This window comes from Sturnus vulgaris, chromosome 4, assembly GCF_052056855.1.
Source record: "Sturnus vulgaris isolate bStuVul1 chromosome 4, bStuVul1.hap1, whole genome shotgun sequence".
Classification (NCBI taxonomy): domain Eukaryota; kingdom Metazoa; phylum Chordata; class Aves; order Passeriformes; family Sturnidae; genus Sturnus; species Sturnus vulgaris.
Genome location: NC_142246.1, coordinates 236,580 through 379,368, shown reverse-complemented (window position 1 = coordinate 379,368; position 142,789 = coordinate 236,580). Strand labels below are relative to the sequence as shown.

At 52.6% G+C, this 142,789-nt stretch overlaps 1 protein-coding gene across 1 annotated transcript; it reads left to right on the top strand.

Annotated features, from left to right (window-relative positions):
• The first annotated feature begins 75,555 nt into the window (after positions 1-75,555).
• Positions 75,556-141,270, top strand: LOC106862432 (GDNF family receptor alpha-4). Its single transcript, XM_088164390.1, has 10 exons — positions 75,556-75,560; positions 75,998-76,164; positions 76,980-77,108; positions 124,988-125,266; positions 128,820-128,900; positions 132,078-132,423; positions 136,524-136,633; positions 137,556-137,690; positions 138,355-138,512; positions 140,683-141,270. The coding sequence occupies exons 1-10, from the start codon at positions 75,556-75,558 to the stop codon at positions 140,827-140,829; spliced, it is 1,557 nt and encodes a 518-aa protein (XP_088020516.1). The 3' UTR covers positions 140,830-141,270.
• The last annotated feature ends 1,519 nt before the right edge of the window (positions 141,271-142,789 follow it).

The window sequence follows — 142,789 nt, the reverse complement described above, 5'->3', positions numbered from 1 at the left end:
GAGCCAGCAGAAACTCCAGCCTGGGAATGATTTTCCTGCTGCAATTTCCCCAGGTGTCTATCCGTGTGTCCGCAGGCAGAGCCCAGGCTGGGTGCTGGGGAGGAGCTGCTGGGCAAGCACAGCTCCAGCACCTTCCCCTGCTCCCCCGGCACCCCGCGGGCTGGACTGGGACAGCACAGCCCGGCACGGACACTGCTCCTCCCCGGGCACGGGGCTGTGTCCCCTGGGGTGCAGAGCTGTCCCCAGACTGCAGGAAAAACTAAAATTCCCCAACAGCAGCTTTGAGTGCTAGAGAGTCCAGGCACTGCTTCCTTCTGGCCAGGAGGTGCAACAGGAACAATTAATCCACAGGAACCATTGCATCCACAGGAACCATTGCATCCACAGGAATAATTTCATCCATAGGGACATTTCATCCACAGGAACCATTAAGCCAAAGGAATAATTTCATCCAAAGGAACTGTTGCATCCACAGGAACCATTGCATCCACAGGAATAATTTCATCCATAGGAGCCATTGCATTCACAGGAATAATTTCAACCAAAGGAACAATTCATCCACTTATAGGATTAATTTAGAGGAACCATTGCATCCAAAGGAATAATTTTAACCAAAGGAACCATTGTATCCACAGGGACATTTCATCCACACATTGCCTGGCTCGTGCACAGAACATCCTTCCATCACACGTGGGTCTTCACCAGACTTTAATCTCATTTACACAGTCAAAGCCCAGGGAAATCCATCGTTCAGGTTCACTGGTCCCAGTTCCACAGCTCCTCGTGTTTGCTTTCCTGGTGGTTATTGATCCTTTGCCTTCCACGCTCGTTCTTTGTTCCCTTATCAATCTCTGTCTGTCCTGGGGGTCCTGGGGATCCATGGGATGCTCATGCTGGGGGTCACCCATGGGCTGCTGCAGTCGGGTGCCCTGGGCACTCCTGGGGTAGCCCACGGGGCCCGTGGTGTCCCCTGGTGCCCTTGGTGACTGGAATCCCATGGAGTCCCATGGAATCCCATGGAATCCCATGGAATCCCATGGAGTCCCATGGAATCCCATGGAGTCCCATGGAGTCCCATGGAGTCCCATGGAGTCCCAGCTCTTTGGGAAGCTCAGCAGGGTCAGAGCTCAGCCCCTGGTGGGGCAGAACCTCCCACAGACACCCAGAGAGGCTGGGGAGGGACAGGGATGGGACAGGGACAGGAAAAGAGATAGAGATGGGGACAGGGAGCCCCTGGATGGAAACCTGTCTCACCAGGAGAGAATTTTCAGCATTTTCAGCATTTTCAGCATTTTCAGCATTTTCAGCATTTTCAGCACTAACAAAGTGCAGAGGGAAAAGAGCAGCAGCCCCAACTTGTCCATCCCATCCCATCCCATCCCATCCCATCCCATCCCTGCCAGGACACCCAGGGACAGTGGGGACATCATCTCCAAAGCCAAGCCCACGCACTGCTGGCTCCCAGTTTTCTCCCAGTTTTGCTCCCAGTTTTACTCCCAGTTTTCTCCTAGTTTTTTCCCAGTTTTATTCCCAATTTTACTCCCAGTTTTATTCGCAGTTTTATTCTCAGTTTTATTCCCAGTTTTCTCCCAGTTTTGCTCCCAGTTTTGCAGGTGATTTTTTTACTGACGCCTGACTCCAAGTCAGGGTTTTTCACAGCAGAATTTCACTATTTCTGCTTCCTAATGAAGATATATTTATATGAAACAAAAAATATAAAAAATCCAGGCTACCCCAGAGACCACCATCATTTAAAATGCAGGCTGGGCAAACCTAACTGGAAAACACCCAGTGGGGGACAAACCCCTGTGAGCAGAGAGGGAGATGAGATCTCTAATAAGATCTTTTCCCATCTCTAATTTCTCTGAATCGAACTGCTCATGCAGAAAGCAGCACTGGGAGATTTGGAAAGCTATTTGTGTGGGTAATTGACATTATTTTCTCTGCTAGGCACTACACCCAACTTCCAGTGTTAATATAAACATTTATTTTTTTTTTTTTTAATGATAGCGTGTGCTTTTTGGTGGGCATAAAGCAGCATTTGTATTTTCAGCCAAAATGCATAATAAATACACGAATACATTTGGTAGAATATTTTATCTCCCTGGATGAAAAGGAATAAAATCTATTCAGGCTGACCAGAATGCTTGTTCATTCTGGCTGGGCTTAGCAAAACATTTTGGTTAAAAGCACACAGCGAAGATGGGAATTTTTTTGGGGAGGATGTAAAATGGATTTTGATTTCTCATTTCAGCACAAAAAGTCCCTCCTCTTTGGAGGTCTGAAGGGATATTTCAAATTTGACCTCTATTAGCCTGTGTTTTCAGAAAAAGCTGAAACAACGAAGGGTTTATTACAGGTTTGGGTCGACTCACAATCAAGCGCATTATTTAGGGGTTTTTTTTCCATATTTTGTTTGCGGGAGAATGGTTTTTAAAAGCCGGAGCCACACCCCCACATTTTCCCTCCCACGTGTGCCCGAGGAGCTGCAGTTGCGGTGACATTATGGGATGGAAATTGGACAAAACCTGGAGCTGTTCCCTCCTGCTCCAGCCTCGGGCACCGCCCGCCCTTCCCGTGCCCCCGGGAATCCCGCCCGGCCCGGCAGCTGGAACGGATGGGATTAATGCATAGGATGAATTTATTGGATTAATTCATAGGGTGAAGTTATGGGATTAATGAACACGGTGAGTTTATGGGATTAATGCACACGGTGAGTTTATGGGATTAATTCATAAAGTGAGTTTATGGGATTAATTCACACGGTGAGTTTATGGGATTAATTCACAGGATGAATTTATGGGATTAATTCATAGGGTGAGTTTATGGGATTAATTCACAGCGTGAATTTATGGGATTAATTCACAGGGTGAATTTATGGGATTAACTCGCAGGGTGATTTTATAGGATGATTTCACAGGATTATTTTATAGGATAAATTCACTGGATGATTTCACAGGATTATTTTATAGCATGATTTTATAGGATGATCTCACAGGATGATTTTATAGGATGATTTCACGGGATTATTTTACACGATGATTTTACAGGATGATTTTACAGGATGATTTTACACTTCCTTTTCAGAGCTCCGGGACAAGAGGAATGTGTTGTTTGAAGCAGCCCTGCCCTCAGCCTTCCCCTGGCAGAACTTCTGTGCCCCCAGGATCCCTTCCCACCTCTGCACTTTCCTGTGCTCCACACCTGGCCAGGATGTCACACAGAACAGCCCTGAGCCCTCCCGTGTCCCACACCTGGCCAGGATGTCACACAGAACATCCCTGAGCTCTCCCGTGTCCCACACCTGGCCAGGATGTCACACAGAACAGCCCTGAGCCCTCCCAGCACCACACCTGGCCAGGATGTCACACAGAACATCCCTGAGCCCTCCCGTGTCCCACACCTGGCCAGGATGTCACACAGAACATCCCTGAGCTCTCCCGTGTCCCACACCTGGCCAGGATGTCACACAGAACAGCCCTGAGCCCTCCCAGCTCCACACCTGGCCAGGATGTCACACAGAACATCCCTGTGACCCTGCTGTGCTCCACACCTGGCCAGGATGTCACACAGAACAGCCCTCAGCCCTCCCGTGTCCCACACCTGGCCAGGATGTCACACAGAACAGCCCTGAGCCCTCCCGTGTCCCACACCTGGCCAGGATGTCACACAGAACAGCCCTGAGCCCTCCCGTGTCCCACACCTGGCCAGGATGTCACACAGAACAGCCCTGAGCCCTCCCGTGTCCCACACCTGGCCAGGATGTCACACAGAACAGCCCTGAGCCCTCCCGTGTCCCACACCTGGCCAGGATGTCACACAGAACAGCTCTGAGCCCTCCCGTGTCCCACACCTGGCCAGGATGTCACACAGAACATCCCTGAGCCCTCCCGTGTCCCACACCTGGCCAGGATGTCACACAGAACAGCCCTGAGCCCTCCCGTGTCCCACACCTGGCCAGGATGTCACACAGAACAGCTCTGAGCCCTCCCGTGTCCCACACCTGGCCAGGATGTCACACAGAACAGCCCTGAGCCCTCCCGTGTCCCACACCTGGCCAGGATGTCACACAGAACAGCCCTGAGCTCTCCCGTGTCCCACACCTGGCCAGGATGTCACACAGAACAGCCCTGAGCCCTCCCAGCTCCCCTGCTCAGAGCCTGCCCTGCAGTGGCCCGGGGACCCTGTGGAGGGGCAGAGCTTTGGGGCAGAGGGTGCAGTGAGAGCAGAGTGGCCCGGCCAGAGCACAGGGGACCCCCCTGCCCAGCCCTGGCTCCACAGCCCCCCTTGTTCCAGATAAAATCCCTTGGGAAGGGCAGCCTGCCATGGGCACATCGTTCCTGCAGCTCCGGGCAGGATTCCCAGGAGCTGACACACACGAGTGCTGCTCTGAACTGGTTTCCTTATCCCTGCTATCGAAATCTGCTGGAGATTTCATTTGAAATGTAAGAAAATCCAACCCCACAAACCACAGGAAACTGGCCTGGGTGAGATTCCCATTGATGTGATTGGAGCCTTTCTGGGGCCTGCCACGGCACCAGGAGAGAAGGGATGGTTCTGTTCACTCAGCACAGGGCACGAGCTGAATTATCTGCTGTAAAGGCTGGCAAGAGCCAAGGTTTGGACTGAGACCTTTGGAACCAGCCCAGTGCTCCGGTGGCAGCTGTGACAGCATTTTTGGGTATTGCTGAGGGGTGGGGCTGTCCCAGGGCCCATCCCGGCTCCCTGGAGGAGAAGGGGATTTTCAGGCTCCCATCAGATCACTGCTCTTGCTGCAGTTCCCTTGCAGTAAAATAGAGATAATACAGCAGAGAAACAATACCACCAAACTTGTTATCAGTCCTTCCTTGCTTATTCCTCCCACCAAACATTTCCTATCAGCATTCACCAGCTAATCTTCTCTTTTTGTCACTGACACAAAAACACTTGCTCATTTTGTGTCATCTCCAAATACTGCAACAATAGAAGAATGCAGCCATTAATTACCGAAATTACCGTTACAAGAGAAAATTATAGTCATTAAAATCGAGGTAAAACTCATTTGTACTTTCCTCAACTTCTCATTTTTTGTGAAGTTACCAACTTTATGCCTCCAGTAAAGACCCCAGCATGCAGCAGATGGAGAAGTTTGGGAGATGTGAGTGGTGCTGTCACTGCAGGAGCTGCTCTGCTGCTCTCGGGAAAGGCTCCTGTTCTCCTCAGCACAGAGCCATGCAATGGGTGGAGGGGACATTAAATCCCACCCAGTGTCCCCCCTGCCATGGCAGGGACAGCTCCCACTGTCCCAGGTGCTCCAATCCCAGTGTCCAGCCTGGCCCTGGCACTGCCAGGGATGCAGGGGCAGCCCCAGCTGCTCTGGGCTGTGCGATGAGATGCTCTGGAAGGGACCCAAAGCAGTCTGGGGTTCTGTGCTCCCACGTTTCTGTGAATGTTGGGATGAACATAGAAAGCCGTGCTGGTGGAGTTCAGCTCGGTGCCAGATCCAGAGGGCACAAATTCCCGTGGTGAACCTTGCCAGGAGCCCCGGCAGGGAGGAGCACGATTGTCCCGAGCACGGGGGCCGTGGAACCAGCAGTGTCCGAGCCTGCCCAGGGTCACTCCCTCCCCCAGGGGCCAAGGCTGCACTCGGTGGCCAAGGGGGAATCTGGAGAAGCCCAAATCCAGCCTGGAGGATCTCCTGACCCTTAGCAGGGGGTCCCTGCCCTTCTCCTGGGACCAGGATGCCTCCAAGGACAGCTGGAGCCATTCTCCCATGACAGAAACCCAGACAGGACCTGAACACCCGACCCAGCCCCAGGCAGGGCCCAGCACCAGGAATCAGCACTGGGGGGTGAACTCAGAGAGCCACCATCATCTTCCTCTGCTGATAGCAGTGCTGATAACAGAAATTCAGAGACTGATACCATCATCTTCCTCTGCTGATAACAGTGCTGATAGCAGGAATTCAGAGATTCTGGTACCATCATCTTCCTCTGCTGATATCAGTGCTGATAACAGAAACTCAGGGACTCTGATTCCATCACCTGCCTCTATTGATATCAGTGCTGATAGCAGGAGTTCAGAGATTCTGACCATCATCTTCCTCTGCTATCAGTGCTGATATCCGTGCTGCTATCAGTTCAGAGATCCTGATCCCATCACCCTCCTCTGCTATCAGTGCTGATATCCATTCAGAGATCCTGATTCATTGATCTGATGCTGGGTGATGGATCCCTGCCCTAAATGCACATGCTAACATTACACACATGCATACAAATTGAATTTGCCATTTTCCAGACTTCAGCTCCAGGCAAATCTCGGGAAAAAGAAGAGCAGGAGCAGTTGATGTGATCAGGATAAAGGTTAAACACCCGATTATCGTGTTTGGTACAAGGTTATGGGCCAGCACAAAGAATGCCTTGGTTCATATCAGCCTGAATCTCAGCCCTGCTCCCAGGCACAGAGCTGCCCTTTGCTGAACGCTGCTGAGCAGGCTCACGTTGTGTTTCAGCAAATATCTCTTCTCTCCAAAGGGTTTTCTCTACACTTGGTTTGAACTCTTAATTTTCATTCTTATTTAGTCACAGCAAAATCAAAATGTTTGATGGTATGATTTTCTGCAAGGCTTTGTGGTCAGTGCCAGCCCCATCTCTGAATCTCACCTCTGATTTCTCTGTGCCATCGTCCTGCTCTCAGCTCTTCCCTGCCTTCTGATGAGCAAAGTCTTGGATTCCAGGGCTTCTGCCCTTCCTGGTTTAGGACAGAGCTGCATGAACACGACTGCAGCACATCCCAGGGCGGGAGCGTTGCAGTGGCTGGGCAGCCTGGACCTCCCTCAGAGGGACTGGCCAATGCTCTCCTAACTGGGAAATTCCCTTCAATTCAGTCTCAATGTCATTTTGTCCCAGTTTTGCCTCCCTTGTGTTTTATTCATTATGCAAACCCCTTCTCTTTTTCCCCCCTGACTTTCTTTCAACAACCTGTAATCAAATGTTTCTCTAAAAGAAGTGCCCAAGGTTTGTTTGGGTTTTTTTTCCCCATCGCTGGGATGAGCATGTGGTGGGAGAGTTCACAGGCTCCTTTTAAACAGACGGCTAATTACCCAGGAGCAGCCACCAAAGTTAACTATAAATATGTAAATTGGGGGAGAATGAAATACTCGTTAAACATTAGGCATTTACTATGGAAATTAAGTGTCATTAGATGCATAAAAGGCTTTCCCAGCGTTTGTTCTCCCTTCAAGCCTTCATTAGTGCACTGATCCCAACAAACACAGGGGCCACCCCATCCAAACAGGAGCAGAGCCATCCTGAATGGGTGCCCAGAACTCAAACCCGAACAGTTTTAAAATCGGTTTTGAGCTCTGGAGATGCTCCACAGCTTCCCTCCTCTTCCCCAGTTTGCATTTCCCCTTTGCTCCTTCATCCAGTCCAACAGGAGGAGCAGGGGCTGGAAATCCCAGATCTGGTTCCAGGAATCAGGAATCTGAGCTGCTCACATCTCCTGGCTGAGCTGGAGCCAGAGGTTCCAGAGGCAGGAAGTGTTCCTGGAAAAGCGTGCAGGAAAACTTTTCTTTATTTCAGGATTTGGAGTAGACAAAGTTGAGAGTAAAGTCTTGGGGAAAGGGTGGGAAATCCATCTCTGGGAGCTGGAGAGCATCTTCCCCGAAATGAGGTGGGTGTGGATCACCCTGCACTCATTTTCCAGGAGCCTCTGAAACTCCTCTCCAGCTTCATTCCTTTCCAGGCCACCCTCTGTCACCTCATCGTGACAGGGCACAGGGAATGGCTCCCAGTGCCAGAAAACAGGGATGGGTGGGATTTTGGGCAGGAATTGTTCCCTGGCAGGTTGGGCAGGGCTGGCACAGGGTGCCCAGAGCAGCTGTGGCTGCCCCTGGATCCCTGGCAGTGCCCAAGGCCAGGCTGGACACTGGGACAGTGGGAGGTGTCACACCATGGCAGGGGTGGCCCTGGAGGGGATTTAGGCTCCCTCCCAACCCAAACCATTCCATGATCTTCATTCAGCATCTTCTGTTCAGCTCTCTCCAGCTATGATCAGCCATGAGTGGAAATGCAAATTATTCCCTTCCTCAAGAGCCTGTCTGGAATTTAAAGGTGCTGACGTGGAAATCCTGTTTGGAAGTGCCCCAGAAACCTGGAGCAGGTTCCTGAAGGATTTCCTCAGGGATCTTTGGTCCATAAATCCCTTCCAGGCCAGGCTGCTCATGAGGACCAAAGTGCAGAATTGTTTCAAATGCAGGAAATCTCCTGGAGCTCATCCTCAGCCAGGCAGGTGAGAACAGGAGATCTCTGTGGGTGTGCTGGGCTGGGCAGAGGTGCCTGTGCCTTGTTCACCCCTGGGAACAGGAGGATGGAGTTTTCCCTCTGCAGCCAGTCCCAGCCCAGCACTGCAGCCCTGCTCTCAGCCAAAAAAAGTCACGGAAAGGTGGAAATTTTTATTTTTCTGTGATTTTTTTTTCCTGTAATCGAGGACTGATATGTCAAAAGCAAACTAAAATAAACCAGGGAAAATCACAAATGGGGAAAAACCGTGTGGAGAGCAGAGTGATTTTTGTCCTTTCTCTAACACCCACCCACACGGAGCCAGCCTGTTGACAGCAGCAAATGATGATCAAAAAACAATCGAGGTTTTGCCACGGAACTTTCTAGATTGTCCACTAGAAATCCCACAAATAGAGCTGTGAGTTCTGGTGTGAGCAGAACCTGCCCTGCCCCTGCCATTTGCACCCCCAGAAATGCTGGGATGTGCCCCCACTCTGGAGTTCAGACCCCTCGTGTTGGTCAGTGCCCAGCACAGCCCTGCTGGACCAGGAGGAGGAAAAGCCTCTCCATTTCCAGCCATGACACAGGATTTTGAGACCCTTTGAGGGCTTTTCAGACACTTCATGAGCTAAAATCTCTCCCAAGGTTGTGGGAGCAAGCACTGCCCACGATGCACAACTCTGCATTTGCCATTGCCAGGACATTTCTGCTGTCGTGTGGCTCCTCTCTCCTGTTTCACTCTTTGCTTTGCAGCAGTACCAGGCTGCTCTGGAGAACCACCCTGGCATTTCAGCATTGTTTGGGATGGAAGGGACCCTAAAGCCCATCCATGGCATTACAGCATTAATTGTTTGGGATGGAAGGGATCCTAAAGCCCCTCCAGTGCCAGCCCTGCCATGGCCGGACAGCTCCCAGTGTCCCAGGCAGACCCAAAGGTGCCCAAGTCGCTGCTCCCTGCACAGGGAACCCTCACCCAGGACAGGGGCACTGCTGGGGGTGTCCCTCACCCCCCATCGCTGCCTCCTCCTCCTCCTCCTCCAGCAGCTCTGCAGTCACAGAAACACAGAATGGTTCCTGCTGGGAAATGCCCCGGAGCCCATCCAGCCCAGCCATCCCCAGCACTGCCAGCACTGCCAGCACTGCCCTGTCCCCAAGAGCCACATGGAGAGGGCACTGAAACCATCCTGTCCCCAGGTGCCACATGCACAGGGCACTGAAATCCCCCAGGGATGGGGACTCCAGCCCTGCAGGGGCAGCTGGGCCGGGGTTTTCAGGAATAAAGGTTGCTCCATTATAATCCATGGTATTGTATGCATGGTATATATAATACATTCTATATATTATATACTATATACTATAATATAATATATAATATATACTGTAGAGTATATAGTATATAGTATATAAGATATAATTAATATATAATTATTTTAATTATTATTAAATAATTACTATAATTATTATAATATGTAATTATAGATAATCTTATTATCTTTACATATTAAATATATTTATAATTAATATTATAATTATTATAATTATTATTGTTTATATAATATTACATAATTAATATATAAGATATAATGTATAAGGTATGATATACTATAACATATAGTATATAGTGTATATATACATATATACTAAATATATAGTGTATATATATATAATATATAGTATATATTGTGTATGCATATACTATATATAGTGTGTATATATATATATAATATATAGTATATATTATATAACCTGCAGGGTGTGTGTCTGTCTGTCTGTGCTGTGTCTGTGTGTCCTGCTGCAAACTCTGTGCAGGCTCTGGGAGGAAGCCTTGGGCTGCCATGGGAATGGGATAAATGATGGGAATGGGATGTCTTTGATGGGAATGGTAATGGGATCTGTTTGGTGGATTGGGATGTCTTTGATGGGAATGGTAATGGGATCTGTTTGGTGGGATTGGGATGTCTTTGGTGGGATTGGGATGTCTTTGGTGGGAATGGTAATGGGATGTCTTTGGTGGGATTGGGATGTCTTTGGTGGGAGTGGAGCTGTTTGGTGGGATTGGGATGTCTTTGGTGGGATTGGGATGCCTTTGGTGGGATTGGGATGTCTTTGATGGGAATGGTAATGGGATCTGTTTGGTGGGATTGGGATGCCTTTGGTGGGAGTGGAGCTGTTTGGTGGGATTGGGATGCCTTTGGTGGGATTGGGATGTCTTTGGTGGGATTGGGATGCCTTTGGTGGGAGTGGAGCTGTTTGGTGGAGGCTGAAGAGCAGAACTGGGGGATGTCTGGAGTGGGATCTGCAAACACCAAACCCCATCTCTGCACAGTCCCCAGCCCTGGGGCTCTCTGGCCCTTTGTCCCTCCGTGGATAAACAGAGACAAGGAGCCACGGACTCGTCCCTGGCAGCCCTGCCCTGCCGGGCCGTCACTCCCCGGCCGTCACTGTCACCTCCCCTTGGAAGCAGCGCTGGTGGCTGCGGCAGCAGCTCGGGGGGCTGATCCAAAACCGACATCTCCGAGTTCAGCGGCGCCGGGCTCGGAGCACAAACACCCTGTGACTGCACACAGACGGCCGCAGACCTGAGCTGCTTTATTTATGCTGCTTGGAAAGAAGTGATTCAATATTCTGGTGGAGATTTAAATGTTTATTCTGAACAATTCCCAGGCAAAATTTAACGAGCAGTCAATGGAGGAGCTTAATAAGGGGTGGGATGAAAAAAAAAGTCCTTTTCTGTGTCTCTGGGCAATAAATCACAAGTCTTGCAAGGGCCACAAATCTTGGCTTTTTGTGCCATTTAAGCTCAGCTCCCTGGCTGCTGTTGGAGGAGATTTAAAGGCTGCCAGTCAGCTCCTGTGAGACACAGCTGTGCTGATCTGCTCATTCTTTAAAACAAGTTGGAGGGCTGGCAAAGGCTTCCACCAGCCCACAACTCTGTCCTGGGAAAGGGGGAACGTGTTCCCCCACCCAGCTGAGCATCCCCCAGGAGCTGGGGCTGGACCTGCAAAGACTGAAAACATCCCTGGCCTCACATCTGCTCTGAGCCTGGCTTAACCACGACACATCCTGCTCTGCAAATGTTGAGGATTGTTAAATTAATTTGATTGATGATCAGGTGTCTCCTTTAGGTAAAGATATCATGTGCCTTATTCCTCTCTAAAACATGCCAGGATCCACTCCAGCTCTTGGGTGATGCAGTCTCAAGTTCAAAAAGTGAAACAAGTCCCAAGTCTGCCCAAAGGACCAAAAACCAAACAGATTCTTTATGTGAAAAACTCAACAACCAAAGTCCCCCACCAAAGAGCTTTGTGTACTCTTTTTATTTCCAAAAGTCCTAAAGGTAAAGAGATTTCTCCTTTTGAAGCTCTTTAGCCCGAGTCCTCCCAAAACCAGCTTTGTATTCCCTGTCCTCATTCCCGGGCTCTTCTCAGGAATCCTTTTCACCTCCCCATCCCATCCCATCCCATCCCATCCCATCCCATCCCATCCCATCCCATCCCATCCCATCCCATCCCATCCCATCCCATCCCATCCCATCCCATCCCATCCCATCCCATCCCATCCCATCCCATCCCATTATCCCATCCCATCCCATCCCATTATCCCATCCCATCCCATCCCATCCCATCCCATCCCATCCCATCCCATTATCCCGTGCCAGGTCAGGCTGTGCCATTTCCCATCCGGGCTCTGTCCCCTGTGGCTCTTGGCTGTGTGAGCTCTGCCCTGGCACACACAGAGCTCAAAGCCCAGCAGAGCCAGGCTGGGCCCAGCAGAGCCCAGCAGAGCCAGGCTGGGCCCTGACAGGCTCTGGGGGCCAGCAGGAACCTCATGGATCATCGAGGAGAGAGCCAAGTCCCACCCGTGGGGAGGAACAAGTCCTGGCACCAGGATGGGCTGGAAAACAGCTGGAAAACAGCTGGAAGGGAAGGGTAGGGACCCTGCAGGGCACCGAGGTGACCCCGAGGCAGCAGTGCTGAGGCACAGGGGGGTCCTGAGCTGGGGGACAAAGCAGAGCCCAGCTCAGAGGGGATCTGCCCTGAGCTCGGCTCAGTTAAGACCAAAGCAGAGCCCAGCTCAGAGGGGATCTGCCCTGAGCTCGGCTCAGCTCCCCAGGACCTGACACAGCCACACCTCGGTGTCCTGCAGAACTGACAGGGTTTGGAAAATCCCCCAGGAGTGAGGGGAGCTGGGAGCAGCGAGGCTTCTGCAGGGTTTGCATTTCCCAGGGCCAGGGCAGGCACTCGCTCAGCTGCACTGAGGGCTGGGTTTGGGAGGGAGCCCGGGCTGTGTGGGCACCTCTGTGGGGCTGGAGGCAGCAGACAAATCCCGTTCTGAACCCAGCCCACGTCCCAGTGCAAGTCTGTCCCTCAGGCAGGAACTGAAGCCAGCCCCTCTACCCTCAGGAACAAAACAAAACAAAATTTAAAAAGCCCTCCCTCTTCCTGGAGCCGAAATTGGGCCAGTTTGTGCGAGCTCAGCATGATTTCACCTTCTCCCCTCGGTGCTGGAAAGTGAGAATGTTCCTGGCTGGGTCCCAGCTGCCCTGACCTTGCTGCCATCCCACATGCCATGAAAGGCTCCTGCAGACCTGCACTGCTGACAGCGCCATAAAAAACACGGAAGGGAAGGAGGAGAGGGACTGGGGAGGGAAGAGAAAGGAATGATTAAACAAAGCAATAGCCAGGCACCCACATAAAAATCTATCTGGGTGATGAAGCTGCAATAAATGTGGCACATCAGAGCTTCCGTATAAATGGTCGGGGTAAAATATATTTTTATGTATATGAAAGAGTAGTTTAAAAATGACTCTGGCCCAGCTTCCTCCCTCAACAAAAGAAGAAAAAATTATCCGAAGTGTAGCAGGTTATCGATTTTTTATAAGTCAGGGACAAATTTATTGGAGAGAAAAGTTCATTATTTAGTAATCCCACAGCTCAATCTGCTCTGCTGGCCATTAACCCTCAGCAGTTCCATGATAAACTCCCCGTGAACTCTCCCTTGCTGCCTCACTGAGCTGCAGATGGATTTGCTGAGGGCTCTCCCGGATCCTGGCTGTGCCTGTGCCCACCCAGCCCTGCCAAGCCCTCACTCCTTCATCCCCTCCGTGTGGCTGAGGAACAAAAGCTGAGCAGCCCCTTGCCGATGCATTCATTGCACCAAATCCCTCAATTTCCCCACAATTCTCTGTTGAATTGGTACCAACAATTCCTAGAGTACCAACACGTGGGGAAAGGAGCTTTTCCAGAATTCTCCTGGCGTGGCTGGTGCTTGGTGAGTGCCCTTGCTCGGGCAGGTGCCAGCATGTGCAGCTGCTCCAGGTTTGCACAGCACTGCAGGGCTCCTTTGCTGGGTGATGCTGCAGCTCAGTGCAGGACCCCCAATATTTTCCTGACCCTGTTCTGTGTTTCAAACAACACGGGAAATGCTGTGCCACAAGAGTCAGGGCAAAATAACATTAAACACTGCTTTTCTTACCCAGTGGCATTTTCCACGCACCTTGCACAGATGGAAAGCTCTGCTGTGGGGAGAGGTTTGCTGGCAATAAGGCACGGGAAGCAGAATTATAAAAAACTGTGCTGTGAAATCATGAGGGCAGGCAAAATCTATTTGCCTTGTATGTGAAATCTATCTTGGTAAGTCATTTGATAGAGTAGATGAATTGCTCATCGGAGGCAGCTGGAAATACAGAGTGTGAAGGAAAGAAATAATTGAAAGCAGCCCCTCGTCAACATTCAGGGGAGGGAAATGTTGTGTCCAGGAAAGTCCTGCTCGTGTGGAGGCTGCAGGCAGGTCACACAGCACGGAGCTCTTGCTGAGCTCAGCATTCCCAGAGCTCTGATCCCACCCCGAGCTGGGAGTGCAGCACCAGAGACAGGACAGGTGGGCACACAAATGAGCGTTAATTAATTGAGTTATAACTACTGGCTGAGGTGCAGGTGGATCGGGAGCAGAGCTCTCACCGTGTGCCTGCTGTAATTTATTAATTAGTGCTGATGGGTTCTGGGAGCAGCCCTGAGCTGTCCCTGAGCTGCAGGACAGTGCAGGTGCCATGAGCTCAGCTCAGGCTGCTCTGGGCTTTGCCAGGACCAGCAGCCATCCCCAGGCTCTCTGGGTGAGGTTATTCCCATTATCCCACCCCTGCACCCAGGGATGAGCCACAGGGCAGCAGTTACAGCCCCATCACACCATTTCCAGCAGTGCAAATTTACACTGAGCAGGGACATCTCACATCTTTATCAACCGTAAAATCAGGAAGAGGCGAGCAATTTATGTTGTAAATAACAGGGAATGGCAGAGTCCCAGAATGGTTTGGTCTGGAAGGAACTTTTGAATTCCACCTGGTTCAGCCCTGCCATGGAACCTGGCTCCAAGCCCTGTCCAACCTGGCCTTGAATGTGTCTTGAAAATGCATCATCTCCAGCACCTCTGGAGACACTGAGAGGGTAAAAGTCACATTTCTGAGGAGGTTCAGATGTTTCCTCCCTGCACTAAGGAAGCAGGGATTTGGGGCAGGAAAGGTAAGGAATTCCCATTAATGGGGAGTTGTGCAGTCACTCCACACAGACCCTGCAGGTCTCGTCAGGGGAGTAGATCAGGAGGTTTAAAAACCTTTCTGTCCCTCTCACCTTGCCTGGCTCATGAGGGCGTGGAGGGCAAGGGAACCCAAGATGTCAAGAGGGAAACCAAAATAAAACCAAATAAAACACCAGCACCAAATGGCCTCTGTTCTTCCATAAAGCATCTTGTCATGTGTGCAAACAAATCATCCCCCAGGGCCTTGAACTCACTCCTAAACACCTGCCCAGAGGTCTCTGAGGTGTGAAAAACAGCAGGGCACAGTGTTTGGAGGTCATTTATTTATGTGGTGGTGAATTCTGAGCTGTGTGCAACAACAGCCTGGGGGAAAATTGAGTCAGAACAGGGCTGTGAGCTCTGTGTGTGCCAGGGCAGAGCTGTGAGCTCTGTGTGTGCAGGGCAGGGCAGGGCTGTGAGCTCTGTGTGTGCCAGGGCAGAGCTGTGAGCTCTGTGTGTGCAGGGCAGGGCAGGGCTGTGAGCTCTGTGTGTGCCAGGGCAGAGCTGTGAGCTCTGTGTGTGCAGGGCAGAGCTGTGAGCTCTGTGTGTGCCAGGGCAGAGCTGTGAGCTCTGTGTGTGCAGGGCAGGGCTGTGAGCTCTGTGTGTGCCAGGGCAGGGCTGTGAGCTCTGTGTGTGCAGGGCAGAGCTGTGAGCTCTGTGTGTGCCAGGGCAGGGCTGTGAGCTCTGTGTGTGCCAGGGCAGAGCTGTGAGCTCTGTGTGTGCAGGGCAGGGCTGTGAGCTCTGTGTGTGCCAGGGCAGGGATTTGAGCTCTGTCTTTGCACCCTGCTGCCCCCCCAGATCTGGCACAGTCCAGTGGCCTCCAGTGTCCTCTTGCCCACCTGGGCACACCTGGGCACACCTGGGCACACCTGGGTCGTGCCCAGCCGCTGTCACAGCTCCCCCAGGGCCTTTCCCAGCCCCTGTGCCCCGGCTGCAGCTGCCGGGGTTGCTGTGACCAGCTGGGCTTGGCTGTGCTGGGCTTGGCTGTGCTGGGCTCAGCCCCGACCCCCCTGCAGAATTTCTGCCCTCCAGCAGATCCACATCTGGCCAAACTGACTGAGAGTGCCCTGGATCCAGATGTGGAGCAGGACTGGCCCCAGCTCTGAGCCCTGGTGGACGCCACTGGTGACCAATTCCCAGCTGGATTTAAGCACATCCAGCCTGCCCCACCCTGACTGCAGCTGGGGCTGCCCAGTACTGGGGAGCAACTGGGAGCCCTGGGAGCCCAGACTGGACCCGGAGAGGTGCTCAGCTCTTCCCTGTCACATCTGGAAAGGTCTGGGCTCTGTGTCCCAGAGCTGCTGCCGCGGGGCTGCTCTGTGCAGGAGCAGCCACTTCCCAGGCCAGATACACAAAAAGCACCCCGGGAGGGATTGAGGGAAGTGCTGTGTGCTGGGGATTATCCAAAGGCAGGACACTTTTATCTCTCACATTTCCACCTCGCTGTGTGTCTGCAATCACGGCTGTCCCTGGCTTCAGTGCTCTCTGGGACAGCACGGGGACAGTTTGTAGGGGCTGCAAGGTCTGAGGAAGATGAGAAAGAGGCAAAATTTTTTCTGTGCTTTGCAGGAGAGAATCCCAGGAGCAATGACTTTGGTGGTGATTCACAGGGAGATGATTGTCTGGAGGCACCAACCCCGAGAAAGGAGAGGAGCAAGAAATAATTCCGAGTTTGACAAATGCATCTTGTCAGAGTGAGCAGGCAGCTCCCTGCTCCCCAGGCCCAGCGAGTTCTTCCTGTGATGTTCATTAGGGGCTGCCTTTGGGCTGTCACACACAGTGACACACACACAGTCCTTGCTGTTCCATCTCCTGCCACCCCTGCTCCCAGGAACCACAGAACCCCCGGGGCTGGGGAGCACCCCAGGGCTCCCAGCCTTCCCTTCCCTGGCTTTGAGAGCTTCCAAACAGCCCCAGCATCCCTGCAGATGTGGGGTGACTCGTGGGGGTGTGTGCTGGGCTTTGCAGCTCTCATGAGTGCTTTGGCATCAGTTTCATTTGTTTTTTCTCAGAGCCAGGATTAACAGAAACACGATTGAGGCGATTCTCGTGCTCGGGTTGGATTTTTATTGTATCTTATCAGAAATTACAGAAAATATGACAGCACCTCCAGCTCCTTGCTGGAAGTGGGAAAAATGGCCCCAGCTGAGGTTGCTCCAAGGCCTTTTAAAGCCAAACAAACCAATAGAAGTTTAACACCGACATTATTTATCCTTTTGACCCAATCATAAATTCCCACCACCCTTAGAGTGACATTTGACCAGCCAAAGGTCACTGCCTGAGTTCTGTGCAGAAGAAGAAGAAGAAGATAAACAGGAAGAAAAGACACCACCCCAAATTCTCCATCTTGTCCCACATCCACCCCTGTGCTGTAAAAACCTCAAATTTAAACCCCATCACCCAGTGAAAACACACACACCTGACCCACTGCACATTGGGGATTTCTAACTCATTATTCAGATTTTCTAACTCATTATTCAGATTTCCAAGCCTTCTCCAAGGTTCCAGCTCCAGTGCAGTGTTTTCCAGGGGGTCTGTGCCTGGAAGCACAGAAAGCTCCAAAACTCCAGATTCCTGGGATCCACCAGTGACTCTGCATGTCCAGCTCCTGGGAAGCAGCTCTGTGTCCCTGGTGTCCCACAGGGGAGGCAGGGAGGCACAGGGCAGGGCTGGGACACCCCCACAGCTGATTTAGGGATCCCAAAGGGTGGAGACCTCACTGGACTCTGAGCCAGACTGGGGAGGATCAAAGGGCTCTGCCTCCCTCCAGGGCACGGCCATGAAGGAGAAGGATCAAAACTCCTGGACAGAATTCCATGAAGGAATTATCATCAGGGAGGGCTCTCCCAGGACACTCCTCCCTGGCCAGAGGGTTCTGTGGATCACACACATCTGGGTATGGATCACACACATCTGGGTATGGATCACACATCTGGGTATGGATCACACACCTGGGTATGGATCACACATCTGGGTATGGATCACACACATCTGGGTATGGATCACACATCTGGGTATGGATCACACATCTGGGTATGGATCACACCCCTGGGTATGGATCACACACCCCTGGGTATGGATCACACATCTGGGTATGGATCACACATCTGGGTATGGATCACACCCCTGGGTATGGATCACAGCCCTGGGTATGGATCACACATCTGGGTATGGATCACACATCTGGGTATGGATCACACACATCTGGGTATGGATCACATCCCTGGGTATGGATCACATCCCTGGGTATGGATCACACATCTGGGTATGGATCACACACACCTGGGTATGGATCACACACATCTGGGTATGGATCACACCCCTGGGTATGGATCACACACACCTGGGTATGGATCACACACATCTGGGTATGGATCACACACCCCTGGGTATGGATCACACATCTGGGTATGGATCACACCCCTGGGTATGGATCACACACACCTGGGTATGGATCACACACATCTGGGTATGGATCACACACATCTGGGTATGGATCACACACCCCTGGGTATGGATCACACATCTGGGTATGGATCACACCCCTGGGTATGGATCACACACACCTGGGTATGGATCACACACATCTGGGTATGGATCACACACATCTGGGTATGGATCACATCCCTGGGTATGGATCACATCCCTGGGTATGGATCACACATCTGGGTATGGATCACACCCCTGGGTATGGATCACACATCTGGCAGTGGATCACACCCCTGGCTGCCTCCCCTTGGCCATTTCCCCTTCTCTCTTGCTGCATTTTCCATTTACAGCAAAGGTCACACTACTGGGAACTCTGGGTGGCATTTGGGAGTTTCTTTTCCAGGAGGAATGGAATAAATAAGTTACACAGGAAGAGTTTTTGGTATTTACTCTGCATTCACACACACACCGCACATCAAGGTGGGAAAGCATCCCTCAAGAGATGAAAGGAAAGCAGATAACAGCGGTGTTCTTTATATAATTCAGGCACAACGATCTGTCAGCAGAGCAGGGTAATTATCCCAATAAGATTTCACGAAAGGAGAAAATATCATGGATTTCACAAACCTTATTAACATGCAGAATGAATGCAAAACAACAAAAGGAGTCTTAAAACAAAACATTATGTTAAAATCAATATTGATTGCCAGCGATAAGTGTTATATGAGGCAGTAAAATTCCATAAAATTCCCCCCCAAAGCAAGGCTGGAGACAAATCAAAGGAGAACAAATGGTTCTAAAGCAGAGTAATCGCTTTGCAAAGCAGGGAAGGAGCATCCAGGCACTGATTTGTTCCAACGTCAGTGAACTTCTCCAAAAAAACATCCTCCCCTTGTTCTCCTGCCCCCTGCAACAATCCCCCAAAACAATCCCCCATAACCATCCCCCATAACAATCCCCCATAAGAATTCCCCAAAACAATCCCCCAAAACAATCCCCCAAAACAATCCCCCCAAACAATCCCCCATAACAATCCCCCATAACAATCCCCCATAACCATCCCCCAAAACAATCCCCCAAAACAATCCCCCATAACAATCCCCCATAACAATCCCCCATAACCATCCCCCAAAACAATCCCCCAAAACAATCCCCCATAACAATCCCCCAAAACAATCCCCCATAACAATCCCCCAAAACAATCCCCCATAACAATCCCCCATAACAATCCCCCATAACCATCCCCTTCCTTCTGCAGCACATTGGTGCCCTCAGGGCTGGCATTCAGGAAAATGTCAATTTGGAGCTGCACAGCCTTTGCCATGGGCTCATGGAGCACAGCCCAGGCAGGGACAGATCAGGAGGCCCCGGAGCTGCTGCAGGGCTGGGAGAGCTGGGAATGTTCCCCTGGAGAAGGGAAAATTCCAGGGAATGCTCAGAGTCCCTGCAGGGGCTCCAGGAGAGCTGGAATTGGGGACAAGGCCTGGAGGGACAGGACCCAGGGAATGGCTCCCACTGGGAAAGGGGAGATTGGGCTGGGATCTTGGGAAGGAATTCCTGCCTGGGCTGCAATTCCCAGATTTGCTGGGGCTGCCCCTGGATCCCTGGCAGTGCCCAAGGCCAGACTGGGCACTGGGGACAGTTGAGGTGTCCCTGCCATGGCAGGGGTGGCACTGGGTGTCATTTAAGGTCCCTTCCCACCCAGCCATTCCTGGCTCTGGCAGTCCATGTGCAGCAGCCCTGGGCAGTGGTGCCAGCTCTCAGTGATGCTGTGCCAGGGCACAGCTCCTGTCCCCCCTCAGCTCCAGCTCCTCCAGCAGTGAGTTCAGGGCTGCCTCTGGTCCCTGGGGGTTTGGGGACACCTCCAGCCCTGCTCTGGGGACCTGCAGCTGCAGTCCCAGCCCTGCCAGGCACATCTGCTGAATTTCCACAGAGCCCCAGAGCCCGGGGGCAGCTGGGCCAGCCAGGGATGGATGGGGCGAGCTGGGAGCACCCCGGATGTTCTGTGCTCTCATGGATAAACACCCACTTGTACAGAGAGCTGGGAGTTCCTCAGATGCAATAAAAAGGAAGGTAAATATTTATGGCTCAGCCTAATTTAACAAATAAGTGTGGTGAGAGAGCTGCCAGCAATTCCCTTCAGTGAGTAAATCCCTGGAGAGAGAGAGAACAGCCTGTGGAGAGTCCAACAAGTGCTGGGGGCAGAGCCCAGCCAGGAGCCTTCATCCCCCTCCAAAGGCTCTCTCTGAGCCCAGCCAGGAGCCTTCATCCCCCTCCAAAGGCTCTCCCTGAGCCCAGCCAGGAGCCTGGGATGCTCTGGGGATGTTCTGGGATGTTCTGGGATATTCTGGGATGTTCTGGGGATGCTCTGGGGATGCTCTGGGGATGTTCTGGGGATGTTCTGGGGATGTTCTGGGGATGTTCTAGGATCTCTTGTTGCTGGACACCAGGTGAGCCAGCAGGGATTTGCAGTCTCCATGTGTGGGCTGGGCAGCCCAGAGCTCGTTGCCCATGAGGCTGAGGAGTTCAGACTCCTGCAAATGTCACCAGCAGCTGGCACGGGCAGGAGTTCAGTCTCAGGAACTGACCTGGAGAGGGGGACACGTCCTCCAGATTCAGCAGGGACACATCCCAGCTCCTGTGCTGCCCTGTCCCAGCTCACCCCAGGGGCTTGCAGGGACCATGGGAGCTGCTCCTGGCCCTGGTGCTCCCTGGACACGGCAGCCCCGAGCCTCGGAGCCTCAGGAGGAGGAGGAGGAGGAGGAGAAGGAGGAGGAAGAAGAAGAGGAGGAGGAGGAGGCAGCTGCTGCCCAAAGGGCTCCCAAACCTCCCAACCCCAGCTCCCCTTGGCTCCAAAAGGGGAGGGGGGAAAAGGGAATGGATACAGTGAGAATTCCATGATATTGTGAGAATTCCGTGGTGTTTGTGAGAATCCCACGGTGTTTGGGGTGCCCTGCCATCCCTCCTGCTCCAGGGCTGTGCTCGAGGAAAAAGGGAATGGATACTGTGAGAATTCTATGGTATTTGTGAGAATCCCACGATACAGGGAGAATCCCATGGTATTTGTGAGAATTCCATGGTGTTTGTGAGGATTCCATGGTATTTGTGAGAATCCCAGGGTGTTTGTGAGAATCCCACGATACAGGGAGAATCCCAGGGTGTTTGGGGTGCAGTGCCGATAATCCCAGGGTGTTTGGGGTGCCCTGCAGAGAATCCCGGGTGTTTGGGGTGCCCTGCAGAGAATCCCAGGGTGTTTGGGGTGCAGTTCCGAGAATCCTGGGTGTTTGGGGTGCCCTGCTGAGAATCCCAGGGTGTTTGGGGTGCAGTGCCGATAATCCCAGGGTGTTTGGGGTGCAGTGCCGATAATCCCAGGGTGTTTGGGGTGCCCTGCCATCCCCCGTGCTCCGTGCCGTGTCCGTGCTAACGCTGATTTCTCTCTGCAGACACCAGATCGCTGCGCTTGCAGCGGCGCCCCGGGAAAGGCGGCCCGTGCTCGGCGGGAGCCGAGAGGCCCCGGGCAGCAATGGGCTGACAATGCCCTCGTTAAGCACAAAGTGCCAGGCGAGGCTAATGAGCAGCGGGGAGTTCAAAGGCTTCGCTCCCGCTCAGTCTGCAGCCGCAGCGCTCGGGGTGATGAGAGCCCCGGTGCTTCCCGAGAGCTCTCCCATCAACAGAACAAATCTCTTCTGCGCTCTTGAATAATAAGAAATGGCTCTGCAATTTTCTTCAAAGGTTTGGGGACTGAGAAGTTTCTTTCTGAGGATGAAGGGGTGATACTCTTGGGCATCAAACCACCTCCAGGTGTTGGGAAGAAGGGAGTTTTGTGTTGTTTTTTTTTGTCTCCCAACTATCCAGCCACGGACTGGAAATATTTGGTGGTGTTGTTGAGGCAGTAGCCAAGCTGATGGGGCAGCTGGCCCACTGCTGCTCTTCACACACATCAGTGCCCCAATCCATGGACATTTCATGTCCATCCATCCATCCTCAGACTAAGACACTGAGCCCCACCAACTATGAGTTTGTCACATTTGGATTTCCAAACTGAGGAGAAAAAGCTTTAGACACCTAAAACGAGCCCCTAGATTTTCAGAAACTGTTTTGAACATTGATAAATTCCAAAGGAGATTCTGGCAGTGAACAGGAGTTTATTTTCCCCTGGACCACATCCTGTGTCACAGGGACAGGGCACAGCTGGGAGAGCTCAGTCTGACTGTGGAGCTGGGAAAGGGCTGGGGAATCCCTGAGGGAGCTGGGAAAGGGCTGGAGAATTCCTGAGGGAGCTGGGAAGGGGCTGGAGAATTCCTGAGGGAGCTGGGAAGGGGCTGGAGAATTCCTGAGGGAGCTGGGAAGGGAATGGAGAATCCCTGAGGGAGCTGGGAAGGGGCTGGAGAATTCCTGAGGGAGCTGGGAAGGGGCTGAGGCTGGAGAAAAGGAGGCTCAGGGGGGCCCTTGTGGCTCTGCACAACTCCCTGACAGGAGGGGACAGCCGGGGGGATTTGGGATCTGGGAACAGGGACAGGAGGAGAGGGAACGGCCTCAGGGGAGGCTCAGGGTGGAACCAGCAGGAATTTCTCCATGGAAAGGGGGGTGAGGGATTGGAATTGCCCAGGGAGGGTTGGAGTGCCCATCCCTGGAGTGCCCACCCCTGCAGGTGTCCCAGGAACACCTGGATGTGGCACTCAGTGCCCTGGGCTGTTCCACAAGGTGGGGATCAGGCACAGGTTGGACTCGATGACCTTGGAGATTTTTTCCAACGCCGTGATCCCACGGTTCTGGGATTAAGCTGGAGATGGCCTGCATGGCAAGGAGCCAGCTGTGGCCACAGCTGGAGCTCACCAGGCCAGTTCTTGGCGGGCTGGGCCAGTCCCCGTGTGGCATTTGGGGCTTCCTGCCAGCAGAGAGCAGAGACGAGAGATGAGCAGGATGGGTCACCCTTCCTTTCACTGCTTGCATTATTTACTTCAGTGTTTTCTCTTCTCTGGCAGCTGATTTGTCAGAGCAAGTGAAGCAGCTCCAAAAGCGCTGTGGCAGTGGCAGGAATATTACAGCAATTAGGAGGAGCCACAAACAGCTCCCTGGGAATGGAGCTGCTCATTGAAGCTGACAGCCCCACACACAGGGCAGCCTCTTGCCCTTTCCAAAACGCCACTTTTCCCTTCATCCACTCCCACCGCGGGTCCTGCACGCTCAGATCAATCCCCCACAGACTGAAAGGGACCTTCCTCCTCCCCGGGCAGATCAGCACTGATGGAGAGTGTCACAGCCCCGCGCTTGGGACACACAGCCTGGACGGGCTGAGCTGGCCCTGCCCCAGCTGCCATGGACGGGACAAACGGCTCCGAGTGTCCCCAGAGCCCCTGGGCCCCCCAGCCTCTGATCCCAGACCCCACTGGGGCCTCTGGGAGGGGATGGAGAGGAACCAGGGATGGGAGAGGAACCAGGGATGGGAGAGGAGAGGAGAGGAGAGGAGAGGAGAGGAGAGGAGAGGAGAGGAGAGGAGAGGAGAGGAGAGGAGAGGAGAGGAGAGGAGAGGAGAGGAGAGGAGAGGAGAGGAGAGGAGAGGAGAGGAGAGGAGAGGAGAGGAGAGGAGAGGAGAGGAGAGGAGAGGAGAGGAGAGGAGAGGAGAGGAGAGGAGAGGAGAGGAGAGGAGAGGAGAGGAGAGGAGAGGAACATGAGCAGGGGCAGGGGCAGGGGCAGAGCCCAGGGTGGGAGGCTGTGCTGCCTGTGCTGTGAGGAAAGGGAAAGGTGAGGGGTAATTCATCATTGTCTGCTCGGGAGCACTAATCGGTGAGAGAGCTCTTCAGCCTGTGGCACAGAGGGATAACGAGATCTGCTGCCTGGGAGCTGCAGCCTGGGCTGTATTTTTGGAAACAGGAGAACAAAAGGAGTGGAGGAAGGGCAAGCCTGGGCTCCAACCCTGCACTGCCAGTGCTTACAGACCCCCCTTCTGTCACTGAGGGACCCTGCTCCCATTCTGAAATGTCAAGGCTCCTTTCAGCAGAAAAGAATGGAGAATTCCTTCTCCTCCCCAGGAAAATACCAACATTGGCTTTCTCTTGCAAACTGGGCCAAAACCACCGACACTCCAAATTTTTCTTCGGTCCAGTAATTCCAAGAAACCCAGATATTCCAGCGTTTGGCTGCAGGAATTCCAGCCCAAATGAAGATGCTTTGAGTTCATTACCACGTTCCCCAGCCTCCTGCTGAATCACATCCTTTGATAATCCCTGTTTGGGCACTGGACACATTCCTTAGGATGCTTTTGGCCACTGCCATCTCTGGCCCTTGACCTCGTTCCTTGGCTGAACTGCCCCCAGCACAATCAGCTCTTGGTTCTCTCAGGGCATCACTCAGCTCAGGCAGGAAAGAAAAGGCTTTTGCATTTTGAGAGACAAAATCCTTCAGCAAAGTCAGCTCCCAGTGCAGCTGAAAGCCTGGAGATCCCACTGGGCTCCTGCCATGTCCACGGGAAACAAAGATGTCACTTGAGAGGGAAATGACAATGAAGTCACTTCTTCATCTCACAAATGTAATGGAGACCAGGCACAGAATGAGATTTTCATTCTCGTGCCATAGAAATCTGAAGTTTTTCTGCACCTCACTTAAATGGGGTGAAAATCCCTCCTGAGTCCCCTGTGGAAGGTCCAAAGTTGGTTTCCAGAATGATCCATTCAACACTGACCAGGTGATTTTCCCACTGTGGGAAGCTGCTGTAAGAAATCACTTTGGTTTGGTGGATGAAATCAAAAAGCAGCAGCTCTGTTTGGCTCTGACCTCTGGGCCTGTCTCTGGGTGTTTTGGGGAGCCCTGCCCAGCAGCTGGAAAGGTCACAGCTGGAAAGGTCACAGCTGGAAAGGTCACAGCTGGAATGTCCATCCAAACACAAGGGGGGAGTTGCAGGTTTTTGTAGCAGGCGTGGACAGTGGAATGTTCACCCAAACACAACGGGAGAAGTTCCTGGGCAGCTGAGGGTGACCAGGCAGAGCAAGGGCTGACAGAGGGAAACATCTGGGCTGAGGTGGGAATTGCTCCAGCTGCTCCCTGGATGGTTTAGGATGGTTTCTCCATGAAATGGAAATGCAGTCTCCTGCAGCCCCCAGCTGGAGCTGTTCCCTCCCACAGGGATGGAATAAAGCAGTTTTCACTGAGGCTCAAATCACTCAAAGGAAAAACTTGTCTGTCATGGCCTGATCCTGCTTTCTGCCACGTCAGTGACAAAGCTTTGGGTGATTGCAGCAGGAGCAGAGGAATCTCTGCCTGCAGGTGCCTGGAGCAGCAATGCCAGAGTATTCCTTGTGCACAGCCTGCTCTGAGCATGGCAAACACCCTGGCACTGCCCAGAGAACAGCCCTGAGCATGGCAAACACCCTGGCACTGCCCAGGATCCAGGGAACAGCTCTGAGCATGGCAAACACCCAGGCACTGCCCAGGATCCACAGGGAACAGCTCTGAGCATGGCAAACACCCTGGCACTGCCCAGGGAACAGCCCTGAGCATGGCAAACACTCCACACCAGGACACTCCACTCCAGGAGCTCCCTGCTCCACGTTCTCCTGGAGGACAAGAGGAGCTCTGAGCTCACGGGGCACTGAGTGCAGACCCCTCTGTGCTGCTCCTCAGGCTGAACCTGAGCCAGGCTGTGCCTGAGCCAGGCTTTACCTGAGCCAGGCTGTGCCTGAGCCAGGCTTTACCTGAGCCAGGCTGTACCTGAGCCAGGCTGTGCCTGAGCCAGGCTTTACCTGAGCCAGGCTGTACCAAGTCAGGCTGTACCTGAGCCAGGCTGTACCTGAGCCAGGCTGTACCTGAGCCAGGCTTTACCTGAGTCAGGCTGTACCTGAGTCAGGCTGTGCCTGAGCCAGGCTGTGCCTGAGCCAGGCTGTACCTGAGTCAGGCTGTACCTGAGTCAGGCTGTGCCTGAGCCAGGCTGTGCCTGAGCCAGGCTTTACCTGAGTCAGGCTGTACCTGAGCCAGGCTGTACCTGAGCCAGGCTGTACCTGAGCCAGGCTTTACCTGAGTCAGGCTGTACCTGAGTCAGGCTGTGCCTGAGCCAGGCTGTACCTGAGCCAGGCTGTACCTGAGCCAGGCCGTGCCTCTGCACTGATGGACACTCGAGCCCCATGCACAGAAATGCCCCCCCAGGTCCCTCCAGGGCCCAGGGATCCCCCCAGGCCCAGCACGGAGGCTCCTGGCTGCACTCCTCAAGTGCACAGTGCTCCCTTCATTGCCCAGGGAGCTCTCAGCCAGCCCGAGCAGCTCTGGGCCTTCAGCAGGGCAGAGATGGGGAGACACCCGAGCTGGGACAGGGATTTATGGGCACACAATGAGGATTTTTCATGGTGTGACATTTTATTGTGCTCTGATGTGTTGTCATGAGTCCCATGAGTCACCACAGGGCTGATCTCTGCCTGCCCAGTCCTGAGCTCCTCTTTTGTCTGCTGGGTTTGCCTCTACGAGGATTTAGCACTAATGAAATTAAAGCCTTTTTCTTCTGAATGAATTCGTGTCTCTGGCTGGTGCCAGCACACGAGGGCTGCAGGAGAGAGGGGAAACAGAAGCGTCCAACAGAGCTGTGAGAAGGGTCAGGGAATTAGAGGCAATGATTTCCCTGGTGACAGGCTCTGGATTTGCCCTTTTGGAGTGAAATTTGTTAACTCCAGGACGCTCTGACCATCAAGGGCAACCCACAGCTCAAGGGAGGTCTGTGCTGCAGGATCCCTTTCCTGTAAATGAAACTTTAAAATGTGTTTTGATCATGGAAAGCACCAGGACAAGTTACAGACTCAGGGGCCACTTGGTACCTGTGGCTTTTGCCCAGAGCAGCTGTGGCTGCCCTGGATGCCTGGGATGTCCCAGGGACACCCTGGCACAGTGGAGGGTCCCTGCCATGGTTGTCCCTAAGGTCCCTTCCAGCCCAAACATCCCTGGCTCTGTGACTGTGGTCGTGCACTGCCTGCTCTGGCAGGAGCTCAGGGATCTCAGGCTCAGGGAAATCCCTCAGTGGGTGGCAGGGGATGGAGCAGGGGCTGCTTGTGAAGCCCAGGGTGTTACAGACTCACTAACACCAGGGAAGAGCCTGAGCTTTTGCCATCACACCACTCAGGGCTGCATGTCCCAGACTGTTGGCTACCAAGAATTCATTTCTGGTGGAAAAGTGCAGAGTTCTGAGAGAGGATGGTCCTTGTGCAGGCCCAGGCTGGAAATGAGGCAGCAGACCCTGGGGACCCTGGAGGAGAAGCAGAAGGGATCACAGCAGGGCTGGGGCAGGAGAGCAAAGCTCCTCGTGTGCTGCAGCTCCAGCACAGTGTGAGAGCATCACTGCATCTGCACCAGCCACAGTGTGCAGGCTCTTTCCTGAGGGTTTGGCCCTCCCAGGAGGGCTCTGGGCTGGCTGGGGCAGCTTTGCCATCCAGGGCAGCAGCCCTGTGGAAGGGCTTTAGGGACAGCAACCAGACAATTGTTCTGCAGGAAAGCCTGTGCCAAAGCTGTCCGTGTTGACATTGTGTTTATCCCAATCCATTATTGTATTTATCCCAGCCCATAATAGCTCCAGAACCACGATCCAGGAGCCAGGCAGGACCCAGGACTCCAGAGAGCACCGAGGGGGCTGCTGGAATTTTATACAGATGTTTTATAACAGCTGTGCACTGACCTGTAACTCGAAAAACAAAGAAAGGCAAGCAGCTTAACAAGTCTGCTTCAGACAGGAGCTCTGTTGGTACCAGGCCCCGGGGGTTAATACACAATTATGCACAGAAATGCAGCTTACAGCCAGCACAAAATGACTACAGATGCATGAAGAGTGAGATGAATTCAGCACGAAACAATTTAGCACCAACACGTGTAGTGCTGTCTTCTGGAATGATCCTCTGGAAGCTGCAGCCCAGTCCCCTGTCCAGGATGGGATGGAGCCTTTTCCAGGAGCCTCTTCTGGAACCTGGGCAGCTCTGACACCACTGCTGAGGGCTGTCCCCTGTGGGTGCTCGAGGGACACTCCCAGCTGAGAGCTTTGCATCCCCAGAGCAGCAGCTGAGCAGGGCTGAGAGTTTCAGAACAGAATTCCAGATGTTCCCAGCGCCCATCCTGGGGCTCAGAATTCCAGATGTTCCCAGCGCCCATCCCGGGGCTCAGAATTCCAGATGTTCCCAGCTCCCACTCCGGGGCTCAGAATTCCAGGTGTTCCCAGCTGCCACCCTGTGCAATCGCTGATCTCCCTCCTGCTGCTGCTGGGAGCCAGGGGAAGGGTTTCAGTCAGGGAATCACTGAATGGGGCATGAAGGAATTAAAGCTCATCTGCTTTCAGTCCCCCTGCCATGGGACACCTCCCACAAGGCCAGGATGCTCAAGAGCCCAAGGAAAAAAAAAAAAAAAAAGAAAAATGAGGAAGAGGAGGAGCAGGGGGAAAGTCACGATTGATCTGTCCCTCTCCTCCTTGGCTTTCACCCAGTTCTATTCTTTCCAGGTGCTTTTCCCCTCCAAAAGTGGAGCCTTGGACACCTCCCTTCTCACCCCCAGGGGGGTCAGGCTCCCCCTCTGTGCTCTCTGCCCTTGGCGTGTCCTGAACTCACAGGGAGCTGGAGCAGACAGGGCACGGGGCTCCGGTGGCACCAGCCTCGAGGGGAGACACCCCAGGGTCCCTCCAGCCCTGCCCCCGAGTGTTTTGGGGTCTGTTGGAATGATGGAGACACCCCAGGGTCCCTCCAGCCCTGCCCCCGAGTGTTTTGGGGTCCCTCAGGGACACAGCCCCGGCTCTGCGGTTCTGGTGCTGGATGTCAGCTCTGCTCGTCCTGCAGCAGGCACAAAGACAACCCCGCACCTTGCTGGGCTGTCAGGGGGTGTAGATGGGGAAAAGGGGGCAGGACAGGCACGGCTGGGCTGGAGCCATCCCAGCTCGGTGGCACAGAGAGCAGCAGCTGCTCAGGGTGTCCTTGGAAAGCAAAATACCCCAGAACATTCCTGAGTGCCCTCAGGTGGAGCTGCTGTGTGCCACAGCTACAGCAGTCTGCAAATTCACAGCTCATCAATTCATCAACTCATCCCAATACCTGTGAATTCATTCATTCATCAATTCATGAATCCATCCCAACACCTGTAAATTCATTACTTCATCAATTCATCAGTTCATCCAAACACGTGTGAATTCATCAATTCATCGATTCATCCCAATACCTGTGAATTCATTAATTCATCAATTAATCCAAACACGTGTGAATTCATCAATCCATCAATTCACAAATTCATCAATTCATCAGTCCATCCCAACACCTGTGAATTAATCAATTCATCAATTCTTCAATTCATCAATTCATCAATTCATCAATCCATCAATCCATCAATTCATCAATTCATCAATTCATTAATTCATCCCAACACCTGTGATTTAATTAATTCATCAATTAATCCAAACACGTGTGAATTCATCAATTCATCAATCCATCCCAAGACCAGTGAATTCATCAATTCACAAATTCATCAATTCATTAATTCATCAATTCATCAATCCATCCCAACACCAGTGAATTCATCAATTCATCAATTTATCAATCCATCAATCCATCCCAACACCAGTGAATTCATCAATTCATTAATTTATCAATCCATCAATCCATCCCAACACGTCCCCCCAGTCCCTGTCCCAGAAAGGAAAGCACTCAGGACACCAGTGCAGAAAACTCAACCTCCCTACAAGAGCCCCAGGGACTGAGCCCAGCCCTGAGCCCTCCTGGAGCAGCTGTAATTTATGAACAAGATGCTAAAGAAAGGAAAGAGAGTCCTGTCAAGGCTCTGTGTGTGCTGTAAATTGTCCATATATCACAGATATTGCCTACATTCAGCATTTAATGCTATCGGTAAAAATATAATGTGAGAGGCCGAGGAAGAAGTTGCTCACAGGGAAGGATGAATATTTGCTGTGAAATATGAAGCCTGTAAAAGAGGCATTTCTCTTTTTGGCTGGAGTGCTGGTATTTCTTCCCATTTAATTTACATAAATCAATGATGAAAAAAAAATGTAATAACAGGACTCAGAGTCTGTAGCTGCAGGGAACCTGGGGAACCTGCAGAAGGAGTTTGGGGATTATAGACACGCTCCAAAGGAAGCAGCATGGAGCAACTGATTTCTCTAAACTTTCCTAGTTTGCCTTGCTCAGAGAAGTTAGCTCCTGTTTTCTACATCCCAGGGGTGAGATCATGCCAGGAAAAACTAATAAAATTGTCATTGCAAACTCTGTGTTTGTTGGTTCATTGGTTTGATTTTCCACGAAATTTTATCTTTTGAAATGGTGACTCAACCATTTCTGGCTAGTAAAAAAAAAACCAAAAATCAAAAAACAAAACAAAAATAGAATAAAATGGAAATACTCTGTGTGACATTGGAAAATCTCACTGGAAAGGCACCAAAAGGGACCCAAGACATCTCAACATGTGCAGAGATCACTAAGCCTGTCCTAACCCCTCCCAGTCTGAGCCTTCCTGATGCTGATGGAGCCCTGGGGAGCTCAGTCCTGGCTTTGCCTGGGGCTGGTCTGACTCCAGGGGAGCTGGGACAGGCAGGGAAGGGGGAATGGATCCCAGGAGCTCTGGGGGGCTCAGTCCTGGGTGTCCCTGGGGCAGGGAAGGGGGAATGGATCCCAGGAGCTCTGGGGGGCTCAGTCCTGGGGATCCCTGGCATAGGGAAGGGGAAATGGATCCCAGGAGCTCTGGGGGGCTCAGTCCTGGGGATCCCTGGCATAGGGAAGGGGAAATGGATCCCAGGAGCTCTGGGGGGCTCAGTCCTGGGGATCCCTGGGGCAGGGAAGGAGGGGATGGATCCCGGGAGCTCTGGGGGTGCTCCTGGTGGTGCTGGGGAAGGAGAGGTTTGGTCAAGCCCCCAGAACTGAGCACAGCCCCTGGTGCAGGGGGACAGAAATGGGTGGCACTGTGTCCTTCCGAGTGCCACGGGGAGAAAACAAACCCTCCATGCAGCTTTTCCCTCTGCCTGCCTTTGTTTGCTCTCCCTGCCCTGAAGAAGCTGTTGATTATAATTTCAGTGCAGTTGGAGATGCAAAGCTTAATGGAGCGGGCCGTTCTATTTTGGTCCTGTGTGCATTGTCAGATGAAATAACATGGATTATATTTTGTTGTTGATGCACTGAATATTCTTGATATTTAAATCCAGCAGTGTTTATAGCAGGCTGAGATTCTGTGCTGGGATCAGAAAGGTTTGAGGTTTGCTTGTTTCTATTATTTATTTTGTGGAGAGATCGAGATTCTGCCTGGTGGTTTTGTGGGCTTTGCTTTACTTTTTTTTTTAACCAGGGAAAGTTCCAGAATGAATTGGAATGGCAGGGGTTGGGACTGGATGATCTTTAAGGTCGCCCTGTGAGCATTCAGTGAGTTCATTGATTCATTCTGTGATTCCAGGAATTCTGTGATTCCAGGAATTCTGCCCTCCTTCCCCACAGCAAGCACCATCCTCATCCTCATCCTCTCTTGGTCCTGCTGGAAACAGCTGCTACCCACTTTGTGCCTGTCAAAGTCTAACCCTCCCGTGGCAATTCCTGCTGGTTATTTTTGCTATTTCTCCTGCTCTGATGTTTCCAGTCTGAGGCTCCTCCTTGCCCCATTCCTTAGGGGTGTCCCAAGGAATCCCATTCCAGTCTGTTCTCTGTTCCTTGCACCACGGGCCAGGCTGAGCTCTGGCAGTTCTGCTGTCAGAGGCAGCACAGCAGAGTCTGCCCCACCCAGGGAGCACAGAGGGACCAAGAACAGATGGAACAATGGACCAAGGAAAGACATGGAGTGTGTCACAGCAGCTGCAGGGGAGCCCAGATGGGAAACCCCAGTTTGAGGATGTGTTCCAGACTGATGGGGTGGTTCAGGTTTGAACAGAGCTCAGATTACAGAGCAGGGCACGAGGGAGGCACAGGGGAGGCAGTGCTGGGTCAATTCAGTTGCCAGAGTGTCCCTGACTCGTTTTCCACATTTTTTTTTTAGTTTTCATTTGGAATGCATCCCACACCAAGGATGCTCTGCAGCTGCAGGGAGATGATCCCTCTTTTTCTGGGTAATTGCTGTTTAATTCGTTTAGCTGGAGGAGGGAGGCAAGGTGGGTTCAGAGCCCACAGAGGTTTCAAACTGATGGATAAGAGTTAAAAATTCCCAAAGAATCCCATCTATCAGTGTGTATTCACTAAAGGTGAGGTCCTTCAGCTGTCATCTCTTATCCTGCCCCACTGGAACCCTCCAAAGATCCATTTCTCATCCCAAATTTGGAATTGTGAAGTGGAAACACTTCAAGTTCCAAGAGCAGCCAGCCAGTGTAGTTCAGGTTGGTAAGTGCAGGATGTCCTGTAGGAGGAGAAGGAGAAAGAAGGAAGGATGAGGTGCAAGAGATGGCTCCTGGGTCATAAACTCCTGACCTGGTGGGCATGGAGAGGGGGGGAACTGGGTGATCCCTAAGGTCCCTTCCAAGCCAAACTATTCTGTGAGTCTCTGACTGTGACTGTGTGTGAATGACTGTGTGTGACTCTGTGATTCTGTGAATTCTGTGATTCTGTCACTCTGTGGCTCTGTGGCTCTGTGGCACTGTGATTCTGTGATTCTGTGACTTTGTTATTCCATGATTCTGTGGCTCTGTGGCTCTGTTATTCTGTGATTCTGTGACTGTGATTCCATGGAATGAGGTGAGTTCAGCCAGGAAAGCTGGGGACAGCTGAGTTGTTCATTGGAGTCAGAAGAACCAAGGCAGGAAGGGGCAGCAGGGCAGGGCAGGGTCAGAGCAGGGTGTGAGGGCAGGGGCTGCTGGCTCTGAGAGCAGCCTGGCACAGCCAGGGAGGGACTGGAAATGCAGACATTGCTGTGAGTTAATGCAAACAGAGAGGAGCTCGAGGTCCTGAGGAGCCCTGGAAGCTGAAACAGCATCGAGACAAGGCCCCAGCCCAGGCTCAGCTCTCAGGGCTGAGGGAATCCAGACCAGCCCTGGGGCTCTGTCCTGCCCACACACCAGGGAGGACACGCTTGGCCTCCCCACCGACCTCCACTGAGGAATTCTGAACACCCACAGCCCCCAGGGGCTTTAGGAATTCAGATTAAGCTGTGTTCCTTCTTGTCCCTCTCTCAGTGGACAAGACAAGAGCTGATCTCAGTCGCTTTCTGACAACCTTTCACGTCACAGGGAGTTGCCATGCCAACCTTCCCTTCTGTTGCCAAGCAGAGGATGGAGGGGCAGCTGCACTGCCAGCCCAGCACAGACCCCACGGAGCATGGGGATGGGGGATATGGGAATGGGAATGGGGATGGGAATGGGAATGGGGAATGGGAAATGGGGAATGGGAATGGGGATATGGGGAATGGGGAATGGGGAATGGGAAATGGGGATGGGGAATGGGGATATGGGGATGGGAATGGGGATGGGGAATGGGAATGGGGATGGGAATGGGAATGGGGAATGGGAAATGGGGAATGGGAATGGGGAATGGGAATGGGGATATGGGGAATGGGGATGGGGAATGGGGAATGGGGAATGGGGAATGGGGATATGGGGAATGGGGATGGGAAATGGGGAATGGGGAATGGGGAATGGGGATGGGAATGGGGATATGGGGAATGGGGATATGGGGAATGGGGATGGGGAATGGGAATGGGAATGGGGAATGGGGATATGGGGAATGGGGGAATGAAATCTTGGTGACATTTTCCACGACTGTGACCTGTCCCACTTTGGATCCCTGTTTCTCAGCCTGGCCAGTCTCAGCCCCCTTGTGCAGTGGACTCAGTCACTGTCTCTGCATCCTCTGAGTTCTGATTGTCACCAAGGCCACAGGGTGACCAAAGGAAAAGAGACCCAAGAAGATGAAGAGTTCATCCCTGTGCAGTGGGCAGGGCTGGCACAGGGTGCCCAGAGCAGCTGTGGCTGCCCCTGGATCCCTGGCAGTGCCCAAGGCCAGGCTGGACACTGGGACAGTGGGAGGTGTCCCTGCCATGGCACTGGATGGGATTTAAAATTCCTTCTAACCCAAACCACTCTGGGATTCTGTGATAAGTAAGAAATGTGCATTTAAACAGGTCTGGGAGGAGAAGAGGAACAGAATGCCACTTGAAATCCATCTTGTTTTGCCTTGCCTTCGCAGCCTCCATGAGCAGCAGAGGGATTGAGGGCAGCTCTGGGGGCAGGAGAGGCTGTGACAGGATGTTTGCTGGCTGGCTCTCAGTGGGGCCGTGTGTCCGGGGACAGGCTGGGCAGCTCCTGAGTCACAGGAACAAAGCTGGGCACAAAGCCCTGTGCTCCACCTGGGCTGCACACACCCGCGTGTGCTCAGAGCTCACAGCCAGTGACAGACGGCTTAGCGAAAACAAATGGTAATGTTAATTAAGCTGGAAAACTTCCCAGAATGTGAGGATGAGAGTGCTGGCTTGGATAATAATTCAGATAGCCCGTGCCCCGCTCAGCACTCCCCCTGGGCAGTGTGGTCACTCGGAGAGAGGGGATGGAGGAAGGGGAGCAGCTCCCCGGGCCCTCCCGGCAGGAGGGAGGGAGGGGTGGGAGCTGCGGGTCCCCTGGCACGGGGGTCCAGCCGTGCCCCTCTCCGGGGACAGCGAGCTGTGCCCGCAGAGCTGCAGCTCCCACATGCTCCGAAATCCTGCCCTCATTGCACTCCGCTGCTTCCAGAGGAGGAGGATGAACCTCTGTCACTGCAGGGGACGGCAAACACGGAGAGCTTGGAGGTGTGAGGGGGGCCGGCCATGGCTTCTCGTGCACGCAGTCACATCTCCCTGCTTCAGCAGAGTCATTGTGCTCCTGGTGGCTTCAGCTGCTCTTCACTGACTTGCAGCAGCTGATGATCTGGCCCAGTGATTTTAAATTCCCTTCTACATATCTTTAATTCAAACCATGGTCACCAGTGCCAGCCCGAGCCTTGTGAATCCCACAGAAGGGCTAAAGAGAGGCTCCAGCTCTTATTCCAGGGATGGGAACATTTATCTATCTAGCTATCCATTTATTTATTTATTTGCTGCTGAAAGGACTGGAGGGAAAACACGATAATTAGGAAATGAGGAGAAGCACACAAATAGAAACCCCTGGTAGCACTTCAATCTTTGCAGGAGCCCACGTGATGGCTCAACACGTTCCTATTTTCTGCTCCAGTGAGATGGCATCACATGGTGGGTGCAGCCAGCTCCAGCTCCCAGCTGGGCTGTCCCTGTGCTCAGTTCAGGTCACACAGGGGCTGGGGAGGGCCCAGCCCAGCTCCCAGGGCTGTCCCTGCAGTGCAGGGGGCACACAGGGTCCTTGCTCGGGCATCTCCTCCAAGCTCTGCCAGCTGGGCAGGGACAGTTTTCCACTCCTGCCTTTCCCCTTTGTGACCTCCACGTCCCCACCCTGGTGTGTGGCAGCCCCTGGGGCAGAGCTGTGCTCACCCTGACCCAGAATTTCTGTCCTGGGTGTCCTTCCAGCACAGCCATTTCCTCGAGGGAAAATCCTCCTGGGCTCCCCCTAAACCCCAGGGCTGACCAAGGCCGGGCTGGGTGAGCAGTGCCAGAGTTCTGAATGCAGCCTGGGAGCCTGTTTGTCATCAGCAGAGAAGGGTTTGGGTTGGAAAGATCCTAAATCCCACCCAGGGCCACCCCTGCCATGGTGTGACACCTCCCACTGTCCCAGTGTCCAGCCTGGCCTTGGGCACTGCCAGGGATCCAGGGGCAGCCACAGCTGCTCTGGGCACCCTGTGCCAGCCCTGCCCACCCTGCCAGGGAACAACTCCTGCCCAAAATCTCATCTGAAGTTTCTCTCTGTCACTCTGAAGCAATTCCCCCCTGTCCCATCCCTGTGTCACTGTCCCCAGAGTGTCTCAGCCTCTCTGGCAGCTCCTGTTCAGGGACTGAAGGGCTGCAATAAAATCACCCCCAAACCTTCCCTTCCCTTCCCTTCCCTTCCCTTCCCTTCCCTTCCCTTCCCTTCCCTTCCCTTCCCTTCCCTTCCCTTCCCTTCCCTTCCCTTCCCAAGGCTGGATAATCCCAATTTCCCATCTCCCCTGCTCTGCCAAGCTCTGGTTGTGACTCACTGAGGAGCACCTGAACCCACTCCTGACACCCCAGAACTCCATGGGAGCAGCTGCCAGGCTGTGACACCTCGGAGCATTTCCTGTGGTTTGTCACTGAATTTAGCTGGGTGGCAACAATTGAAAGGCTGAAGTCAAAAGGGAGCCTTTGAGGAGGAAATTCAGTGCTGATTTGAAACCTCCAGCAGCAGAGAGATCAGCACTTTCCATGGCTCAGCCTTCACCTGGTCCATCACTCTGTTAAAATTATTTCTATTTGAATATGTCAGGATTCCACTTCCACTCATAAATATTCCTTTCTCCACAAGATTAAAGACTACTTTGCTAACCACAATTTTCTCCCTATGGAAGTACTTACACACCTTAATCAAATTAGTCACCTCTCCATCTTCTTCTTTTTTTTCTTTTATAAACGTCCTTTTATAAGCAGATTGGATTGTGGAAGTCTCAGTGCAAGGTGCTTTCTCCAGATCTCCAGCAGTTTTTCTTACACATATTTTTTTGGACACCCTTGCAATCCTTCCCCAAACTCCTTTTTAAGCTGCCAGCAGCCAGCTCTACTCATCTCAGTCCCACTGAAGCACAAGTTTCTCCTTTCCCAATTTCAGCTCCCTCCTCGTTTTCTCCAGGGTCTCTGTTGATGTCTTTGCTGCTGGTGGAATTTCTGGTGCTCTGCTTTCTTACCAAGACCCTCAACCCTGTTCCCTAACACGGCATTAAATCTCTGTGGGTGCCTTGGAAATTGTTTAAAATCCTTCCTGGCCCCGCCATAGATTTATTCAGAGTGAAACTCGTGTTAATCCGTGTGGGTTTTCCTACATTCCTGTGCACATTCCCCCTGAGCCAACGTTTAAAGTGCACTAAAATGACCTAATCATTTTTAAACAAACTCATTCCTAGCATTGTATTAATATCTTCCTTGGTAATTATTCTTAATCATATTCATGAATTACAAATAATCCTTCTTTTAATTTTAAAACTGGGAGAGGAAGGTGAGAACATCTCGAGGGCTGCAGAACAGGTTATTGCTTTCTTCTCCTGCAGCACCACAGAGCCAAATGTCACTGCTGCCATCCCTGGTGGCTCTGACGTGCTCTACACTTCTTTATTCCTGGGACCTTCCTTCATTCGTTTTCTGAGAGAACTCTTTGAATTTCACAGCTTCTCCTTTGTGCTAATTGCCATCTTCCCAGCTCTGTTCTTCCTCCATTGTCCTTTTATTTGTAATTGTTGCCTTCGTTTTACCACGGGGCCAAAATGGGATTTTAGGTCAGGCTGTCCTTTTACTTGATCTGCAAATAGTGGTTTTACATGGAAATGTGCTTTGTGTCAGTGCTGAAATGGTACCAAGGCAGAATGACAAATCAGTCCTTGCCACAGAGCACGAGCTAATTATAAAGCAGGAGAGAACAGCGGCCACGGGCAGATGGGGCTGCACAAGAAAACTCTCAATTATCCCCAACTGCACGGACAATGCCTCCTGCAGCCAGTCTGAGCCCTGTCCTGCCCCTGGCCACTCACTCTGCAGGGACAGTGGCCCTGTGGTGCCTCTGCTGCTCTCCAGCCACAGCAACAGGGTTACCTTGGTTCCCAGACATCACTTTTTGGGAAGCAAATAGGAGTGAACGTGTTCCAAGAAGCTCCCTGTCTTTCTCTGTAAGAAAAAGACTGTCCAAGGATGGAACTAATCCAAGAGAAAAATAACTTGGGACAATTTTGCTGTCACATTGCTATTGCCAAGGAGACCAGGTTGATCCAGCCACCACAGAAAGAGAAGAGAATAAAACAAAAAGGCTACAAAAATGGAATAATTAGATGTTTCCAGCTGGTGGCACTATGGCAAATACAAATGGTCCAGGACTGGTCCAGAAAATTGCACTCCTTCCAAGGGCCTGGAGGGACAGGACACAGGGAATGGCTCCCACTGCCAGGGGCAGGGCTGGATGGGATTTTGGGCAGGAATTGTTCCCTGGCAGGGTGGGCAGGGCTGGCACAGGGTGCCCAGAGCAGCTGTGGCTGCCCCTGGATCCCTGGCAGTGCCCAAGGCCAGGCTGGACACTGGGACAGTGGAGAGAGAGAGTTTTTAAGATCCTTTCCAGCCCAAACCATTCAATAACTCTGGAAGCTGCTCAGAGTACTTGAGGTCTCTCCTGACTTCATGGGGAGCCTGCAGAAAACAGAGACATGTCCCCGATTTCCACACGGGGCTGTCCCAGAGCTCCTCTGGAGCAGAGCAAATGCCACCGGGCTGAGCTGTTCCAGCTCTGTGTCCCCTCGGTCACTGGAGGCAGCTGAGGGATTTCTGCGAGGTGGAAAAATGGATTGATGGATCAATTAATTGATCCATGAGTGATTGACAGCCCGCCTTCCCCTGGGTGCACAGAGACAAAAACCTTCAGCCACCAGCCTAAACAGCAATGGTGGAAAAATTAAGGTTCATTTGTGAACATTTTCCTTGCAGTGCTTCTGTCTCGGGACATAAGAGGCATCACACAAACAAACACGAACACGGAATATCCAGCGTGACTGTCAGAAAGCCAGATTAGGAACAGGGAAAATGGGCACACAGTGTTCAGTCATAAAACCACTGGAAAAGATGCTCAACAATGAAGTGGAATTAAATGAAATTCTAGCCACTCAGAATGCATTATCCCTGCAGCATGTCCATGAAATCGCTCGCTGAATTGCAGAGTAATTTGCTCTTAGCCTATGAAGCCTTTCTGGGCTCTTTTCTCCCTTTTATTCCCCCTTCCCCAATTCTTTTTTTTTTTTTTTTTTTCTTCTTTCCCTTGTTAGCAATCATTTGGGAACTCGTTCCTCACTCATTTTGCTCCCAAAGGAAATATTCTGCGAGGGAACAATAGTGATGTGTCATGCTGACGTTCCGGGTCACTCACTCGGGCAGGAATGTGCTGGCTCCCCAATCGCTGTGCCTGTGTGCACTGAGCTGCTCTGCCGGGGCTTTCATGTCCTTTACCTTTACCTCTTTGCTGCATTTCTGCCTCATCCTGCAGCACCCACCGGAGCCTTTGTGGAGGAGCAAACTGCTCCTGACCCGGCCCCAGCCACCTAAAGTGCTTTTCTGCACACAATCAGCGGCTCTGACGGGCGTGGAGGGACAATAAAGCTCCGGAGAGTCCTTTGCTGGTGCAGAAGTTAAAAATGACTTGACCCAAGCAGTGATGGGCAAATCCATCACCCTGAAGAGCTCCTGTGCTGTAAATCCTCTTGTGATGAGCTCCATCATCGCTGGACAGAGCGTGCACTGATTGTGTTTGATGAGAGTTGCTGAGGGGCTGCAGAGGATTTTACCATGGATGTTCTCCCTGTGCCTGCCAGCGGCCCAGGGGACAGGGGGGGTGTCCCTGCCATGGCAGGGGTGGCTCCGGGGGGGCTCTGGGGATCCCACCCAGCCCATCCCACGGTTCTGTGGCTCCCTGTGGACGCTGCTGCAGCTCACGGGTGGGACAGGGAGGTTGGGGTCCCTGTTCTGCAGTTTGGGATGTGACTGTGGAGTTCAGGTCCAAGCCCACAGCCCCAGAGCAGCAGCACCCCCTGTTCTGGTCCCTTCCTGAGGACACTGAGCTGTGCAGCTCCCTGCCTGTGCTGCTCTCTGTGTCTGTCTGCACACGGCTTCCTTGGACAGCAGCTCCTGATAATTTGATAATTTCAACCAAAGGAGCAGCCTCAATGTATTAAACTGTGAATGCATTAAACTCATTCGGGCTTAATGAAAACGCAGAGCTGGGCAGCAGAAAGCCTTTTAATTCTGGGAGCCCATGGGCTCATCCTGTGCACAGGAAAGGCTGAGGGAGCTGGGGGGGCTCAGCCTGGAGAGGAGCCCCAGCTGAGAGGGGCCTCAGCCCTGGCTGTCCCTGAGTGTCCCTTGGTGTCCCAGGGTGTCCCTGTCTGTCCCTGAGTGTCCCAGGGTGTCCCAGGGTGTCCCTGGCTGTCCCTGTGTGTCCCTGTGTGTCCCTGGCTGTCCCTGGCTGTCCCTGTCTGTCCCTGAGTGTCCCAGGGTGTCCCAGGGTGTCCCTGGCTGTCCCTGAGTGTCCCAGGGTGTCCCTGAGTGTCCCAGGGTGTCCCTGTGTGTCCCTGGCTGTCCCTGGGTGTCCCTGGGTGTCCCTGGGTGCAGGAAGGGCTCCCAGCAGGGCACAGCAGTGGCACCAGAGCTCCGGGCAGGGGCTGAGTCCAGGATCTGCCCTGGCACAGGAGGCAGAACAGGCCCAGAGCAACCGCAGAGCATCAGAGCTGCTGCTGAGCATCACTGAAAGCCCTGAGACACAAAACTGAGCCCAGCCCAGTGAGGGACACAAAACTGAGCCCAGCCCAGCCCATGGACACAAAACTGAGCCCAGCCCAGCCCATGGACACAGACCGAGCCCAGCCCAGCCCATGGTCACAGACTGAGCCCAGCCCATGGACACAGACTGAGCCCAGCCCAGCCCATGGACACAGACTGAGCCCAGCCCATGGACACAGACTGAGCCCAGCCCAGCCCATGGTCACAGACTGAGCCCAGCCCATGGTCACAGACTGAGCCCAGCCCATGGACACAGACTGAGCCCAGCCCATGGTCACAGACTGAGCCCAGCCCAGCCCATGGACACAGACTGAGCCCAGCCCATGGACACAGACTGAGCCCAGCCCATGGTCACAGACTGAGCCCAGCCCAGCCCATGGTCACAGACTGAGCCCAGCCCATGGTCACAGACTGAGCCCAGCCCATGGACACAGACTGAGCCCAGCCCATGGACACAGACTGAGCCCAGCCCATGGTCACAGACTGAGCCCAGCCCAGCCCATGGTCACAGACTGAGCCCAGCCCATGGTCACAGACTGAGCCCAGCCCATGGACACAGACTGAGCCCAGCCCAGCCCATGGACACAGACTGAGCCCAGCCCATGGTCACAGACTGAGCCCAGCCCAGCCCATGGTCACAGACTGAGCCCAGCCCATGGTCACAGACTGAGCCCAGCCCATGGACACAGACTGAGCCCAGCCCATGGTCACAGACTGAGCCCAGCCCATGGACACAGACTGAGCCCAGCCCATGGACACAGACTGAGCCCAGCCCAGCCCATGGTCACAGACTGAGCCCAGCTCACGGTCCCTGCTGCCATTGCTGCCCCTGCAGAAATCCTCTGCGGGCTCCTGGAGCCGAGCACTGGAGCTGCTGCCTTTGGCTCCAGCCCTGTTCTGCTTTGGGCTCTTTTATTTAAAAAGAGAAGACAATCTGTTCATTTCACAGATGCTCAACAGCTCTTCAGAAATAATCCAGGTGTGCACAGAAATAAATCTGCTTTGTTTACTGTGTAATTAAGTCAGAACAAAAAGAAGGTAGCACTGGGAAGTTTTTCTGTGTTTTTTTTTTTTTTCTTTTGGAAACAGCTTTTCAATCCCATCAAAGGAAATTCGAGACGTTCAGCAACGCTGACAACAAAACCAGAGTTTGATCAAAAATAAGACAAACAAACCAGTAGAGCCTCTTAGCTGGGTAGGGGGGGAGAAGACTTGAAAGTAATGTTTTAAATGATTCTATTTGTATTCCTAAATTCCTTGTGCTCCTCGAGTCTTTATTCCTGCAGGCTCCCAGACGTGTTTCACTGGCAGCAGCACCAGTGCCTTCACGTCACACACCTCAGGCTGCTCCCTCATGCTGAGAAGTCAATAACTGGATCTGGACACCAAATATTAAGTTAAAGAATAAATTGTCTGGATGCTATTCATCTTCCACATCACAGGCCTTCCATCGTCCTGGGTGTCCTTGTGTCTCATCCAGTGACATTTGTGCTCCTGTATCTCCACACATCCTCGGTGTCAATCCAACTGGATTTGCTGTATCTGCTCCTAAAATCCTACCCAGACCCCAGGAATTGATCCAGCAGCTGTCAATAACATCGAGTGCATCCACAGAGCATCCCCTGGCAACCCAGGAACACAAATCTGGGCTTCACTGAATCCCACGGAGCTCCAGGTGGGACCTGAAATAAAATCTGGGACTGGGCTGTTCCCCATGGGGATCCCCAGAAAGGGAATTGTGGCTGTGGACAAGGGGGGCACAGGGGCAATGGATTCCCACTGCCTGGGGCTGGGTGAGATGGGAATTGATTGTCCCTCACTGTCCCTGTCTGGGCCAGGGAATCCTGGAATGGTTTGGGATGGTCGGGACTTCAGAGCTCATCTCATGGCACCCCTGCCATGGCAGGGACACCTCAACTGTCCCAGGGGGATCCAACCTGGCCTTGGGCACTGCCAGAGATCCAGGGGCAGCCCCAGCAAATCTGGGAATTGCAGCCCAGGCAGGAATTCCTTCCCAAGATCCCAGCCCAATCTCCCCTTTCCCAGTGGGAGCCATTCCCTGGGTCCTGTCCCTCCAGGCCTTGTCCCCAATTCCAGCTCTCCTGGAGCCCCTGCAGGGACTCTGAGCATTCCCTGGAATTTTCCCTTCTCCAGGGGAACATTCCCAGCTCTCCCAGGCTGCCTCCAGAGCAGAGGGGCTCCAGCCCTGCAGCAGCTCCGGGGCCTCCTCTGGACTCTCTCCAGCAGCTCCACGTCCTCCTGAATTTGGGATCCAGGCCTGGGGCAGCTCTGCAGGTGGGGTCTCACCTGAGCAGGGGGCACAGGGACACAATTCCCACCTTTCCTGTGGGATCAGCCCAGGCCTGGGGCTCTGGGGCAGGTCCTGCTCTCCCCCACCTCCTCCTCCTCCTCCTCCTCTCTGAGCCATGGAATGATGAGCTGAGGGTCAGAGGCTGCTGAGATCCAATTGTTGTGTTCCTAGAAATGTGGAGGGGTGAGCTGGGGTTCCTGACCCCCAGCCAGGCTCTGCCCTGTCCCTGAGCCCAAACCCTGGGCTGTGAGCCAGGCTCAGCCTCCTCTCCCCCTGTGCTCAGCCCCTCCTGCCCCCCGAAACTCCTGCTCCCCTCCCCGGTAAGATTTAGGGCAGGAATAACAGCAGTAGGTCACGATGACGTTTTAGTGGGTGCTTTATAGGGCATCATGACTCACGGATTCAGGGAAGAACTTTGCAGCTTGCTACGAAATTGCCTGCTTCAATCAATCGTGCTGCTGGCTTCTCGGGGAGGTTTATGAGGTGTAACACACGTGTGTGAGTGCATATATTTATATATGTGTGTGTGTGTGTGTAGGGAGAACAGTATTTGGTTTTGTTTCTGGAAGAACCCGTTAAAAGCAAAAGTGGAAATTCTGAAATGAAAACCGTGAAGGTTCAAAGTGTGAGAGCAGCACGGGGCTGTGGCAGGTCAGGAGAGGAGACAGAACAGCCCTGCAGGGACCCCCAGCTCAGCTCCTGAGCCAGCAGGGTCCTGCTCTTTGTTTCTGTCCCCCTGGGAGCTGGATGCAGCCCCCAGCTCCTCTGCCTCCCAGACCCCCAGACCGGTGATTGCTGAACTGGTGAGTCTTCATGTCATGGATAAACAGGTCAGAAATCAACCTGCTGCTGCACTGAGCACCCTGCAGCTCCTGCCCTGGGGACACTGGGGACACTGGGGACAGGTCCTGGCCACCCCACACTCCCCTCACTGTGCTCTGGGGACACTGGGGACAGGTCCTGGGTACCCTGCACTCCCCTCACTGTGCTCTGGGGACACGGGGACAGGTCCTGGGCAGCTCCAGAGCAGCCTGGCCTTGCTGCAGTTGTTGTGTTCTAGCTGAGACTCAGCTGTTGGAACACTGATCCCTGCTTCTTATCTGTCTCACAGAGCTCACTCTGCATTTCCCCTCATATTTTCTGTTTTAAAGTGCCAAGAGAAGCAGGGATTTCATTACTCCCCTCCCACAGAGGCCAACGACTCAGCACAGGTAGAAATGGCATCTTAATTTCTCTTTTACTGAGCAGGTTGATACCTGCTCGAGCCAAAGGATGGCATTTCACTAAGAGCAGGCTGCAAAACTCCCCTGAAATGATGAGCACAATGAGTGGACAATCATAATTCTTTCCCTGATGATATTTGAAAATGAGAAATTATGAAATCCTATTTCGGTGGAACTGGGGGTTGGGATTTACTTAAAAATAGAAAGGAAAAAAAAAAGTCCCCTTTCCAGGAAAAGCACTTAACTCTATGCAAGCAAAGTGGATAAAAGCAGCTCGGTAACAACCCCAATTGCACCGAGATTGTCTCCTGCATTCCTGCACATCTTTGCCTTTTTGACATTTAACTTTAATTTATAGCAATTTAGCTGCTCTTAGAGCCTGCACCGTGCGTTTGGGAAAGCAAAGTGATCTGTTAAATGTTTGTCTGAAATTCAAATCAGGCACAAAGCACCTTTGTCTTTTCCTCAGAAAAAGGAGCCTCCCCACCCCCCACCCGAACATGCTGATTTTGGCATAAAGAGGCAAATTATTCTTCTATTAAAAATTCATTAATTGCTAAGAGGACAACTACAAATTAGTTTGGACCATTGATCAAGAGTTATGAAATTAGATGGCCACGGTGAGATTCATAAATGGAATCCCAGAATGGTTTGGGTTGGGAGGGACCTCAAAGCCCACCCAGAGCCACCCCTGCCATGGCAGGGACCCCTCCCACTGTCCCAGGTGCTCCCAACCCCAATGTCCAACCTGGCCTTGGGCACTGCCAGGGATCCAGGGGCAGCCACAGCTGCTCTGGGCACCCTGTGCCAGCCCTGCCCACCCTGCCAGGGAACAATTCCTGCCCCAAAATCCCACCCAGCCCTGCCCACCCTGCCAGGGAACAATTCCTGCCCCAAAATCCCACCCAGCCCTACCCACCCTGCCAGGGAACAATTCCTGCCCCAAGATCCCACCCAGCCCTGCCCACCCTGCCAGGAACAATTCCTGCCCCAAAATCCCACCCAGCCCTACCCACCCTGCCAGGGAACAATTCCTGCCCCAAAATCCCACCCAGCCCTGCCCACCCTGCCAGTCCCGGCTTTCCAAAGGCCTAAAGGAGCTGGGACTGGTGGGGCTTGGCCAGGAATTTGTCATGAACTCGTGGCTTCCCCCGTGTGTGTCACTGCTCTGTTGGCTCATTGCAGCTCCTCGCTGTCTCACAGGCCATCATGTGGATATTAAGGACAGCAGAGTCTCCTCTTCTGCATAATGTTCCTCTTCCCCAGTAATTCCTGCTGGGAGAATTATTCTTCCATAGCACGGGCATGACAGCACTGAGCCCATAAAGTGGGAGCCGATCTTTTAGAGTCACTGCTGCCTCCTGCAGTGTAAGGAATTTCCCAGTGCCTTTGCAGAGCTCTGGCAGGGTTACCTGTGTGTGACCCTAAAGAGCCTCAGTCACTCCTCACTCCCTTCAGGAGGGTTTGGAACAGCAGAGTCCAACGTGCTGGATCAGATGTGGGAATGAAACCGGGCTGAGGAGCAGCCCTGGCACAGATCCATGAGATTGTGCTGGCTCAGGGCTCATCCCACACCCACCATTCACCATCCCATATCCCCCATCCCCCATCCCACACCCACCATCCCAAATGTCCTCCCCCATGAGCCCAGGCAGCCCCAGCCCCTCCCAGGGTGGTCACACAGGGGCAGGCACAGCCTCAGCTCTGGGGGAGCTCAGCAAGAGCAAAACCCAGGCTGAGCTCCCTGCCCTGTGTCACAAACCCCAAATCAAACCCTGGCAGTTCCAGGCTCAGTCCCTGTGTCACAAACCCCAAATCAAACCCTGGCAGTTCCTGCTCAGAGACCCCAGCACAGCCCCAGAGCTGCCCCTGGGCAGGGAATCCACCCTGTCCCAAACCCCAAACCCCACACAGGGCCTTCATCCCATGGTGAGCTGTGCCCAGAATTCCACTCTTCCTCCCCAGACTGTGTTTCCCTGGCTGCACCAAGGGGCTCTGTTGCTCACATCAGCACTTCAGGCACCAGGAGCAGGCAGGAACATCCTTGTGTGCAGGGATGGGGAGACACAAAATGCTCTGTGCCTGGGCTGGGCTGGGTTACCCCAACCAAGTCTTACAAAAGAGACAAAAATATTTTAACTCTACAAAGCCCAAGAACCTGGTCACCCACACACCCCAACAAGGTAAGAAATAGCAAAATCCATTTAATTTTAAAGCCTCCCTTAGATTGTTCGATTGTCCCAGTGTGGATATGAGTTACTGGTGCCTGAGGAAAACTACATGACACCTCATCTAACAAATTAAATGTTTCCATGCAATTAAAATGAAGCACTCAGCCTTAGTGTAATAAACTGGAGGCTATTAGTATTCCTAGTGCTGCTGCCTTCATTGTGCTTTACAGTGCCATAAATACAGGCTCAGCACGATGGCTCAGCAGGCACTGGGCATGGAGAAAAATATCTTGTAATATTTGTTATTAAAACATTAGAAAGTCCTTTACTTGAGCACACACATTTTTAAAACGTCTCTGACTTGGAGCCTCTGCTTTCAATCTCTGTGTTCCCCCTGCATGCCAGCCTGGATCCTGCTGGAGCTCAGGAGAGCTCTGGGGAAGCTGCTCAGGACACCCCGGCAGGTCCAGGAGGGGCTGGGCTGCTCCAGAAAACGGGGAAATGGAATTTCGGCTCCAGGGGAGGGTCAGGGTGGACACAGGATGGACACAGGGTGGACACAGGTCAGGAAATCTCTGCTGCAGGAGTGGCCAGGCCCTGGAAAAGGCTCCCAGGGCAGTGGAGTCACCATCCCTGGGAGGGTCCCAAACAAGAGTGGCCTTTGTCAGATGCTCCAGTGGCCACGGGGGTATTTCCTTGGAAGGCTGGATGATCCTGGGGTTCTTGTTCAGCCTTCCTGCATCCCCAGGGGACACTCAGTGAATCTTGAGCTTCTTTCTTAAATAAATATTCTGTGATTCTCTACACGGGACCAGAACCTTCTATAACTTGAAGGAAACAAAGCACGTCCAGAGGGCTCAGCAGATTTGGGGCTGAGCTGCCCATGAAAGGTGTCTGGGAGCCCTGGGGTGTCTGAGGAGCCCTGGGGTGTCTGGGAGCCCTGGGGTGTCTGAGGAGCCCGTGCAGCCCTGGCTGGCAGGACAGGGACAGGGACAGGGAACTTCGGGTGGCACCGCTGGAGGCTGTCCCAGCTCACAGGGTGGGACCCCACAAGCTGAGCAGCAGGAGGGGTTTGGGGTGTCCCCATTCCCTGCCCCAGGAGGGGTTTGGGGTGTCCCTGTTCCCTGCCCTGCCCCAGGGAAGGGTTTGGGAAGGGCTCTGGGGAGGATGGGGTGGTCCCTGTGGGGTGTGGGGTGAGCCCCTCCCTGCTCCAGGACTGTGGGGTCACACAGGGATGGGAATGGCTTTGGGGTGAACGGGGTTTGATTTGGGGATTTGCTTTGGGGGATTGGAATTGGGGGATTGCTTTAGGGGTTTGATTTGGGGATTTGTTTGGGGGGTTGATTTGGGGATTTGCTTTGGGGGGTTGTTTTGGGGGTTGTTTTGGGGATTTGCTTTGGGGGATTGCTGCACTGTGACTGTGCTGAGGAAGGTGAAGCTGGACATGCCCAAGAGCTGTGCTCAGGGACAGCAGGATTCCCCTTCAAGGCCAGAGAAGGAGCAGGAGTGTCCCAGGGACCTCAGCAGGAGCTGCACCAAGGCTCTGGGTCCCCATTTCTCCCCTCTCCAGCCATTCCTGGGCAGCTGTGCCCTTCCCTGGAGCCCAGGCTCTTGTCCTTGCTGTCCTTGCCCCTGCTGTCCTTGCCCTTGCCCCTCTGTCCCCGGGGCCTCTGCAGGGCTCAGGGATGGTGAACCCCAATTTCATTTCACACCCCAGGTTCCCCCCATTGCAGCCTGGCCGAGCAACACAAATTTGAATTCATCCTGAGAGCAGGGCTGCAAGGGTTTTAATAAAATCCAAACACAAACTCTTTATCCACTGATAGTTTCAGCTAAAAATAGGCAACAAATTTCTCTGCTGGGATTTGCTCTTTATGTACTTGGGCACATGCTGGTGGGTTTGAGCTGGTCTCCCTTTCTTTATCCCCCGTGTAGGAATTTATTTTGCTCAATACTTGTTCTATTAGTTGCATTTACAATTGCCAGAATCACTCTTCTTTTTCAGTGAATGCCTTTTTTTTTTTTTTTTACATTTGCTTTTTTATTCTTGCTTTAGGATTTCTTTCCTTCTCTTTAGCCCCAGCAGTCGGGAATTGGGTGCCACTCGTGCCCTCACCATGAATTCCTGTGTGTGGCCGGATTGCTCCTGCACATCTTGGACACAGGATGCCATAATTCATCCCACAGCTGTTAAAAAGCAGAAAACATCTTTTAGAGCTCTAAAGGAGAGGCAGAGAGAAGTGACTTTCCTCCCTCAGCAGCAGATCCTTCCCAGCACTTGCCCTTTCTCTTCAGAGAGGGACCCATCATTTCCTCCACGTTACTTCATAAATTCTGCAATTTCCAGCTCAGAAATTTGTTAATGGATTTTTTAGCCTCCCCTGCAGCACAGCACTGGGTGGTTGATTTGTGCTGTGTCTGTTCACACTTTCTGGGAATCCCCTTCTTGCCTCTTTATCAATAACCAGCCTGCTTTTCCAGGCAGCCTCACAATTTGTCTTTGCTCTTACAGGCGGCTTCCGAAGCAGGATTTTATGTCTCAGCTGTTCCTGGCTCAGTGTCCCCTCTGCAATCGCTCCCTGCTCCGGAGAGCCGGGCAGCAGAGGGTGAAACGCAGTTTGGAAATATCCCGTGAGTGCCCCGAGGGTGAGAGCGGCTCTGGAGCTGCAGCCCCGGGGGACACTCGGGGAATCTGGAGCTCATTTCTCACACAAATACCACAAAGTCTGAGCCTGGTGTGAGCAGGGGCCGTGCCACTCAAACCTGGGGGCTGGGAAGGTCGCCAGGGGAGAGTTTGGAATCAAAGAGCACCAAAGCTGCTCCAAAGCTCCCCGAGCAGCACCCGGAGCCAGGCTCGGAACAGAGAATTTCATGTGCAGCTCATAAATGTGGGAGTGCCCAGGGCCACGGAGAGACACCGGGTCAGAAGCCTCGTGTGACGGCAATAAAAATAATGACAAGGCACAAACCAAGGCATTGACCCCAGGCTGGGCTGTTCTTGCCCAGGAAGTGAAATGACACACACGCATTGACGGGAGGAGACAAAACACAACGAGCTCGGCTGCTGGAGGGGGGAGAGCAGCCCCGCCAGTGTGAGGGGTAAATAAAAGCGTGCATTGTCTCATCGGAGAGATTCTCTCTTCTTTCTGGCACTCCAGAGGTTTTCTTGTTGCTCCGTGGGAAGTGCGAGGCATCAATCTGCACCTCTGCCGCTCTGCCCACGGCTCTGCTCTCATCGCGGCGGTTTGGGATTGATTGATTGATTGATTTATTGCCTGAATAAAAGTTCCAGCCTGAGAAAACGTCCTGCTGGAAGTCGCATCCATCGCACGCGTTTCTGCATTTCCGTGTGAAAGAAGAAAGAAGCGGCCAAGCCTCGGAGCCGCTGCCCCTCCTGCCCCGGCACCGCCAATTAGCGCTAATTAACGCTTCCAGCAGCGGGACAGAGCACGGCCAGCCCCACCGAGCACGGCCAGCCCCACCGAGCCTCTGGAGAAGGTCCAGGGTTCAGCAGGGTTGTCCAGAGAGAGCTGGGAACTGCCCGTCCCAGTGAGAACTGGGAAACTGGGAACTGCCCATCCCAGTACAGAACTGGGAACTGCCCATCCCAGTACAGAACTGCCCATCCCAGTGAGAACTGGGAACTGCCCATCCCAGCACAGAACTGCCCATGCCATCCAGGTGTGACAAACATCCCTCAGTGCCCACAAACATCCCTCAGTGCCCACACACATCCCTCAGTGCCCACACACATCCCTCAGTGCCCACAGACATCTCTCAGTGCCCACAGACATCCCTCAGTGCCCACAGACATCCCTCAGTGCCCACAGACATCTCTCAGTGCCCACAGACATCCCTCGGTGCCCACAGACATCCCTCAGTGCCCACACACATCCCTCAGTGCCCACAGCCACCACTCAGAGCCGTGGGTGAAGGTGAGGAGATCAAGGGGCCCAAGGGCTCCTCAGGAACGTGCAGTGAATTCCCGTGTGGGCACGTCCTCACTGCAGCACGCACAGAAGACCCTGCAGGAGCTGCAATTCTGCATTTCTGCCCGGGCACCTCAGCATCCTCTTCCCTCCCCGGGGTTTTTACACCGGGGCCCGTCAGATCACAAAGGCAGAGAGGGGAGGGCTCTGGGGCTGAGCCTCTACAACACGAGCACATTTCCCATCTGGGCTGGGATCAGGGTCTGTGCCTCCTCGTGAAGAAAACACCAGCCCTTACATCTGCTGGGTTTTTTTATTTCTGGCTTAAGGGTAAATTAAAATACTCAGAAGTTTCTTTGCTGTCCCTAAGACAGAGTTCAGATGTTTTTCTAAAGCTTTATTTCGCAGTGGTTACCTGAGCAGTCACCACTTACTGACAAAAGCTTTCTGAGGTGTGGAACAGGAAGATGAAGGGAAAATTGAAGGGTAGAGGAGAGAAAACACCACCAAGGGGAGGGAGAAAAAGAAGGCAGACGGGAGAAGAGGGAGAAGATGAGAAGATGTGCAAAGCAGAGATCAAAGCTGGCATCCCACAGCACCCGAGGGTGGCAGGGAGCAGCCAGGAGGGGAGAACCAGAGAATCAGAATCATTAAAGCTGGAAAATCCCCCGAGGTCTAATCCAAACCCAACCCCTCGGAGCCAGGTCCAGCAGTGCCCCCCTCTCTGAGCACTCCCCCAGGTGCTGTTTGGACACTTCAGGGACAGGATTCCCCCAGCAGATTCTCCTTTGGGCAGATTATTCCAGTGCTGGAGCTCACGGGGCTTGTCCAGCCTTAATTCCGTGATTCTGATGATGCAGGTGCAGAATCTCCTGGCATGAGTGCACTGAGACACTGCTGGTGGGGATCTCATCCCTAAATCTGGAATAAGAACTGTTCAGACAAGCAGCTGATCTGAGTGAGAGATGTCCTAAAGCAGATGTGAGCGAGCCTTGAATTTCCCCAAACCGTGCTGGACCCACCCCAAACCCTCCTGGACCCACCCCAAACCCTGCTGGACCCACCCCAAAACCCTCCTGGACCCACCCCAAACCCTCCTGGACCCACCCCAAAACCCTGCTGGACCCACCCCAAACCCTCCTGGACCCACCCCAAACCCTGCTGGACCCACCCCAAAACCCTCCTGGACCCACCCCAAACCCTGCTGGACCCACCCCAAAACCCTGCTGGACCCACCCCAAACCCTGCTGGACCCACCTCAAACCCTGCCGGACCCACCCCAAACCCTGCCGGACCCACCCCAAACCCTCCTGGACCCACCCCAAACCCTCCTGGACCCACCCCAAAACCCTCCTGGACCCACCCCAAAGCCCGTCCAGGCTGTGCCGGCTCTGGAGGAGAACGCAGCAGTGCCAGCTCTGATAATGACACCGGCGAGTCTGGGGGAACTTTTCATCAACCTCACAAATTGCCCCTTCACGGTGCTCTGGGGACAGAGCCATCCTCCTCTGGGGACAGGCCCAGGGCCGTGTCCGTTTAAACAAAGCCGAGTGCCTGGGGGATGGAATTGGGGCACAGCACAGGGCTGGCTGCTGGAAAGTGCAAAAGCCATGGCAGGAACGAGAGGGAGCACAGCAGCCAGAATAATGAGCCTGCTCTGCTCATGGAAATTCAGGTTGGACTTGGGGAACTTTTCCTGAGTTTTTCCTGCGGCTCCTCTGTGCCCGAGGTAATTGGGTGGATTCAAAGCCCAGTGCTGGGCTGTGTGAAAGGCTCAGGAAGGAATTTTCCCCAAAGCAAAGCAAAGCAAAGCAAATTGTGCTGGGGTCAGGTGCTCAGCTGCTGCAGTGACATCCGTGACCTCTGCTGAGGGCGATGGAGTGAGCTTTAAACGCTGCTTGTCTTCCCTTGCTGTGAATTCATTACAGGCTGAACTCAGGAGCCCAGATCCTGCTGAAATGCAGCCCAGGCTTCCCCCAACTCCTCTGGGGTTCTCAGTCCCCAGAGTGTTCTGGGAGAGCTCTGGACCCCAAAAAGGATCTGGATCCTGGCACCTGACCCAGGTGTGCCTATGGACAGGTTCAAATGGACAGATCCAAACAAATCCAAACGAATCCAAACGAATCCAAACAAATCCAAATGAATCCAAACGAATCCTCTGTGCAGGCTCCAAAATCCCCTGCCCTCATCCCAGCCTGGTGGAGCTCAGGGCTAGGATGGGCCCCGAGCCTGGGACCATCCCAACAGGACTGGCAGGAGCTTCCCCCCTGTCCCAGTGACCTCAGAGCCTTTCCCAGCAACTCCCAAAGCAGGGAAAATAAATCAGGGCTGGGGAGGAGGACAACAGGGAAAGAGTCCATGAGGATTCCAAAGCAGGAAGTTTCACCTTCTGAAAAATTTCCCTGGTGCTGACATTTGGTCTTCTCTTGAATGAAGTGCAGAAAATCAATGCATTGAAGAACACTTGGATTGAAGAAGGGAAAAAATTCTCTTCGGGGTGCTGGGATTTAGCTCAGGCAGCACAACAGAATGTCAGATGTCCCTTGAGTTCTGTGCAGGTGAAAAGAGCAAATCTGGGAACCAACAAACACTTCCATGAGGAGCTGCCAGCCCCAGAGGGGAGTGCCAGTGAAAAATGAGAATGCTTCTTTGGATTATTCTCCACTGAAATTCTGTTAAAATCAATTTTCTCATCAATTTTTCTCAGTTCTGAATCATTGTGATTCCCAATGAGATGTGAAAGCTGCTCTTGGCCATTTGGGGTCACTGAATACAGAAGATCTGTGCAGTTGGAAAGCATCACAATTTGAAAATTCACTCAGTCAATTTTTTTGCATGGTAATTTCACCAAAGTGGTCCCATATCACGAACAATCCACACAGAATAAATATCAAAATGTTTGCAACACCACACAAGAAAAACTGAGCAGTTTTTAATGGTCCAAGCCCATTTCCACCTGGATAAATCAGAGGAGACAAGCCTTTGTTCCTTTGACTTCACACTTGTTTTTTTTGTGGAAAATCTCCTTCATAAAGGAGTGAAGGTGAAAAATTTTCTCTGAAAAAGAAATAAATCTGTAATTATATTAATTCACAAAGTAGCTGATCAGCTTTGGGGAGCCCTTTCCCATTTCTTTGCATGCTTCCAGCCATCCTGAATTTCCTGGTGAAAAAGGAAACCAGCCCAAGTCACTTCTCCCAGCAGACAGAACATTCTGCAGAGCTCATCCTCATCTCCCCCAGCCCAGGAGCCCCTGGATCCTCCAAGATTCCACCCCTGGCTCGAGGCTGAGGCAGGAAAAGGCCTCCAGGCTGCACAGAGCCCTGGCTTGGGGCACAGGAGGTTTTTGTGCTCACATCCCAAAGGATCCCAGGAGCACTGGGCAGGTTTTTGTGTTCACATCCCAAAGATCCCAGGAGCACTGGGCAGGTTTTTGTGTTCACATCCCAGAGGTCCCAGGAGCACTGGGCAGGTTTTTGTGTTCACATCCCAAAGATCCCAGGAGTTTTTGCAGAAGGGGCTCAGGACTTTCCTGCCCAACCTCCTGCCCCAGGCAGGGTCAGCCACAGGAGCAGAGCAGCCTGGGCAGGGCTCTGTCCACTCTTGGAAGCCTCCAAGGATGGAGATGTTGGTGGCTCAGCCTTTCCCAGCCCTCGAAGGTGATTTCTGTGCTGCCAGCTTCACACAAGGCTTGGGCTGATTTCAGGGGAGCTGTTCTGGAATAGTCATCCCTCATCTCCCACGTGTGGAAAAGTGCAGAAATCCCCAAAGGACCAGCCTGGGCTGTGGTTAAAGCTCCACATGAGAATTAATGCTGCATTTCTGCCCTCGTGCCTGGCTCTAAAAGTCTCTGCTGTTACAAAAGAAATGTTGGCTTCACCTAAGTGACCCTGCACTGGAGGGTCACCAGTGACCCCAGTGACCCTGTACTGGAGGGTGACCAGTGACCCAGTAACCCCAGTGACCCAGTGACCCCAGTGACCCCAGTGACCCTGCACTGGAGGGTCACCAGTGACCCAGTAACCCCAGTGACCCCAGTGACCCCAATGACCCCAGTGACCCCAGTGACCCAGTGACCCAGTGACCCCAGTGACCCCAGTGACCCCAGTGACCCAGTGACCCAGTGACCCCAGTGACCCAGTGACCCCAGTGACCCCAGTGACCTCAGTGACCCCAGTGGCCCCAGTGACACCAGTGACCCCCAATGACCCCAGTGACCCTGTACTGGAGGGTGACCAGTGACCCAGTGACCCAGTGACCCAGTGGCCCCAGTCACCCCAATGACCCAGTGACCCAGTGACCCAGTGACCCCAGTGACCCCAGTGACCCCAGTGACCCTGTACTGGAGGGTCACCAGTGACCCAGTGACCCCAGTGACCCCAGTGACCTCAGTGACCCCAGTGACCCCAGTGACCCCAATGACCCAGTGACCCCAGTGACCCCAGTGACCTCAGTGACCCCAGTGACCCCAGTTATCCCAGTGACCCAGTGTGAGTGCCCAGCAGGGACAGAGGTGACTCTGCCCCGTGCCACTGGTGGAGGACTGGGCAGGAAGCAAACCCCAGCCCTGTCCAGAGTGATTCTCCTTCAGACTCATAGCAAGGGCTTGATTTTGCAGAGGGTGACATTCCTCACTTTTTTTTTTTTTTTTTTTTTTTTTGTGATTAATGCTTTCCTTGTCTGCCCTTGCCCCACACAGCTCCTTGGCTGCACAGAATCCCTTTCTGTGCCGAGGACACATCCAGGAAATGGCAATAATGATCTGAGCTGGATCTGGCACTGTGGAGACCTGAGGGACCGCCTGGGACCCTGGTCAGTACCGGGGGAGCAGCCGTTCTTCAATCCTAACAAACAAGGTGTGGTGGATAAATCCCTGGCGCTGAAAGCTGTCCCCCCTGCAGCACTGCCCCCCGAGGGCTCCGCGCGTGTTTGTTTCGTGGTGTCAATCCCATTCGGGCACAGCTGATCGGTGACAATGGCTGTGTCACAGCTGATCTGGTGACAATGGCTGTGTCACAGCTGATCGGTGACAATGGCTGTGTCACAGCTGATCTGGTGACAATGGCTGTGTCACAGCTGATCGGTGACAATGGCTGTGTCACAGCTGATCGGTGACAATGGCTCTGGCACAGCTGATCTGGTGACAATGGCTGTGTCACAGCTGATCGGTGACAATGGCTCTGGCACAGTCATCTGGTGACAATGGCTGTGTCACAGCTGATCTGGTGACAATGGCTGTGGCACAGTCATCTGGTGACAATGGCTGTGTCACAGCTGATCTGGTGACAATGGCTCTGGCACAGTCATTTGGTGACAATGGCTGTGTCACAGCTGATCTGTGACAATGGCTGTGTCACAGCTGATCTGGTGACAATGGCTCTGGCACAGTCATTTGGTGACAATGGCTCTGGCACAGTCATTTGGTGACAATGGCTGTGGCACAGCTTTGGAAGTCTCCGGCTGAGGGCAGAGCTCCTGCAGGGCGGTGTTTGCAGACGCCCTTGCACAAGGCACGGCCTCCCTGCAGGAGCCTCTGCAGCCCCGGCTTGGGGATGGCTTTGGGCACGGAGCCCCCAGGACAGCCCTCGGCAATGGCAGAGGAGAAAGGACAGAGCCCGGAGAGCCCGGGAAGATCTTCAGCGTGAAAAGAGAGGAGGAGAGCCAGGGATCACCCTCCTCCAGTGAGCACTCACTGCATGAGCACTGCCCAGGGCCCAGGGCAAGCTCAGCTGGCTTCCAAAGGCCACCCAGGGCTGGGATGGGATAATGGGATGGGATGGGATGGGATGGGATGGGGTGGGATGGGATGGGGTGGGATGATGGGATGGGGTGGGGTGGGATGGGATGGGGTGGGATGATGGGATGGGAGGGCTGAGCTGAGCTGAGCTGAGCTGAGCAGGGAAGGCTGAGCCAGGCTCCTCATCTGGAGCCAAGTGCTAACAGCAGCTGTCAACACCCTGACCCTGACCCAGGGGCTCCTGGCTGGGGTGGCTCAGGCACAGAGAGGCAGCCAAGCTGTTCTGAGATGTTCCTGTCCGTGGGAAATTGTGTTGAGAGCTGTGACAAGACACAGATGGTCCGGGGTGAGGTTTGTCTGCAGAGAATCTCAGAATATTCTGAGCTGGAAGGGACCCTCAGGATCATCCATCCAACCTCTGTCCCTGCCCAGGCCCCCCAAAAATACTCCCTGCAGAGCCCCTGCAGTGGCATCTCCTGCCCTGTGCACACAGGAGCAGCCCTGGGCTGCCCCTGCTCTCCCTGGGGCAGTGTCCACTGCACCCCTCCATGGCACAGACATTCCAGTCCCAGTCCCAGTCCCAGTGCCAGTCCCATGAAATTCCCAGTTTGGCTCATCCTCATTGCAATGGATGTTGTGAAGGCACTGCTGCATTAAAGCTTTCTGTGCCCACTGTGGTGCCATTGTCCCCCTGCCTCCCAGCCCTTTGTGCACACTGAAAATGCCTCTCTCCTATTCAGATGGATGCTGAGTTACCAAAAATGTTCATTTTCTAAGGGGCCGCAGGGAAAGTGTTTGAAAATGATGGAATTACAATAACTTGGTGAGAAAACTTCACATTGCTCAGAGCTACAGGTGAGATTGGTGTGAACTGAGAGGAAAATTTTCTTCAATTGTTGCTGCTGGGTCATGGAGAAGAGCTGTACTCCTAATTTCTGCAGGCAATTGTAGCTCTTGGGGCTCTCGTGGAAGAGGCAGAGCATTTGTCTGCTTTTCTTGGCCAGGTTTGAACAAGGTGATCACATTTTACCTCAGGGAGGGAGAGCCTTGGCAATGACTGCAGAGCACCTGTGATTTCCATTATGGGCTGACATAAAATGGACATTGCCACCTTTCCAGGTGTCCTCACAGGACAGTGCAGTCATTTCTCTCTCCTGAAGTGCAGAGTGAGGGGTGCAGTGATCTCCTCTCCAGCCCAGCTCTGGGGGATCAGCTACCCCCAAAGGAGCTGGGAAATGCCCCCACCATGGGTCAAAGGCTGCAGTGTGCTCTACAGGAAACAAGAAGATTTTGTGAGCCCAGGGGAGATGGATCCAACTATCACAGTCAAAGCAGCCACCGTTAGAAAATCAGGCCTTGCCTCCCCATTTCCAACCGAGTTAATCAAGGAGCAGAATCTCAGACACCACCTTAATGGTTAATAATGGTTAATAATGGTTAATAATGGTTAATAATGGTTAATAATGGTTAATACAGGTAATTTTGGGTGCTGGGTATTGACAATGCCACAGGCTGTAATAAATCTGTAATAAATCTGTAATAAATCTACATAATTGCTACTTTATCAGGAACAGTGCAATCAGTTACAGCTGTAATTAGGAGTGTGAAATTTCAGTGTTTGTTGCATAGGTGTAACGAGGCCAGGTCCTCTCCAGAGGGGTAACTCTGCCACCAGCCGAGGAGCAGGAGGTCCCCAAGGTGGCCAAGAGGCACGGATTCCTGGTGACACAGCCTGGCTCCAGCCAAGGACCAGGAGGTCCCCAGGGCCACCAAGAGGCACAGATTCCTGGTGACACAGCCCTGGCTCCAGCCGAGGAGCAGCCTCTCCTCTGGGTGCTCCACCCCAGGCCCAGAGGGCTCAGCAGAGAAGCAAAGGAACATTTCCTGCTGCACTCCTGAGGACAGCACCTCTGGGCTGGGAGCTGGGATGGGGATGTGGCTCTCTGGGGACAGCAGGAGTTGAAGTCTTTCCAATTAGCACTTTGGAGTGGAGTCAAGGGCTGTCAGGGGCTGGATTTACTGAGCAGGGTCCCTCTCCCCATATATCCCTGTGACAGCTCATTCCTTTAGCCTTGATGGAGTGCGTGGCTGCCCTCTAACTGTGCTCCATCCATCTCCCTCCCCAATCTGCTTCCTCAAGAACATTTTCCAAAGGGGAATTTCCAGGGCTTGTGGTCACCCAGGTTAATTTATGCCAAACAGTTATTCCTGCTGTACAACAAAAACTCGAGTTTCTCGGAGTCCTTGCCATGGCCTGAGCTGAGGATGTTGTAAATCACCACAGAGAGGAGACAACGACAGGGATTTGCTGATGCCCCATTCCTGGAATTCAAGGCCAGGCTGGACATTGGGGTTGGAGCACCCTGGGACAGGGGGAGGTGTCCCTGCCATGGCAGGGGTGGCTCTGGGTGGGATTCAGGGTCCCTTCCCACCCAAACCACCCAAACTGTGGTGAAATTTGAATTTTCTGACCCGAACAGACAGGTCTGCAGTGAGGCAGCTCCAGCAGTGCCCTGGGCTCCTCTGGTGCTCCATGGGGTCAAACAGGGTATGAGGCACCTGAATCATCTCAGAAACTTCCTCAGGATGGGATAAATCATTCCTGGAATTCCCATTCTGCTCCCGGATCAGGAACGGAGGGTGGGCAGCTCATTCGGATGGAGGTGTGAACTCCCATTTAAAGTCACAGAGATTCTAAGTTTTGAAGCCTTGAAATGATGTGAACCCAAATGAACATAATCACGGGGTGAAGAGGAAGGAAGGACACAGCAACATCACCAGGAGGCTCAGGAAAAAAGGGACAAGAACAACAATTCAGGGCCAAGAGCACAGTTGTGCTGTAAGGGAACAATTCAGGGCCAAGAGCACAGTTGTGCTGTAAGGGAACAATTCAGGGCCAAGAGCACAGTTGTGCTGTAAAGGCCCTGGCAGGTGAGGTCCCAGCTGGTGGCACCTGGTGCCAGCCCCAGCCCTGGCTGGAACCAGTGCCAGCAGAGTTTAATGTGCCACATTCCTCAGTGCTGGGGAGGCTCCAAGGACACCTGAGCCCCAGGGCACCCTGTGAGTGCTGGCAGCAAATCCCTGCCAGCTCTGAGCCTCTGGGTGTTCTGTGAGCCTTTGGGTGCTCAGTGCCCCTCTGGGTGCTCAGTGCCCCTCTGGGTGTTCTGTGATCCTTTGGGTGTTCAGTGCCCTTTTGGGTGTTCAATGAGCCTTTGGGTGTTCTCTGTGGGGCTGTGTTTAGTCACCCTTTGGGTGTTCAGTGACTCTTTGGGTGTTCTGTGCCCCTCTGGGTGCTCAGTGCCCCCTGTGTGCTCAGTGCCCCTCTGGGTGCTCAGTGCCCCTTTGGGTGTTCTGTGCCCCCCTGGGTGCTCAGTGCCCCCCTGGGTGCTCAGTGCCTCTCTGGGTACTCAGTGCCCCCCTGGGTGCTCAGTTCCCCTTTGGGTGCTCAGTGCCCCCCTGTGTGCTCAGTGCCCACCTGGGTGCTCAGTGCCCACCTGGGTGCTCAGTGCCCCCCGGGGTGCTCAGTGCCCCTTTGGGTGTTCTGTGCCCCCCTGGGTGCTCAGTGCCCCCCCTGGGTGCTCAGTGCCCCTTTGGGTGCTCAGTGCCCCCCTGGGTGCTCAGTGCAGGGTTCTGTTCCTGTGGGGACGCTGTAAAGGCAGCGCAGGGAGGGGCACAGGGCTCAGGGAGGGGCAGCAGGGCTCAGGGAGGGGCACAGGGCTCAGGGAGGGGCACAGGGCTCAGGGAGGGGCACAGGGCGCAGGGAGGGGCAGCAGGGCGCAGGGAGGGGCAGCAGGGCTCAGGGAGGGGCAGCAGGGCTCAGGGAGGGGCACAGGGCGCAGGGAGGGGCACAGGGCTCAGGGAGGGGCACAGGGCGCAGGGAGGGGCACAGGGCTCAGGGAGGGGCACAGGGCTCAGGGAGGGGCAGCAGGGCTCAGGGAGGGGCAGCAGGGCTCAGGGAGGGGCAGCAGGGCGCAGGGAGGGGCAGCAGGGCTCAGGGAGGGGCAGCAGGGCTCAGGGAGGGGCAGCAGGGCTCAGGGAGCTGAGCTCAGCCTCGTTAGACTGACCAGAATAGCGCCAAGCAGGAGGAGAGGGCGGCGGGGAATGCAGAAGCTTCAGGCAGAAATTCTCTGAAGCTTGTGCAAGCCGAAAGGAGCCCTGCTCTGCACACAGCTCCGCTTGACTCCTGCCCTGTGACTGATGAATTCCCGGTGCTGAGGGGACAGAAAACCCCAAACCAGCACCACAAGAAGGCTGAAATCCGCTGTGCCCCACAGTGACTGGCCAGCACACAGGACTGTGCTTTCCTGCAGAGCTTTTCCAGCAGGGCATCTCCGGGGCCATCAGTGGGACATGGACAGGCTCAAAACGACTTCAATTCTCTGCCATTGTCTGCCTGATAAAGATTTTAATTGCAGTGTTTATGTTTCCAGCTCTCCAGCAACACAAATCTGTGCTGATAATGTGTTTTAAGGGAGCAGAGGTAGCATTTGGAAGATAAATGTGATGTCAGCTGCCCACTGGGTTACACAGACATTATGGCCAGCTAAGGATTCATTATCCTTCGTTGTTTGAGGGGTTTTTATGGGTTTTCCAGGCATCCAGCTCTGTTTTCATGGAACTCTGCCTCTCTCCTCTGCTTTTAGGTACCAGTTGGGATTATCAGCTGCTGTAAATCAAACAATTCTGCTTGACTGGATTGGGGTCTGGGGAAGGATCCTGAACAGCAGAGTTACCCTGAAAACAGGACACCACTCTTCTTATCATAGCCTTATTATATATATATATATTTGGGGCTGCTGGGACAGCCTGGGAAGGCTGGGACAGCTGGGACAGCCTGGTCCTGGGTGGTCCTGAATGGTTGTGAGTGATCCTGAATGGGCCTGGATGGTTCTGAATGGTCCTGGATGGTCCAGAGTGATCCTGAGTGTCCCTGGATGGTCCTGGATAGTCCTGGATGGTCCTGGATGGTCCAGAGTGATCCTGAGTGTCCCTGGATGGTCCTGGGTGCTCCTGGGTGCTCCTGAGTGTCCCTGGATGGTCCTGGATGGTCCTGGGTGCTCCTGGGTGCTCCTGGGTGTGCCATGGAAGGAGGGAGGCAGAGAAATCTGGCCAGGCTCCACTTTGTGTCCCTTCCATGTGGAGCTGCCCTTGAGGAAGCTGCAGGTAGAGAACTCCATCCCCACCCCTGTGAGCTTGAGCCTGCTCAGGGACGTTTCTGGGGTTCCTGCACAGAACTCCAAACCTCGCAGGTGACTGAGAAGTTTCTTTGCTCCTCACAGCTGGATTTCAGCAGTAACAGCACTGGAACACCCCAGGCTGTCCCCCCAAAACCCCACATTTGTGTAAAATCAGAAGAAAAGCAGGAGGAATATTTTCCCTTCAAAGATGATGAGGTGAAATTTCCCCCCACGATTTCTGGTTGTTTCCTTGCAGAGCTGTCAGACTCATTTGAGCTCAGGAAAACGGAGACAGAAAATATTTAGAATTGGCAGTGGCTTTATTTTCAGTCTTCCCAAGGCAGTCCAGAAGGGAAAAGCAGACTCTGAAGATTTATGTGTTCTTTGAACAAGCAGTGAGCAGAGCCTTTAATTGATGACAGTTCATTTAAAGTGAGAGCTGAGCAAACCTGGGGCTGCTGCAAGGCCAGGACTAACAAAGCTTCACTCCCACGTGCCCTGGGAATCCCAGTGCTGGGAAATTCCTACTCCTGGCTGCTCCTTCAGCCTCAGATCCTGGGCGTGACCCCTGGCTTTGTGTCAGGTACGAGGTGTCACACAATAAAGTCTTTAATCTCTTTATGACCCAATGAGAGCCTTCTCCCCCTCATTTTGGGCTGCACTCCCCAAGTGATGGCTGTGCTTGCCATGGCTGGTGCCCAGCAAAACGCAGGGGAAGGAAGCAGAAATTAAAAGTCATCGTTGACCAAGTGTTGTGCAGAGGCCTGGGAATCATTTTTCACCAGGAGTGAATTCAATTAAAAGGGGGGGATGGGGGCTGTTGGAGAATATGGGCTGAGTGTAGCTGATGGTTTGAACTGAAAATAAAAGTAAGGAGATGATGGAAGTGAAATGTCAAAATATTTCTTTTCAACCTGTCTTATGTTTCACATCAGAAACACCAGAGCACTTTCAAAGCAAAACCTTTCAGCTTCCATTTGTCATCTGAAAGTGGAGTTTCTTTCATAGTGGACCTTTGTTTTTTAAAAAAACCTTCAAAATTAAGCAAAAAAAATTAATTAGGAAGGAAAGGGAAATATTTAGGGTTGACCCTAAATGATCACTTTCCAGCTTTTTTCAATTTCTCTGAAAATAAGAGGGGGAATAGTTGGGCTTGACTTACTTTCGTTGTTTTTCACTGATTCTGGTAAAATCAGGGGCCTGAAAAAAAATTATTTACAAGCTCTGAACCTTGCTCTGAACCAGGCTGCATCTCCTGGGGGCGTGGGTTGAGTACCTTCTCCTGATTATAAATAGTCTGTGCTTATAGACAGTAATTGAAAACATGAAGATGTGAGAAAAAAAGAAAGAAAAAAAATTCCTTCTGAACTTCTCAGCAGTTTCTGCAGGCTGGCAGGGCTCAGATCCCCCGGGAATCCAGAACACCAGTGCCTGGGAGATGGGCAGGGCTGGAGGGAGCCCTGGGACAGGGGCTGGAGGTGGGAGGGGAAGGAGCAGGGCCCTGTAAGGGGGGATTGAAAGGAGTGGGGCTCCAGACATGGAAATCCTGGAAATCCTCCCTTCCCAGGGCAGGAGAAGCATCAGGGAGGGAAATCTCAGCTGACAGCAGCTCCCTGAGGATCATCCCTGAGCATCATCCCTGCCCTTAGCACCCCATTATCCCACCCCATTATCCCACTCATTATCCCACCCATTATCCCATCCCATCCCATCCCACCCCATCCCATCCCATCCCATTATCCCACCCCATTATCCCACCCCATTATCCCACCCCATCCCATTATCCCAACCCATTATCCCACCCCATTATCCCACCCCATTATCCCACCCCATCCTATCCCATTATCCCACCCATTATCCCACCCTATCCCATCCCATCCCACTATCCCACTATCCCACTATCCCACTATCCCATGCCGTTCCCATTCCTCTCCTGGGATGGGATGTGAGCACAGGCAAGGGGCAGATTTTTTTTTTTTTATCTCTGGGGTGTCCTGGCTGGTGCTGGAAAGGGGGCAGGAGATTTCCAGACACGCCAATAAAAGTTCTCAGTGAATGTCCCTTGGCTCTGCCCCGTGCTGGGGCTGTCAGCACTGACACGGGGGCAGGCTGGGATTTCCCTCCCTCGCAGTTTGGGTTCTCTGGGACTCCCCTGTTGTGTGTCTGTCACCTTGGCACTGAGCCCACACTCCACACCTTGCCCCCATCTCGTACAGGGATTTACAGATACAGAAAAGAGAAAAGAGGAATACAAATCAACCAAAACAACAAGAAATGCCATTAAGAGCACAGCTCCTGCTGCAGGAGCACAGGGACAGCCCAGCAGAGGAGGATCCTCGCAGGAAAGGAGCAGCAGGAATTGTCCCAGAGGCTCTGAGCTGCAGTCCCAGCCTCAGCTCCGGGCAGCTGCACCACCAAAAACTGCAAACAAATCGATCCAGCCTCCGTGCTGCTCTAGAGAACACTTTGGGGAAATTGCTCTTGTGAATTGTCTGTCACTGAGAGAAAGGAAATAGAGACATCTTTCTGCTCAAACATTTGATTTTACAGCCTCAGAGAGGAGCAGGAGGGGAAGGGGCTGGTGCTGACCCCAGAGAGAGCAGGGCTGGGGATGCAGAGCTGGGACAGGCTGGGTGCTCACTGTGCACACACTGACCCTGACTCCTGGGTTTCATCCAGGGATGAAGGGAGGGAGGTGGAGCCCAGGCAGCATCAAATCCCAAATCCAGACCAACAGGAGACCTGAGTCACCTGGAACTGCCACGGCTCCAGGACAGGAACTTGTTTGCTGCAGGAAATCTTCTCCCTTCCACACCACTGCACAGCCAAGGGGCTCCCACCTCAGGGCCATGGGGGATCTCCTGGCTTCTCCATTCCTGGTTCTTCCATTCCTGGTTCTTCCATTCCTGCCTTTTCCATTCCTGGCTTTTCCACCGGAGCTGGACGAGGCTGGAAATCCAGGATGAAGCAGAAGGAAGATCTTTGTCAGAGGAACCGGAGTTTCTGATGAAAACCACTAAAAATTATTCCAGAGTAGTGGAGAGTCATTGAATTATGGGAGGGTTTGGGATGGAAGGGACCTTAAATCTCATCCCATCCCAGCCCTGCCATGGCAGGGACACCTCCCACTGTGCCAGCTGGACCCAACCTGGCCTGGCACGGAGTGTGAGGAGGGCAGAGTGCCACGGGGCTCCTGGGGTGCCAGTCCCTGGGAATTCATTGGGAATTCATTGGCAGTGCCCTGGCAGTGCCCTGGGAATTCCATGGGAATGCCCTGGGAATGCCCTGGGAGTGCCCTGGGAATTCCATGGGAATGCCCTGGGAATGCCCTGGGAGTGCCCTGGGAATTCCATGGGAATGCCCTGGGAATGCCCTGGCAGTGCCCTGGCAGTGCCATGCCCTGGGCTCCCTGCTGTGAGTGGCAGTAGCTGTGACATCCGTCCACCCTTGGTCCCTGGATTCAGGATGAAAACACCTGGACATTGAGGATTTAAGAAAAGCAGAGTTTGGCAGCATTTCTCCTAGGAAGTGATTTAATAAGTTAAAAAGTGACAGAGCATGCAGGGGAGAGCTGCTAAAATATTTACAATTACATCTTTTGTAAGAGTGATTTGAGGGGAATGAAAGACTTTATTTCTTTTTTTTTTTAATTTTTTCTTTCATTTTCTTTTTTTCTTTTTTTTTCTTTTTTTCTTTAACTTTTTCCTCTTTTTCTCTTTTTTCTTTTTTTATTTTTTTTATTTTTTTTGTATGCTTTTTGGTTTTTGTGGGTTTTTTGGTTTTGGTGGGGTTTTTTTGTTGTTTTGTTTTGTTTTGTTTCTTTTTTTTTTCTTTTTGGTGTGTGTGGAAAGTGTCTGCTTCCTTTGAAAATACTCACACTGCTCGTTGAAGACTGAACCTGGGGAAGCTTTTTTTTTGCCAAAACCCCACTAAACACTGTGTTCAGTGAAAGGTTGATTTCTTTTTGTCCTTGAAAGAACAGAAGCTCTTCTGTTTTGATTTTATCTCTGTTTTCAGGAAAGAATAAAACACTTGCTAACCATATCCACCTTAAAGGCTGGTAAGGTCAAAGTCCTGGAATATCTTAGAGAACTTGGAAATGATCTCCAAAGTTTCAGTTCAAACTCCCTGTGGGCTGCTCTGAGATAATGAACCAATGGGTGACACCAACATCAAGGCCGTGGAGAGGTGGGAAAAACCCCTTTGAAATCCGTACCAATTTCTGGCTCTGAATTCTCCAAATTGTCCAGACAGCTGCCAAGGGCAGACCCAAGTTCCTCCTAATCCGAGATCTGAGCTCTTTGAAATGTGTCTCGATTTGAAGCCTGTGCTGGAAACTCCTCCCTGCTCTCCTGCAATGAGGCACCAGAGCACCAGAGGCACCAGAACATTCCACCAGGACAAACCCAGCCCGAGCACTGAATTCCCTCTAGGAAATTTGGGTTTTCACTGCTGGGTAGCAACAGGGAGGACAAATGTGTGACAGGAGTCATGTCTGCCCTGGGGGGTTTGTGGGTTTGCTCCAGCACGTCCCAGCCTCTCCACAGCTCACTCAGACTGGGGTGACTGGGCAGGGACCTGGTGCTGCCAAAACCTCAGGTGCACATGATCCCCCCAAAATGCAAACGGGAACAGAACTCAGTTCCATGATGGATGTTCCACCCCAAGGCTATGTCAGAGACGATCACAGAACCCCTAAGGTTGGAAAGGACCTCCAGGATCATCCAGTCCAGCCTTGGAGCAAGCCCGGAGTGAATGAGTGTCCTCCCAGCACGGAGCTGAGCTGGGCTCCCCGTGCCCCTGAGCCCCAGCACAGCCTGCAGCCACAACCCACAGCCCCTGTCCCCACAGGGACCCCCTGAGCGCCCCCAGGGCATCACACACCCACAGAACGCTCTGAGTTGGAGGGATTTCAACATTCTCCACTGACACTTTAAACTCCTCCAGGGCCACCCCTGCCACGGCAGGGACACCTCCACTGTCGCAGGCTGCTCCAGCCCCAGTGTCCAACCTGGGACACTGCCAGGGATCCAGGGACAGCCACAGCAAATCTGGGCACCCTGTGCCAGCCCTGCCCACCCTCACAGGACTGCCTGAACCTTGCTTGTTCTCCACCCCAGCTCCTGTTTTCCATCCCAGCTCCTGTTTTCCATCCCAGCTCCTGTTTTCCCTCCCTGCTGGCAGTTTTGGGGAGGAATTTGTGGAACATTTCCATTACAGTGCAAGGCACTGAAGTCACTGAGCAGCGGTGCCCTTGAAGCCCGCGCCTCCCTCGGATTTAAAATATCCTTTATGAGAAGTTAAGGACAAAGCCCTTCCCTTACAGAGGCGCTCCCTGGGACAGCCTCACTAATTAGTTGTTATTAACAGTGATAACAGAGCTGTCCGATCTAATCGACAGCGATTATGGTAATTACGGATTCGGCTCCGGGAGCGCTGGCTCTGGGGACAAAGGGATTTTGTCAGGGCAGCTCCAGGGAAGGAGGGTCCGGGACTGGGGAGGGGCACCAGGCACTGGAACCTCCAAGGATTTTGGCAATTCCACATTCCCGACCCGTCCAATGAACCACGAGCATCGGGAACTCCTCATCCTCCCTCCTCATCCTCCCTCCTCATCCTCCCTCCTCATCCTCCCTCCCTGCCGTGCCTCAGCCCCTCCAGCACCACCCGCATTTCCCTCCGGGCTGGCGTTTCCTTTTTCCATGCTGGATTTTTCTTCACTAAATCAGCCTCGAGGAATAAAACCCAACACAACACAGACACTGCAACACATCCCTGCTGGGCAGCATTTCCCAGAGGCAGCCCCATCACTGCTTCCCCCACTGCTGGATTGTCTTTGTTATTCTTATAATATTCTTACAATGTCATTATATACATCATAGATACATGTTGTTATTATTATATTATTATATACATTATATCTACATTATATATACAATATATAGACTCTAGATATACTATATAAATATATTATATATACATTATATATACTATATACACGATATCAATACATTATCTATACAGTATATATAATGTATATAAACAGAACAACGGGACGGGGCTGCAGGTACAGCTGTCTGGAGCTTTTACTTCATCAGCATCATCAGCCTCACTTTACAGAGTGAGACATGGGAGATGGTGAAAGCCCTCACTGTGACCACAACACCCCAAATTCTCTTCCTCACCAAATCTTTTAACAGCTTTTAGCACAATGTTCAAAGCTGACAAGTGTTTGCTCAGGCCAATTATTAAAGTTGCACACACCTCTTGCTTTGAACAATGCTTGCTTGTAAAAGCTTAAAACAATGGACAAAGGTTCATTATTAAACTCACATATTTCTACTCTCTTGCTTAACATATTTTCCTGAGGCCTGTCTCTGCACAGCCTCGTTGTTTCTTGTCCTTGCATCCTCAGCATTCTTGCCTTTTTCCATCCTGAGATGTCACACAGCTTCCTGGGAGTTCTCTCCCTTTCCCATTTCCCACAAGTGATGTGAAGACATCCTGCCCTGGCTCCTGTGATGTCCCCAGTGCCATCCCTAGGCTGGAAATCCACCACGAGGAGAGCCTGGAGCCCCTGCGGGGTCTCTGCTCCTGCAGCCGGGACTCTGGGATGGGGAGCAGAGCCCCACGGGGTCCTTGCAGGGGAAAGGAGGGAGAACAAGGGATGGAGGGAAGGGGAGAGCTGAGGGGGTGGAGGAGATCACACCTCGCTCCTCCCTTCGAGCCCCTGGGAGATCAACACCTGTTAGGGACACCCAGAGCTGCTCCAAGGACTGGGAACGCCTCGGGGAGAGGAGAATTCACAGAATCTGCGAGGCTGCAGAGCAGCTCTGGGATCCCTGGGGGGATTTCAGGGCCCTGGGGATGTGGCACTTGGGGACACGGGGCAGTGCTGGCAGTGCTGGGCATGGCTGCGCTGGGTGATCGCGGAGGATTTTCTTTATTTACTGCTCTGAATCTCTGCGCTGCTCTGCTGGGAGGTCCTGGAAAGGAGCTCAGGCAGCACCTGCAGCTCTCCCCCCCTCCATGGGCTCGCTGCCGCCGGCTCTGCACTAAAATCAGCATTTATGGCATCTCCAGAGCCATCCGGAGCTGACATTTGTGAGGGATTTTGGTTCAAAAGGGTTAGAGTAAGAGGTGCAAATACTGATAAATTATCTTCCTCATTTTTTTCTCGCTCACAAAGCAGAATAAAAATGCCACAGACTCAATTTCTATAATGTTCTGTTTTCATCTGTAAGAAGAAAATTTTCAAGCTTAGGTGCCAAAAGCAGGAAAGTTAAATCTCTATTTAGACAGTTAAATAAGAGGCTCAATTTTCAAAGGCACAATACTCTGTATTCTTAATTGCTTCCAGAAGAGACAGAAACCTTACTTTACTTTTAAAAGGGTATTTTCTAAGCCTATAAGGAAAACTTTCTTATTTGTAATCATTCCAACAGAAAATGTCCACCAGGGAGTGAAGGACAGATGTTCCACTGAAAAACAACACCCTAATTTTTCCTTTTAAAGTTCACTTCGTCACAATTGGCAACCGAGATGGATTCAGGAGCAATGGGGTAACAGAAATCACAGGGAAATCAAAGGGAAATCAAAGATCCCATCTCAGCTCTTCTTCCACTCCTCTGCCTGAAGGGTCACACCCAAGGTACTGCCAGTGGAAATCAGGAAATTAACGGAAGGGTTTGGAGTCCTGGAGAATTCCTGAGGGAGCTGGGAAGGGGCTGGAGAATTCCTGAGGGAGCTGGGAAGGGGCTGGAGAATTCCTGAGGGAGCTGGGAAGGGGCTGGAGAATTCCTGAGGGAGCTGGGAAGGGAATGGAGAATTCCTGAGGGAGCTGGGAAGGGAATGGAGAATTCCTGAGGGAGCTGGGAAGGGGCTCAGCCTGGAGAAAAGGAGGCTCAGGGGGGACCTTGTGGCTCTGCACAACTCCCTGACAGGAGGGGACAGCCGGGGGGATTTGGGATTTGGGAACAGGGACAGGAGGAGAGGGAACGGCCTCAGGGGAGGCTCAGGGTGGAACCAGCAGGAATTTCTCCATGGAAAGGGGGGTGAGGGATTGGGATTGCCCAGGGAGGTTTGGAGTGCCCATCCCTGGGGGATTTCAGAGCCCTGTGGATGTGACATTTGGGGACATTGGGCTGTGCTGGCCCTGGCAGTGCTGGGGGTGGTTGGACTGGAGGGGCTCACAGGATTTTTCCATCCTGAATGATTCTGCCATTCCAGGTTTGCTCTTAACCCCATTTCACCATTTATGGAGTGAGTTCCTTGCTGGGGGCAGCTGAAATTCCCAGTTTTAACCCCTCCCCTGAGAGCAATTCCTCTCCCCAGACGCCCTCACTCCATTGATCCATCGATCTATTGACCCATTGACCCATTGACCCATTGACCCATTGATCCATTGATCCATTGATCTATTGATCCATTGACCCATTGATCCATTGATCCACTGATCCATTGATCCATTGATCCATTGATCCATTGATCTATTGATCCATTGACCCATTGATCCATTGTTCCATTGATCCACTGATCCACTGATCCATTGATCCATTGATCCATTGATCCATTGATCTATTGATCCATTGACCCATTGATCCATTGATCCATTGATCCATTGACCCATTGATCCATTGATCCATTGATCCATTGATCCATTGATCCACTGATCCATTGATCCATTGACCCATTGATCCATTGATCCATTGATCCACTGATCCATTGATCCATTGATCCATTGACCCATTGATCCATTGATCCATTGATCCATTGATCCATTGATCCATTGATCCATTGATCCATTGACCCATTGATCCATTGATCCATTGATCCACTGATCCATTGATCCATTGATCTATTGATCCATTGATCCACTGATCCATTGATCCATTGATCCATTGACCCATTGATCCATTGATCCATTGATCCATTGATCCATTGATCCATTGATCCACTGATCCATTGATCCATTGACCCATTGATCCATTGATCCATTGATCCACTGATCCATTGATCCATTGATCTATTGATCCATTGATCCATTGATCCATCGATCTATTGATCCATTGATCCATTGACCCATTGACCCATTGATCCATTGATCCATTGATCCATCGATCTATTGATCCATTGACCCATTGATCCATTGATCCACTGACCCATTGATCCATTGATCCATTGATCCATTGATCCATTATTTATCCATTGATCCATTGATCCATTGATCCACTGATCCATTGATCCATTGATCCATTGACCCATTGACCCATTGATCCATTGATCCATTGATCCATTGATCCATTGATCCATTGATCCATTGATCCATTATTTATCCTTCCACCTGGGCCAGGCTGGACATGGACAATCCACAGTGCCTGCAGGAGGATAAGGCTGTGCCCAACCTGGGAGAAGCTTTTATGGAAATACTTCCAAACCCCAGCAAAAGGATCACAAACCCATTGTTTAAATTTGCCTTCAACTCCATTCCTCCCCACCTGCAGGGTGACTTCTGCTGACACCTGCTCCTCTTCCTGAGCCAAGCACATCCCACGTTCCCCAGGGTTTAAAAGTCTCCTTCTGTGTTTATAAATCTTTGTTTTAATGGTGATCTGCTGCATCCCCAGCGCAGGCAGGGAGGTCTCTAAGCACACAGGAACGTTGTCAAATGTTGTCAAGCCTCAGGATTTGACCTTGACAGGACCAAGCCACTAAAGGGTGTGGAATTAGGACTGGTGCTAAACACTTCCCATCATTCCTGCCCAAATGCCAAGGCCCAGGATTAACTCCGAGGGAAGATCAGATGCTCTGAGATAACTTAATGCACGGTGCAAGGGCTATCAGGGTCAGCAAGCAAACGAAAATACAGCCCATAATTCTGAGGGGAAATGGAGATTTGTCATGAGGCGCTGCCAAGCAGGCTGGTGCTGGAATGAGTAACGCAGTCTGGAGCAGAGCTGTCGCTCCTGACGGGCGAGCTCTGTCCCCTTGTCCTTGTGAGAGCCTGGCAGTGCCAGGGGAGATGTTCCCAATGCCAGGGGTGAACACGGGGCTCTGCTGCCCAGGGGCTGCCCAGCAGCCTCCACACCATTCCCAAATCCCACCCCAAAACAAAAACCAGCTCGGGAAGGGAACGCTCGGCTTTCCAGGAGGGTGTCCCAGCGCGGGCGGTGATTCCTTGCCCCAGGCTGTGTTCTGTGCTGTGTTTGCTCTGCTCGCTCCGACAGGAAGGTTTCGATGCGTGTGATGCTGTGCAAACACTGAACGAGTGAAATTTCCTTTTCAGAAAGGATCAAGGGCTCCGAGCCCGCATTTCAGGGTGGAAGTTGTTCGAGCAGCCGCTGTTTGTGGAAACACAAATAAAGCGGTGCTGCTGTGTGACTGTTTTAATAAAGCTGGGGCTGCTCTCCAGCACCTGCACCTCCAACAGCTTGATGGGATGAGCTGGGGGTCACTGGGGTGAGCCCTGAAGGGTGGAAGGGGCACAGGGACAGCTGGATGAGATTCTGTGCCCTCGGGGACACTCAAGACAGTGATGGCAAATCTCAGTTATGAGCCTTGGCCACAGCAGGACACAGGCTGCTCGCCAGGTTATTAGAGAAAGTTCAGAAATGAGCACAATATCCCCTTGTTATTAACAAAAGGAGGAGGGAAGGAAAGCATTCCAGCAATAAAAACATCAGTCCCTGGTTTATTTTAAAAATACTAAAACAATGAGCTGCAAATGGGGAATCTAGCAAACTCCTTTGATAAATGTCAGTACTTTTAAATTAGGACAAAGGAATTAGAAAAATGGAGGCTTATGTTTAATTCACTTGAAAGCAAATTAAAGGGTTCAGCTTATGGATGAAAGAGAAAATTAGGTTATTTTTTTCCCTGAGAGTTACCAAGGCTACTGCAGCCCAGAGCTGCTGTTGACAGGGCTGTTTGCACATCTCGAGTGGATTTAGAACTGGTTCCATCTCAGGGCTCAGAAGCTGGACCAGACACTGTGTCACATCCTGGCAGGGACAGCACGCTGTTAGGGCTGTCTGACCCAGGGATTTTTCCCAAAATAGCCCTTCCTCCTCCACGCTTGACAAGGGAGATGAGTGTGAAGCCTCTGGCAGTGGGTTGGTGGATTTTTCAGAGGCTCATCCTGCACCTGGGCACGGTGCCCCCAGCATTTCACTCTGCCCCTCATGCCCCTGTGCCCATCCCCAGCTCATCCTGCCCTGGCTCAGGCTGGGAATTCTGTCCAGCAGAGAAAGGGTTTATCAAGGCCCCTTTCCAAGGAAACTTTCACTTGCAGCTTCATGACTTCAGGTTTTGAGCTGTCTCATCCTGTTTCTGCTCATTCTTCAGGTCCTCTGTGAGATATTCAGCTCCTGCTACATGGAGTGGAGGTTTTTTATCAGAATTTAATTTCCATCTTGGGAGCCCAGATTGTTATGGCAAATCTTAAACAAACCAATTGTTCCAGGCCGGGTTGGACAGAGCTTGGAGCACCCTGGGACACTGGAAGGTGTCAGGGATGGAACAGGATGGGCTTTAAGGTCCCTCCCACCCTAAACCATTCCATGAATCAATAATTCTTAGTTCTCAGCACATTTTCCTTCTCAGTGCACTTTGCTTTTCCCACCCTCTTCAGTGGTTCCTATTACAGAAAGCAAAGTTGTCACATTGATTTTTTTTCTAGGGGATCTTACAGAAACCAGAGCAAACACATAACTGGGTACCAGCCACGATTCTTCATTTCTGGAATGTCTGTCCAGCTTCTGTGTTTTCCTTTTGAGCTCTCCCCTGAATGGATATAAAAAGAGTACACGGGGGTCATCACATCACTCAAATTCCCCTTTCCCTGTGGAAACATCACAATTATTGCAAGCCAAGCCTGCTTGGCAATGAGTTTACACATCCTGGAGGTGCTGAGACACTCCAGGGTCCTTGGAACAATGAAGATATTCCTGAAAAGGTTTCACAGCAGCTGCAATTATTGGAATTTGGATTTTGGTTTAACAAGGAACTCTCCCACTCTCCTGTCAGTCCAGTTTCAGACTGAATTATTCCAGAAGCTCAGCCATGAGAGGATCCCATAAGAAACATCTGCAGGCAATAAAGAGGAGCAGGAGGAGAAGTTCCTGAACAAAATCCTCCAGATTGCAATTCTCAGCTCTTCCCCTCTCCCAGCCAGGGAATGGGTCAGCCCAGGACCCTCCTGCTGCCCCTCCTCAGCAGCAGCAGCAGCAGCAGCCCCTGCCTGCAGAGCTGTGCAGAGCCTGCAGGAGGGATGGATGTTCCTGCAGGAGGGATGGACATTCCTGCAGGAGGGATGGATGTTCCTGCAGGAGGGATGGACGTTCCTGCAGGAGGGATGGATGTTCCTGCAGGAGGGATGGACATTCCTGCAGGAGGGATGGACGTTCCTGCAGGAGGGATGGACGTTCCTGCAGGAGGGATGGACGTTCCTGCAGGAGGGATGGACGTTCCTGCAGGAGGGATGGACGTTCCTGCAGGTGGGATGGACATTCCTGCAGGTGGGATGGATGTTCCTGCAGGAGGGATGGACGTTCCTGCAGGAGGGATGGACGTTCCTGCAGGTGGGATGGACATTCCTGCAGGTGGGATGGATGTTCCTGCAGGTGGGATGGACATTCCTGCAGGTGGGATGGATGTTCCTGCAGATTCCACAGGTCAGGAGAGGGTCCCTGCCCTCCGCAGCCACTGCAGTGCCCATGGAAGGGCAGGCACAGCTGTCCTGCCTTTCCCAGGCTGTCGGGGCTGGAGCCCATCCTGGCCCTGGATTGTCCTGGCACAGCTCCTGGCACAGCTCCTGGCACAGCTCCTGGCACAGCTCCTGGCACAGCTCCTGTCTCCAGGAGCACACACCAAAGCTGTGCTCCAGTTTCCGGTGGGACCAGCTCCCCTCTCACAAGAGCATTTCTTTTTATCAGAATATTTGATGTGCTCTCTCTGCCCGGTGATTTCTCCACGGACCCACCCAAACAATCCTTGATTTCTGTGCCTTTGCTGAGTCTGTTGTCTGGAGCTCTGGGGAGCGGCTTTTCGGGGTAGGTCCAACAGCAGCAACAATGGGATCCTTTCCCAGCTGCCTGATCAATACCTTGACTCGTTCGCAAAGAAAGGGACAGGTGACTTTCAGAGGGGGTGGCAGGAGTGGCGTTTCTTCACCCCATTGATGCCAGCACCCACCCAGGAGGAGGAGAGAGCCCCGATGCGATAAATGAGGCAGCAGGGAATGAAGGTTCCCCTCTCTAGGATCTTTCCTGGGCAGCTTTCCCCAGTGCAACACTTGTCTGTCTGTCTGTCTGTCTGTCTGTCTGTCTGTCCTGGCCGTCCCGCAGGGGATTCCAGACAGGCAGGAGATGCCTCCGTGCTGGGTGCCTGGACTTCCCACAGCCCCAAACTCCCCTTTGTGTTTTTTCCTCTCCAGACTCGGGAAGAATTGATGCTTTCACTGATTCCTTGTCGGCTCCCCCGGCCCAGGGCAGGCTCCAGGTGTTCCTGGAGCTGAGGATGGAGGAATTTCATGCAGCTTCCCTGAAGGGTTTTCCTGCTGCTCAGACCCCACAAAGGGACAAACGGAGGCAGGGACAGCAATTCCTCCCACGCCAGCTCTCGTGTGGGAGTGGGAGCCACTCCCCTGCCTCCCTGTGCGGGGTCCTGGGGCTCTGTCACCTCCAGGAGCATCGGAGTTTCTCTTTCCTGAGGGAGGCAAAGACATTTTTCCAAGGATTTTTTTTTTCCATTTGTTAAAAACCCCATTAAAACTCACATATGTTCCAGTGATTTTTTCCCCTGGACAAACAGCCACTTCAAAAATAGAATGCTGAAAAAAAATCTGCAAAATAATTAAAAATAATAATAAGCAGAAAAATCCAATCATTTACCCAGTTTCCCAGTTGATGTTTCAGCTGCAGCTCAGTGCAATTTCAGCTCGAAATTTGCTTAAACATAATCATACTCTCCTTAAAGAAATCAAAAAAACCCAACTCCAGAGCTATGTTTTTTACTCCAAATGAGGCTTTATTAACACTTTCTTTTTCCCCACTGGGTAGCTCAGGAAATGCTCATTTTGGGTGTGAAATACAGTTGCTAAAGACATTCATGTATTTACAACTTTTCAATTCTGGCAGAGGACTAGGAAACCTGTTAAATGAATAGTTCCAGACTGGAACACGGTAGAAGCTTTCAAAAGGAGAGGAAGGCCAGGGAGGAAGGCTGAGGATCACACTTTCCTTTTGATTTGCCAAGAGGGAAGGAAAAAAAAAAAGAAAAGTATTTTCTTGACTTTTTCTGTTTGATATAGAACACCTACAAATGGCTGGATGAATTATTTCCCTTCTGTTTTACTCCTGAAAAATAAAAGTGTGCAGTTGCTCTGGCTTTGCAGGAAGGATTAATGAGGTGATGCCGTGAGGAAATGCAAGTTAAGAACCCTGAACAGCTCCAGTGAAAAAAAAAAACCAAAAAACTTCCCAGAGCATTTAAATACCTGCTCGGTGAAAATATCTGAGCCAGCAGTAGGAAAAAGCTCTCTCTGCAAATATCCAAAAACACTGCCTGGGTGATGGGGGAAAAGTGTCCTGAATGATCCAGGGAAGGGAAGGGAAGGGAAGGGAAGGGAAGGGAAGGGAAGGGAAGGGAAGGGAAGGGAAGGGAAGGGAAGGGAAGGGAAGGGAAGGGAAGGGAAGGGAAGGGAAGGGAAGGGAAGGGAAGGGAAGGGAAGGGAAGGGAAGGGAAGGGAAGGGAAGGGGGCTCTGTACAGCACTGACTTGGGAACGAGGCTGTTGCCATCGCTCAGTGAATTACTGGGGAACCTGAAGATGTCACTTCACGTTTTGTGTCTCAGGTACTCCACGCATGAAATGGAGGCAGTGAACAATGATGCTCACTCGTCATCACAGAGATCAAGGAGCCAGGCCCTGCTCCTTGGCTCCCTGAAGCAGGTCCCTGGCTGGCCATGGCGATGGGAGCTGAGGGACCAGCGCTCCGTGGTGAACCGGTGTGGGGAGCTGGGTGGGCAGTTATGGAAGCATCACCTGAATCACATCACCTGAATTCACAGAGGGGTTTGGAGGAGAACTGGGAGCTCATCACGGTGCAGGGATTAAAGGAAGGTGTCACGGCCGGTGGGACGTGGCCCGAGTCTCCAGGGCTGTGTCACAGCGGAGCAGGACTCGCGTCCAAGGCCCTGGGGCCGGGGGTCCCACCCCAATGGCAGGGGGAGGAGGAGGGGGGACATGGCCGGGGGAGACATCCCCTCCAAGGGGCAGCGGGCGAGGAAGGAGCCAGCCTGGGGCGGGGGGGAGAGCGGCCATGGCCCCGGCACAGGGCACGGAGATGCTCCGGGGCCGGGAGGAGGAGGAGGAGGAGGAGGAGGAGGAGGAGGAGGAGGAGGAGGCGGGGGCCGCAGCACCAAGCCCCTCCCCGGGGGCTGCGGGGAGGGGGCGGCCCGGGGAAGGGAGGGCGCCGAGGCTGCCCCGGCGCTCGGGCAGCGCCGCAAGTTTGGCTGCTGAGAGAGGAGGGAGACAACAAAAAATAAAAACACGCCACAAGAAAGAGAAAAAAAAAAAACCATAAAGGGGAAAAAAAAAGATAATAATAAGAAAGGAAGATTGAATAATTAATACGCATAAGACAATTGGAGGAAGCCGGGAGCGGAGGATGCCGAGCTCAGCCCCGTGCCCGCCGTGCCCGGCGCCGCTCCGGGCATGAGCCGAGCCCGGGCCGGGAGCGGGGCCGGGAGCGGGGCCGGCCCGGCCGTGTGAGCTCGGGCCGGGGGCCGGGCCGGGGCTCGGGGCCGCCTCCCTCCCCCGCCCTGCCCTGCCCAGCCCTGCGCGCATCCTCCGGCACCGCCGAGCCGAGCCGGGCCGAGCCGAGCCCAGCGCATCGCTGGGGCCGAGCCGTGCGGAGCGGGAGGATGAGGGGCGTCCTCTGCCTCTGCACCCTGCTCCTCCTGGGTGAGTAGCGCGGCGCGGGGGCACCGGGGACACAACTTTGTGCCGGGCTGGCTTGCGGGGGTGCTCCGGGCAGCCCGGGCTGGGGGTCCCCATCCCCAGCGCTCCGGGGGCACGGACAGCCCTGGGGGGCATCACCGAGCCCAGGCTGGAGGGCCGGGAGCTGCCCGGGCTCGGGGAAGGTGTCGCTGCCCGTGGCACGGGGCTGGAACGAGATGCTCGTGAAGGTCCTTTCCAGCCCAAACCATTCCAGGATTCCGTGACCGTCAGCCTTGTGCTGGCTCCTCTGCCTGCACCCGGGCTGGGCTCTCCCGCTGACATTGGGGATGGTGCTGCTTGCCGCGGAAATGCCCAGATAGACCCCGAGAATGAGAGCACTTCTTGGGGAAGGGGAGCTCGGAGGGACCGCGCTGGGAGCGGGGAGCACGTTCTGCACAGCGCCGGGAGTGCCCCGGGGATGCCGAGGCTGGGAAATGCCGGGGTTTGGGGCAGCTGAGTGCGGGCTGGCAGCCCCGGCTCTGTCCCTGTCCCTGCCCAGCCCCGGCTCTGTCCCTGTCCCTGCCCAGCCCCGGGAGCCGCTCGTGTCTGCGAGCGCTCGGGGTCCCTGCTGCGGATTTCCTCGGAGCCCGGAGCCCAGCGGTCCTCAGGGCTTTGTTCTTGCACCCAGAGCAGGGACTGAGCACCCCAGATGTTTCCCCCATCCCCAGGAGCTCTGAACGCTGCCCTGGTCCCCTGGCGTGGCCGGAGCCGCTGTCCCCGTGTCCCGTGCTTTGAGCATCCCGCTCCATCCTCGCTCTGCTCCGCTCCTCCTGCGCTGAATTCCCGGGGCTGCCGCGTCCCTGGCAGGAAGGAGCCGTGGGCGCAGGGGCTGCAGCCCCCGGCAGGGGCTGGGACCGCCCGGTGCCACCCGGCTCCTCCCCTTGGGGTATTTTGTCCCCTCCGTGTGCTCCGCTGAGGCAGCGAGCCCAACCTTGAGCCCGTGCTTAAACAGACCGGGAAGGGCTGTGGGGAGGCGGGGAATTGGCTGTGCCTGTTCTCCCCGGCTGGCCACGGGAGGAGAAGGTGCTGCTGTGACCGGAGGTGTCCGGGACATCGCCGGGGGGAGGCTGTGCCCGAGCTCCAGGTGACTCCGTGCCCGCTCTGCCTGGCACTAGGTGTCAGCAGCTGCACCTCTGACAAGTCCCAAAGGTGGGGGGAGAGCAAATTCGACCCCTCAAGAGGCACCGACCGTCTTCAACCAGGGAATGCTTTACTCCAGGGGCTGGGAGGGCAGCGGGACTCGGGCCCGGTCCGGGCTGGGCTGGCAGAGGGGCAGGAGCTGTCCCCGCCCTGAGGACAAGGGACATGGGATGGCTTTGAGAAGTTTGTGGCTGCTCTGGTGTCCCCTGGTATTTTCTGGAATTCATTGGCTGGAAATCCCACTCACAGGACAGTGGTGAGGCGTTCAGCGAGGCTCTAGGAAGCGGTGACAAACATGAAGAACATCATTGATGTGACAAGGACACTGGGCTGGCCGTACCCAGCCCCCGAGGACGTGCCCAGATCTCAGGGACACTTCAGTCCCTGCACAAACAAAAATCCATTGGAGGGTGAGGATGGAGGGCTGGGCACAGCCGGGAGCTGGGGTTTGCTCTGAGATCCCCTGGGAGCAGGGGGCAGGGCAGGACCCCAGGTAGGGCAGGACCCCCAGGTGGGGCAGGACCCTCAGGTGGGGCAGGATCCTCAGGTGGGGCAGGACTCCAGGTGGGGCAGGATCCTCAGGTGGGGCAGGACTCCAGGTGGGGCAGGACCCCCAGGTGGGGCAGGATCCTCAGGTGGGGCAGGATCCTCAGGTGGGGCAGGATCCCCAGGTGGCACCGGGGCCGATTTCTGCTGCAGCTTTTCCTGCACTGCTCCTTTGCATCTTTCCTGGCAAGGTTTCTTCACAGACACATCAAACACGAGATCCTCTGGAGGATTTTCACCTGGTTTGGGAACTCAGATCCCAGGGGAAAAGCCAACAAATTCTCTTTAAAAATGCATTTGTGTGTGTGGGGGGGGAAACTCTCCTTAAGTGAGTGGCTTTGTCAGTTCTGACGGGAGCAATCCCTTATTTGCATCAATAGCAATGTGATATTTCTGTCTGTCCGTGCTGGTGCAGAGGAGAAATAAAAGTTCTCCCTCAACAGGCTGCCCTCGAACACTGTGCAGATTCCTCGGTGAGGATCTCACCACACCCAGAAAATATTTTTTCCAGAGCTCTGGAGCCTTAAATAGTAATTATTGCTGGGTAAAAATTACTACTACTTAAGGCTAATAATTAGCATGAATTACTGTGAATAGCATTTTGTTTTGCTTTTGGAGACAGAAATGTCTTCCCTTCTCTCCTGGCAATTTTCACAGATGATTTCTATTGTGCCTGAAATCCCCTTCATCATTTTCACACAAGACTTGTTCATTTTTATAACTTTCTACTTGGTCATTTTAAAACATGACTTCCAATGTCTCTAAAGTTTGCCACCTTTTGATAAAAATACCTTGCTACCAAGATATTCATGATTTCTTTTTCCCTCTAGTGGACTTTATATTCCTTTTGCCTCCTTAAAAATATATATAAATGACCTCTTTCTTCTAAGCCCAAAAGTGAGAGAGGACAAATTGAAAGGTAGTTCTCCTGCTAGAAGAATTTTTTCAGAAGAACACATTTCATCGAAAAAATAAAAAGGAACAAAACTATGAAAAGCTTGTTCCTGTCAATCTTCAGTTCAGTGCAGCTCCCTTGTTTTAAAAGCATCTGTCAAAATGCCCTGTGGTAACACCTGGTGGCAGAGAGCTGCACGCCTGGATGGGCTGGGAGAGGGAGGAGGAGGAGGAGGAAGAGGGGGGCTGCCTTCATCCCTTGGCCCATCCCCGTGGGGCTGTGGGGGTCTCTGGGAGAGCCGAGTGGAACCTCGTGCTCCGAGGGGCTGGGATTTGTCCTGCAGGTGGGGAGGGAGGAAGGGCAGGTTTGTGTGGCCAGGAGGGGCAGTGGGGATGGAGGAAAGGACCCAGGACGGTCCCACACAGGGCAAAAAGGGTTTCCACCCTTGATCCTGGGCAAGGAGAAGCTGGGAGTGCCACAAGGAGGAAAAATGAGCCTGCACAAGGTCCCAGCAGATTTAAATCGGCCCAGAGTCAGCCAGGACCTGGGGCTGGCACCAGGGGCTGCTCTGGCTGAGCTTGGGGGTGTGGAGGGAGGTTCTTGTCCTCGGGGACATTCCCAGGTGTCTCCCTGCATCCTGCCAGAGGGGCTGGATGCCCCAGCTCAGGCTGGGGCTGGATGGGGCTGTGAGCAGCCTGCTCTGCTCTGGAAAAGCTCCTTTCAACTCAAACCAGGCTCTGGCTGGGATTTCTGATTAAATGAACTTTAGAAGAACCCTTCCAACCCAAAGTGTGACTCTCAGGTGAGTCCTGCCCCAGCTGCAGGTCTGCCCTGGGGCCCTCCAGCCCCTCAGCAGTGACACATCTGTCCTTGCCCTTGGGAATGGGACCTGTGCCCAGCACACACCCGTGGTGTGTCCCCAGAGCCTCTTTGGGAAGCAGCTCTGGCAGGAGCTGCTGGGCACTGGGATTTCGGGGGGCTGGAAGGGATGGGTGGCCCCCAGAGAGGTGGAATAAACATCACTGTCCTCAGTGTCCTCACCGGGAAAAAGATTTCCCTGTGTCCTGTTGTATTAGATAAATCTTCTCCAGCTCAAAGCTGCTCTGCTCACATCCTGTCACTCTCAGGTCTCGTCTCTCTTCACCTCCCTTCGTGTGACTCCATCTCCTTCCTGCTCAGGAGGCTCAGGGGGGACCTTGTGGCTCTGCACAACTCCCTGACAGGAGGGGACAGCCAGGGGGATTTGGGATCTGGGAACAGGGACAGGAGGAGAGGGAACGGCCTGAAGTTGTGCCAGGGGAGGCTCAGGGTGGATATTGGGGAATTCCTTCCTGGAAAGGGCTGCCCTGCCCTGGCACAGCTCCTCAGGGCAGTGGTGCAGTCCCCGTCCCTGCAGGGATTTCCAAGCCCTGTGCATGTGGCACTTGGGGACATGGCAGTGGTGACCTGGGCTGTGCTGGGGATGGTTGGACTCAATTGTCTTCTCCAATTTCGAGGGCTTTTCCAATTTAAATTATTCTTTGACTTTATTTTTCTCTTTCTGTGCAAATCCATCTGGAAAGCAGTTTGCATGCAAGATGCAGTCAGAGCAGTTGTGCTGTGGTTTTGATTTATGGAATCCAACTGGAGAAGGCAGAGTGTGATACCTGTCCCCACCGAGTGCTCTGGCAGAGTTACTGCAGCACTGCTCGCACGCTGCTGACAAATGGCTCGGGGGTGCCTTGGCACAGAGTGCAGGCAGCTGGCTTTGCAGGAGAAAGGAACGGCACAGAGGTTTTGGTGCTTCTTCCAAAAGGAGGATCGAATTGCTCATCTTTCAAACACCTCCAAGCTCGGCCGTGTGTTTGTTACCCCCAGGGGGATGGCAGTGCACTCTGGGTGGGAGTTTAAACAGCTCCAGATGCTAACGGGCTGGGAGTCAGGGCTTCAGAAACTGCTGCGTTTTCCCTCCTCACTTGCTGTACTTGCACAATGAAATAGGAGGCCAAGCACATCATTCAGCCTGGAACTCACCTGCAGTGTTGCTGCCCGAGCTGCAACTGCTCTGGGGCTCAGCTCTGCTCTGCCCCACGGACCTGAGCAAGCCCAGGGAGGAGGGAAGAGCCCGTGGGGGGAGTGCAGAACCAGAGAGGAGCAGGAGCAGCTCTGGGGGTGCCATGGGCAGAGTTCAGCCCAAACAGGAGCAGGAGCAGCTCTGGGGGTGCCATGGGCAGAGTTCAGCCCAAACAGGAGCAGGAGCAGCTCTGGGGGTCCCTGCAGGGTCTGAGTCTGCAGCCCCAGAGCTGAGCTGGACCCAGCAAAGGCTCAGGACGGGTCCTGACAGAGCTCCAGGTTGCTTTAAGAGGTGAATTGAACTCAATCTTTGCAAAATAATCAGGCTTTTCTTGAAGCTTTGCATCAAATGAGGCTGGCTGGTGGCTCCTGGGAAATGCCATCCTGCTCACAATCACAGCAAAGGGGGGACAGGGCAGCTGCAGCCTCGTGGGAGGGAGCCTGCACTTGGACCTGCCTGGGAATTTCTGTTTGGAGCAAACAGTGCCTGGGCCTCCACTCTGCACAGTTCCTGTGCTCCTGTCCGTGACAATTTTACACAAACACTCAAATCAATCTTAAAGGGGTTTGAATTTCTCAATTCATCTTCTTTTACTGTTGCAGCCTTTATTGAACACTTTGTATTTTCCTCCTGCTTCCCTAACTGGCTCCCCCAAAGGCATCATCCCCACCTGGGTATAATTTAATGTTTTCCTGTCCCTGGCTCAGCCTGCTGGCAGGATGAGCTTTAAGGTCCCTCCACACCAAACCATTCCAGGGTTCCCTGGCTGTGGGCTCTGTCCCCCAGAGCTGCTGGCTGGGATCTGCACCCCAGCCCCAGGGTGCTGGCTGTAGATGCAATGATTTGTTTTGCAGCCAAGTCACCCCCTCTTCCTCAGAGCTGCTCCAGTAAGGAAATCCAGGAGGAAAATCCAGGAGGAAAATCCAGGAGGAAGCTCACAGCTCCTCATCACCTGTGTCTGACTTGGGATAAAGAGCTTTGGGTGTCAGACTGGCTGCTTGTGCTGGTGCTGGAGCTTCCTGTGTGTGCAGAGCCGTGATCCCAGGTAGCCTGGGAGAGCCTGGGATATTCTAGAATACTCTGGGATATTCTGGGATAGCCTGGGATATCTATCCTGGGATATTCTGGGATATCCTGGGATATTCCCCTTCCTGGCTCAGCTCCTGCAGCCTGCAGGGACAGCCAGCACTTCTCCTGCAGTGCTGCTCCCTTGGGTGTTTGGCTCCCAAAATCCCGTGGCGGTGACAGAGCCCCTGAGCGTGCAGGGAGGACACGGAGTGTGCCTGTGCTGGGGCACAACCCAAGGCACTGCCCTGGGCAGGGCTGAGTGTCTGCTCTGCTCCCTGCAGGGTCAGTGCATTTGACACCACTTACAGCAAGGTCACGGTACATTTTTCCCCCCTTCCGAGACATTTGTTTTGTTTCTTCCCCTTGGTAAGGGCAGATAACCCAGGGAGCTGCCTGAGAGACAAAGTGCTCGCCCTGTCCCAGCCGTGCCATCCCTGGGGAGAGCTCAGAGCTTTCCTCCCACTGCAGGAGGGGTCGTGATGCTCAAAAACCTCCAAGGAAAGGTGACAGAGGGGTGTCCCCAAGGACTGCAGTGAGGAGGAGCTCGAGCTGTGTTAGGATGTGGGACCTTGTGCTGTGGCTCTGACACCTCACCCTGAGCACCCCAAATTCGGCCTCACACCTTTTGTGTGCCTGGCAGGGAATTGCTGCAGGAGAAACTGGAATCGTTGGGCTCTGTGATCTCAGAGGTATTTTCTAAAAGATTCTATGGTTCTGTTAATAAAAGCTTTCATTTCAAATTACTTGAAGGAAGGGGGAAGAGCCGGTTTCCCCTTTGGGGGTGATGGGATCACTGCAGGAGTTGTCAGGCTTTGGAGAATTAGCAAACCAAAAACCCAAAGCGCTGCCCCTGAACTCGTCAAAGGTGCTCGGGTGCTCCATTCCCTGAGAATATTCTGATTTTCCCTGTCCAGTCAGAAATCTTGTCTCCTTTTTGTGATCCCTTGGAAAGTTCAAAGGAAATGTCCTGAGATGAGAACTCTCCTGCAGGACTGAGCTTGAGGGGCTCTCCTGCTGCTTTGGGAACTTGGCCGAACTTGCAGCACCAGAGTTCTCCATCAGGGCCAGCAGTTTTGGGAACAGGGGGAAGGTTCTGAGCAGGTTCTGGTCTGGAGGTGGGAAGTGGAAGAGGTGTCTGAGGTGTCCGAAGATGCAGCTGGAGCTTCCATGATCAGGGAATTGAGGAGTGGGAGGAGGAGCCGCAGGGCTGTGAGGCTCTGAGAGCGCCCCTGGAGCCAGGGCAGCCCTGGCGCTGGGTGTCCCTCTGTGTGACCCTGCGGGGACAGGGACAGCTCGGGAGCCCTGTGTGAGCGTGGGCTGTGGGCACACATCCCAGGAGAGCAGTGTCGGAGTTAGCGCCCTCCTGGGAGCAGTGCAGGGAAATTTATCTGCCCTCCTGGAATTGCTCATTTTCCTCCCGCCACAGCGGCCAGGGCAGCCCTAACGTGTGCTGGGAAACCTGGGGGGAATTAAAGACCTGACCCCAGGTCCAGAGCTCTAATTGACTTCATTAGATGCTATTGCATTACCAGTAAGTTCGGATCATAATGGACGGGCTGGAGCAAAAAACGAACTAACAAACAGGAATTAAAAACCCAAACAGCAACAAGAAATGCAGAGAAGTCCCCCAGAAGTGTTTCATGTGCAGGTTGAGTCTGTCCCACGGCTTGAGGAATTGCAGCATCTGTCTTGGATAATGATGCAAATTCACTGCATCCAGGTGGAAAATGAGGATATTTCTAAAGCAGGGAAATTCTTGTGAGGCAGAACCAGGAGTCAGCGCCGGGTTTGACCCCAGGGGTTTGTGTTTGTGGGAAGCAGCAAACCACGAGCTGGGATCAGGAATAATGTGACTTCCAGCAGCACCTGCCTGAGCACACAACCACTGAGCCCTTCCCTTGTGCTCGGGCAGGAACCAAAGTTAGGTGATGGCTGTGAAAACCTTCCCCATCCCAGGGATCCTGAAAACCTTCCCCATCCCAGGGATCCTGAAAACCTTCCCCATCCCCAGGGATCCTGAAAACCTTCCCCATCCCCAGGGATCCTGAAAACCTTCCCCATCCTCAGGGATCCTGAAAACCTTCCCCATCCCAGGGATCCTGAAAACCTTCCCCATCCCAGGGATCAGGGATCAGGGATCCTGCCTCACACTGGGGTTGGGGTTGGGATCTCTGAGGGTGCCACAGAGGAGGAGCAGCCCTGGAGTGGGAAATGTAAAAGTCTCTGATAGAAGAGCAAGCTGGAAATCTGGGGCTCATTTCCCAGAAAAATATTGGGCTTTTGGTACAGTTTGACTTTCGAACAACAATGACAGATCAGGAACTGTAAAATTTGAAATAAAAGATAGCAAGTGGAAAATAAAATGCTTATTAAGTATAATTCCGGGGGAAGAAAAATGAGGGCTAAAATGAAGCCGCAGATGTTTCTATTCTGTTTTATCTGTTTTTATTAAGCAAACACAAAATGGTCATCCTGGGGGGACCTTGGACAGGAAGAGGAATGGAATTTGTGTCTCACTCGTCCCTGCCCACACAGCACACAGGGATGGTCCCAGCAGGCTGCAGGAAATGGGTTTCATAAATGGTTTCATCCCACCTGGTTTCAGCTGGTGGTCTGAGCTTCTCCTTTCAGCTGAGGGCAGAGGCTGCAGCCCTGCAGGGACAGCAGGGACCTCTCTGCAGAGTGCTGCTCCCTCCAAGGACTACAGAGCCACCCCTGGGGACACTTTCAGCTCTTCCCTTGGTCAGTGAGATGAACCCAGCCTAAGCCACCAAGGTCTCGTGTCCTCCAAGGAAGCAGCTGATGCTGGGGGGAGGAGTCAAGGACCCATCATTTCAATCTGTACAACTAAGAAATGAAAGATAAAGAAAATGAGATTAAAACACCATTATTTAGTGTTTTGTTCCTCTGCTTGCAGAGCCCAAGTTTTCCCAGGGAACATATTTTTCCATGGTTAAAAGAGAGAGAGAGAAAGAAATCCAGTGAGAAATTTCTGTTTCACAGACCCGATGGGCTCTGGTCCTGATGGTTGGTGGCTCTTGTGGTGGCCACAGAGGCCACCCAGAGCCCAGCAGCATTTGGGGCCGTGGCAATTTGCCTGTCTCACCTGTTAAATTCCCTGAAGAGCTTCTGGCCATGGCCAGCAAGTCCTGTCCTGGCATTGCCCACAAGCCAAGGACCATGGCAGTGGGTGTGCAAGGGCTGGCTCTGCTCTGCAGGGGAGGGGACTTGGACGGCCTGAGGGACACTTTGGGTCACTGGGACCAGAGTTCATGGGAGCCTTGAGTTCCTCAGTGCAGTGAGCGAGGCAGGCACTGGGACCTTTCCCTGCAGGCACTGGGACCTTTCCCTGCCAGGCACTGGGACCTTTCCCTGGAGGCACTGGGACCTTTCCCTGCAGGCACTGGGACCTTTCCCTGCCGGGCACTGGGACCTTTCCCTGCAGGCACTGGGACCTTTCCCTGCCAGGCACTGGGACCTTTCTGTGCCAGGCACTGGGACCTTTCTGTGCCGGGCACTGGGACCTTTCTGTGCTGGGCACTGGGACCTTTCTGTGCCGGGCACTGGGACCTTTCCCTGCAGGCACTGGGACCTTTCCCTTCCAGGCACTGGGACCTTTCCCTTCCAGGCACTGGGACCTTTCCCTGCAGGCACTGGGACCTTTCCCTTCCAGGCACTGGGACCTTTCCCTGGAGGCACTGGGACCTTTCTGTGCTGGGCACTGGGACCTTTCCCTTCCAGGCACTGGGACCTTTCTGTGCTGGGCACTGGGACCTTTCTGTGCTGGGCACTGGGACCTTTCCCTGGAGGCACTGGGACCTTTCCCTGCCGGGCACTGGGACCTTTCTGTGCTGGGCACTGGGACCTTTCCCTGGAGGCACTGGGACCTTTCTGTGCTGGGCACTGGGACCTTTCCCTGCCAGGCATTTTGACCTTTCCCTTCCAGGCACTGCCCCTTCCCAAGGCAGCTCCCAGCACTGCTGGACAAACCTGTCCACTTTAATCTCCTTCAGCCCCTCCACTCATCCTCCTTCCTGCTGCTCCAGCTCGGCAGGCAGAGCACTGGCAGTGACAGGAGACCATGGAAAACAGACGATGGCACTGCTGATGAACGGGGAATGTAATGTGACTGCCCAGGGATGGAGGGGTGTGCAGACCTGGGCCGGCAGGACAGGGCCAGCAGAGCAAACCCTGGGCCAGCAGGACAGGGCCAGCAGAGCAAACCCTGGGCCAGCAGGACAAACCCTGGGCCAGCAGAACAAACCCTGGGCCAGCAGAACAAACCCTGGGCCAGCAGAGCAAACCCTGGGCCAGCAGGACAAACCCTGGGCCAGCAGGACAAACTCTGGGCCAGCAGGACAAACCCTGGGCCAGCAGAGCAAACCCTGGGCCAGCAGGACGGGGCCAGCAGGGCTCCTGCAGAGCTGTGCCAGCCCTGCCTGCCCTCCCCAGCAGGCACAGCCTTTCTTGCCTTGCCTTTGCAGGGATCCTGGCCTCAAAGAGCAGGAGAAGGCACGGGAGAGATGCCTGGGGGGGCTTGCTTTATCCAGGGCTGAGAGGGGAGACAGACACAGGAGAGAACATGATCACACTCTATAAATAAATACCTTCAAGGTAACAGGGCCAGGGAAAGAAGAGGATTAGTCACACTCCTGTGAGACAGGGAGGGGAGGAGACAGAGAACAGCGTGAGGCACTGAAGGAAAAAGTTTTGAGTATTAGGAGTGAAATGTTAGGGCTATTTTTCTTTCTCATTTATAATGAAAAATAAAATATCAGGGTCTCAGTTTGAGTTATCCTTGAGGCTTGATGAAATTTTTTCAGGAGAGTTGTGAGTCACAGGCATGAGGAGTAACCAGTGCATCGATGTGGAGGAGCTGCAGGTCCTGGGTGCATCCAGGAGCCAAACAAGGGGCCAGGGTGGCCTTTGGGACAGCCACAGTGTCACCAGGCACAGTGTCACCACGAACAGGGTCACAATGGCTGCAGCACTTGGAGTGAGGGTTGGCCACAGCTCTTCCCCTTTCCCCCAGTACATCCCAAATCCATGCTGAATGGGAAGGTGCTGCTGGGCCCAAGGTCTGTGGCCATGGGCTCAGTGATGGGCCCTGAGCTCTGCCCGTGGGTCTGTGCTGATGGGCTCTGGGACAGTCCTGGGACCCCCTGTGCCACCCTGTGCACCTCCCAGCCCTCTCTCCTGCCCTCAGCCTGGCTCTGTTCCCCCTGCAGTGCAGGTGAGCAGGGCAGGAGGTTGGAGGTGCTTCCCTGAGCTTGGACAATCACTCCTATTGTCACCTTCCATTATGCTGGGACTCAAAAGGAAATGTTTGCAAAAAAAAATATGGGTGGCTGCTGCCAAGATCTCTCCCTCTCCTCAAGTCAGTGCCAAGAACTCTGTCTGCTCATAACAAATCAAGTGGGCAAATATAGGTGTCCCTGGGGAAAACCCTTCAGGCTGGTAAGAATTCACAAGTTGATTCAACTAAAGGTAAAACAATTTAATTATGTTGTTCTTCCAGCTGCGTTTTCCTGAGAAAATGAATCTTGTCTATGGCAGTCTGTCCTCCCCCAGCAGATTTTGAGCCTCCTGGGCTGATCAGGCAGTCATGGATTCATGGAATGGTTTGGGTTGGAAGGGATCTAAAATCCCATTTCCTTCCACTGCTGGCACAGGCAGAGAGGGGGACGGGGACAGGGACAGGGACAGGGACAGGGACAGGGACAGGACAGGGACAGGGACAGGGACAGGGACAGGGACAGGGACAGGGACAGGGACAGGACAGGGACAAGGAGGGGACAGGGACAGGACAGGGACAGGGACAGGGAGGGGACAGGGACACTCCACACTAGACCAGGCTGCTCCAAGCCGTGTCCAGCCTGACCTTGGTTGATGAGGAGTTCAGAAGTTCAGGTGCCTCAATGGGAACGAGCTGCTCGTGCTGCCCGCGGAGGGAGGAAAGGTGTGCAGGGAGCTTCCCCAGCATTGCTGGTGTGTCCCGGGTGAGGGGCTTTTCCTCACGGCTCCGGGGGGCTGGGGGGCTCCCAGGTTGAGTTTTCCCGCTGTGGTGTCACCCCGAGCTGTGCAGGGTGGCAGCAGGAGCTGATGGGGATGGGGGAGGGCAGGAACAGCCTGGAGCTCCCAGGGCCCCTCTCAGTGGACACAGCGAGCACCACCCTGGCCCAGGGCTTTTGTCACCGGCCCAGGGCAGCTCTGGCCATGCCTCCCACGGGCTGCTGGCCCAGCTGGGACACTGGGACACACACTGGGACACGGGGACACACACTGGGACACGGGGACACACATTGGGACACACACTGGGACACGGGGACAGGGACACTGGGACACTGGGACACACACTGGGACACGGGGACACTGGGACACGGGGACACGGGGACACTGGGATACACACAGGGACACACACAAGGACACACTGGGACAGGGGGTCAGGGCAGGGGTTCAGGGCAGGGTTCAGGGCAGGGTTCAGGGCAGGGGTTCAGGAACTGCCTGGTGCTCCCCCTGCTCCTGTGCTGTGAGTGCTGTGCACCCCCCTGACCCTCAGTGCCCCTTCCCTGCCCTCCCTGTCCTGCTGCCCCACAAACCCAGAGCCTGATCCGGAGCAGCAGAGCTTCTCATGTGCCCCTGCGTGTGCCAGGCAGAAAGCACAGAGTAATAGATCACAGGGAAAAAAAGAGGGAAAGAGAAGGAGGGAAAAAGATGTTCCTTCATGGTGCTTTTGTTTCCTAACAATGTTGACATTATGTGGAGTAACCGAGTATAAAATGTGCCTGTGCTTGGGAGCTGCTGTGCAGGAAGATGTTATTATCCCAGCCTTTTATGCCTCTTTACCCTGTCTGGATCAGAGCAGATAAATGTGGAGATAGGAGCCTCAGCTCCTGTCTTTATTTAAGCTGTCAGGTACTGCTGTGTTATTTTATGATGATTGTTATAGAAAGCCTCCACAAAGAGATATATGTTTCTATATTCCCCCTTGTTGCCTATTTTAATCTATAATTTAATAATAAAAGAGTTGTATTTCCCTTTATTATTTTTATTTGTAGTGTCAGTGCTTCTCGTTCACTCTTATTTTTCAAATAAACATTCACAGTCACAAAGCACTTAAAATATGCACATAATCGATCTTCTCTGTTCCACTTTGGGCTCCCTTTTGACTATTATTGCAGTGGAACTTTAATTTACAATTAATGCCAAAGCATCTTGGGTGTAAATCATGTTCCTGGTGGGGACACACACAGGAGCACTCGACCATCACCACCTCAGCCACATCCACACACTCAGGTCAGGCACAGGCACACAGGTGAGACACACACAGGTGAGACACACACACACACAGGTGAGACACACACAGGTGACACAGGTCACACGCACACAGGTGTCACACACACAGGTCAGACACACACACACACACACACACTCAGTTCAGGCACACACCCACAGCAGAGCCAGTTCTGCTGAGCTGGAGCAGTCCCAGCTCTGGGGCAGGGAGCCCAGGGTGCCCAGGGAGCCCAGGGTGCCCAGGGAGCCCAGGGAGCCCAGGGAGCCCAGGGAGCCCAGGGTGCCCAGGGAGCCCAGGGTGCCCAGGGTGCCCAGGGAGCCCAGGGTGCCCAGGGAGCCCAGGGAGCCCAGGGAGCCCAGGGTGCCCAGGGAGCCCAGGGAGCCCAGGGTGCCCAGGGAGCCCCATCCCAAGCCATGTCCTGGGCAGGGCTCTGCCCCAGCTGCTGCTGGTGAGGATGTCCCTGCTCATGGCAGGGGCTGGGCTGGGTGGCCTTTAATGGTCCCTCCAGGTCACACCGTGCTGTAATTCTGTGTCTGTCTCCCCCCGAGGCAGGGATGCTGTCCAGGCTGGTTTGGTGAGGCCATGCAGCTCAAACCCCGGTGCCCCAGCACAGGGCTGGGCTCACTCCTGAGCTCACCCTTCCCAGCAGGGCTGGGCATCTCTCACTGCTCTCTGCACCTGACTTACACTGACTTACACTGGGGCAGCAGCAGCCAAGGAAATGCACGGGGCACAGAACTTTGCTGCATCCACGTTCACCCTCCTCTTCTTCACAAGCACAGGCACTTTCTCTTCCTTTCTTCTGGCTGAATTTCTGCTGGTTTTACCTGTTCATACCCCGGGTAGCCAATGGCCTCAGGCTGAAAGGGCTTGCTGGGAAAGCAAGAGACTGACATATCAAAGGACAGAATCACAGATTGACTGCCTGGGTTGGGCTGGGAGGGACCTCAAATCCCACCCAGGGCCACCCCTGCCATGGCAGGGACACCTCCCACTGTCCCAGGTGCTCCCAGTCCCAGTGTCCAACCCAAACCATTCTGTGATATTCAGGGATTCTATGACACTGTGAACAGATTCTGGATTTAATCACCTGTCAAGGCTTGTACAACACCTCCCAGAATACTGAGGTATTTTCATTGTGTCAGGGCACTGAGCTTCCCGTGGGTTCCTGGGAGAGCTGGGTACCAGAGAAGGAGGTGGATCTGTGGGGCTGAACCAGATACCTGCTGTACATCCAGATTTTGGGTGAGCTCGCTGAGCTGAGCTCATCCCCGTGATTTCTGTGGTCCTGTGGCCATCCCTGCAGACTGCAGCCCTGGGCTCCAGGAAGCACCAAGGAGTGACCATGGCAGGGAGGGGCTCGTGAGCTGGGGATCTGTTGGGTTAAACAAAGTCATTGAAAACATCTCATCTCATCCCATTTCTTCTCTGCAAATCATTCATCCTCTGTAGAGACTCAGAATCCTTTCTCTTTGGGGAGAAGGTGCCTTCGGTTCTGTTTTAATTTGGGGATTTAGAATTGTCATTTACAGAGCTAAAAATGTCCAAGGGGCAGCAGCAGGGCAGCGTGGGGAGCATCACTTGGCCGAGTGAGTTCGGGCTGTGTGAGAGCCCCGGCTCCCAGGGTGCCCCATGGAGCAAAGCCCCTCCCAGGGAGCCTGGAAACCGCAGCTGCTTGAGCCAGCTCCAAGCAGAACTTGGCACCACTTCAGATTTAAAACACAGACAATTAGTGGAAGTGGTTTCAGTCTCGATTATTTCCCTCTTATGGCAGAAAAAGCATCTGTTGAAAGCTGGACAGTTTCTTTCCAGGAGTGTTGAAATCGTGTCCAAAGGGAACAGGAGGGAATCCCAGAACTGGCTCAACATCTCTTATTCCTGCACATCTGAGCCCTGTGCCAGGCACTACCCACCTCTGTCCAACAGCTTCTCAAGTCCTGGCTCTAGAAAGTCTAATAGGAGTTACAGGGGTTGTCAGCAACATTTTTACTCTGTTTAGTTTGAATCCAGTCACTAACACCCAAATCAAAGGAGCTACATTTTTTAGAAAAAAATCTGAACAGTGAACAGCTATGGAAATGATTTCTTCTGCTCCCAGGATGAAACTTCCAAGAGAAGAAATGGCATGAACAGAGCCCTGGGACGCAGTGAGTCTGAGGCAGACGTGTCTGTTCGGGGGGGATTTGTCTCTGGGGTGAGCTGGTGTTTCTGTGTTTGCTCAGCTCGTGTTCCTGCTGGCAGGTCACAGCGATGTTTCTCCACATCCATCACTCCTTGCAGTGCCAGTGGGAGGGTCCTTGGAGACGCCCAGGAATGCAGATCCATGGATGGGCACAAAGCTGCTGCCCCCAGAGCACCAGAGCAAGGGACAATCTCAGAAGAGCAGAGCTGGAAAGCTCTGGCTTGTCCTCTCCTGCCAGTCCCTAGCTGACACTGAAACGGCAAAGCTGCACAGAACATCTTTCCCAGCACATTTCCCAAGCCCCAGGAAAACTCTGCAAGCTAAAACTGTGTGTGCCCTGCACCCCTGGCCATGGTGGCTGCTCTGCACACCCTGTGTGTGTTACTGGTGTTCCTGGTGTTCCTGGTGTTTCTGGTGTTTCTGGTGTTCCTGGTGTTCCTGGTGTTCCCTGGTGGCTGCTCTGGCCATGGTGGCTGCTCTGCACACCCTGTGTGTGTTTTCCTGGTCAATGATCCCACCCTGGCACCCAGAGCTCAGTTTCCCAAGGACAGGCTGCAGGACAGGCTGGAGCAGAGGCTGAGGCATTTCCTTCCTGCAGCCGGGCTGGTGCTCAGCGCCCAGAGCTGCAGGATCTGTTTTGGAAGCGTTTTGGAAGAGTTTCTTTGAGGTCCCCGGCTGTGTGCCCAGCAGTGTGTGCCTCCCAGAGGGTCCATGGGGGAATTCCTGCTGGGATGGCAGCAGGGACAGTGGCTGTGAGGGACTGGGGTGTCCTCAGCCCCACCAATGAACCCGTGAGGAGCGACTGCACAGGCGAGGGAAGTGCAGGGGATTTGGCTTCGTGTAGGAAATGAATCAAAAGCTGTGTGAGGGAATGGCCCAGCTTGGTCCCACTGCAAAGCTTTGGCCTCCTCCAGCCCTGGCACCTTCCCTGGCACTTTGTGACAACCAAATTCTGCCTGTGGCTGTGTCACGGGCCCTGAAAACCTGCCCACCTCCCCGCAGCCTGCCACAGCAAACCTCAGAGATCTGGTCTAGTCAGAAGCTTTGCAGGGAAAATGAGAGGTTTTTTCTTCCTGGCTGGCTTCCATCAGCAGCAGCTCCCACTCTCCAAGGCACATCTCAATTAATTAATACAGTCAAACCTTATTAGAGACAATCGTTGGGCAGAAATTACCCAGTCCAGAGTTCTCTTTGCTTTTCTCCTTGTTACTCCTCCCCACTGCTCTCCTCCCTGGTGCCTCCCTCTCCAGTGAAGCAGCTCCTGCAGTGCCTGGTGTGGAGTGGGAGCTTTTTAGACTGGAGTAGAGGCCCAGCCTCCTCCCAGCCCAGAGCCCAGCTGCAGTCAGGGATGCTGAGAGGACCCAGCACAGCCTGGACACATTACCTGGCATCACCCAGGGCTGGGCAGCAGCAGCAGCTTATGGTGCCCAGGGTCCCAGCAGCCCTCAGGTCCCAGTAGATCTCAGGTCCCAGTAGATCTCAGGTCCCAGCAGCCCTCAGGTCCCAGTAGATGTCAGGTCCCAGTGGCTCTCAGGTCCCAGCTGCTCTTTTGTCACCTCCAATTTGGCGTTGTGGGAAGAGCAGCGAGTTACTTTTGTGAGAAAAGTGAGAAGTGACCTCAAAGCCTCTGTAATGGGTGGCACTGGGAATGCTGAAAATCCTCCAGGCAGGCTGAGGTTTGACTTGAGAGACTCTGAGGATCCAAGGAAGAACAGAACCCAGACCCAGACACTCAAAACCAAAGCACACATCAGAAAAAAGAAACGGGGTTTGGTTTTGTGTCAGCAGCCACAGCTGCTGCTGAGTCCCTCACGTGTTCTGACACTTTGGGAAGTACCAGAGTGCAGGGCAGGGTCTGTGGGGCAGGATGTGATGGGGCAGGATGTGATTTTTGGGGGGCAGGATGTGATGGGGCAGGATGTGATTTTTGGGGGGCAGGATGTGATTTTTGGGGCCAGGGTGTGATTTTTGGGGCCAGGATGTGATTTTTGGGAGGCAGGATGTGATGGGGCAGGATGTGATTTTTGGGGGGCAGGGTGTGATTTTTGGGGGGCAGGGTGTGATTTTTGGGGGGCAGGATGTGATGGGGCAGGATGTGATTTTTGGGGGGCAGGGTGTGATTTTTGGGGCCAGGATGTGATTTTTGGGGGGCAGGATGTGATTTTTGGGAGGCAGGATGTGATTTTGGGGGGCAGGGTGTGATTTTTGGGGGGCAGGCTGTCCAGGCCATGGAGGGGGAGGCAGCAGGACCCATCGTGGGGGGAGCTGCTGTTTCCCTGGCAGTGTGAGCTGGGCTGGGCTCTGCTCCCCGGCCCTGCAGAGCCCCAGCACCAGGAACAGCCAGGGCCGTGAGTGCAGGTGGGCACAGCCCCCCAGGCCGGCAGAGGAGGCTGCAGGCAGGGCTGGAGGGGCTGGGCTCCGTCCCCAGGACACGCAGGACTCTGCTCCCAGAGGCTGCTCCGGCTCTCTGGGTAAAGGAGACGCGTTTTCCAGCGCTGTCACGGCTGAGCTGACAGCCTCAAATTATTGTTATTATTGTCTTTTAACAGGAATGCAAATATGTCAGCCTTTCTAGGTGGCTTCATTAAGTACCCAGCACATCACTCAGAGCCTCACAATTCTTGTCAAGTGCCAACATCCCCGTCCCGTGTTCATTGCAGACTCTGAACTCCTCTGACTCCGTCTGGTGATGACAAACAGGTCCAGAATAGGATTAGAAAATATCCAAAAGATAATAACAGTTGTTTTTCTTCCTCACAGCTGCTAAATAGCAGAGAAAATAAATGCTGGGGTCAGTGCAGCTCCCAGCCCGGGTAACCCAGTGCTAAGCCACGGTGATCCAGGTAAAGAATCAGGGCTCATCCTGATTTAATGGCTTTGTGCTGAAACACGGGCAGTGCCTCGTCCCCTCTGTGTGCAGGAAGGAGAAATTCCCATCTCTCCCACTTGACTGAGCAGGAGGGAACAAGAACAGAGCTGCAGGGTCATTATTAAAGCTGATCAAACTGAGACCAAAATAAATTGGCTAACAGCAGAAAAGTCCTTTCATTACATAAAGGTCTTGATTAGTCTGTTTATTTTCGAAAATGCACGGAACTGTTCTTCAGCCCTCAGTACACGACATTGCATTTCCTGGGAGCTTTACCCCCAGGTATCAGGTGGGGGATGTCCATCACTGCCATGGTCAGAGAGCACCTCCAGCCCCAGCCGTGTCTGCTGCCCCTTTGGGCTGCCCCAGCATCCCAGGACGTTCCCTTTGCTCCCCTCCAGCCCTGTCAAGGCTGTCCAGACGCTTTTCCTTTCCCACTGCAGCTCCCCCAGTGTCTTGTAGGAAGCTCCTTCTCCTCTCAGGCCCATCCCATGGAGAAGAACTCCTTCAGAGCCCTCAAAACACAGGACAGCTCGATGAAATTCCTGCAGAAATGACGCATGGAGAGCTGCTTTTACCTCTTCTTGAGTATGGGGAGCTCAACTGAGAGATTGTGGAGCACAGAAGACAACACAGTTAAACACAGGGGATGTCAAGGAAGACAAGTCATGACCACTCACCCTGGTCCTGCTGCATTTCAAGAGCAGTCACGAAAATGTGTTCAATATTTGACAGAAGGCACAACACACCGACTGGCACAAAGGGGGGATTGCTCCAGATGTGGGGGGAGAAGACTGTGCTGGCTGATGTGCAGGGAGGGGCAGATTTAAATGTATTTTTGGGAGAGGCAGATTTAAATGTATTTTAGCAGCACTACGTCTAAAATGCCTGAGCCTTGACCTCCAGCTGTACAAAAAAAAAGACATTTCAGGCTCCAAAGTCTTTCAGACGATTTTAATGAAGGATAGGTACTCCAAAAACTGCAGACTGAACTGGCAAAAGAAATGAAGGAATTTGGGGTGCACAGAGCCACCAAAGCCAGGCTGTGCTCACTGATCCAGATGAGCTGTGTGTGAATTGCCAGCAGAAAATCTGACCAAGCCATAAATTCACCTTTAAACCACATATTCCTCCACCAAAGCCCCACAGCAGAGGGAACCTTGTGCATTCCTGGCTCCCTGGTCCCATCTCAATGTCCTGGTGCAGGAGCCCAGCCTGGGGCTTGCTTTGCTTTTTAGACCTCAATGTGCAAAGAGATGATTCTCTGGGTTGGGAATGGTTTGCAGCATTCTCTGTATGGCCCCAAACCACTTTGAGAAATGCTGCCAGGCACAATTCCTTGCAGGCTGCTGCTGGGGGAGGTTTTCCCTGCAGAGCTGGGAGCTGTGCAGGCACAGTCCCTGCAGAGCCCAGGGGCTGAGTGTGCAGCCTGGGCTCTCTCACACCTCCCAGGGCAGCACGAGCAGCCCCTCCGTGTGGGAGGCTCGGGCTGGGTGGAGGAAAAAAGGAGCTGAAAACAAGGATGTTTAGCTCAGCAACTGAACTAAAATGAAAATCCATCTCAAGCTGGTAGGTAATGGGCAAAAATGGGCTGTGCAGACTTCAGTGGCTCTTGGGGGAGATCCCTCCTCCACCCATTTCTTAGTGTCTGGGAAAGCACCCCCTCAATTAAAAAAAAAATGAACTCCTCACATTCCTCTCAGAGCAAGTAAATGCTGGGGAGAAGTTGCTGCTTTCAAGGTCGTGCCCAGAGGGTCTGTCAGGGAGTATTTAAGAGTTTTTAATGCAGGTTTGCTCAGCATCCCAAGACTTGAAACTTAATAAAGAAGGAAAGGAAGAGGAACATGTGTGCACCCAGCAAAAGGAAAACCCCACTGAAGGCTGCTGGTCCCTGTGCAGTGGGGTCTGGGGCAGTGAAAATCAGTGTTCAGGCAGGAAGGGAAAACCAACACAGAGGTGAACTCAGCAGAGGTCCCTGGCCAAGCCCCTCTCGTGAGATATCAGAGTAAGGAAGGGTGAGAGGGAGAGCAGAGAGAAGTGGTCTGGAAAGTAACTGAGCACAGTGAAGTGAATAAAGGCTCGTTTGTCAGTCTGGAGCTTGGGCTTGCACAGAGAGCAGCAGTGCAGGACCCGTGAATGCCTGACAGGGGCAGGAGGAAGGAGTGCTGGTGTCCTGGGATTCATTGAAATCACAGAAATGTGATCCCAAGCAAATGAGATGATTTCCAATGCCCAGGGGAAAAAAGCACACAAACCAAATGAAAGAGAATTGCAGTGATGTATAAATAAACAGGGAGGTATCCACACCCTACCCCACACATTCCCAGCTAAACTCTTCACTTTTCATCCCCATGTTTGTGAGGAATCTCTGCTGATTCATGTGTGCTTAAGTTCTGGCTCAACAGTTTTTAGTGGCCAGCATTCCTTTAAAAGATAAACGGTGCCTGCAAAGGCTTTTCTTCCTCCCATCCACCTTCCCACCAGAATAAAAGATTCCCCTACATAATAATTGGCCGAAATGGAATTTGCCCACGTTTTTCCCTAAGGTATGCACAGCCAAGCAGCTGTGCTATGGTCTCAGCTGGGAAGTTCGATTTTATTCTGCCATTCAGCCCAGGTGCTCAATAAAAAATGCAGGAGCGACAACAACAACAAAAAAATCAAAAATCAAAGGGCAAAGGAAGGGAACATTGCTGCCAGCTAAAGAGCTCCTTTTAATCTGGGCTCTGTCCTGCTCCTTCTGAGGGGAATGGTGTTGCTGTTAAAGTCAGATGAGAGGGAGAGATGGGATCCCAGGTGTGCGGAGCTGGAGTGGTTTGGGGAGATAAGATTGAATTTTCAGAGCAGAGCTGGAGCTTTGTTGTTGCAGAAGGGGGGTGTGTGCTGGGGAGCTCTGAGCAGGATCCAGGGGATGTTTGACTGCATGGGTGGCAGAGCAGTGCAGGCCTCGTCCAAAAACAGCTTCTGGGTGGTTCTGGTGCTGTTTTGTCTGGAAACTTCCATTCCTGGATAGAAAGAGGTGGGAGCTCCTTGAGATGCACCCCTGCCCTTTTGAGGGCAGCTCTGGTGGGAATGTGGGGGTGCCCAGAGCTGCACCCAGGGCTGGGGCAGCTCCAGGGACCTGTCCCTGCCTTCTGCATCCCCCCGTGGCACTGAGCTCACCCTCCCATCCCAAACTGCTCCTGAAATCCCCTCGTGCCTCTGGCACTGGGGTTCCCTCTCCTGGTCCCTGGTGTGGCTGGAAGCTCCCGCTGCTGGAAATGCTCCAGGACATTTGGGAAGGATTTGCAGGAGGTTGGAGATGCCCAGGGCAGTGCAGGTGTGATTTCTCCAGGCAGAGGAGCCCGGATGGGATCCCTGGACAGCAATACCCAGGTTCACTGGCACTGGCACCCTGGGGTGCCCTGGTTCTGGAGGATGTTCCTCCAAACGAGCTTTGGCAGCTCCGAGAGGCAGAGCAGTGTCCTGCCAGGGCAGCAGACACCAAGCAGAGGCAGAATGGATCCAGGGCTCAGCTGAATTCCTCAGGTCAGGACTGAGCACAAACTGGAATCCACAGGACTGGGCTGGGACTTTGGGCTGGCCCTTCTCTGCCACAGACTTCTTGTGTTCCCTTGGGAAACCTCTCCACCCTGCCAGGACCTGTCTGGTCTGTTTGCATTAAAACCCACAGGGATGGATGATGGATGGATGGATGGATGGATGGATGGATGATGGATGATGGATGATGGATGGATGATGGATGATGGATGGATGGATGATGGATGATGGATGGATGGATGGATGGATGATGGATGATGGATGATGGATGATGGATGATGGATGATGGATGATGGATGATGGATGATGGATGGATGATGGATGATGGATGGATGATGGATGATGGATGGATGGATGATGGATGATGGATGATGGATGATGGATGATGGATGGATGATGGATGATGGATGGATGATGGATGATGGATGGATGATGGATGGATGGATGGATGGATGATGGATGATGGATGATGGATGATGGATGATGGATGATGGATGATGGATGGATGGATGGATGATGGATGATGGATGATGGATGGATGGATGATGGATGATGGATGGATGGATGGATGGATGGATGGATGATGGATGGATGGATGATGGATGATGGATGGATGATGGATGATGGATGATGGATGGATGATGGATGATGGATGATGGATGGATGGATGATGGATGATGGATGGATGGATGGATGGATGGATGATGGATGGATGGATGATGGATGATGGATGATGGATGGATGGATGGATGGATGGATGATGGATGATGGATGATGGATGGATGGATGATGGATGATGGATGGATGGATGATGGATGATGGATGGATGATGGATGATGGATGATGGATGATGGATGATGGATGGATGGATGATGGATGATGGATGGATGATGGATGATGGATGATGGATGGATGGATGGATGGATGGATGATGGATGGATGATGGATGATGGATGGATGATGGATGGATGGATGATGGATGGATGGATGATGGATGATGGATGATGGATGGATGATGGATGATGGATGGATGGATGATGGATGATGGATGGATGATGGATGATGGATGATGGATGATGGATGGATGATGGATGATGGATGATGGATGATGGATGGATGATGGATGGATGATGGATGATGGATGATGGATGGATGGATGGATGGATGGATGGATGGATGGATGATGGATGGATGATGGATGATGGATGGATGATGGATGGATGATGGATGGATGGATGGATGATGGATGATGGATGGATGGATGATGGATGGATGATGGATGGATGATGGATGATGGATGGATGATGGATGGATGATGGATGGATGGATGGATGATGGATGGATGATGGATGGATGATGGATGATGGATGGATGATGGATGGATGATGGATGGATGGATGGATGATGGATGGATGATGGATGGATGATGGATGATGGATGGATGGATGATGGATGGATGATGGATGATGGATGATGGATGATGGATGGATGATGGATGGATGATGGATGATGGATGGATGATGGATGGATGGATGATGGATGGATGATGGATGATGGATGGATGGATGGATGGATGGATGGATGGATGGATGGATGGATGGATGATGGATGATGGATGGATGGATGGATGGATGGATGGAGCTTTGTATTATTTTGAAAAGGCTCTAGAGTACAATAACTACTCTCAGTGCAAGATATTCCACTTTTTAGCACTGAAATGGAGCAAAAGCCCAGCAGTAATCTCAACTTGATGAGAACTTGGTGTTTTCCTGTGTTCCCAAATATCCATTTCTTTTTGTCCCAAGGTTCTTATAGTGCTACTGGGAAAAGAGGGGAGAGAAGAGGGGAGGATTTCCTTGCTCTGTGCAATTGTAGCAGTGTGTGCAGCAGTCTGCTAGGGAGGAAAGGGGGACAGCATCAGTCAGAAATGGGTTTTACCAATTCCTGCTGAATTTGATGCTGGGCCTGCTGTTGCAGTCCTTGCTGAAGGACCCAGCAGGTTTAAGTTTGTGTCTCCTTTTGCAGCTCACCCCAAATGCAGCCTCGGAAATGCTTTGGGTGCTTTGGGTTATGGTTGGAGTTGTGCCCATGTATCCCCACCTAGAACCTCTCAGAGAGCTGCTCCAGGTGCCTGTGGGCAGAGAAAAGGAGAGAAGGAGGAAAGGAGAACAGGAGGAAAGGAAAGGACCCTGTGTTTGTGCTGGCAGGAGGGGATGGAGCACTGCTGTGGTTCAGTGTCACACACTGCTGTGGTTCAGTGTCACCCTGCTGTGGCTCAGTGTCACACCCTGGTGTGGTTCAGTGTCACACTGCTGTGGTTCAGTGTCACCCTGGTGTGGTTCAGTGTCACCCTGGTGTGGCTCAGTGTCACACACTGCTGTGGCTCAGTGTCACACACTGCTGTGGTTCAGTGTCACCCTGCTGTGGTTCAGTGTCACACCCTGGTGTGGTTCAGTGTCACACACTGCTGTGGTTCAGTGTCACACCCTGGTGTGGTTCAGTGTCACACTGCTGTGGTTCAGTGTCACACACTGGTGTGGTTCAATGTCACCCTGGTGTGGCTCAGTGTCACACCCTGGTGTGGCTCAGTGTCACACACTGGTGTGGTTCAATGTCACCCTGCTGTGGTTCAGTGTCACCCTGCTGTGGCTCAGTGTCACACACTGGTGTGGCTCAGTGTCACACTGCTGTGGCTCAGTGTCACACCCTGCTGTGGCTCAGTGTCACACACTGGTGTGGTTCAGTGTCACACACTGGTGTGGTTCAGTGTCACACTGCTGTGGTTCAGTGTCACACACTGCTGTGGTTCAGTGTCACCCTGCTGTGGCTCAGTGTCACACACTGGTGCAGTCACTGCTGCTCCTGTTCTCAGCTTTGCTCTGCTCCGTGTTGCTCTGGAATTGCTGCAGGATGGCAGCAGAGAGGTGCCTTCAGACCTGCTGTGCACTGAGAGCCACTGAATGAGCTCCCAGAAAAGGCCCATGAGTGGCTGGAGGCTGGGAAGTGTCTCAGGATCCCCACATCCCAACACCAGCTTCCCAACCATCCAGGTTTGTTTGGATCAGGGCTTTGTCTTTGGTCATGAAAACTTCACAGCAGGGAATTCTGTCTGGGCTTTGGCACAGGGTGTGGCTGCCCCTGCATCCCTGGAGCTGTGCCAGGCCAGGCTGGAGCCTGGAGCTCGCTGCAGTGGAAGCTGTCCCTGCCCATGGCAGAGTGGAACTGCATCATATTCCAGGTCCCTTCCCACCAAATCATTCCATGATTCCGTGCTTTAGAGAGAGGTGGGGACGTGGAGGGGAACTTCACTCAGTCCCAGAATGAGATCAGGAGAAGGGCAGTGACTTGTCCAGGGCTGTGCCACCAGTTTCTTTCAGAAGTGGGAACAGCCCTGAGGATTGCTGGTTGTGTTTGATGTTTATTAAGAGGCTGTCAGGCTTTTCAATGAGAAACTCAACCTCAGTCCTCACTATCTTGATGAGCTTTTTTGTGTTAACCAGCTGCCAAACACTTGATCAGCAAAGTGTCTCTGAGCTTAATAGAGTGAGAAAAAACCACACACTTCCACAGAAAGGCAGGAGTGAGCTCCCAGAGCAGACATTGGTGTGAGACAGTGAGAACCCTCGAGATTCTGAGTGTGTAACATCCAGACATCCTCCTGCATTCATAAAATTGGGGTCAATAACACCATTATTGATGCTAAGTATGGCAGCCCCATTTCCCAGAGTGTCAGCTGTAATAAAACAGCTCCCCAAATGTCAGGCTGAGCATAAAGGATATTAGGAGCCTAATGGAGCACATTCATACTTCTAATTGAGAGTAAAATATCATCAAACAACCGAATACTTTGACAGGGTTGTTTAATAATTAGGCCAGGATGCAAGAGAGAGAGAGAGTTCAGCTGGCTGCTGAAAATGAGGCAGGGCTTATGATGAGGGGAATAAAGACAGCCTTTTACAAAAGCAATTTGAGAGGAAATATTGCTGTAAAAAATGTCATGGCCATGGTCTGAGCCTGCACAGTCGTGGGCAGGGCGAGTGCAGTGCACAGACTGCCCAGGGAGGTGAGGGCCAGGGTGAATAAACGAAGTTTAAAGAGCAACTTTGTCGTGTTTGCTCTCATTTGGATTTTTACATCAAAGACCTCATTTATCCTCTCCTCCAAGCAAAGGCTACAAGAGGCAGAGCTGCCCTTCTACCTGAGCAGTGAAAGCTTCCAGAGGCTTTGAGCTAAGGACATGAAACACCATCTTTGTGACCCTGCTGTGACTGTAGCAGTCTCTGGAGATCCTCCCTGAATTTCTGCAGGTGGCACCAGCCCTGCTGTAACTCCCCTGAGCTGGCAGGGAGATGTTTGGCACTGCAGGGATGGGAAGTTTTCCCTGTCCTGGGTGGGGACACAGCGTTTGGACCAGCTCCCCTCAGCTCTGTGCAGCAGCTGCTGCCTGCAGTGCCAGGACTGCATCCTGCATCCCCAAATGCCTCCTGCTCTCTCCACTGGTAGAAACAATTTTCCTCTTCACTTCATGACCCAAACTGTTGTCTCAATTAGTTGCTCAGTGTTAATTAAACAAGCCAGTGCCTGTAGATGGTTGGAAAGGAGTCTGTGGGGATTTGAGCACTAATGGAATGCACAATATTAACTGAAATCAATAGAATTAATGGGTTAATTCCATGCTAATACATAGAGCTGGAGGAGAAGTTAGGCTAATGAAAATGCATGTATTCCCTAAACTATTCCATTTGCATCAGATGATTCATCCAGCACTGCTTCTTTCCAACATTAATGGGATTAAAAGCACATTTACCAAGGGTACATGACCAAGGCACCAGCTCTGCCTCACAAGCTCTCTGGGTTCTGCTGTCCTGTGCCTGTTTCTGTGCAGCCTAGAGGGGCTGAAAAGGAGAACTGGGGCTCTGAGGAGGGGGGATCCTGCTGGGAAGGAAACAACTCTCTGCTCATGACTGCAGGGTCAGATTTGACTTGGACCCATCCCTAGGTCTGCCCTGGCCTTGTGAAAGTGGTGGGGAGAAGTGAGGAGTGAGAAATAATGAGAAATGAGAAATGAGAAGAAATGAGACATGAGAAGCTGTGGCCATTCTGGTGCCCAGCTAAACCTTGCCTTGCATCAGTTTCTGTTTTCTTATACTGGATAGACTCACTGAAAAACAGAACTTTTGGGTTTTTCCTCTTCTCATGCTGATTTGTAATTGGAAATGGGTCTCAAAGTTTGCAAATGCCTGGGTCTTCTAGAAGAAATGTACATTTTCATCAGTCATGGAACTATAGGACCCTCGGGGCTATCCTTGGGCCCTTTTCAGGGGGAGGCAGAGGGGTTCAGGCAGCCTGGAGCTGCAGGGGGAGGCAGCTGTGAGCAGCAGAGGAGGGGATCCACCCTTTATAAACTGCACCTTCCATAAAGGCCAAGGAGACAATGGCTAAACAGAAGCCAGGATTAGAGTTTCTGAGGAGAAACACTGGACTTAGAGATTCCAGGGGAGAGTGCCAAGTGCAAGGGAGAGGCACAGGGATGATGGGGGGGTCTCACAGGACAGGCTCCACATTTGTCACCCTTCTCTGGTCCCTGCAGAATCAAGAGATCCCTTCAGGTGAGTCTTGATGGCCACAGGCCCGGGCAGTCCTGCACTGGCAAGGGCTGGCACAAAGAGCCCTCAGTGATTTCACCTGGAATCCCCCCAGGCCCATCAGGTGCAGCCCCTCCCCAGCACAGCCCCAGGCCCCAGCGGCCACAGCCACAAACCCTGGGGTTCCAGAACCAAAGGGCACCTGAGAGAGCCTGTGAGCAGGTACTGCACACACCTGAACTCACCTGAACTCACCTGAACACTCCTGAACACTCCTGAACACTCCTGAACTCACCTGAACTCACCCGAACACACCTGAACTCACCTGAACACTCCTGAACTCACCTGAACTCACCTGAACACTCCTGAACACTCCTGAACACACCTGAACTCACCTGAACACTCCTGAACACTCCTGAACACTCCTGAACTCACCTGAACTCACCCGAACACACCTGAACTGTGTCCCCTGTGCCACATGGCACAAGCCTTCACTGCATTACTGCAGGCTGTGGGTCACACACCTGCACTGCTGCCTGCTGTGGGTCACACCTGCACTGCACACCTGGGAGCCACAGGACAGTGCCTTTAGCCCAGCACGAGGTCAGTGCAGTATTTCCCTTATTTCCAAGAAGTGACATCGATTCCCAATGAAAGCTGTCCTTTCTCTGGACCTGAGCACCACCGTGTTTCCACTGCGTTTTCATTGTGTTTTCACTGTGTTTCCACCGTGTTTTCATTGTGTTTCCACTGTATTTCCACTGCGTTTCCACTGTGTTTTCACCGTGTTTCCACTGTGTTTTCACTGCGTTTCCACTGCGTTTCCACTGTGTTTTCACTGTGATTTCACTGTGATTTCACTGTGTTTTCACCGTGTTTTCACTGCGTTTTCACTGTGTTTCCACTGTGTTTTCACTGTGTTTTCACTGCGTTTTCACCGTGTTTTCACTGTGTTTTCACTGCGTTTTCACCGTGTTTTCACTGTGTTCAGAGGGGATGTGGGAGCCTCATTTCCAGAAGTGCTCTGGAGTTTTGGGAGCGTGTCCCTCACAGCAGAGTCAGGAGCTCCCTGGGTGCTGTGCCAGGGGCTCAGGCTCTGCCTCCTGCTGTACCCTCACCTGTGCTGTGGCATCCACAGCAAGGCAGCCAAGAGCCACAGCCTGCCAGGACCTGGGCAGTGTGCAAGGCAGGACTGCTGGTTCCTGTGAGTGTTCCTCTTGTAGCTTGTAATTATAATTGTAATTATAACATGAATAACATGAATAACAGAATGGTTTGGGTTGGAAGGGAGCTGAAAGCTCGTCCAGCTCCACTCCCTGCCATGGGCAGGGACACCTTGCCCTAGGAGAGCTGCGGGTTGGTTTGCTGGTTTTGTTTGTTGGGTAAATCTCCACGGGGCTGCCCTGATGGTGGCTGTGAGCAGCCATGGCACCGTCAGCCCTGCAGGGTGTGTGCCCTGCGGGCCCTGCTCACACTGCAGCTCAGGAGGCACCAGGTGTCTCTGCACTCTCACCTGGGCACGGCCAGCACAGACCCTGCCCCTATTTCTGAGCCAGAATGGTGACCCCACCTGCGCCCAGGTGTCCTTGTGGTGGCACCAGGGACAGCCTGGGCTGCGGAGGGTGAGTCTCGTGTAAATGGTTCTGTAAAGGTGCCCCAAGGCAAGGGATGGCACAGACACATCCACCACACAATTCCCTGCTGCCCAGCGTGGACTGCAGGACTCTGCTCTGCTCTCAGAGTGGCTCAAGCCCTGCAGAGCTCAGAGCAGTCTGGTTGTGATGCTCCATTTGGTGCAGTCCTGTAAGTGGCAAATGAAGACCCAGCATTTGGATTTTCATTTCCTTCACTTCTGATTTTCACCACAGAGAGGACTTCACTGAGAATTAGGAAGAATTTGTTCACAGAAAGGGTGGTCAGGCACTGGAAGGGTTGGGGTGTCCATCCCTGGAGGTGTCCAGGGAACACCTGGAGGTGGCACTGAGTGCCCTGGGCTGGGGACAAGGGGGGGTCAGTCTCAGGTTGGACCGGATGATCCTGGCGGTCTGTTCCAACCCCAATGACCCTGTGATTCTGTGATTCTGAGCAGAAACTCTGCAATGAGCTCTGGCAGGGCCAGGCCCTCCCCAGGACACGTCTGTGTGTCCATGAGAGCAGGCAGAGCTCCCCAGTCACACCAGCTCACAAAACTTGCCTTTGATCCCACACTGTTATACACCACTGACTTCACTGCAGAACTGACACCATCAGAAATAACATCAAAGCCTGCTCCTTGTGCACTAGAGGCAGCTGTGATGTCAGCAAACAGCCAGAGTCACCAAACTGAGCTCTGTGGAGTTTCTGTGATTTGAAAGTGTGATTAAAACCTTGTCCTTACATTAATTCGTATTTCACAGGCCTTTTTTCGGATGTTTCCCATTGTGAGTCTGCTGGGGGAATTCCAGCTGCACGTTCAGGATTCATGATCTCTGGTTCTGTCATCTATTCATTCTCTTGTCCTGTGGCTACTCAATCAAAGAAAAGGAGAAGCAGAGTGGCTTTCCCCCAGGCTGGTGTAAATCAGTGGAACATCAGCACAGTCTGAGTCAGCCGTGTCTGCACTCAGCTCTGCCAGCTTCTCATTCCATGACATCTGGGCTTTCTCTGTGCAGAGTGGCATTGCTGGGAATATGCACACGAGTGCAGCACAAAATCCCAGCTCACAGGAGCAGATGAGAGGGGCTGCCTGGAGGGGGTGCATGGACAGGGATGCTGCAGGTCCATGACTCACAGCCAATGCACAGTGGAGTTTGTGACCAGCACGGGAGCTGTGTGCTTCAGTCCCTGCCCTGAACATCAGCCAGACTTGCACCTACACCTAGGAGGCTTGAGGATGCTTGCTGAACTCAGGGGAGCTTCTCAGGTCAGAGTTCAACCCACCTCAGTTGTGTTTCCATGAAATCTAGCTCTGAAAATGTCCCATGAGAGCTCAAAGAAAACTGGAATTGTGTGCAGCATGAAATAAGCACTTCAGAGGGGATGAGACCATTAGAGGCACCTTGAGAGAGAGAGGATTCAGCTCCAGAAAACACAGTGAGGCTGAGATGAGCCAAACCTCTCAAGGATTTAGGAACTTCTTCCTCATTTAATCACCCACTTGTGAACTGGCTTCTTGCTCAGCACTGGAGGCTGAGGCACACACAGATCCCAAAGCAGGCTCAGGAACAGTCCTGGACACACACACAGAGACACACACACACACACACACACAGATCCCAAAGCAGGCTCAGGAACAGTCCTGGACACACACACACACACACACACACACAGATCCCAAAGCAGGCTCAGGAACACATCCCAGACCAGGCTGTGAGTGTCAGGGACACACACACATCCCAGACCAGGCTGTGAGTGCTCCCCTGAGGACTCTAACCCTGAGTGGGGTCGCTGCTGTCCCCAGGTGTGCTCTGCAGGTGCAGAGGATTCAGGGAGCTCAGCAGGGCAGGATGAGACGCCCGTGCTGCTCTCTAAGGCAGTGTGAAAGCTTGGGAAGTGTTTCGTGTTTATTTGCTGTTTATTCTGGAGATCCTGAGGCCAGTGGAGGTCAGCACAGGTGCAGTACACCCGCTGGTATCTTGTGATGGATGCTGTGATATTATCAGAGAGGGTTAAGGTAGGAAAGACAAGCAGTCAGCAGACAGGCAGTGACAGACCCAAGGCTGTCTGTGCAATGTAATTCCTTTCTCCCAGTGCATTTCCTTTCTGATATGGTCTTTAACTGCATGATTAAAAATATTGATACTCTTCTTGGACAAGATACAAATCTGTAGTGTGGAGGTATTGAATAACTGAAGACACAAATCCTCATCTCTGGCAGACAAGCGAGGCAGGTGCTGTGAGCGTTTTCTGTAGCTGAATGCAGGCTCTGGCTCTCCAGGATGGGAGGAAAACACAATCCCTCATGACAGAATGGTGATATTTCAGCAGAGAGAGGAGTTAGGGGCCGTGGCAGACAGGCAGTGCTGATGATTTGCTGAGATGTTGTGTGCAGAACTCAAACCCTTCATGGGCACACAAATGAAAACTCCACACTGGAGCAAACCAGCAGAGCTGAGGTGGAGTCAAAAAAATGTGGGGCTGGGCACTCACCCCATGCCTGGGAGGGCAGATTTTGAGCCACTGGATCAGAGGATTAAAGGACTACAGAAATTGTCTGTAATTCTGCAAAGACCTCCCAGGGACAGAGATTTTAAGGAGTGAGGTTGTTGCAGAAGGAAGATGAGTGATTCTGTTCTCAAAGGGTTTCCAAGAATTTAATCCTCACAGGAAAGCAGCAAAAAGAGGTGGGGGAAGAATTTGGGCCAGCTACAACCAAAGGAGCCAAAGAAAGCAGGTTTTGGCAAGAGGGGTGATGAACCATTGGAACAAACCTGACCTAGACTCTGCTCTAGACACATTAGCTCTGTCCTGATGAGTGTCCAGCCTCTGCCCATCCTTCATTCCTACAATCCCTATGTCCACCCTCATTTGCAGCCTCTCCTTGACCTTGTTTCCTCCATAACCAACACCTGCTGCTAATTCAGCATGAGACCACCCAGCTCTGCACTCACCCCCACCCAGAAAGGGCCCAGGGGCTGCTCCTCTGCATCCCTGCAGGAACAGACACAGCCTCCTTCCCTCCTGCCTCCTGTCCCTTCCTCCTGCTTTCTGCCTTTTCAGAGGGTGTAGCAATCTTTGGTGCCCGGGGACAGGACCAGGGAAACCTGGAGCTGCGCCAGGGCAGGCTCAGGCTGGATTTAGGGAAAGAGGGTTTGGGCACTGCCCAGGCTCCCCAGGGAATGGGCACGGCCCCACAGAGCTCCAGGAGAGTTTGGACACCAGGGATGGGCAGGGCAGGGGTTGGATGGATGGTCCTGAGGGTCCCTTTCAAATGAGGATATTCTGTGAGTCTGTGATCTTCTTCTAACCAGGGCACTGCAGTCACTGCCTTGTTTGGTGATTCCCAGAATCCCAAATCTCAGAATTTCAGAACCACAGAATCACAAATCCCAGAATCACAGAATGACAGAATCCCAGAATCCCAAATCTCAGAATCCCAGAATCACAAATCCCAGAATCACAAATCCCAGGATATTCTGAGTTAAAGGAAACCTTCCAGCCCTCTCCTCATCAGAACCTTTCTGCAGAAAGGCCAGTATTGAAAGGCCATGGGAAATGCTGTAGCAGCTGAATTCTTCCTTGGGCCCTGGGATCCTCAAGTTCATCCAGAGCTGAACAGACACCCCCAGGATGGAAGGCAGGCCCTGCAGCCTGTGCTCATCCCTGCAGCCAGCCAGGAGTGCTGGCCCCACTGCAGTCCAGAGCTGTGGCTCTGGGAGGTGAAAGGCAGCAGAGGAGCTGGGGCTGAGCCCACAGAACCCAAACCCCTTCCCACCCTGACGGGAGGAAGGGGCTCCTCACACTCGGTGCTGGCACAGTCTCGTGTTTTGTGTTTTGTGTTTTCCTCACAGAGCAGCACAAGGCTGGGAGCAGCTCCATGGGGGAAAAGGGTCACTGAAATAACAAACTCCGTTCAAGGAGAGCTGTGATTAGCTGGATTTTACAGACAGTTAGGACAAAAGCTGAACTTTATTACTTCTGGCTTTTTCAGTTGCCTCTGGTCTATTCAAACCTCATGACACTTCAAATTAGATTGAACAGTGAGTTTCTCTAAATTGGGAAACTGAAGTCAACAGGGAACAGGGAAGAGAGACCAACAACACTTTTACCTACATTGATTAGATGATAAAAATGTGATTTCCCTTTAAAGGTTCTGTTGATTTAAGTGTCTGAAATTCACTGATGTGCAGTAGAGTTTTTAATAGTACACATGTTCCTGGTAAATCTTCATAATCAATTTTCTTTATGCTCTTCTCTTGCATGTTCCATCATAATCATCTTTCCCCAGCTCTCCTCAGCAAGTAATTCTGAATTTCAGGCTTGTTTGCAACCTGCTGACCTCTCCCCACCCCCAATATGAAACCTATGAATAATCATTGAAAGCATGCCATAAATAATTGCATGTGAACTGCAGCCACTAATTAAATATTAGGATTCTGCTCCTGTTTCTGAGTGAACTCTTGTTTTACAAGGGTAAAAGAAGCCTTCGAGCAAGGTACTAGACCTTTGTATGGCTCAAGTTGTCGTGGATTACAAGATAATTTCTTACAGCAAAATTCATGTTTGGTTATTTAGGCTGAGACCGAAAACAGATTTCCATGACAGAAATAGTGAGGACTGAAGGAGAAAGTGCAGCACGAAGGTTCAAGCCGTGTTTAATGATGATTTGGTTTCCTTGCCTCCCCTGGGCTCTCTGGGATGGGAGGAGCAGGAGCTGCAGGTGCAGACACCGTGGCTGGAGGAGGCTGCTCCACCCCTGGGCTCTGGGGACAGAGCCTGTGCCACCCTCAGCAAACTGCCCCTGTCTGCTGCCAGGTGTCCCCTGAAGCCCTGGCACAGCCCAGGGCTCTTCTCTGGACACTGAGCTTCTTGGGCCAGGCACGGGCATCGTCACCATCCCCTCCCTCTGTCTCACTGCACCTTCAGCAGTGACCTGAGCTAAAGGATCACTTCAGGATCAGATCCTGAACTGTGCCAGATCCTGAACTGTGTGAGATCCTGAACTGTGCCAGATCCTGAGCTGTGTGAGATCCTGAACTGTGTGAGATCCTGAGCTGTGTGAGATCCTGAACTGTGCCAGATCCTGAGCTGTGCCAGATCCTGAGCTGTGCCAGATCCTGAACTGTGTGAGATCCTGAACTGTGCCAGATCCTGAACTGTGTGAGATCCTGAGCTGTGTGAGATCCTGAACTGTGTGAGATCCTGAGCTGTGCCAGATCCTGAACTGTGAGAGATCCTGAACTGTGTGAGATCCTGAACTGTGCGAGATCCTGAACTGTGCCAGATCCTGAGCTGTGTGAGATCCTGAACTGTGTGAGATCCTGAACTGTGTGAGATCCTGAACTGTGCCAGATCCTGAACTGTGCCAGATCCTGAGCTGTGTGAGATCCTGAACTGTGTGAGATCCTGAACTGTGTGAGATCCTGAGCTGTGTGAGATCCTGAGCTGTGCCAGATCCTGAGCTGTGTGAGATCCTGAACTGTGCCAGATCCTGAACTGTGTGAGATCCTGAACTGTGTCACATCCTGAACTGTGTCACATCCTGAACTGTGTGAGATCCTGAGCTGTGCCAGGTCCTGAGCTGTGTCAGATCCTGATCTCTCCTGTTGCTGTGGGACCAGGACTGAGCTCCAAGGGCTTTGTGTCTCCAGCTTCATGTGCCAGGCCATGGCTGAGCTGCTGCCCTGCCCAAAGCTCTGCTCAACTCCCCTGCCCAAAGCTCTGCTCAACTGCACTGCCCAAAGCTCTGCTCAACTGCACTGCCCAAAGCCCTGCTCAACTCCCCTGCCCTGCCCAAAGCCCTGCTCAACTGCCCTGCCCAAAGCCCTGCTCAACTCCCCTGCCCAGAGCTCTGCTCAGCTGCTGCTCCTCTGCAGGATTCCCATGGGGCTGTGTCACACCTGAGCCCTGCTCCTGTCTCAGGTACCCTGGGGCTGTGTCACACCTGAGCCCTGCTCCTGTCTCAGGTACCCTGGAGCATCCCAAGGTGCACCCAACACCCACAGGTGGGCAGCTGGCTCCTCCAGTGATACAGAAACAAGGACACCCACCTCAGGGGAGGTAAACTACATGATTGCCAATCAATTATCAATTATCAATTATTATCAATTCTCAATTATCAATTCCAATTATCAGAGAGCCATGGAATGGTTTGGGTTGGAAGGGACCTTCAAGCTCATCCCACTCCACCCCTGCCATGGGCAGGGACACCTTCCTCTAACCAGGTTGCTCAAGCAGGCCTTGACTCCTTTTCCTCTGTGCCACCCTTGTATGACAAATATTTTACTGTTTGCTTTATACTCTATCCTTTATATTTTATTTTTTAACACACTGCCTTTGTTGTTCATTATCTGCCCATTTCTGCCCAATGCCTCAGCCCAGCAGCCCTAGGGAAAACCGATTTATCCTCCTGCTTTTGGAGCCACCCCAAGACATGACCCATTCGTCTTCTCTCTTCCTCATCATGTTTCCAGCTTTTCCTTATTCTGTGTCCTCCCCATTGGTTTTATGCTTTTTATGACTCAGTTACCCAGCTGAAATATCTCTTTTGCTCTCCCTTTTATGAGATGTATTAGAAAAGACCTGCCAAGGCTGGGTAGATGTGGCACTGCAGCCTCTGCCTGCTCGGCACAGCACTGTAAATATTGCACAGGTACAGCCCAGGCCTTGCAGTGCTTCCCAAGGCACAGCTCTCACCCAGCTCTGATGGTTAAAGCATCACAGTAAGGACCAGGAGCTCTGGTGTGAGTGCCACCAGCTGATGTTCTGGGCAAGGCAGAAACCTGTCAGGAGAATCACTCCTGGGTGGGAGGCTGTTTTCATGCTCAGATTTGGGTGTTTTCATGCACACATTTGGGCTGTTTTAATGCTCAGATTTGGGTGTTTTCATGCACAGATTTGGGTGTTTTAATGCTCAGATTTGGGTGTTTTCATGCTCAGATTTGGGTGTTTTCATGCACAGATTTGGGCTGTTTTAATGCACAGATTTGGGTGTTTTAATGCACAGATTGAGGTTGTATTAATGCTCAGATTTGGGTGTTTTCATGCTCAGATTTGGGTGTTTTCATGCTCAGACTGGGGCTGTTCTGTGATGTGCTGGCACAGGCAGTGCCCTGGTGCTGGTGTGGGATGGGAGGATGGATTTCAGCTCCTGGATGATCCATGGCACGTCTCAAATTGTGAGTCCTTGCATTTACAACCTCAGTGTCTCTCTAGTGTGGAGCCTTGTTTATCCAGTGTAAGTTCCCATGGTTTTGTGGTTTTGCTGTTCCAACACATCCTCCCTTTTCCCTGCACACCCTCCCAGCCTCTGCCTGACTCCCCCACGGGCCCCCCAGGCTTTGGGGGTGATCCCAGCCAAGTGAGGCTCCCCAGGCTCCCCTCAAGTCACGAGGGCACTGAAGTGGTTCCAGAGTAACTGCAAGTATTTAACTCAGGTTCCTCTTTGTAACTATTCTCCTGTAAGTGTAAATACATAATTCCAGCTGTCTTGTGTCACCACTCACTTCTCACTGCCTTTTCCCCTCCTCAGCTAAATTCTTCTCTGGTTTTTCCAACTTGGCTTCTCCTTCCAATTTCACTGTGTGCCTTATTCACCCTCACTTGTGGTTTGGGCTCACAAACTCCAGCCTTCGTGTCTAATATTTAGTGTCAGAAGCAAAACAAGGTCAGTGAGAGATGAAGGGATGATGGATGGAAGCAGTGACCTGTGCTGATATGGACATGTACACAGTCTTGTCTTTGAACCCAGGGCTGATGGAAAAGTGTCACTGGAGGGCATTTATTGGAGCCCTGTGGCTCCCTAACGTCAGGAGAAGAATCTCTGCTCTTTGATTGCAATCATCATTAATCTTCATAAATCTTCAGGAGGGTTTAGCTTTTGTTTGAATGAATTTTGCAACTTCCAGAGAAAACAGAGGCGGGGGAGTATAATTGAGTGCTTGTTTAGTGCCAAATTCATCTTAAAGCCGGGAATGAAATCACATAGCAAGTATTGAATTATATATGATTAAAACTGCTTCAGCCCTTGCAAAGAAAAATAAAAAATGGCCTTTTTATTCACCAGTTAATCATGTACAAAAAAAAAAAGAGTGGATGGAACAAAAATGAACTTAATCACAGAAAAAGGGGTCACAGTTCCTGCTTGACATATGGCTGGGATCCCCATCATAACGTGCAGTGCAGAGCACGCTGGCATTTAAGTGCTTCAAAGAGGTCCATTAAGAAGAGAGTTCATTGATCAATGACCCTTTAAAAACGGGGGAGATCCTGTCCTTAGGAACCAATGCTCAAGGTCTGCACAGCTGTCCTGGCCCATCTTGGCTGCTCTTGTGCTTGGCAGGCAGAGCTGGGAGATTTTCCAGTGCTCAGCTATGAGGAATGATGTGCAGGACAGATAAGAGTGCTGAAAGTGCTGAAGGCAGGATCCAAGTGTCCATTTCTGTAACAATTGTTGGTCTGGCAGCAGCTCAAACCCAGCACCCGTGGACTTCTCTGATCCAGCAAGTGCCAGAGATCAAACGAGGAAAATGGAATTTTCTCCTCACTCCTCTGCAGCAAGAACAGGGAGCTGGGAATGACTCGTGGGCCCTGCTGAACCAGGAGCATCACAGGGTTTTAGGGCTGTTTGATGCACTGGGCATCACAACTCCCCTGGAGAGTTGATGGACTCCGTGTTCCAGGAGCTCTGTCTTTGAACCTGGCCCTTGTTCTGTCACTGGCACAGGGCTGCTGTGTGCTCTGCACACAAAGGAGGCTGCAGAGTGAGCAAATGGGCTCAGCTGGCCCTGGAGCAGCACTTCCCTCACATCCCTGGCAGGGACACACACCTCCCGGGGGTGCTGCACGTGCTTTGAAAATCCAGCCTTGTTCTGCAGGTTGGTGGGAGTGTCAGCATTGGGTGGGATAAAACCAGAGTGTCAGGAGCTGTGTTAGAGCCCCCTGAGGCAGGGAAGAGCCCCCTGTGCTGCCCAGGGACACCTGCCAGCACCCCAGCCTCTGCCAGCCCAGTGTCCAGCCTGGTCCTGAGGAGGGAGGTGCCTTGTTCTGGGGGCTCCACACCTCCCATGCACTCCATCCCCCCCACCCCGTGCCTGGCTCCAGCGGGCTTTGATTGCTCTGGAGGTGCCTGTGCTCGATTTGCAGGGTCTGCCATGGATGGAGTCACAGGAGGCACCGTGTGTGCAGCCCCTGCTGCTCCAGCACAGAAGGGACGATGCAAGACTTGTTTCTGACAGGTGCTTTTGTAAAGAATTCCACTGCTGGGGATTAAACAGACCCTCCATAATCTGTTCCACTTTTTAACTCCCCACAGAACGTTTTTCTTAATACGGATCTAAATCTCCCTTTACTCCTCCATTTACTCAGAATTATTTCTCATCTTCTGTCCCACAACAGTGGAGGGATATCTATCACTGTCCACATCTAAAATGTCTTGTTTATGGATTTAAGTGCTCTGATCTTGTTTCTTCACAGCCTTCATCCTAAACGACACAAATCCTTTTCTTTCATCCTCGCCTCAGCCTGCAAACCATTTATAATTTTAATAAAATTCCTCTGGGATCTTGTCATCTTCCTTAACATGTGTTGTCCTATCAAAAGATGACCCAAACTGCAGCCAAAGCCTGGCTGGAGCTGAGAAGTGCTGATAATTGCTTCCTGTGATCAACACAAACCACTCATGCCCCAGACCACACATTTTCTGGTTTCCATCCTGCTGCTTTTCCCTGTGAGCACCTCTCACCCATGGCCACATCTCCCTTGCTTCTGTTTCCTGGGTTTGCTTTTCCCTCCTGTCTTTTCACACTCAGTGTCACCCTCCTGATTTCATCCACTGCCTTAAACACACCAAGATCATTTTCAATTCCAGTCTTGTCTTGCCTATCGCTTGTGACCCCCTCTTCATCTCCTGCCAGCCACAAATTACAGAAATCTATTCTCTATTCCATCACTGGAGTCATTATGGGAATATTGAACAGTACCAGACTCAGGACAGACTCTCAAACACCTTCTTAGTCTGGCAATGTGCCTTTTCTGGCTTTGCAGCTCTGTATTCACGAGCACCCACTTGGCTGTGACTGCTGCACCTCACGGGGACCTGTGCCAAAGAGCTTGGAGAGGTCAAATCACTCTTGGCTGGAGTCTTATCCATGAGATTGATCTATGATTCATCTGCTGCCTTTGTCTGCTTCTTCAGAAAGGGCATTCCTTCTCCACTCCTCCGGGATCTCACTCCTCACAAGGCTTGGAAAGATAAAGGTGTCACTCTTCTACCATCTCTGGTAGCTGCTATGCACAGACTCTGACAGGTGCCAGCCAGCCCTGGGAGAACATATTTCTGTGTAAGCAATTCTGTGGCATGAGGGGAAATGGATTTGAAATCAGAATTTGGAGGGGAAAATCTGTTATTCTGTGGAGAGTGTGGTGGGACATGACAGAAGCAGCCTGGGTGTCCTTCTGAAGGCCAGACTTTGCCTGGATCCAGAATTCCTGGAATCCTTGGAGCTGCTGCCCCTCTCATCACCCATCTCATTTCTGACCACAGCACAATTCAGGGTCTTGTTCTTGGTTCTGTCAGCGAGGGAGGAGCCCAGGACAGGAGCCCAGGTCCATTCCTATCCCCAGTTTATGATGCCAGGTTTTGAGCCAGCAGCTGCCACCGCTGGATCTGCAGCCATCCCTCCCTCTCCTCACCCTCAGCCTCGCTCCATCCTCTCTTTCTTGGGTGCCAGCTCCTCCACAGGAGCTGCCTGCAGCCAGAGGCTACAGCACATGGAAAGATCTCTGGGATGTGAAAAGGAACGTGGATCACTGGATGGTGTCTGGAGCAGGAAAGTGTACACTGCAAGGAAGTGTAGAAAAAAGGGGGAAAAAAAAAAAAAGGAGAAAATTAACCATTGTTGAGATGTCTTTGATAGCACTGGTGAGCAGGGCACAGAAATCTGTGCTGGCAGATCCTGGAGCTCAGTGCCACAGCCTCCAGAAATGCTCTGCTCAGGAGGCAGAAGTTCAGGGAAGGGTCTGGACTATCTGCAAACACTGAAAATCATTTTTTAAAATAGAAGTCACTGCAATATGCCTGCCCCTGGGAGCAGCAGGAAGGAAGGACAGGTCCCCCAGATGGAGATTAGATCCCAAACAACTCAATAGGAATTTTCTAATTTTTAATAAGAAACGACTCAGACAAAATTTTTTCCCTTGTGTACCAAGGGAGGTATTTTGAAGACAATAGCTGGAGATTTGGGTTTTTCACCCAGTGATCTGCCCCTCTTGGGTCTTTGCAAATTGCTCTGACCAAGAAGACTTTGCAATTCTGCATTTCCAATGTCCCTGATGGGACATGTTCCTTTTAAAAATTTCCCTCCGGGTTTTTACTTGCTCCTAAGGTTTTGACAGGAAAGTGCAAGAATTATTTGAAGGAAATAAGGACATTGCAATCCACATAGACTGGGGGGTGGGGGAGAGGGCAGCAAAAGGGTAAAAAAATGGGGCATGGCAAAAGAAATCTAATTTAAAATCAGAAATGTGGGATATTTGGGAGAAAGTGTAAGTGAATTGACGTGCACACAGACTCTGGCCAAAGCCATGTGATTACAGAAATGCTGCTCTGACAGCTAAGAAAGATTTGCAGCCTTTGGCTCCTGGAATTAATTCTTTCTGGGATGTGATGCAGAGGGGTTCCAAGTGAAACAGGAGTGCCAGCCAAAGAGAGGAAACAAGCACCTGAGCTTGGGCAAGCTGGGCTGGCAGATCAGGGAATGGTTTGGGTTTAGAAGAGGCCTCTAAAGGTCACCTGTGCAACCCCTGCAAGGGGCAGGGTCATCCTCCACGACAGCACTCTGCTCAGAGCCACATCCAACCTGAGCCTGAGTATTTCAGATCAGCCCCCTGGCCAGCACATCCCTCTGTGAATGACTCAGGACAGTGGGACAGAGCTCCTGTGCACTCTGGTGGAATTGTTCTCCCAAACACTGCAAAAAACACCTTCATGTATAGGGGAGTGCCTTTGCTGCAGGACATGTTAAAGAAAAATATTCAAGTAGGGCAAATGGATGTCAAAAAAAAAAAAAAAAAAAAAGAAGACCCCAGTTTTAGTGTTCTGAAGCAATAGAGAAGACAGGAGGGTTTCAGCTTTAATTTTGCAGCTGCATCCCTGGAGTTTGAGCAGAGTAAAGCAGGAACACAGAGCTGAGAGCAGGCACTGCCCTGGCAGTGTTTGTTCTGAGTGCTGTCTGGAGAACTGCACAGGCCATGGGAATGTGGTGGAAGAGATTCCTCTCATCTCCAGCAGCACGGGGAATGAACCTGTGCAAGCCATGGCTGCAGAATGTGCTCCCTGTGCCCTGGAGCTGCACATCCATCCTGACCTGAGCTCAGAGCACAGGGCAGGAACCCGCAGAGGCAGAGCTCCAGCAATCGGCACAATCTGTGAGATGGTGAAAAATCCACTGCAGGGGCCACCTGTGAGCACAGGGAGGCAAGAAATAGATATGGGGGACGTGTGTCAAGGTTTATGCCTTGGAGACAAAACCCAGCAATGCTGGGTGAGATGTGCTGGGCCTGGGGATTATCCTTGGTGCTCTGGGACTGCATAATTACAGAGTGTCTGATTAAGCTGTAGGAAACAATAAACCTTTATGTGGCACATATGGGCTTCCACAAGTGGTCATTTTTTACATCAGTGCACAGTTAATTAATAGGAATTTGCAAGATTTTGGAGAGCTGGTGAATGCCAGAACTCTCCAGTCAAATGAAGCAAAATGGAGCTAGGGGAGTTAAAAAAATCTCAGATATTTAATTTTATATGTGTATAAAACCATTCCAGGCACTGAGAAAGATCTAGATCTCACTCTGCTGGACTTAAGCAGACTGCCTTTAAGGCATTGGCTGCTGTTAGCTGAAATTTTGCTCAGAAAGATGAGTTAGTCTGTCTTGCTTATCCAAATCTGGGCTGGGAGGCTGAGCCGATCTTGGTGCACAGATAGAGAAATAAAAATACGTGTACAACATCAAGTGATGTTGGAGGAGCTCAGTTACTTCAGGCTCTGTGGCTGATGACTCCTGAATGCTGCTTTAGTGGCAGACGAGCAGAAACTGCAACAAGAGAAGAATTTTTGCTTGTGAAAGGAGAAGATGCAAAGAGTTTAATGATGAGGTTGGTCCAGGTAGGACACCAGGAGAACCTCACAGTGTGTGCTCCAGCCACAAAACCTCTGTTCCAGCAGAAATCAGGGACTGAGGCTTCCCAGTACACCAATATCAGGGTGTCCCCAGATTTCAGCAAGAAATGAATGTGACATGGATCATTTTCTCTGCTAAAACTTGTAGCCAGTTGTGTGATCTGTGTTTCATATATCCAGTATTTCAGAATAATTTGTACCCACTTTGGGACTTCATGGACCCATAAAAGTTTTAAGCCTTCTTCGTGGTCTGATGGATTAAACTTATTTAAAATAGATACACAACTATTTGCAACCAGGTCATGCACTGAGAGCAATGGTCTGATTTTCATCCTCCTTTCATAAGAATATTGTTTATAGCTGATTTGTGGTTAGTCTGGCTGAGTCAGTCCAGCAGGATGGGGCATTCCAGAGGCATCTTTAGAAAACAAAGGCTGAAGCCTTGTCAAAAAGGATGTGTTAGTGCAGGGGAGTAATGATATCTAGGGAGACTTCACCCCAAGCCATCATGAGGGTTTTCATGATGAATTCTGTTCTCCTTAAGGGTAATGGAGACGTGATGGAACTTGTCATGGTATCTGGGTGTCATGGATAAATCTGTGATAAGCAGCAGGACAGATCAGGGGGATGTTTTCTGCTGGGTTTGGGTCCATGCAGTGAGTGGTTGTCTCCTACATGGACCAGCCATTAGACAGAAATGTTCAGTGAATGTTGTTATTTGTATCTCCTCAGTGCCTGTAAAGTCCTGCAGATCAAATACAGACAAGATTGCTCATAACGTGGAAGGAAGGGGTGAGAAGTCAGAACTGGAGGGACAGAGTCAGGCAGAACATTTTTAATGCCTGCTCAGAACACACAGCACATTATTGGTGTCTGAACCTTCCAGTATTGCTTTAACACCCAGACCTTACATTGCTGAGGTGTTCCCTGCAAATTCCAGCAGCCCAGTGGGCAGCCCTGGGCATTTCCAATCCCTGACCCCCCTTTCCATGGAGAAATTCCTGCTGGTTCCACCCTGAGCCTCCCCTGAGGCCGTTCCCTCTCCTCCTGTCCCTGTTCCCAGACCCCAGACCCCAAATCCCCCCGGCTGTCCCCTCCTGTCAGGGAGTTGTGCAGAGCCACAAGGTCCCCCCTGAGCCTCCTTTTCTCCAGGCTGAGCCCCTTCCCAGCCCCCTCAGGAATTCTCCAGCCCCTTCCCAGCTCCCTCAGGAATTCTCCAGCCCCTTCCCAGCTCCCCCAGGAATTCTCCAGCTCCTTCCCAGCTCTCTCAGGAATTCTCCAGCCCCTTCCCAGCTCTCTCAGGAATTCTCCAGCCCCTTCCCAGCCCCCTCAGGAATTCTCCAGCCCCTTCCCAGCTCTCTCAGGAATTCTCCAGCCCTCTCCCAGCTCCCTCAGGAATTCTCCAGCTCCTTCCCAGCTCCCTCAGGAATTCTCCAGCCCCTTCCCAGCTCCCTCAGGAATTCTCCAGCCCCTTCCCAGCTCCCTCAGGAATTCTCCAGCCCCTTCCCAGCTCCCCCAGGAATTCTCCAGCCCCTTCCCAGCTCCCTCAGGAATTCTCCAGCCCTCTCCCAGCTCCCTCAGCATAGGACTAATTGTCTAGACCCTTCCCCAGCTCCGTTGCCCTTTCCTGGGCACTCCCCAGCCCCTGCAATGGGAGGGTACCATTTCCATGCTGAATTCATACAGGGACTGGAGGGGCTGTATCCCAAAGCCCCCGTGGAACTGGTGTGGTTCCTGCTAAAACATCCAAGGCCCAAGCTGAGTAAGAAAGGGACAGTGACAGGACAGGACTCCACGCTGCTGCTCTCCAGGTATTTTATTCCCCATTTCCAGCCCACACGGAATCACCTTCACACTCCTGCAGCCCGAGCTCAGCTGCACTTCCTTGAGAAGGGAAATTATCCTGGAGGATTCTCCTTGGAGGGCAGTCAGACCTGCTTGGTGAGCACGGTGCACTTTGAGACCCCTGTGTGAGAGGAATTGGGTGTGTTAAAATGGGAAGAGACAGCTTTGTTCTTACAGAGTAACTTCAGGAGTAACTCTGGGTGAATGGCACTGAGATACGAGTGAGCAGAAACAGATGTGGAGCACAGCTACAAACAGGATGTGAAAATAAACTCATTACTCCATCTGCCCACCGTAAACAGCATGAAATTAGCAGGGAGTGAGGAATAAAAGTGCAGACAAATGGCCTTTTAAAGGGAGCAGAGGGAGCTGGAAGGGCTGCTGGTGGAAAAGCAGAGACACAGAAAGCCCAAGCCATGCACAGCTCAGTGCATATCCCAGTCCCCTGGTCAGTCAAGGAGGAGGAAAATCCTGGGCACAGAGCCTGCCAGGAGCTATTTCTGAAGGCAGAACCAGAAAGGCCACTCCATCTCTGGCAGAGAAGACCTCATATTGCTCTGTCCCTGCTGCTAGGAAGCACCATCAATTTTATAAGTCATGGAGATTTATTTTTTTCCCTAAGAGGTACTGTCTTAATGTTGCATAAAATTACTCTCTCAGGGGCAGTGTGAGGAGAAAAACGTGCTGTTATGTTGTCTCAGTTGCAAAGACATTGCTGACAATAAAAGCCCCTGAATGATTTGGTTTTTAAGTGACACAATTACAGAACGGGTCATTCGTGACACTCCAAGAGCCTTCAAGCACCTCTGCCATAAAATCTGAGTGGGGGTGTTCTGTGCTGTGGCTTTGGGCTGTAAATATTCACCCCTGGCCTTTGTTCTGTGAAGCAAGGCTCGGCTTGAGGATATATTTACTTAAAATTTTGCAGGAAAATTTCTCAAATGGTCAATCTGCTTGATTTATGTAAAGTGAGATCCCAAAGTGTTTTATGGCTTTTACAGGCTGCTTGTGTTTATAACCATCCTGGGGAGTATCTTCTGCAATTCATGTAGCGGAGAAAGGGAAGCAAGGTCATAATTTCTATTTTAACCTACTTTTCTAGCAGCTGACAGGACACTGACAAAGTCATCTCTTCTAGAATGCAACCTGCTGGGCTTTATCCTCATTCAGAGGAGATCCTTTGGAGAAAGCCAGAGTAGAAAAAGCCAAGTATTTTTGCCTTTAGTCCTATGGATTCTGCTCAGATATGTTCTCTAGCTCATTTTATGGATCTCAGTGAAATTGCAAATTGCCCAAATGATATTTCAAGGAAACTGGTTCCCTGTGTTCGAAGTTCTTCAGTATATGACAGCCCAAGGCAGAGTTCCCACATGTTGGAAATAATTTCTCTCTCCACATTTGGCAGATCCAAACAAGCCTTGAGTGCTAAATAAACCAGGTCTATGAATAAATCAGGGGCAGGAGAACTCAAATTTGAGATGGTGTGAGATTTGAAATACCTGAAAGCTTGACGTTGGCCATGAGGCACTTTGAAATAGTCTGCAGTTAGATGAAAGGTTTTTCATTTGAGATTCCATTGGGATATTTCAGGAGGAAACCTCCTGGTGGGTTCACCCAAAGTTTGTAATAAACAGAATTGAAGTATCTGAACTCCAGCTGCTACTTTCTACTCTAATCAAGAGCAACAGAGGCAGCTCCCTTTAGCAAACACACTGTGACTGCTGAGGGAACAAATGGAAATCCTGGGCTTCAGTGCTCAACTGGGGGTGCAGAAATTAAGGAGAGGTAGCAGCTGGAAGGCAGAAAAGGGACTTTGTGAAGAGATCCATAGAGCCTTGGAGAAAGCAGAGATTTCATTAAGCCCTCAGAGATGGAGATCAGGGACTCACATTTTCTCAGGAAGCAGAAATTTCTAATATTATATATTATAATAGTCCAAGCTGGGTCTCACCAGAAGCAGACACTGGAGGGAGTCAAAAAGCAGAAGGTGTTTTCTATCCTCCCCCTTCTGGTTCCTATCCAAAGGGAAGACAAGTTATGGTAGAGACAGAGAGTTCCTTTGGGAAGGATTTGAGAAGTTCTGCTTCAAGGTCATGACAGCAGTTTGTGTTTTTACAGTACAGCAGGATCCAAAATCACTGTACAGGCACTGGAACAGATTCTCCCCTTCCACAAACCAGGTTTGCCTCTTCCTCACTCTCCCAAGCCGTGGTACAGTCATGCCTGACCTCTGTCAAATGCTCCAGACCATCCCAGCATCACCTCTCTGTCACCTGGGTGCACACAGCCACACCCTGCTGGGCACAGCTGAGCCCCTGGCCCTGCCCTTTGCCAGGGCAGCCTGGAGCCCTGGGGTGAGCACATCCCTGGAGCCTTGGGCTGAGCACATCCCTGGAGCCCTGGGCTGAGCACATCCCTGGAGCCTTGGGCTGAGCACATCCCTGGAGCCCTGGGCTGAGCACATCCCTGGAGCCTTGGGCTGAGCACATCCCTGGAGCCTTTGGGCTGAGCACATCCCTGGAGCCCTGGGCTGAGCACATCCCTGGAGCCTTTGGGGTGAGCACATCCCTGGAGCCTTTGGGGTGAGCACATCCCTGGAGCCTTGGGCTGAGCACATCCCTGGAGCCTTTGGGCTGAGCACATCCCTGGAGCCTTGGGCTGAGCACATCCCTGGAGCCTTTGGGCTGAGCACATCCCTGGAGCCTTTGGGCTGAGCACATCCCTGGAGTCTTTGGGGTGAGCACATCCCTGGAGCCCTGGGGTGAGCACATCCCTGGAGCCTTTGGGGTGAGCACATCCCTGGAGCCTTTGGGCTGAGCACATCCCTGGAGCTCTGGGGTGAGCACATCCCTGGAGCCTTTGGGCTGAGCACATCCCTGGAGCCTTGGGCTGAGCACATCCCTGGAGCCCTGGGGTGAGCACATCCCTGGAGCCAGTCTGGATGTGTCCAGCCTGCTTTAGAGAGGAACAGCAATAATAACTCGGGATTGATCTGCTCCTGGCATGAGGCACAGCTCCACTGAGCCCTGATGAACTAATTTACTGGTGCACACCACAGGAATTCATTGGTGTACGTGTAGCAATAACATCTTCCTGCCATGCTTTGGGCTCTCCTCTCCAAATGGGGAACACAGCATTTTGTGTGGGTAAAGGAACTCTGAAAACAATCTACAAAAGCTTGGAAAAAGCCAGTACAGAAACAGTGGGAGTGCTGGGGAGATGGTGGCAGTGAACAAGGGCCAACTCCTGGGATATGTGTGGGCTGACTACATGTCACAACACCCACACGGAGCCATTGATAGCTGCAGGAAGGTGTAGGCACAGTTAAATCATATTCAAGGAGCAGAGGCCAGGGTGTCTATAAGATTGGGCTACTGTTAACTTTGGAGGGCAGAAATGAGATAGAGAGCTGGGAAATAAAGGGTTTGAAAATATTTTTGTTCTCCAAGAAGGAAAAATCAATCACCAGGAACTGGTTAAGTTTCTGTCATTTATAATCCTGCTGCCAGGCTGATCCTGTGACTGAACCATGGAATGATTTGGGCTGGAAGGGAGCTCAGAGGTCACCTGGTTCCACCCCTCTGCCATGGGAAGGGACACGTTCCACTATCCCAGCCTGGCCCTGTGGGTGCTGTGAGAGTCAGGGAAAACAGTAGCCCAGGTTTTCCCCTGCTACTCAAAGGAAAACAGAAGGGAAAGAATTAATAACAAAGTTTAGCACCGGGTGTTGTTGACAGGATGAGCGTGTGAGGAACGTGATGTTTTGGTAAAAGCATGTTTACAAGAGGTGTTGCCTTCCTTGGACCAATGAACTTATTCTATCCTTGGTTCAGTGAACCGGTCTATAAAAATGTGTCCGCTCCTGCCATAAATCACCTCTGCTTTCTGGAAGGCGCGTGTGTTGCTGTGTGTGTAGCCCTCCAGGAGCGGGGCACGCACAGGTGCTGTGGCAGCCTGGGAGGAGCCGGGGCCCAGCCAGGTGTGCGCTGACCGCGCTGTTTCCCTTGCAGAAGGCATGGCCGAGGCCGCCGGCTCCGGCAGGGACTGCCTGCAGGCGGGCGAGTCCTGCAGCCACGACCCGGTGTGCAGCGCCAAGTTCCGCACGCTGCGCCAATGCATCGCGGGCAACGGGGCCACCAAGCTGGGCCCCGGGGCCAAGAGCCAGTGCCGCAGCACCGTGAGCGCCCTGCTCTCCAGCCAGCTCTACGGCTGCAAGTGCAAGCGCGGCATGAAAAAGGAGAAGCACTGCCTGAGCGTCTACTGGAGCATCCACCACACGCTGATGGAAGGTCGGTGCAGCGGGGCCTCCTTCCTCACGGCTTCCTCAGGGGGAATTTCATTGCTCAGGGCCGTTCTGCAGAGCTCCCCAGCTCTGAAGGTGCTCCAAAATACCCCTGGAACACCCTGTTCTGTCTCAGTCCTGACAGGACCCAAGGGAATGGCTTGAAGTTGTGTTAGGGGAGGCTTAGTTCAGATATCAGGAAAGGGTTCTTCCCCCAGAGGGTGGTCAGACACTGCCCGGGCTCCCTAGGGAATGGTCATGGTCCCACAGCTGCCAATTTGGGCAATGCTCTCAGGCACAGGGTGGGATTGTTGGGGTGTCTGTGCAGAGCCAGGGGTCGGACCTGAGTGTCCCTGTGGGCCCTTCCAACTCAGGAGCTTTGATGATCCTATTGATCCATGGCACTGACATTTTGGGGAAAGCACCACTGAAAACCTGAGATGCCTCCTTCCTTTTTTTAACCCAACCTCTCTTTTATGACATTCCCAAAATACATTGAGATCTTTTGCTGGGGAAATGCACAACATATTTTGTATGTAAGTATGCTAACCAAGACCATGAACACTGTAGATTTTATAGAAACACAACATAAAGCACAGGCACTGAGGAAAAACAGCATGATCTTCAGAAAAATCACTCTCTTAGAATGTCTCAAGTGCACCAGTGTCTTTGAGTTAGTGAAGATTTGGGGCTGGTGACATCAAGTTGGAACTTAAAGTGTTCCCAGAGCCAGTATTCAATAAGTTTGGATTTTGACGTTTTTTAAGAGTCACCATAAAATTGCACCTCAGTGACCATAACTCTTCCTTGTCAGGCTGGTGAGTATTTTATGCACCATGAAAATTAAAATGGGGAATAAAACAGACCCTTCCAGCCATGGGCTGTGAAATAGATTAATAAAACACTGCTGGCTGAAACCTGAAAGGAGAAGTGCAGAGGTGAGACCACAGGCCAAGGGGCCAAGCAAAACAAAGAGGATGGACACTACAGTGCACAGGCTTGCCAGGATGGAAACTGGTTGATAGAAGCTCTCAGGTGCCACAGCCTGCAGGGTGCAGAGCACACTGCTAGAAACTGGCTGGGGAAATGCAAGACATCAGCACCCTCCAGGATCTGGTCTTTCCTGGAATTATGTGCCAGATTTGTTTCCACCGAAGGGAAGCCCGGGGAGGAGGTGGCAATCCAGCCTCTGCTTTCCTCTCAAAGGGCAGTGCCACAGCTCCTTCCCAGCATGGCTCAGGCTTGGAACCATCACCTGTGACAGGGCTGGGTAGGGCAGTGCTGGCACGAGGGACACAGGAAGGTTTATGCTGGCAGGGACCTGAAAGACCATGTAGTTCCATCCTGCCATGCCAGGGAGGGACACCTTCCCCTGGAAGGGAGAGAGGAGAGAGGCTGGAGGGGAGTGCTGAGAGCAGCAGGGGCCAGCTCTGGGTCTCCAGAGGCAGAACAGCAGTTTGGTGCTGGATGGACTCCCTGCCCAGTGCCTTGGGACTTCACCCGGGGGGTGCTGGGGATGGATGGGATGGATGGGAATAGCTGGGATGGATGGGAATAGCTGGGATGCATGGGGATGGATGGGAATAGCTGGGATGGATGGGGATGGATGGGAATAGCTGGGATGGATGGGAATAGCTGGGATGGATGGGAATAGCTGGGATGGATGGGGATGGATGGGATGGATGGGGATGGCTGGGAATAGCTGGGATGGATGGGAATAGCTGGGATGGATGGGGATGGCTGGGAATAGCTGGGATGGATGGGGATGGATGGGAATAGCTGGGATGGATGGGGATGGATGGGAATAGCTGGGATGGATGGGGATGGCTGGGATGGATGGGGATGGCTGGGGATGGATGGGGATGGATGGGATGGATGAGGATGGATGGGAATAGCTGGGATGGATGGGGATGCCTGGGATGGATGGGAATAGCTGGGATGGATGGGAATAGCTGGGATGGATGGGGATGGATGGGGATGGATGGGAATAGCTGGGATGGATGGGAATAGCTGGGATGGATGGGGATGGATGGGATGGATGGGGATGGCTGGGAATAGCTGGGATGGATGGGGATGGATGGGGATGGATGGGGATGGATGGGATGGATGGGGATGGATGGGGATGGCTGTTCTTGCAGGCTCACAACAGCTCTACTCCACTTCTCTGCTGTTGTGTCTTGAGCCCCACACTTTTTGAAACAATTGATTTCATTTGCAATGCAGATTCACACACCAAAGTTTTGATTTCCTTGCCTTAATTTCCCCAGGGAGATCTATTTCGTAGCAGTCCCATGTTTCAGAGTCCTTACACATGTTTAATTGACTGAGAAAGGAAGCCAATCCACACGGTCCATGTAGAGCTTTGTTTCTTCATCACACACACCCAGGAGGCTGCAAAAATCTTCCTAGAAGCCCTCTTGCAAAAACGATTGTGGAAGTGCGTGCTCAGGGAATTTACAAAGCACACTATTTATTCAGCCTCTCTTGAGCACCCGTGTTTAGCCACCTTCCCATTTAGAGACACAATAACATGATGACAACCCGATAACAACTCTCTGATAAGGTGCTTTATCATCAGGACATAAAACTGCTATGCTGGAAAATACAAATGGGCCCCTCTCCAGTCAGTAACGATGCAAGATATTTCAATGAAGGTGTAAAGCTGCCTTGTAATGCACAGTGGTAATTGCACGGGCTGGGGACACTGGGAGCCGTTTCTTCCTGCCCGCGGCTGGAGGTGAGCACATGGCCAGAGCGAGAGGCTGGATGGTCCTTTCATCCCAGCCACTACATCTGCGGCTGCTGTCCACATCCATCGAAATGTCTAATGAAAATCCCAACAGATACTGAGCTGTTTGCTTCAATAATATTCCATGGTATCCATCAGGATGATGGGGCATTACAGACCATTGCACAGATGAAAGGGAAGAACCAGTTGAATAAAATCAGGCTCCCAGAGCCTTAAAAACAAAGAGAGGAAGTTTCTGCAGGAGCTGTGGCTCATTAGCTTTGTGCCAAGTAAGAAGAGGCTGTTGGCAAGGAGGAAGGGAGAGGTGACAGTAAATGTGGAGTGTGTCATCACACACATAACGCTGTGCACAGCCCTGCCTGTGTCCTAAAAAGAGGTGAGCACCTTTGACCCAGGGAGGCACATAGAAGGAACAGCAATAATGGTGATGGAAATGCTGTGTGTGTAGGGAGCTGGTGATGTGAGCTCGGCCCTTGAGCAGGAGCTCTGGTGTCCTGGAGTCCTCTCTGGCAATCCCTGCAGTGTGCCCCAGAGCTTGAGCTACAGGGAGTGGGGGCTCAGCAGTTCCTGACAGGCTGCCCCACTCCTAAACTGAGATATATTTTAAAAGGCCAGTTACATTCTGTTCCCTTCTCCAAGATGTGTCCACACACCTGCTCCCATGACTGAGTATCCATTTACTGGTGGCCTTCAGAGCACAGTCCCCTTGGACCCACGCAGCAATCCTTCACTGCAGATGTTGAACCTTGTGCATCTCAGCCATCCCTCAGGAGCCCCACCCGCCTCCTCACCACTTTCTCTTTTCCCCCAGGCATGAATGTCCTGGAGAGTTCCCCTTACGAGCCGTTCGTCAGGGGCTTCGATTACGTCCGGCTGGCATCCATCACTGCAGGTGGGTGTGAGGGGAATGCTCTGACACTCCTGGGGCAGGCAGGGAGGGAGGGACCTGGCCACGGGTCCCTCTGCACACTGGGAAGTCCTTTGTGCTCCGTGTGAGCATTGCCTGGTTCACGTCTAGCAATTGTTTTTCCAAGGAGTTGCCTCTGATTGCTGTGCTAAACTGTTACATGTTCTCGGGAAAAGCACTTGTGGTTTTTGTCTTTTGGCTGTTTCGTGTCTGTACCATGAAGGGCTGGAGATGTGGTACAATGAGCCATCCCAGGCACACATTCTCCAGAGCAGTGGCTGATCTGTTCCATGCAGACACCTCACCAAACAGGAGCTGCTTGGGCGTTGTTAGCTTTGAGGAGGTGCTTCCACACCACTCACAGGATCAAACTCTGCAGGAAAAAAGGTCAATAACTCAACCCATGTGTTGATCCCAGCCACAGCCTTTAACCAGCTGCCCTGAGGGCAACCTCAGGACCCAGAGCCCTGTTCTGCCCTGCTCTGTAACCCTGTTAAGAGCTGACAGAGCAGCCTGACACCCCTCGGGGCTCAGCAGCTCAAGGGTCAGTGTGGCCAGCGCCCATCCATCACCAATGGCACAGCTGCCACCACAACCAGCCCATGCCCCACTGCCCTGGGGAAACCTTACCAAGCTGTGGGCTATTCTCCAAAATTCCCTGTCTGGGAGCAGGTAACGTGCTCTTCCTGTGCCTCAGGCAGATGTGCCCAAACAGCTTTTCCAGATGTGTGCCTTGCTCTGGGGTGACAGACACAGCTGGAGTGCACCCAAGTGAGGAAGTCCAGGGGTGGGGATTTTTATGCATGGTTAACACACTGTCAGGTTTTTAAAGTAAATTGAAATAGGTTGTGCAGCAAATGGGCCCAGAGCAGCAGGGATTCTTCAGAGGACTTGGCATCCACTTAGGGACATGAAATTTCTTAACCTTTTTGCCTTTATTCATACTAATCAATATCTTCTATTACATAACTTACAGCCTGTTGCCCTTTAGTGTCCAGGGTCATATGGTCAACACTGCCAAAGGACCCTCTTTCACATCTGCCAAAAAGAAATCCCAAGAACTTGTTAGAACATAAGACACCCCTAGGCTAAGTAAACAACAGGTATATTCAACTAAATTTTATATAAACAATATATGGCCACTACTAAAACTGCACAAATGGAACCATATCCCTCCACTCCAATTGTAGCAGTGATTTAAAAAGCACATCCGCTGGTGTTGCGTGGGAGGAGGAGAAAATCCAGCATGTTCCCTGTGATTTATTGGCTGAATGGGTAATGAAACCCTTCCAAGTAACTGTTTCCCACACGTTAGCTGGCAGCTCCCCAGCATGAACCGATGCTCTGGCAATATTCATCTCTGGGCAGTTTTAAAGGTGAGCATTTAGTGATGGGATCACAACAAGCAAAACTTTCACCCATCATAAAATAACTGAAAAACTTGGCATTTGACTTCCAGCTCACTGTAAGCAACAGGGGGCAACAGGAAGGGAAAAATAAATGGTGGGAGAAAGAGCATCTGATAAAGTCAGGGGAATGAAGTGCTCAGCCAGCTCTGAAGTGCTCAGGGAGACTGTCGGTGTTTTAACACTGTCAGCAGTGACTGGCTGCTTTTAACTCCCAGTCAAAGACAGGCCTTGACTCTGCATTGGGAATTTCTCATTCTGGGGATTTTTCCTCGGTGGAAAAATCTTTCTCTGCTGGGGAGAAAGTCCTTCTGGTGTGCTGCAGGTCATGATTTTAATTCAGAGAGATGAAAACCAGCTTCAAGTCCATTTTCTCTGTCAAGCTGGAAGGACGCTTGTTTTATCTGTTCAGTCACAGTCTGATGTCTCCACTGACTCCTTCCAGGGCCCCTGTAGCATTTTCCCCTCTGTAAAACAGACCCCCATCCACCTTTGAAGCAGCCCTACAACCCGTGTTAGACCAATACCTTTCCCTCTTCCTTTTCCCTGTATTTACAGAGAAGGCTGTTGGCATATAAACACATGAGATCCCCACTTTCCCACTGAAGACACAGTTTTCCTCATCCATCACTACAGTTTTTGCTTTATTTTCCTGACCTTTCCCCTTACTGCAGGTTTCCTCCACCTTCCCTGCATCCCAGAGCACATCTCTGCTGTCCCTCCCAGGCTGGGTCATTCTTTCTCCTCTTTTCAGGAGGGTGGACATGCAGAGTGATTTTGCCGATGTAAGCCAAGGGTGACCCTGCAAAGGTGTGGGGAGACACCCAGGTGCCCTGCCATGCAGCAGCATCGGGTCCCAGGGGCTCAGAGCTGGTGGTGCCTCTGATCCCACTCTGAGAAGGCACTGCCACTGCTCAGGACATCGGGCTCTGGCTCACACTGCTCTGGATGGAGCACTCTGTGACCCAGACAGGTCTCTCTGAGCTGGGCAGATCCTGGCGTGAGCAAACACAGCTGCTGCCAAAGCCAGAGGCCTAAAGAAACTCCCTGTCCAGGACAGTGAGGCTGAGGTGCCGGGAATTAGTGCAGACCACCCATGTACCACAGACCCAGCTCTGCCACCGGCTCAGTCTTTGATCTTGAGCAGCTTGTGGAAACATTAGCAGTCCATTAGTGGAGATCCCAACACTGAGTGGATCCATTCCTGGCCATAAGTCAATGCACTTTCTAATGCCTGCTGTCTTCCAGGCCTCAGGCTAGTTCATTTGCATTAGCAAAGCGTTGCCAGATGCCCAGATTAAAGCAAAATTCATTTTATTAAATATGCGAGCTTGGTGGAGTGAGCCCTGGGGGGTGAAGTCTGGTACGTGACTGTGGCACTTCTTGGGAAAAGATGAGTGTGGAGAGGGGATTTGGTGCTACCAGGACAGGGAGGGCACACCCACACTTCACATGGGCTCTGCCTGTGGAGCAGGTGTGTCTCACCTGGTGGAGTGTTTCACCTGGTGGAGTGTCTCACCTGCTGGAGTCTCACCTGGTGCAGTGTCTCACCTGGTGCAGTGTCTCACCTGGTGGTGTGTCTCACCTGGTGCGGTGTCTCACCTGGTGCAGTGTCTCACCTGCTGGAGTGTCTCACCTGGTGCAGTGTCTCACCTGGTGGCCAGGGATGGAGCAGGGCGGGCTGGAGGTGCCAGGGCGGTGCTGCTGGCAGGGAGGCCAGCCCAGCCCCTGCTCACCGTGCCCCACGGCCCCGCAGGCTCAGAGAACGAGGTGACGCAGGTGAATCGCTGTCTGGACGCCGCCAAGGCCTGCAACGTGGACGAGACGTGCCAGCGGCTGCGCACCGAGTACGTGTCGCTGTGCATCCGCCGCCTGGCGCGGGCCGACGCCTGCAACCGCGCCAAGTGCCACAAGGCCCTGCGCAGGTTCTTCGACCGCGTGCCCCCCGAGTTCACCCACGAGCTGCTCTTCTGCCCCTGCGACGACACGGCCTGCGCCGAGCGCCGCCGCCAGACCATCGTCCCGGCCTGCTCCTACGAGGCCAAGGACAAACCCAACTGCCTGGCGCCCCTGGACTCCTGCCGGGAAAACTACGTGTGCAGGTAACGTGCAAACGGGGCTGGAGTGCACCGAGACACAGCACAGCCCTGCCTGCACGGGGGCTGGCACAGGGCACTCACCGGCACCTGAGCTGTGTGAGACAGCACAGGCTGTGTGTGATAGCACAGGCTATGTGTGATAGCACAGGTTATGTGTGATAGCACAGGCTGTGTGTGATAGCACAGGTTATGTGTGATAGCACAGGTTATGTGTGTGATAGCACAGGTTATGTGTGATAGCACAGGTTATGTGTGTGATAGCACAGGTTATGTGTGATAGCACAGGCTGTGTGTGTGATAGCACAGGCTATGTGTGATAGCACAGGTTATGTGTGTGATAGCACAGGCTATGTGTGATAGCACAGGTTATGTGTGTGATAACACAGGTTATGTGTGATAGCACAGGTTATGTGTGTGATAGCACAGGCTATGTGTGTGATAGCACAGGCTGTGTGTGATAGCACAGGCTGTGTGTGATAGCACAGGCTATGTGTGATAGCACAGGTTATGTGTGATAGCACAGCTTATGTGTGTGATAGCACAGGTTATGTGTGATAGCACAGGCTATGTGTGATAGCACAGGCTGTGTGTGATAGCACAGGTTATGTGTGTGATAACACAGGCTGTGTGTGATAGCACAGGCTGTGTGATAGCACAGGTTATGTGTGTGATAACACAGGTTATGTGTGATAGCACAGGTTATGTGTGATAGCACAGGTTATGTGTGATGACACAGGTTATGTGTGTGATGACACAGGTTATGTATCACACACTCATTATGTGTGTGATAGCACAGGTTATGTGTGTGATAGCACAGGTTATGTATCACACACTCATCATGTGTGTGATGACACAGGTTATGTGTGATGACACAGGTTATGTGTGTGATGACACAGGTCATGTATCACACACTCATTATGTGTGTGATGACACAGGTTATGTGTGATGACACAGGTCATGTATCACACACTCATTATGTGTGTGATGACACACTCCATGTGCACCACAGCTCACTGACAGGCTGGTGCCTTGGTGGCCCCTTCCCATGAGCTGTGTCCTTGTGTCCTACAGAACATGTTAGCAGACAGCAGGAGATGGGAGATGATCATGCTGAAGTTTTTTAGGCATTTTCTATGGATTTTTGGCTTTGGTCCTAGGGAAAGACCTGCTATGGAAACAGTTCCAGGAAGGTGCAGGCTAAGCAGGAATATGGGGGAAGGGTCCTTACAGCCACTGTCACCAGTCCATCTCCCTCACTGTCCCTCTTCCCCCGCCCAGGGCATCCTCAAGGAGCACCCAAGGTATCCTGACAGCCACAGGCACTTGTGAAGGCCTTAAAACAATGTTTGTTTGTTTGCTTGTTTAATTAGAAAAATTAATCTCTCTATATAAAAATAATATATCCTTCTGCTGCAAGGCTGAGTGTTGGAGAGACCTTACAGCAACTTCCAATAGCTAAAAGGAGCCTGCAAGGGAGCAGGAGAGAGACTTTGAACATGAGCAAGGAGTGACAGGACCAGGGGGAATGGCTGGAAACCAAAGGAGGGTAGATTTAGATGGGATATTGGGGGGGAATTCCTGTCTGTGAGGGTGGGCAGGGCTGGCACAGGGTGCCCAGAGCAGCTGTGGCTGCCCCTGGATCCCTGGCAGTGCCCAAGGCCAGGCTGGACACTGGGGCTGGGAGCACCTGGGACAGTGGGAGGTGTCCCTGCCGTGGCAGGGGGTGGAACAAGTTGATTTTTAGGTCTCTTCCAACCCAAAGCACTCAGTGATTCTGCGATTCAGAGATTCTGTGTTTTGGTGATTGCAGTGGGAGTCTCAGAATCCCAGTGCCATTCCAGATCCACTGCACAATCTGTGGCCAGCCTGGTTTTCTCCTCTTGTTCCCATCCAGCCCCAGTCACACACACAGACCCATCCCCTGTGCACACTGACAAGCAGAACCCCTTCAGTGCTTTTCCTTCATCTGTGCTGTTTTCACCTCCTTGTTTCTCAGAAAGTCTTTGATGTTCCAGAAGGTTCATCCACACAGCGCTCTGGGGAGCAGAGCCCACCTGGCAGTGAGAGATGTGAGACAATAACAGCACCATGGGGGCCCCAGCCCAGTGCCCTGCAGGGCCACGAGCAGACCCCAGGGAAGAGCCCAAGAGCAAGTGTAGGACACACCTCCCTGTACTGTCTCAGTCTCTAATTGCTGTGGGGTTTGGGACTTCCTGAGCTCAACTTCCAGCAGCCGTCCCCTACCAGCACATCATCTTTTAATTACAATAAAAATGTTATGTATTTTCACAAAGGAAGGTGAGAGCTGCAGCATCCTCTCATCAAAGTCCAAATCCCCTCAGCACTCTGCAGCCCAACGAAATGGAGGCAGGAGAAGGACTGAACTGTGCACAGCTAGACTCTGAAAGATGCAAAGCCCCTGGGCTGACCAGGCCCTGCTCAGATGTTGTCCCCTGGCTACCCAGGGGATCTGGAATGGGGGGTACTGCCCTCTCCCTAACATGACAAGAGGGCCCAGTGGGGAGGAAGAGGTTCAAAGGGGAGAGTGTTATTCCCCAGGAGATTGGAAACTATTTCCTGCAAGCAGCACTGCTATTAATTATCTGGTCCCTTGGTCTCTGAATATATAACATAAAATATCCTCTAGAGACACAAAGGGAGCAAGAGGTTGACATGTGACCTGGTCAAAGCCAGCAGTGCAGAATCCACAAGGAGAGGCAGGAATAAATCATACAGAAATGGAGTGAAACACTCCAAGTCCCAGCCTGTCTGCACTGCAGCTCCTGCACAGCTCTAGCCCTTTGACCTTCCCAGCTCATAGGGCTGGGTTCTACTAATATGGATTTTATATACGGATTATATAAAATCTGCAGTCACTATCTCCCTTCTCTAAATCTCTAAACAATGCTTTAAGTTTTGGGAAAGATTTTGCCTGTCCATGTTACAGAAGAAAATGGTTGGTATGGGGCAAATATGGGAACAAAGATGAGAAAAAAAAGACTCGGGTGTAGGCTGGGAAATGCAAACTGGAATGCTGACACTGACCAGGAGCAAGAGCAACATGTCTGCAGGAGAGGAGAAGCAACATGCTCAGTTCTTCTGAGATTGCCCGGGCAGGGTAAATATTTGAGGTTCTCAGTTCTCAGCTCAGACAGTGCAGGCTGTCACATGAAGATCCCTCCCTTCAAGTGTTGTCAGTGCTGGTGCTTGTTTGAGTTTCCAAAGCAGCTCAAGTGCCATGTGGAATCCCTTCCTGCCTGGCCATGGAAAGAAGCTGGGATGGATCTGGATCTCCAGCTGCTGCTGTGTCCTGCCTGAAAGCCCTGTGTTGATGCCTCAAATGCCCTAGGATCTCCAAACACCACCATGTGCCAAGAGCTGACTGATGCCTAAAGAATTTGGTGGCAGATAAGTGGCTGGCAGGATGACCTGCCTGCTCCACAGGCTGCAGAGTTCCCCTGCTGACAATGGACATCTGCAGCAGAGGATGGGGCAGCAGCCCTGGTGGTGGGGAGGACATTTCATATCCGAACCTCTGGACATTTCCCTCCATCTGAAGTGACCTCAGCTGTATTTAGAGTCTTTAGAGACAGAAACTGGACCAGAGCAATTCTCTGTTTCATCAAATCAGACTGAATATGAAGGCTGGAGTCTTTAGGCAAAGTTGTCATCCAAAAGATATAAAATGGCAACACAGACTGACTTTCTTCCTGGCAACAGCTCTTCCCTGAAAAACTGACCTCACACACCAGAAAACAAACATTTCTTCCAAGACTGGACTTTTCTTGCAGTCCTGGAGGAAGCCTGTAAGACATTACTGTTCAAAACCTCCTCCTGTGTTTGTTGGGGTGGGCAGGAGGTTGTAAAAGGACGTCAGTTCCAGCTGTTTGAAGAACACCCACAGCAGCACTTTGCAAACAGATTCCCTTCTGTAAATACCACGAGCGTGCTCCTGCATCCCTCTTGCCCCAGGTGCCCCAGTGGTGATTAGTCCAGCCCCAGTTGCCCCAGTGGTGATTACTCCAGCCCCAGTTGCCCCAGTGGTGATTAGTCCAGCCCCAGTTGCTGTGCTGACGTGTCCCGTTGTGCTGTGGCCCCTCCAGGTCCCGCTATGCAGAGTTCCAGCTGAACTGCCAGCCCTCGGCGCAGGCTGCGAGCGGCTGCCGCAGGGACAGCTACGCCGCGTGTCTGCTGGCCTACACCGGCATCATCGGTACGGGCTGCGGCCAGCCTGGCTGGGACACGGCTCCTCTGGCTGGGACAGGGCTCCTCCGGGTGGGACACGGCTCCTCTGGGTGGGACACGGCTCCTCTGGGTGGGACACGGCTCCTCCGGGTGGGACACGGCTCCTCCGGGTGGGACACGGCTCCTCCGGCTGGGACAGGGCTCGTCTGGGTGGGACAGGGCTCCTCCGGCTGGGACAGGGCTCCTCCGGGTGGGACAGGGCTCGTCTGGGTGGGAATTGTCTCCTCCGGGTGGGACACGGCTCCTCTGGGTGGGACACGGCTCCTCCGGCTGGGACAGGGCTCGTCTGGGTGGGACAGGGCTCCTCCGGCTGGGACAGGGCTCCTCCGGGTGGGACAGGGCTCGTCTGGGTGGGAATTGTCTCCTCCGGGTGGGACACGGCTCCTCTGGGTGGGAATTGTCTCCTCTGGGTGGGAATTGTCTCCTCTGGGTGGGACAGGGCTCGGGCTCTGAGGACAGTAAGCTGAGCTCTCAGGGACATCACAGAGTCGTGGGATGTTTTAGGTTGGAACAGACCTGCAAATCCCATCTCATTCCAGCCCACTGGATGGGCTTTGAGGTTTCTTCCAACCCAACCCAAACCATTCCATTATTCTCTGAATGTTATTAGGGAACTGAATTCCCAGAAACTGCCCATTCCTTGGAGTGATAGCACTTTTTAATTGACTGAAGGCTTTGGTGATGGTGGTGTGACCAAAAGGGTTGTGACTGCTCCTCTTCTCTTCCCTGGGAGCAAACCAGACCCATGACATCAGCCCTTGAAGGGTTTTGCTGCTGTCATGGAGGGGCTTGGCTGAGCACAGTAAGCCAGGAGAGCAGCACCAAGGGATGTCCCTGCCCCTTGCTGAAGTTCCTGCCCTGCAGTAACACTTGTCCGTCGGTCCCGGCAGGCAGCCCCATCACCCCCAACTACATCGACAACTCCACGTCCAGCATCGCTCCCTGGTGCACCTGCAACGCCAGCGGCAACCGGCAGGAAGAGTGTGAGAGCTTCCTGCACCTCTTCACCAACAACGTCTGTCTGCGTGAGTGCCACTGCCGGGCTCTGGGGCTACTGGGGCTGTGGGGCTACTGGGGCTACTGAGGTTACTGGGGCTGCTGGGGCTGCTGGGGCTACTGGGGCTGCTGGGGCTGCTGGGGCTGCTGGGGCTACTGGGGCTGCTGGGGCTACTGGGGCTGCTGGGGGTCTGTGGTTACTGGGGCTGCTGGGGCTACTGGGGCTGCTGGGGCTGCTGGGGCTACTGGGGCTACTGGGGCTACTGAGGTTACTGGGGCTACTGGGGCTGCTGGGACTGCTGGGGCTACTGGGGCTGTGGGGCTACTGGGGCTGTGGGGCTACTGGGGCTACTGGGGCTCCTGGGGCTGCTGGGGGTCTGTGGTTACTGGGGCTACTGGGGCTGCGGGGTTACTGGGGCTGTGGGGCTACTGGGGCTACTGAGGTTACTGGGGCTGCTGGGGGTCTGTGGTTACAGGGGCTACTGGGACTGCTGGGGCTGTGGGGTTACTGGGGCTGCTGGCCATGGGGCCATGGGGCCATGGGGGCATGGACATGCCTGGGGCTGCAGTGCCCAGCTCCCTGTGCTGTCACAAAGGAGCTCTGCAGAGCCTCAGGCTCCATCTGGGTGATGCTGGGGAAGGGGCTCTCCCCCTGCCCTGACACCCCTTTTTCTCCATCTTTCCCACACAAAGAAAACGCCATCCAGGCCTTTGGCAACGGGACCCACCTGAACACAGCCGCGGCCCCGTCCATCCCCCCCACCACACAGATGTACAAGCAGGAGCGAAATGCCAACAGAGCCGTGGCCACGCTCAGAGAGAGCAGCCTGGAGCACCTCCAGCCCACCAAGGTACGAGAGCTGATCGGCCACGTCTGTGCCTCCTGCAGCCTCCTCGCCTCAGCTCCTTCTTCCACTTGTGTCATTTCAGTCACATGCAGACATCCAACCCGCCCTCCACCTCCTGGAGGCCTGATTGTCCCTTCCCTTCCCTTCCCTTCCCTTCCCTTCCCTTCCCTTCCCTTCCCTTCCCTTCCCTTCCCTTCCCTTCCCTTCCCTTCCCTTCCCTTCCCTTCCCTTCCCTTCCCTTCCCTTCCCTTCCCTTCCCTTCCCTTCCCTTCCCTTCCCTTCCCTTCATTTTTCAGAGCCATGTTCCATTTAGAAACTCTGGGAAATCCATGGGGTTTTCAGCCAGGACCACTGGCTTGGCTCCTCACCGTCCTTCAGAGCATCAGTTCAGCTTCACACAGCATTTCAACTTCCCAGGACACAAGTTCCCCCCTTGTTAGATGAGGATTCTAGAGGTCATAATGCAGAGGTTTAACTAAGCTTTGCTAAGCATTGGAAAAATAGAAAGGAAAGGTTCTGTTCATCAGCAAATTATTACAATCAAAATAATATTAAATTGTAATTATTTTAAAACAAATAACATGTCCATTTACTGATGATGGCTGTGACAGGCATTAAATATTTTATTTTTGAATAAAACAAAATGACCTTGACTTGCCACACCAGAGTAATTTTCAGATTCAATTATTTTACTATTGAATAATTAACAGTGACCCTGATTTGCTGAATGTTCAGGTTGCAGCAGCTGTCAGCTTTAACTAGACTCCAAGGACTGAGCATAGGCTTTGCACTGGGCTGACTGATACCTTCAGAGAGCTTCCAAATGTAGGTTATTTTAAGGCTTGTCACTGTTTCTTTTGCTGGGAAAACACCTAATTCACCTCTCTGCACCCTGTTTCCACAGAGCAGCGGGTTGGGAGGTGGAGAAAAGTGTCCTCGGGTTCCCTCAGTGCTCTCCAGGGCACTGGTGGCACTGCTGCAGAGCACAGGGACACCTTCACCAGGCCATGAGCTGGGCAGCCAGCACAGCTGCAGGATTTCCCTCAAGCTGGTGTTCTCCTCAGAGACCTTAGAGAAATCCAAGCAGTGGCCTCAGGCCCAGATCTAGCCCTGGGAGCCTGATCCTGGAAGTGATGGAGAAGCTGTGAGGCCTCTGTGACCAGGACAGTATTCCCAACAGCAGTGGGAAAAGCAGCTGCAGTGAAGGATGGCCCTGCCACATCTCCAAGCTCCTGGTGGCAGCAGCACATCCCTGAGCTGAGCTGTGAGTGCTGCTGGAGCCTGGCCCTGCTGCCCTGCCAGGGAAACCAGGGCTTTGCTCTTGGCTTTGGACTCAGCTTCAAACCCAGATCCCATTCCAGGTTTCATGGGGTTGGCACCTGGAGCTGAGGGGGAGAGCTGGTGAAATGTCTCCCAGCACCATGGAGGTTTATTCCACAGCCACCTTTAGGGTCACCAGGTGAAGCCATGGCCAGCAGTGGCTCCATGAGGTGCCTGGATCAGCATTGAGCTGAGGGGGCTCCTCACTCACCCAGGCACCTCCAGCCAGTGCCCACCCGTGACCCTGCTGTGACCACCCTCGCCAGCATCTCCTGGGGAGCTGCACTGGCCCCCAGGCCAGGGTCTGGGTGCTGAAATCAGCCCTGGCCCCTCTGGCCATGCACACACTTGGGGCCACACAGCCCCCGAGCCCCAAATGCACCAAGGAGGGACAGCAGTCTGGTTGGACACATGGAGCCCTTCCCCTGTGAGGAAAAACAGAGCTGGGATTGTTCAGCCTGCAGAAGAGAAGCTTCAGGGTGACCTCACTGTGGCCTTCCAGTGCCTGGAGGGGCTCCAGGAGAGCTGGAGAGGGACTTTGGACAAGGCCTGGAGGGACAGGACACAGGGAATGGCTCCCACTGCCCGAGGGCAGGGCTGGATGGGATCTTGGGATGGAATTCTTGGCTGTGAGGGTGAAGAGGTCCTGGCACAAGGTGCCCACAGAAGCTGTGGCCGCCCTGGGAAGCTGTTCCAGGCCATGGATAGGGCTTGGGGCAACCTGGGATAGGGGAAGGTGTCCCTGCCCGTAGCAGGGGCTGGAATTGGATGGTCTTTATGGTCTCTTCCAGCCTAAAGCATTTCATGGTTCTGTGATCAGCCACACCTCTCACCTTTCTCCTTTCTCTTTCAGGTGGCTGGAGAGGAGAGGCTCCTGCGTGGCTCCACTCGTTTGTCCTCAGGGACGTCCAGCCCAGCAGCCCCTTCCTGCTGGGCCCCTTCTCTGCTGCAGATGTGGCTCCTGCTCCCTCCAGCTGTGCTGAGCCTGCCCGTGATGTGAGGCAGGGCTGGCACACACCAGGCAGAGACTCGATTTGTGTTGGTTTCTTTACTGAGCAACCACACCAGTAACTGTTTCAGGAGGAGAGCAGGGAGAAGGGAGGGGAAGGGAAGGCAAGGTGAGTGTTTGGCACCCCTTCCTCCTCCTCATCTGTCTGCCAGTTTATTTGATTTTTTATGATCAGCATTGTTGACAACCAGCTCATTCTTGGTCCTGGCCAGCTTTCCACACCACAGCCTGGTTGTTGTTTCTCCAGCTCTCTATGGACAGGGCTGGAGCCATGGACAATTTCCTTGGAAAAGACGGAGGAGGGAGTTGATGCAAGAAATGAGAGCTGCAAAGGAAATGCTTTTTCCTGCCCCAGCCAAGAGGGGAAAGACTTTGGATGGATGGATGGATGGATGGATGGATGGATGGATGACATGTCAGAATGTCAGAGGTTTCCTGAAGCCCACGCTGAGGGGCTCTGGACAGGATGTGTCAAGTGATGTGACGTCTCCAGGGTTGCTCAGGACCTGAAGGACAAGGTGCCTGATTCCTTCAGGCTGCAGAAACCCCACGACTGGTGAGAAGGAGGTTGGTTTTGTTCACTGGAGCACCTCTGGGGAGGACCAAGTAACCAGACTCTGAAGTGGCTGGCAGGGATTATCCACCCTCTCAAGACCATGGCCAGAGTGCCACCAGCATCCATGTCCCAGCTGTCACCTGCCCCTCGGGCCCTCCTTAGGGAACCCTGTGTCCTGTATTGATGGTATTCAGGAAGAAACATGTGTGTTGCATTTTGTTTACAGCTGAATTTTTTGTGTCCCAACCCAAACATCTTTATCCACCAGTCCTGTACAGTGCTTGGGGCATTTTTTGTCATATCCAAACTACCAGAGGCCAGCATTGTCCCACTCCAGGCTGCCCTCTCTCCATCAGGGGCCAATGTGGGAGCCCATGGGCAGGATTTGGTGTGAGCCCAACACATCCCACTCTCACGTGCTACCTGTTCACCCCCTGCCCTCATAGGCACAGGGTCTCCAGCCAAGGGATTTCATTAGGGAAGAGACAGGATAGGAGAGGTTTGCTAGATACCACCCTGCAGACAGACATACCCAGCCAAGAAAGGCCAAATCATGGGCAGGGACTGGATTGAGTTTCCCCTCCTTGAAGAACTGGCAGAGGCAACCACCTGTGTGCAGGTGAGCAGGTGAAGGGCTTTGCCTCTTGTTTTTTCAGTGAAGATGTCATTTAAGCAAAGGCTGCTGAAGGGACCCTTTGAGCTGCAAGCAGAGCCCAGGGAGAAGGTGAGGGTCTGTGTGTCCTGGGGCACAGGGACAAGGTGTGTGACCTTGGATTACCTGAGCATCCCATTTCCTTGAGGAGGTGAGCTGAGGAGTCCCAGTGCCCTCCTGGGGGGCTGAGCCCCTGTACCATGTGAAGCCAGGAAAGAAGCTGGTGAGGAGGAGTGAGGATCAATGCTTACCCAGGCTGAGTGCCATGGGAGGAAGAGCAATAGCCCCAGAGTCCCCCTGAGTGTAATGAGGCCTGGCTTTTGCAGCAGTCCATTTATTCCTTGGTTTGTGCTCCTCCAATAAATATCATTAATCCTTTGGCATTTGAATGCGTCGAAAGGATTAGGAAGCATCTAACATAGCAAAGCCCATTGCTTTTTATTCCCATTTCCTGCAAAAGCTCTCCCATTGTTTATTGCTTCAGATTTTCTGAGAAACTGCAGCAATCCTTCCTTGGCTTTTGTTCCAGCAGGAAACCACTCTGGTTTTCAGCTGAACACCTGTGGATGTGTCTGACATGAACAGAAATCCTCCTGCTGCATCCTGTCCAAAGTGCTGCTCCTTGAGGTCCTCAGGGCTGTAGCACCAGGTTTTCCTAACCCAGGGTTTTCCAGAGGAGCACACCAGTTCCAGGGCGTGTGTGCAGGGTGACAAGTCACACCCTGAGCTAAAAGTTGTATGTG

Bases quoted from the DNA above. Each gene is read 5' to 3' on its own strand.
- LOC106862432 (XM_088164390.1), top strand. The intron at 128,901-132,077 runs GTGGGTGTGAGG...ACGGCCCCGCAG, and splicing joins GCTGGCATCCATCACTGCAG to GCTCAGAGAACGAGGTGACG. The intron at 137,691-138,354 runs GTGAGTGCCACT...TCCCACACAAAG, and splicing joins CACCAACAACGTCTGTCTGC to AAAACGCCATCCAGGCCTTT.